This window comes from Abramis brama, assembly GCF_963993115.1.
Source record: "Abramis brama genome assembly, chromosome: 25".
Classification (NCBI taxonomy): Eukaryota; Metazoa; Chordata; class Actinopteri; order Cypriniformes; family Leuciscidae; genus Abramis; species Abramis brama.
This window is the reverse complement of record NC_139987.1, coordinates 10,297,595-10,441,094: the sequence shown is the minus strand read 5'-3', so window position 1 is coordinate 10,441,094 and position 143,500 is coordinate 10,297,595. Positions and strand designations below refer to the sequence as shown.

At 37.8% G+C, this 143,500-nt stretch overlaps 9 protein-coding genes and 1 long non-coding RNA gene across 22 annotated transcripts in view; 6 read left to right on the top strand and 4 right to left on the bottom strand.

The window, feature by feature from the left end:
* The window catches only part of letm2 (leucine zipper-EF-hand containing transmembrane protein 2), a 14,652-nt gene extending 2,171 nt beyond the window's left edge, over positions 1-12,481 (bottom strand). Inside the window, exons 1-10 of the mRNA XM_084104640.1 lie at positions 12,078-12,481; positions 10,286-10,355; positions 8,342-8,780; positions 7,141-7,284; positions 6,784-6,921; positions 6,491-6,694; positions 5,668-5,787; positions 3,447-3,566; positions 1,476-1,580; positions 1,274-1,339 (exon numbers count right to left, since the gene is read on the bottom strand). Coding sequence (XP_083960766.1) covers positions 1,274-1,339; positions 1,476-1,580; positions 3,447-3,566; positions 5,668-5,787; positions 6,491-6,694; positions 6,784-6,921; positions 7,141-7,284; positions 8,342-8,780; positions 10,286-10,332 — 1,383 coding nt within the window. The 5' untranslated portion in view covers positions 10,333-10,355; positions 12,078-12,481. The remainder of the gene's footprint in view (positions 1-1,273; positions 1,340-1,475; positions 1,581-3,446; positions 3,567-5,667; positions 5,788-6,490; positions 6,695-6,783; positions 6,922-7,140; positions 7,285-8,341; positions 8,781-10,285; positions 10,356-12,077) is intronic.
* A 1,129-nt stretch (positions 12,482-13,610) lies between these two features.
* nsd3 (nuclear receptor binding SET domain protein 3) lies at positions 13,611-37,578 on the top strand. Of its 7 annotated transcripts, none has more exons than XM_084104630.1 (24): positions 13,611-13,949; positions 14,492-14,535; positions 15,248-16,275; positions 16,409-16,568; positions 17,870-18,024; positions 18,106-18,696; positions 20,811-20,928; positions 21,024-21,115; positions 21,748-21,793; positions 21,928-22,058; positions 22,238-22,363; positions 23,678-23,804; positions 24,010-24,207; positions 24,311-24,490; positions 26,793-26,942; positions 28,965-29,121; positions 30,219-30,421; positions 30,556-30,668; positions 31,464-31,733; positions 32,892-33,008; positions 33,095-33,236; positions 33,317-33,423; positions 33,644-33,848; positions 34,672-37,578. In XM_084104630.1, exons 3-24 carry the CDS (start codon positions 15,295-15,297, stop codon positions 34,959-34,961), a joined length of 4,659 nt encoding a protein of 1,552 aa, XP_083960756.1. In that variant the 5' UTR covers positions 13,611-13,949; positions 14,492-14,535; positions 15,248-15,294; the 3' UTR covers positions 34,962-37,578. The 7 variants fall into 7 exon arrangements, with proteins under 7 accessions (XP_083960756.1, XP_083960759.1, XP_083960755.1 ...); XM_084104627.1 differs by having other exon boundaries at positions 13,814-13,949; positions 15,251-16,275; XM_084104633.1 differs by lacking the exon at positions 14,492-14,535 and having other exon boundaries at positions 13,628-13,949; positions 26,919-26,942.
* Positions 37,579-38,683: 1,105 nt separating this feature from the next.
* Positions 38,684-45,280, top strand: plpp5 (phospholipid phosphatase 5). Of its 3 annotated transcripts, none has more exons than XM_084104142.1 (8): positions 38,684-38,929; positions 40,046-40,164; positions 40,371-40,479; positions 40,579-40,669; positions 42,627-42,690; positions 42,992-43,116; positions 44,449-44,619; positions 44,704-45,280. In XM_084104142.1, the coding sequence occupies exons 2-8, from the start codon at positions 40,094-40,096 to the stop codon at positions 44,871-44,873; spliced, it is 801 nt and encodes a 266-aa protein (XP_083960268.1). In that variant the 5' UTR covers positions 38,684-38,929; positions 40,046-40,093; the 3' UTR covers positions 44,874-45,280. The 3 variants fall into 3 exon arrangements, with proteins under 3 accessions (XP_083960268.1, XP_083960269.1, XP_083960267.1); XM_084104143.1 differs by having other exon boundaries at positions 38,712-39,279; XM_084104141.1 differs by lacking the exon at positions 38,684-38,929 and having other exon boundaries at positions 40,129-40,479.
* A 1,371-nt stretch (positions 45,281-46,651) lies between these two features.
* Positions 46,652-56,842, top strand: ddhd2 (DDHD domain containing 2). The gene is made up of 17 exons (XM_084104849.1): positions 46,652-46,798; positions 48,665-48,832; positions 48,944-49,140; positions 49,222-49,311; positions 49,423-49,537; positions 50,676-50,765; positions 50,938-51,079; positions 51,243-51,451; positions 51,580-51,644; positions 54,307-54,435; positions 54,533-54,619; positions 54,812-54,949; positions 55,283-55,438; positions 55,523-55,628; positions 55,718-55,858; positions 55,951-56,092; positions 56,181-56,842. Exons 2-17 carry the CDS (start codon positions 48,703-48,705, stop codon positions 56,239-56,241), a joined length of 1,998 nt encoding a protein of 665 aa, XP_083960975.1. The 5' UTR covers positions 46,652-46,798; positions 48,665-48,702; the 3' UTR covers positions 56,242-56,842.
* Positions 56,843-73,002: 16,160 nt separating this feature from the next.
* On the bottom strand, positions 73,003-78,542 carry LOC311076538. Its single transcript, XR_014604678.1, has 3 exons — positions 78,094-78,542; positions 75,697-75,917; positions 73,003-75,420 (listed from the first exon to the last, which is right to left on the bottom strand). It is a non-coding gene; the product is annotated as an uncharacterized lncRNA (long non-coding RNA).
* On the top strand, positions 77,221-94,558 carry tacc1 (transforming, acidic coiled-coil containing protein 1). Of its 2 annotated transcripts, XM_084104846.1 has the most exons (13): positions 77,221-77,952; positions 81,731-81,834; positions 86,084-87,092; positions 88,407-88,467; positions 89,444-89,603; positions 90,668-90,720; positions 91,048-91,170; positions 91,441-91,517; positions 91,627-91,670; positions 91,788-91,948; positions 92,037-92,143; positions 92,502-92,622; positions 92,739-94,558. In XM_084104846.1, exons 1-13 carry the CDS (start codon positions 77,780-77,782, stop codon positions 92,805-92,807), a joined length of 2,262 nt encoding a protein of 753 aa, XP_083960972.1. In that variant the 5' UTR covers positions 77,221-77,779; the 3' UTR covers positions 92,808-94,558. The 2 variants fall into 2 exon arrangements, with proteins under 2 accessions (XP_083960972.1, XP_083960973.1); XM_084104847.1 differs by lacking the exons at positions 77,221-77,952; positions 81,731-81,834 and adding an exon at positions 84,448-84,601.
* Positions 94,559-95,048: 490 nt separating this feature from the next.
* Positions 95,049-98,071, top strand: LOC311076537 (uncharacterized protein). 2 transcript variants are annotated; one of them, XM_084104856.1, is made up of 4 exons: positions 95,049-95,194; positions 95,309-95,514; positions 96,827-96,940; positions 97,602-98,071. In XM_084104856.1, exons 2-4 carry the CDS (start codon positions 95,466-95,468, stop codon positions 97,814-97,816), a joined length of 378 nt encoding a protein of 125 aa, XP_083960982.1. In that variant the 5' UTR covers positions 95,049-95,194; positions 95,309-95,465; the 3' UTR covers positions 97,817-98,071. The 2 variants fall into 2 exon arrangements, with proteins under 2 accessions (XP_083960982.1, XP_083960981.1); XM_084104855.1 differs by having other exon boundaries at positions 95,070-95,194; positions 96,800-96,940.
* A 929-nt stretch (positions 98,072-99,000) lies between these two features.
* Positions 99,001-126,915, top strand: loxl2a (lysyl oxidase-like 2a). Its single transcript, XM_084104848.1, has 14 exons — positions 99,001-99,189; positions 100,834-101,121; positions 102,984-103,159; positions 112,550-112,758; positions 114,027-114,243; positions 116,528-116,711; positions 119,530-119,681; positions 119,783-119,950; positions 122,470-122,635; positions 123,781-124,021; positions 124,140-124,255; positions 124,992-125,128; positions 125,206-125,317; positions 126,177-126,915. Exons 2-14 carry the CDS (start codon positions 100,854-100,856, stop codon positions 126,239-126,241), a joined length of 2,211 nt encoding a protein of 736 aa, XP_083960974.1. The 5' UTR covers positions 99,001-99,189; positions 100,834-100,853; the 3' UTR covers positions 126,242-126,915.
* An 85-nt stretch (positions 126,916-127,000) lies between these two features.
* r3hcc1 (R3H domain and coiled-coil containing 1) lies at positions 127,001-132,664 on the bottom strand. Of its 3 annotated transcripts, none has more exons than XM_084104851.1 (8): positions 132,480-132,664; positions 132,021-132,191; positions 130,860-130,997; positions 130,333-130,774; positions 128,805-128,977; positions 128,652-128,722; positions 128,458-128,553; positions 127,001-127,626 (listed from the first exon to the last, which is right to left on the bottom strand). In XM_084104851.1, the coding sequence occupies exons 4-8, from the start codon at positions 130,702-130,704 to the stop codon at positions 127,526-127,528; spliced, it is 813 nt and encodes a 270-aa protein (XP_083960977.1). In that variant the 5' UTR covers positions 130,705-130,774; positions 130,860-130,997; positions 132,021-132,191; positions 132,480-132,664; the 3' UTR covers positions 127,001-127,525. The 3 variants fall into 3 exon arrangements, with proteins under 3 accessions (XP_083960977.1, XP_083960976.1, XP_083960978.1); XM_084104850.1 differs by having other exon boundaries at positions 132,574-132,664; XM_084104852.1 differs by having other exon boundaries at positions 132,564-132,661.
* A 971-nt stretch (positions 132,665-133,635) lies between these two features.
* golga7 (golgin A7) lies at positions 133,636-137,920 on the bottom strand. Its single transcript, XM_084104854.1, has 6 exons — positions 137,641-137,920; positions 136,659-136,781; positions 135,673-135,825; positions 135,482-135,583; positions 134,668-134,724; positions 133,636-134,542 (listed from the first exon to the last, which is right to left on the bottom strand). The coding sequence occupies exons 1-5, from the start codon at positions 137,647-137,649 to the stop codon at positions 134,680-134,682; spliced, it is 432 nt and encodes a 143-aa protein (XP_083960980.1). The 5' UTR covers positions 137,650-137,920; the 3' UTR covers positions 133,636-134,542; positions 134,668-134,679.
* Between the last annotated feature and the right edge of the window lie 5,580 nt (positions 137,921-143,500).

Genomic DNA, 143,500 nt, shown 5'->3' with positions numbered 1-143,500 from the left:
CAAGTTTTTGATCGTGCTGATTTATCCGTAGCGCAATTTCTCGTGAACCTCCGTGCCTGTTTTAAGAGAATCACATGCTTTACTTTGCGTGTCAGAATGTTTGAATCCGTGTGCTAACACACTATCACTGTAAAGTTGCTTTGAAACAAACAAATCTGTATGGTAACAAGCGCTACATGAATAAAGGTGACTTGATCATCATATATTCTGCTATATAAACAGCATAAAATAATTAGAGAACTCCAACACTTTTAGAGTTGTCAGGCTTCTCTGGTTTATGGCTGCTATAATTTGAGCTGCCACAAGGTGACACTGTATTCAAAACTCCTGATGCTTAGAATCTTGTACCGAACAATCAGAGAAAAGTGTCAAAGCTTCAAAGAGTCCTTATTTCTCCATCGCTCCTGCATCCAACTGCAAGTTCTGAGGTTTGGGGAAGACAACTGGTGCTTCCACCCCTTGTAAAGCAGTGCCGTTCTCACTTAATTTACTGTTGCTAAGTGACAGAGATTGCGTGCGCAGTGGAGAACATTGCGATCATTGTGTGTGCGTGTGTGACAATGTTAAGAGGAGCATGGATTTATTTCAGTTCGACTCGGCCCAAAAAAACAGGTCAGGATGAAAACGTTTTTGATTGATGTTTTGACTACTAACCAATTTTCTACATTAAAAATTGTCTTTTTATTTGGGCTAGTAAAATTCATTTTCGGGCTACCAAAATTTTGCGAGCCCTGAGGTAAATGCATAAATTAATTACAAATAAATAATTAATTAAAAGTTAAAAAAAATAAAAATACATATAAAAACAGAAAAAAAGTAATACTAGTAAATTCAGAATTAAATTTAATTACAAATGAGTTTGTTTTATCATGTTATTTATTCCTTTATTTATTTTCCTATAATTACATTTATTTATTTATCTACACATTTGTTTTAAACTTCAGGTTTGGGCCTCCATAATATTCAAATTATTTCATAATATTTAAATGTTAAATTAAACCTCTTAGAATATTACAACAACTGCTATATAAAATATTTAGTTTTAATAGTTGATAGAAATTAAACAATTTTCCCCAGGGAAACCTTTTTTAAAACATCTATAAATGAAACTTCTGACCAAACAGTTGCCTAGTAACATAAAAGCAGGATAGTCCAGTAAAATATGCATAATATTAAAAGTTATCTTGCAAAAACCACATATTGCTGACCCTTCACCTTTCAATAAACACACATATTTATGTGTTCAACGCAACATCTTGTTTGGCACACTTACATGTATTAACTGAGCTTCGGGTGATGGCATGTCCAACCCTCTGGGTTTCTCCAACAATTCTTCTGACTACAACACAAAAGAAGTATTAGGAATATCCTAAATTAAATCTATTTGTAAGCATTTCTCCTCTTGGTTATTGTTATACAATGCCTTTGACGCATTTGAAGACATTGATTGATTGGTGACATAATAAGAGTCCTACCTTTCTGTCCTTGATGACAGGAGCGGAGTCCACCAGCACCTCCACTGAGGAGGACAGTGGGTTCCCTTTGGCTGCTGTTTCAGCCTCCACAGGAGGAGTGGCTTTCTGTGACACGGACAGAGAGAAGGTGCTCATTGCACATCAATCCATAACAACCATTAGCATACAGTGATAACATATCAGCCGTCGCTTATGCAGCAATGTGCCAGTCTGCATTTCCTCCTGATTAAGGCCCAAGCATCAATTGGTTAAGGTTTCAAAGGTCAAAGGTAATCCGAGGCAAGAACTGGGGCCATTTTGTTTTTAAAGCAGATAGTAAGCAGTTGACGAGGTACAGTGAGGAAAATAAGTATTTGAACACCCTGCTATTTTGCAAGTTCTCCCACTTGGAAATCATGGAGGGGTCTGAAATTGTCATCATTGGTGCATGTCCACTGTGAGAGACATAATCTAAAAAAAAAATCCAGAAATCACAATATATGATTTTTTAACTATTTATTTGTATGATACAGCTGCAAATAAGTATTTGAACACCAGCTATCTATCTATCAGCTAGAATTCTGACCCTCAAAGACCTGTTAGTCTGCCTTTAAAATGTCCACCTCCACTCCATTTATTATCCTAAATTAGATGCACCTGTTTGAGGTCGTTAGCTGCATAAAGACACCTGTCCACCCCATACAATCAGTAAGAATCCAACTACTAACATGGCCAAGACCAAACAGCTGTCCAAAGACACTAGAGACAAAATTGTACACCTCCACAAGGCTGGAAAGGGCTACGGGGAAATTGCCAAGCAGCTTGGTGAAAAAAGGTCCACTGTTGGAGCAATCATTAGAAAATGGAAGAAGCTAAACATGACTGTCAATCTCCCTCGGACTGGGGCTCCATGCAAGATCTCACCTCGTGGGGTCTCAATGATCCTAAGAAAGGTGAGAAATCAGCCCAGAACTACACGGGAGGAGCTGGTCAATGACCTGAAAAGAGCTGGGACCACCATTTCCAAGGTTACTGTTGGTAATACACTAAGACGTCATGGTTTGAAATCATGCATGGCACGGAAGGTTCCCCTGCTTAAACCAGCACATGTCAAGGCCCGTCTTAAGTTTGCCAATGACCATTTGGATGATCCAGAGGAGTCATGGGAGAAAGTCATGTGGTCAGATGAGACCAAAATAGAACTTTTTGGTCATAATTCCACTAAACGTGTTTGGAGGAAGAAGAATGATGAGTACCATCCCAAGAACACCATCCCTACTGTGAAGCATGGGGGTGGTAGCATCATGCTTTGGGGGTGTTTTTCTGCATATGGGACAGGGCGACTGCACTGTATTAAGGAGAGGATGACCGGGGCCATGTATTGCGAGATTTTGGGGAACAACCTCCTTCCCTCAGTTAGAGCATTGAAGATGGGTCGAGGCTGGGTCTTCCAACATGACAATGACCCGAAGCACACAGCCAGGATAACCAAGGAGTGGCTCTGTAAGAAGCATATCAAGGTTCTGCCGTGGCCTAGCCAGTCTCCAGACCTAAACCCAATAGAGAATCTTTGGAGGGAGCTCAAACTCCGTGTTTCTCAGCGACAGCCCAGAAACCTGACTGATCTAGAGAAGATCTGTGTGGAGGAGTGGGCCAAAATCCCTCCTGCAGTGTGTGCAAACCTGGTGAAAAACTACAGGAAACGTTTGACCTCTGTAATTGCAAACAAAGGCTACTGTACCAAATATTAACATTGATTTTCTCAGGTGTTCAAATACTTATTTGCAGCTGTATCATACAAATAAATAGTTAAAAAATCATACATTATGATTTCTGGATTTTTTTTTTTTTTTGATTATGTCTCTCACAGTGGACATGCACCTACGATGACAATTTCAGACCCCTCCATGATTTCTAAGTGGGAGAACTTGCAAAATAGCAGGGTGTTCAAATACTTATTTTCCTCACTGTATATGTATATTGAGTGTTCACCTCCAGTTTGGGCACCGGTGGGATGACTGGAGGTTTAGGAGTGAGGTCCGTCAGGTACATTGCACGGGAGAGCAGCAAGAGGGACGGTGGGACATTCTCTTTCAAGTGCAGGTCCAGCCACTGAGAGACGAAGAACGCAAAAAACAACACATCAACAAATCATCAATGATTCAAAGCAAAAAGAGAGCACACATTGACACACAACTCAGTCTACAGTATTTGGATGGAAAACATCTTAAATTTTGCTGTAAGCATGGATGATGCAACATTATGATACCACGCCATCCATGGCAATTGGGTCATTCTGTGTCAAATCAACCAAATTTGGGAAACTCAATTTTGGGGGTAAAAAATTACTTGAAGATGGCAGCATCATTATTTTAATTTTGCACAGAGATTGGTGGGTCTATTAATTAAATCTGTTAACTTTAGCAATCTTTGTTTCATTATATGCCAACGGTGACGGTTCAAAAATGGCAAAAAGCACTTCTTGTGTTTTTTGCCTCAAGTTTGCATGCCTGTAACTCAAGAGATATCTTAATATCCTTTTAGTTTCTGCTTCTTAAACTTTTCTTTTGGTATCTTAATTTTAAAGGCCCTCAATGGTTCATGTTCTATGCAATTGAGCTGATAGAAAAACAAGATACATTTCTAGTTTTAACATTATTTCCTCTTTAAAAGGCAAAAAGTATCAGCTGTATGCAAAGTGACCCACATTTGGTTTTTGACCACTGAAAATGTGTACAATTGACCAATTTATTCATGGAGCCGCATTAAGATCTCCATATCTCTGGGATTTAACCATCGAGGGCCTTTAAAATGAAGATAAAAAAAAAAAATGTTTGTTAAGAACCAGAATCTAAAAGGATATTAAGATATCTTTAATAATACTTGTATTACAGGCATTCAAATTTGCAAAAAAACACAAGAAGTGCTTTTTGCCCATTTTGAACTGTCACCGTTGGCACAGACGTAGCTAATAGATCTACCAATCTCTGTGCAAAATTAAAATAATGATGCTTTCTAAAGTAATTTTTACCTCCCCTTTAATTTGGCTCCAAATCTCAGGAGAAAATGGTCATTTTGACCCCCCTCTATAAAATAGTGGATTACTCAGTAATAGTGATGCTCCGATCAGCATTTTTGGGGCCGATCACCGATTACCGATCACCAAAATCATGATCTGCCGATTGCCGATCACTGCCGATCACAGAATGGAAATATGCTAGAGTCAAGAAAATCTTGAAGAACCACCAATATTTATTTAATTGTAGTTAGAAAACAAGATAACATAAGGCTACTGTAGGCCACCTTTTCCAAATAAGGCACAGTATAATTTTTCAAAACAAAGAGGGGTCAGGCAGACTACAATGGATGTAGTTGAGGAACTAACTACATCAGATCCAAAAAATAAAATAATGACAATGACATTTGAGGTTATTAAAACAGTAAGTCCCGCCCCTCGACTGCCAAAAATAAAAGTGTTTGAGCGAGCAAAATCAGCAGGCGAGAGGAGATCAAGCGCGAGTGTGTGGGGAATGATCATGCGCGCGCGCGAGGGCAGAGATGTCATGCGCCCACGCAGGGTTTGAATGAGCTCGCGAGTTCCCGTTTCCTCGCGCGTAGATCTGTTATCCTCTCGCGAATGTCATTTACCGCGCGCGCCAGCATCAGTTGTGCGCTCGTTTATAATTGCCATTGAATTGCCGTCATAGGAGAACTCATTTTGCCACTGTTAAGCAAGCTCTGCTCTGCTGTTGTGTTGTCGCGCATGCGGAAAAGTTGCGCGAGTTATTTACGTCACGTGATCGGCTTTTTTGATCGGCGCTTTTGGGGGTTGCCGATCAAGCTATTTTTTGCCAATATCGGCCGATCATGATCGGCGGCCGATCAATCGGAGCATCACTACTCAGTAAATATACATCTGTGACATTTAATATTTTGGCTTTCATCACTATTTATGTTTGTCTTTCTGAAGAAAAAAATATGAACAAAATAAAAAATTTAAGCCGGGGACCTCTGGTTGAGTTGACACGGAATGATCCAATAGGGAAATAACACATTTAAGCAGATTATTTCAAAATCTGTCATATGCGTCAAACTTCCAATTTGTCTACAGTCTTTAGGTGGAACACAGTCATAAATATCCTCCAGTAGGCACTTTTACAACCTAGTCAGGTTGGTCTGTGCGCACACACACACACACACAAACAACACACACCTGCTGTAGCTGCTGTCGCAGCTGATCTGTGGTCAGACCCAAAGACCTCATGCCGCGACTCCTGCAGGCGGCTTGAAGCTCTGCTACATTCATTGCAGGCACACCCTCCATGGCAATCACCTACACAGAGAACCAAACAGCTGAGATCATCTCCTTAACATACTGAACCCAGAACATCACTTTAAAGTCTAAGGGGCCATTTACACAGAACATGTTTTTGCGTTAAAAAAATGCGAATGGAGGGAATAAAAATCCCAAACATGTTGTTTTTTTAAAAGTTATTTTAAGAGTCGTACTTTTACAATGCAAGATGCTGAAAAAGATGCGAAAAGTGTTTAAAGGTGTCCATCTAGTGCATGTTTACGTCAATAAAGTACCACAGCATAATGCAAAAATATGTTCTGTCTGAACCAGCCCCTACACTTTAATGGGATAGTTCACCCAAAAATGAAAATTCTGTCATCATTTACTCACCCTCAAGTTGTTCCAAACCTGTATGAGTTTCTTTCTACATATTTCAAAGAATGTTGGTAACCAGACAGTTGACGGCACCCATTGACTTCCATACTTGGGAAAATAAATACCATGGAAGTCAACGGCTAACTGTTTGATAACCAACATTCTTCAAAATATCTTCTTTTGTGTTCAACAGAAGAAAGAAACTCATACAGGTTTTCAACAACATACGGCTGGGTGAACTATGCCTTTAAGACGTATGGCTCAGTCACCCACAAGCCTAGAGCTCACAGCAACATGTCGAGTCATAAGCTCAGCTGTACAACCACTGTAAAGTGTCAGTAGCAGTTGTCTGTGTTTGTCTCACCTCATCGTCCGCCTTGATAGTGCGCAGCTGCATCATCAGCTGGAAACGCAGCAGGTTATTGGTGCCGATGGGCTGCAGCTCCAGGAGTTTGCACAACGCCACCAGCTGCGGCCGCTCCAGATGCTCCAGCGTCAGCTCGTCCTCAAAGAGCTTGGAGAACTTCACGATGTCTTTAGTGCTGGGCTGTTCGCCCGTGTGCCGCACCTATAGCAGACGAGTTAGAAGAGTCAATCACATCCAGAACAATTTCACTGCATGGGAAATGGACAAATGGCTTCCATTATCAAACTAACCTGCTGTACATAAGTGGAGAACTTCTGAGTCTCGTCTCCTACAGCTGCTTTATTCCTCCTGGCCATCTCAGCAATGGTCTCCTGCAAGAACTTGGCCAGCTCCAGTTTAGCAGCAAGTCCCTTCTTCTGTTTTTCCTCCTGGAAGTGCAAATGGTTCAATGGGGAATGGTTTACGAATCAATTACATCAATTTATGTTTAATGAAAGAGGCCCAATGAATCAAAATTAAGCGGTTTCATTAGTTGATTCTCAATTTTGAAATCTGCAGATTTGTTATTCTCGTGTTTCATGATTGAGGTCCAATTAATCAAACTGAACTCCTCAACTTTTGCTGTCATTTTAAAAAATAAGACATACCTTCTTGGACTCGGTCTCAAATGTGGAAGGCAACATTTCTGGGAAGAGTTTGAGGAATACGGGGAGCAGAAACTCCATGAACGGAACGATGATGAAGACCATGAAGGGCAAGAGCCGGAACAAGTCGGCACATGTCCGCATCAGCTGTGGAGACAGTGGGACAAGTTTTATTCGTCCGTAGTCAAAAACAAAAGCAATATGGGTAAGTGAGACCGAGAGAAGCTCTTCTGGCCTAATCCAGCTGAACTTTCTCTGAGGTGTAAAGCTTCTTGGTTATGCAATCCTATTTGTGTCACCTTACATTATAAATCCTTCACCAAGCACTGGTTTGTTCTAACAGGATTACCAAACATTATTTACTTGTTCATAACTCTTATAACTTACGACACACTTTCATCTGTCAAACTACTTACATCATCTTATATAAAGAAGTTGAGACTCACCAAAGAAAAACATTCACAAAGGGTACCATGGTATTGGTTATGTACGTTAATATAGTTAAAATTTAGAACCATATTATAGATATCAGATTAACATTACCATGACTGTACCGAAGTAAATAATAAGAGTAGATAAAGGAAAAATATAAAATATTTTTATATTTTTTTGACATGGCAACATGGTAATACCATGATGATATTCTTTGAAGTACCATGGCATATTATGCAAATACAATGGTGCATAAATATGGTAATCATGGTAACATGAAACATTGTTGTACCCATGGTATTATAAAAGCCTACGCTATTCATTTCTTTATATTGACGTGGATTTCATAATTGTGAAGTTAGTAAGTGTAATATAAGATTTAGCCTAAGTACTTCCAAAAACTTGAGGCTCCAATAATATTCCTTATGATGGTGACAATTTCCCACAATGACTGCATCTCTCAAATCTTGAATTTCAAAAACTATCATTTTGTTTCCAGTTAATTTTGTTAATAAACATTAATAAAGTTATCAGATGTTATTCAAATTCAAAGCACGCTCGCATATCATGGCAGTGCAAAGAAATATGACTAATCGGACAGATTGCTACAGCAGGTATTATTTAAATTAACTACCACTGAAATACATTATGGAGATATATGATTATCATTTTCATATCAAATTACCATGGAATAATACCTGATACAATCACTCTACCGCGCTAAAAGTAAAAACATCTTAATTCTGATTCTAATATTTGGTCCCGAACATACCCTCCTCCTCTCCCTCCTGGTGAGCAGCTGCCCATGCAGTAACCTCCAGACCATCCTGCCAGCGATTTTGGTGTCGATGCCAAGAAGGCGGAAGCCATGATAGTAATGCTTGAGCTCATCCAGAACTTTTTGTCCCAGAGACTTCCTTGGCACTGCTGGTGGCGCTGGCAGTGGTTGAGTGGCAGATGCGGCCGGGACAGCGTCACCCTTGATGGGTTCAGCGGTGTCCTTCGCCTCTTGCAGCCACGCACAAGAACTGTGGAGGGGACGTGCAGCGACGCAACCAGGGCGGATCAAGCTGGATGTGTAACAGGGGTACAGAGGCCTGGGACACCTGGCTGTGACGGCAGCCTGTCCGATGAACTCTGAATGATAGCGCACGCATGCAGTCGACCGGAGCGAAACACTGCTGTGTCTTTTAGAAAGCAAGTAGGATCCTCTGAAAGAAAACGAGAACGGTGATGTGTTAAAGCATGAAGAAAAGAAAATATCATATTTAGAATATTTAAGGGATGTTCTATGCTCTTGATTACTACAGAAAAGTATTTAAACTTGCTCCTTAGTTTGTATAAACAAGCAAAATTGTGACAGTAATGTACTTATAAAGGCAATTTATGGGGCAAGGTATTGAGCTGACAAAAAAAAATACAGTTTCAAAAATATAGCCAGAAGATTTTAACATTGCATATGTTAACATGAAATTAGTTTTGTTAAAAATGCTTACAAGCCTTTTCTGTTCAAAGTTATATCCAATCTTTCAATCAAATCATGATCATATAAAGACCATAAACCTGGTAACTTTATAATTACATGGCCAAGGAAGAAAAATATATAGAAAAGTATTCACATGCCTAAAATGACTTTACCAACTTTACAGGTCAAATATATTTTGAATGCAAGAATTAATATATATATACACAGTGCTATGCATAAGTGAATACACCCATGCTAAAGTTGACTAAAAAGATTTTTTTTTTTTTTTTGGAAATTGAACTTAATGCCTTAATTTAAAAAATTAGGAAAAATCCAACCTTTAAGGACACCAATTTTCTTTGTGAATGAATAATGTATCGTAAATAAATAAATGTTCTTCCTTAAAATACATGGTGCATAAGTGAGTACACCCCTATGTTAAATTCCCATAGAGGCAGGCAGATTTTTATTTGTAAGTATTTTTTTTTTAAAAAATTTAGGATACTATGCATCCTGATAAAGTTCCCTTGGCCTTTGGAATTAAAATAGCCCCACATCATCACATAGTCTTCACCATACCTAGAGATTGCCATGATTTTATTTCAGTTAGCCTAAAAGCTAGTTTGATTTGCATTGAGAGATGATCTTATGGAAAGTACCCCATGCCAATCTCTAGGTATGGTGAAGGCTATGTGATGATGTGGGGCTATTTTAATTCCAAAGGCCAAGGGAACTTTATCAGGATGCATAGTATCCTAAAAATAAATTAAAAAAAATACTTAAAAATAAATATCTGCCTGCCTCTATGGGAATTTAACATAGGGGTGTACACACTTATGCACCATGTATTTTAAGGAAGAACATTTATTTATTTACGATACATTATTCATTCACAAAGAAAATTGGTGTCCTTAAAGGTTGGATTTTTCCTAATTTTTTAAATTAAGGCATTAAGTTCAATTTCCAAAATATGATTTTTTATTCCTCTTTTTAGTCAACTTTAGCATGGGTGTATTCACTTATGCATTGCACTGTATATGTATATATATATATATATATATATATATATATATATATATATGCTTTAACAAAAATACAAGGCAAAATAATTTTCTATGGTAACTGACAGCACTGTTTTAAACCAGAACATTGCTTAAATCAGATGATAAACAAGACATGTGAAGTGATTACATGGTGTATTTGGAATAGGATACAAATGTTTCGCACCAGTAACATAAATGATGACCTCACCTTGATCTAGTTACAGCGAGAAGCACCTGTGAGCTGAAAACTGCCATTTTGTGACTTAAAATTGGGTGTCCTGCAGAGAGAGAAAAAAGGGCCAATTTTAAACCTTCAGGCTGTGTTCTCTGTCCCTGGACAGTAAAATACATTTCTAAATCTGTACAGGTATTAATGTAAACACTGTCAGTTATATTTTGTATTATTTCAATGCAAATACTATGGGGGAAACTGATTGTGTCTGTCAGAATCCAAAACACTTCGGTGGAATCTAGACTAGTTCAATTGTGAGATTAAAAACCAATGAAATGGTTGTCACTATAGGATATATTGTTGCTATATTAATGAACAAAATAGATTTACAAATAGAAAATAGCAGATTCACAAACAAATGTAAAGGGATGAATGTAACGTATACAATTAGATTTACAAATATTAAAGAGTTAAAAAAATCTGATAAACTTGAGGGACAAATCCTGTGAAACTTGGTTTTATTTTAGTTAATCTACTTCCTATTTCAATGTTCGTCTTTCTGTGGTACTTAAAATGGTTTCGTGAAATTACACTTTATTACAAATAAGTGTAAGGAGTTTCACAAAAGAGATTTAATCAGATGTGCGCATGGGATTAAATCTGATTGTCTGAAGCATTTATGAGGAATAGATTACCTTTAATTTTTGAGAATTTGTTTAATTTCTGTGAAAATTATAATTGCTATTATTTACTTGTGAATCTGTGCACATTAATTAACAAAAACTGAAAACGTCATGCGTCACTGCTGTATCAAAGGGATAGTCCACCCAAACACAAGAATTTTGTCATTAATCACCCTCAAGTTGTCCCAAATCTGTATGAGTTTCTTTCCTCTGTTGAACACAAAAGCAGATATTTTGAAGATTGTTGGTAACCAGACAGTTGATGGACCCCATTGACTTCCATAGTAAAAAAAAAAAACTATGGAAGAAACTACCGTCAAATGACTGGTTAGCAAAATTCTTCAAAACATCTTCTTTTGTGTTCAACAGAAGAAAGAAACTCTTACATGTTTGGAACAATATGAAAGTGAGTGAATTTTCATTTTTGGGTGAACTATCCCTAAAGCACGCTGTCGTGACGGAGCGGCGGGCGCGAGCACTGCACACAAATACTGACTCACGTGTTTATCCTCGTCACCCTGCGTCGCTAAAACAGACACAAACACGGAGACCGGCCAAAGTCACAGGCCATATTTAACTCAAAATAAGTAACGTTTCATTTTACCTGAAGGTTAGTCTCAAATTGCACCGGGGATAAATTGTATACTAGTTACGTAACATTTACGGCCATTATGACACAGACTCGACAACTATTAAACTGCACTTACTTTTTTTTAATGCGTAACATGAACTAACGTACAGTCTCCACGTCCTAATATAATTACTCGAGAAATGTAACGTTTTAAACTATCCTAATTGTTACATAAAAAGTGGTGCGGGTAACGTTAATTAAAAACAATGAAGTTTCATGACAGGCGCTGAAGGCCACAGTAGAGGCCACAGATACACGATCACCATCTCAAAACAGTAACTTACCAGAACCACTTTAAACTATTAACTTGCAGATTCTGATCTATGGAAACAGCCGACAGACATAACATCGATCAACTTCAGACAAAAGCGATCGGACAATTCTTTTGTTTTACTTTCGTTAATGTACAACTAACAGCGGGCGGTTGCTTAAAAACAAAGAGACAACGGATGGAAGCGAAAGGACAGAGATGGTCTAACTTACGTGAGATATTGAGCATTAAACTACTACTAACCTGTGGAAAAAGGTCCGTGTAGGGCGGTGTGATGGCTGTTAGGCTGTAACCATTGAATATAGTGTCAGATCGGATGACGGGGGAGAAAAATGTGCGGCTCGACAGCGCTCCTCCTGCAGCTGAGGGTCAAATTTCCTCGGAGGCGATGGTACGGGAGAAAAACGGACCTTTTGCGGGATGTGATACTCCATTCACGACGGTATGTCACTCCTTTAAGTTTAAATCTAAATAGACTTATAAATTAATACATCCGAGCTGATGTAGTGTTTTGATCGGATTTTAAAAATGGCCTGTCGGGTTGCCTCTGATACCCCGGTGAAGCCGAACGTCCTACCGAGGAGGATCATCCGATGAGAGCAGCGGCGTGATTGACAGCCACGAGCACCAATAAACGAGCTCTGCGCAATGGCGAAACTGGCCAATCCGCTTCACGGGGCGGACAGTGGAACTTCCCATGACCTCATCCGTGATGACGAGGGCACTTGAGCGTTCACACCTGCTGATCTTAGTTCAGCTATAGTTCAGAGTTGCCATGGCAACAGTCATATTTGCAGTGCCGAGAACAGCGACATAGTAGCAAGGCGTTTTCACATGGTTGTTAGGTATTTGTGCAGAAGATGGCGCTACAATCCTTATGGGAAGGAAAATAAAATCCTAAATAATATTGTTTTTTGTTCTTATTTACAATTGTACGATCACATCACATTACACATTTAAGTTAATACAGTATGACTACTTTTTGATTACTTTAGCCCTAACTCGTTTATCACATTGATTTGAATATAATAATCTTGTACCATACTGATCTGAAAATACAAAGAGAAAGAAAATATATTTCATTCTTTGTTATCAACAACATGAAGTGCATTAAATATTACATTACGTCAGGGTTTCCCAGACTGGGGTTCATTTATATATAATTACAAGTACTTTATTTCTGGAATCTGATTATGTAATCCAGATTACATGTAATGTGTGTGTGTGTGTGTGTGTGTGTGTGTGTGTACAAACTGCCCAAGATTATTTAACTAAAAATCGGTTGCATTTAAAAAAAAACAATCTGTAAAATTAAACTGGTAACGTTAGTTAGAAATAGTGTAGGCCTCATTTAATGAATAAAAGTCTCTTCCCCCTCTTTATCCATAAAGCATAAAAATATCTTAAATGTTTATATAAATTCACATTTTATTATAATGTCTGTGCAGTGAATTATTGTGTATGCTCTAAAAGGACAGTATGTAACAAATAGTCAAATGCATTATTGTCTAAAGATATATGGCTGATATACATAGTAAAATATATTGTCAAATAGTACCCTGCTATATAAATAGTAAAATGATAGTAAAATTGAAAATAAAAACGATATTATAGTTTTACTCTGTAATACGTTCATTACAGCTAAATGCTTTGGTGTCAAGCAATAATGGCCTAATCATCTCACTTTAATGGTTTTAATTTTGTTGTTATCATAAGAAGAAAAAGAAAAAAACTACTCGTCCCAACATGCCCCTCACATCTTGCTGCACAGCCAATGGGGGAGATTTTATTTTGGCGCTGAGACAGAGGCCTCAAGCAGAGGGGCTTTTGTTACAGCTAGAGGGAGGGAGACGGCTATAATAAAATATATGGGAGCCAAATTTCCCTAGGTCTGCAGGAGCATCCCGCAAAAAAAACGGGGCCTCTCCCGATTCCACAGCCACACATCCTATTATGGGGATCGACATACGACTGATCTAGCCCCATTTCTTTCCAAACAACGGATTCGATTAAAAAAACCGTGGAGTCATAGGTCTTTGTGTTGATATATTTATGTTAACTGCAGCAGGAATCCAGTTTATTTGGTGTATTTGTTTAGAATGGAACACGCTGAAGGTACAGACGCTTTTATTCTACCGCTGTTTCGATGCTTCGTTTCATAATATCGCGTTGAATCCAAACAAGCGCTGCATGCATTTCTGCTTTTGGTTACAGTAAAGCAATGGTTTTCATCGCACCTTCTCCTGATGGGAATGTAATATGGCCAATTTGATTTAAAGGGGCACGGGCAGCCATGTTGGCATGTTCGCATTCACTTCTTCAGTTTTTGAGGCTCTCCGCATGATGCAATTTACTAACAAACAATTTTGCATCAAAACGAATGTTTAAAATATTCCCCGGTGCTAAACCAAAGATGTACGTGTGTTAATGTTTTCCCCATGTACACACATTAGCACATCCGCTAACGCCGCCTTTCATATAATGCAGCGACATTACACGGGTCCGCTTTACAAGGATGTTGGGAAAACAGGATTTGTTTTTTTTTAACTACACAATAACTTAATTTTGTTTATTTGTGGCCCATATAGCATTTACACTAAGTTGTGTGTGTTTATACATGAACAGTATGCTTATATCGGCTCTGTTTTGTTATCCAGAAAACGCTAGCAGGCTAATGTTAGCCAACTGCTGGTCATTGCAGGTTTGTTTCTTTGACATGAAACACAATATTACAGCTTGGTTTGTTTAGAAACAGTCTTTTATTGTTATGTGGCATTGAGTGATGTGGTTTATGTGATTAATCAAAGTCTTAAGCGGGTTTTATTTCTGTTCTTACTGGGCAGACAAAACAAGCAAAATAGACTAAATAAACATTGTTTTGATGGTCATTGTTTTTGGCCAGCTGGCATAGTGTACTTCTAATTAAAGAGAGAGAACCTTATAAATGAATGAGAAATTCAAAAGATGATTTAATTTAATTACATTAATATTGTTGTAATGCATTGTTTACAAATACAGGGAGTAGAGGGAATGTAGTATGAGGAAAATTGTATTGGACATGTTTGATTTGAAGTAAATATGCCAAACAGGCTGTGTGATTTCAATCTAAACTTTCTAATTTAAGTTCCCTCTCTAAATTCTGGGAAAGTTGGCATAACTTGGAGTATACTAGAGTAAACTTTATCCCTTGGGAGGGCGATTGCAGCGTTGCAGAAGCAGCCTAGTACCCTCTCAGACTTATTTTTCACAAAGCATTAACCACAAATTCTTGACCCATTTTGTCTCGAAATAAACTTATTAAATAGTTTAATAAACATTATTGCCTAGAGCAATGTTTCACAAATGTGATCAGATGAGGTAACGTTTTTTATGCGTCATAAACACATTTTGTCTGTTTCTCCTCATTATATCAGCAGGCCCTGTAAGAAAAAGGGAAACTTAAGGATGCTGGAGCAGAACAATGGATTTCTCCTTCTCTTTCATGCAAGGGATCATGGGAAACACAATTCAGCAACCCCCTCAGCTTATTGACTCCGCCAACATCAGACAGGAGGATGTCTATGAAGCCATCAGTGACCCAGGAGATGATGGAGGACAGCAAAACTTTGAGTCTCCTTTGGAGTCAGGCTTTTCTTACCCTGCTGAAGACCTCCCAGTTATTACAAACGGTTACCCAACGGGCGTAGGTACCTATGAGCAACAGGCCAAGTTTGCCTTGTACTCTCAGTTCCCCAATGGCTCAGCCAATGGCTACGGTGCCATACGAAACTATGGCGATCACGGTTTGCTGCTCGGTGAGGGCACAGTATTGAGACCCCCAGTGGTCCAGGAGAAACCACCAACGCACATCTCACCTCCGCCTCATCCCCATCATCATCACCAGCCTCATCATCCTCCTCACCATCACCACCATCAGCAGCAACATCACCCACATAACCCTCCACTGTTACCTCACCATCATCACCCACCTCCTGTCTCTCACTTAATGCCTCACGTGTTGCCGCCCCCTCCTCCCTTGCTCTTGCCCTCTTCTCCACCCCTCATGTCACCTCAAGAAAGCACCGTCTCCAACCCCACTGTGCAATCTACCAACACTCCAAAAAAGACCAGCTCCCCAGAGATCAAAATAAAGATCATTAAGACCTACCAGAACGGCAGGGAGCTGTTCGAGTCCTCACTGTGTGGGGACCTGCTGCAAGAGTTTCAGTCCGGCGAGGCTTCAAGGAGAAGACATGAGCAGAAGAAAGAGAAGAGGAAAAAGAGAAGCAGCAGGCATGGTGCTTGTCACGAAGAGGAGAGCCAGCAGCCATGCAAAGGCATGGAAGAACAGTCCAGTGTTGTCCACAACCCCGCACAGCCCAGCGAAGGTCATGTTGCGTTCAGAGAAGAGCAACCTTCTTCAACCCTCAAAAGCCCCAAAGCAGAACCCAAGGAACAGAAAGTAAGTTTCATATTTTTGACGTGTTTATAGGTGTTTCCACTTAGGAAGATGTGGAAAAAGTCTTGGGAATCTCTGGTTTTATGAGATGCTTACTGTTCTTGTTCATCCAAGACAATCTTGTGTTCTTGTTTAGGTCGAGAAGCACTTTCCTTCGGTCATCACTAGCACTGGCTCATGTCAAGAGTATGAGATCGGTGACTTGGTGTGGGCTAAGGTTGGGACGTATCCTTGGTGGCCGTGCATGGTGTCATCAGACCCTCAGTCAAACGTTCATATACGTCTTAATACGAGAGGTAACTTATCTACTACAAGTACATATTGTTAAGGTTGGAATACTCTACACAAATCTATCTGAACAGATTTTAAAACACTTTGTATCATACACTTGCCGACTTTGAAAATGGTTACATGGAAAAACTGGCCATCGTAAGGCTAATTCACTCTGCACCGACAGACGCCAACTAGGCTTGCTGCGAAAGTCTGTGTTGCCGGTATTTCCGGTGTTCAGCCGCAACACCATCACTTGCCCACCACGGCACCAAAAATCATTTAGTTCAGTTAGAGAACAGACACTACAATTAAAAACTGAACATGTCTGCCCAATTCAGCGTGAGCTGAATGAGAGTCGCAGCAGGAGTCAGATTTCACCTCACTTCGCCCATTTAACTGACAAGACAAAGGCGGAAGATTTGGTTTCAAAGCGAAATGTAAAAGCGCCTATTTAAGCGATTTTCCACATTATACTGTTTTGTTGTGTTTTTCATTAAGAATAATAATGAACCCACTATTCAAGCAACTGCAGCCCCTGAATTGGCATTATTCAAAAGCAAAAGTAAAATGCACACGTGCATTCATAATAGTGCATGTCCACTGGCGCTGAGTGTGTGTTCGCGTTCAACTTCCACTGGAATTAATTGAAAATCACAAAAGCTAACCAATTCCACCAGACGCTGACAGGGATAACGCATTGATCCAACTAAACCCGACAAACGTGTCCGTTGCCATTGGTTGGCCAATGATGGTCCAATGTGAGTTAGTCCATATGTTACCGGCAAAGTGTGAAATCCCGGTATTGTATAGAATTCTTAGGCAATGTATAGAATTCCTGATGGTTTTTGCAAAAAATACATTACCTAATTCTATACATTACCTAGGCATTCTATAGAATGCCGGATTACACACTTTGCCGGTAACATATATACTAAATAACTGAGGATCACACACTACCAGAATTTCAAGTCGTTCCAAAGAACAAACTCATGCAAAAACATTTGCCCCATTGCTAGGAGATGCATGACAAATGTAAATAATACATGTTCTAAAATCAGCCCAAAATATTGAACATGTTATGAAATCAAGAAACTGAACCTAAAAAATCTTTGCCCATCAAACGCTACACAATTTTCTGTGAAACCTGTCAACTCTGATTGTCTCAAATCTGCAGACTGGCTCTGAATTTCGCAACTAGTGTCAACTCCTCCAGACTGTAAATCGGGAAATTTGGAAAAAGTCATGTAGGGCATTTCAGTTACTAATTCTACTGGCTTGCTTAAAATTTATGTTTCTAATATCTTGCTTCCATGGTTCCTGAAAGGTATTAAGGAATACCATGTGCAATTCTTTGGGAGTGTCCCTGAGAGGGCCTGGATACATGCGAAAAGAATTGTGGTGTACCAGGGTGAGAGCCAATTTGAGGAGTTGCAAGCAGAAACACTCCGGAAGACAACCAACCCAACAGAGAAACAAAAGGTATCCCATACCTCTACATTTGGTGCCCTCCTTTCTGTGGTCATTTCTGAGTGCTCATTCTGTGGTTTATTTATTTTATAGTTGCTGAAGCCTCAGTCACAGAAGGAGCGTGCCCAGTGGCAAGTGGGTGTGGGTCACGCTGAAGCCGCACTGCAGATGACACGAGAAGAACGCAACGAGACCTACACCTTCATCTACATCGACAAGGAACCAGGTGCTGCTGGTGCTGCTGCTGCTGAAACTGAAACTGAAACTGTGACCTCACCTAGGGCAACTGGTAAAAACCGGCCTGAACGCAAGCAAAGACGCTCTAAAGGCAGTGCTGGAGCCAAAGAGGAGCCTGTGCCTCGTCGGCAGCAGCCGCGGAGGCAGTGCAGCATCAATAGTAGTGGGGAACCATCATCTCCCAATCAGGGAGAGGATGATATGGACCAAGAGCAACCCCGTAGCCCACCAAAACCAGATCCCTACCCACAGGAACCCTCCCCACCTCCAGTCAGGACACCTTGGAGGACCGCTGCAGCCCGCAAGCTCCTCCCGCTCTCCATTACCATGAAGAAACTCAACGTGGAGATCATAAAGTGCGACTGGCAACTCCCAAAGCAAAAGGTGGACTTACCTAAGACGACAGAGAGTGAGGAGAGGCCCAGCGATCAGGTTCAGTCACCTGAGGTAAGAATGGAAAAAATGCTACAGTTATTTTTACAATACAGACCGTCATGTCAGTTTCATAAAGAAAAGCGTAAATCAAACGTCGAAACGTAATTTAAAAAATGTGTAATTAAATAGCTACAATTTCTTCAGTCTGAACACTAGTTCCCCACAAGTAACTACAACTATACAATAAAGTAAAAATATGAAATGTCTAATGAAATGTATGTTCGGTTACACTTTAGTTTAGGGTCCAAATCTCACTACTAACTAACTATTAACTACGACTTTTGCCTCAAACTCCTAATTTCTGCTTATTATTTTTATTAAGGTAGTTGTTAAGTTTAGGTATTGGGAAGGATTAAAGGAGAAGTTCACTTTCAAAAAAACTTTTGCTGATAATTTACTCACCCCCATGTCATCCAAGATGTCCATGTCTTTCTTTCTTCAGTCGCAAAGAAATTAAGGTTTTTGATGAAAACATTCCAGGATTTCCCCCCATGTAATGGATTCTATTGGGACCCAAACGGTAGAAGGTCCAAATGACAGTTTAAGTGCAGCTTCAAAGGGCTTTAAACGATACCAGACGATGAATAAGGGTCTTATCTAGCGAAACGATCGGTCATTTCCAAAATAAATAAAAAAGTTTAAGTTTTATAAGCACAAACGCTCGCCTTGCTCTGTTCTGTGATGCGCGTTCGTGACGTCACGTAATACGCAATTACGTTGAAAAGGTCACGCTTGAAAAATTTCTGTCCTGAAGAAAATGTTCTTTTTGGCTTTTTAATATTAAAACACCCAGGATACGCACACGAAATGGGCATTTTAAACGATAAACTGACACAAATACATTTGAAAATGTGTATATGGTCCTCCTTCCGCACATTTGTAAACGCGTCAAGCGTGACCTTTTCAACGTAATTGCGTATTACGTGACGTCTTCAACGCGCATCACAGAACAGAGCAAGGCGAGCGTTTGTGCTTATAAAACTTAAACTTTTTTATTTATTTTGGAAATGACCGATCGTTTCGCTAGATAAGACCCTTATTCATCGTCTGGTATCGTTTAAAGCCCTTTGAAGCTGCACTTAAACTGTCATTTGGACCTTCTACCGTTTGGGTCCCAATAGAATCCATTACATGGGGGGAAATCCTGGAATGTTTTCATCAAAAACCTTAATTTCTTTGCGACTGAAGAAAGAAAGACATGGACATCTTGGATGACATGGGGGTGAGTAAATTATCAGCAAAAGTTTTTTTGAAAGTGAACTTCTCCTTTAAGGGATGTAGAATATGGTCATGCAGAATAAAGTATTAATATGTGCTTTAAAAGTATTGGAGAATTGGACCCTAAACTAAAGTGTTACCGTATGTTTTTTCACATGTAATTTTACATTTTTTCAACAGCAGATGTGTTGTTACTGTTAACTAAAATTAAAACCAATCAAAAAAACTTGTTAATCAAAATTAAGCTAAAATAAATATCAGATTAAGATCTTTGACTTAATAAACTCAGAGAAATAGATATGAACTAACTGAAATAAAATAAATGTAAATCAAAATAAAGCTTGCTAAATAGAAATACAAAAAAACTAATCACCAGCACTAAAACTGAACTAAAATTAAAATGAAATCTGAAAATATAAAATCAAAAGGGAACAGAAAATATTAAAAAATACTATAGTAAAATTAATACTAAAATAACACTGGCTATTTGCATAATAACTAGTGCAACTTAGTATACTAATTTTATAAGTTTGTTATTATGTTGGTTTTGCACGTATATTTTTACACCCACATTTGCCAATATTAGCTAGCTTGCCCATCTGACTCATTTAAGCCAGGGAATACTAACTAGATGATAACTTTTCAGTTAGCTAGTCTAGAATAAACGTCACCAAATTTGCTTTGAAGCGTTACTCATCCAGTATAATGTATTAAGTTTGTTTAAAATGTTGTCAATGTACATGCAAAGCTATTATAGCCTACAATTCAGTTAATTACTAAGCTGCAACTAGCGAATTATGGCTCTGCGCTCACTCTTCATGCATGCTGCTTAAGAAGAAATTGCACCTTTTCTGACAAGCAGTCGTTGGTAGATAAAAAAAAAAAAATCTCAATCTCTTCCACAATAGGGCTCCAGTGATAAAGCAGAAGCAGAGACGTGTTCCAGTGAAGAGGAGCGAGCTGCGTCTCCCTTAGGCTGGAGTGACCAGGAGAGCGCCGAGCACACTTCAGCAGAGCAGTCCACAGGTATTTATGAGTCACACAAACTCCCTTTGACAGAGATATTCAGATGTCCTTTGCAGTATAAGTCTGATCTACATCCTCTGTGTGTGTGATGCCAGAGAGAAAGCAGCAGCGCCGGTCAGTGCGAAGCCGTTCAGAGTCGGAGAAGAGTGTGGAACCAGTGCCAAAAAAGAAAGTGAAGAAAGAACAGGTAGAGCGCATACATTTGTACTATTAAATTATTTAAAAGTGATGAATCCAACAAACCCACTGCATTTATTTGTTTTCACCACCTACGTAGTTTCACTAAAGGAATGATCCAAATCAGATCACGATGCAAACCTGTTATTTATATATTTATAATTATCTATCATGTGTTTTTGGAGAACGTTATTTGCACAGAACAATTCCTCGTCTTACGGGCAAGTTCTGAATGCTCAATCATGGAGAATACAGCAGACTACTACAGTCTGACTGACATATTGTACAGCATCACTCCACCACTGCAATCCAGACACTTGAATCGGCTCTTAAAATAATGAAAGAATTTTTACTATATTATTACTGATGCCATGACTGAAAGAAAATGTAAACAAACATCACTTTTAAAGATAATTAAATTTTTGCAACATTTATTGCATCTGGTAAACAGCCCTGACTTTTGTTAAAAGGCAATCTGTAATTGGCTAAACTTGCAAAAAAAGGTGCCGTTTGGGCTAAAAAGATGCACAGTTAAATGAAATGCATAGATAGCACCTGTTCATAATACTAGCAGAAAAGTGACGTGATGGTTAGTGAATTAAAGGGGAAATCTTATAACAAACATGCCTTTTTATTCTGCAGGCTGAAACAGCACCTCAGATGGATTTCAGAACAGGGTCGCAAAAAGGTGCTTGACACTGCAAGATGAATTTTACATTTAAGTTTTTCTAAATTGTTTTCTTAGATGTAATGTTTTAAATGGTCAGCCTATAAATTCATTCATATCAATACCCCACTACTAACATTCCTTCAATCCTGTAGGTGCCAGCGAGATCTCAGACTCGTGTAAACCACTGAAGAAACGCAGCAGAGCGTCTACTGATGTGGAGATGGCCAGCTCACTGTACAGAGATACTTCTGATTCTGACTCCAGAGGCCTCAATGACCCACAGGTCAGACTAGACTCAAAAATACAGTCACAGTACTAGCGGGATCTGTTGATTGACACCTTGGGTTACACAATTGTTATGACAAATTTGTTAATTTGAATATTTAGCATGTTTTGTAGCCAAATGACATATGGGCTCTGGCTTTAAAGTCACATTTTTGCATCCATTTGCATCCATGGTAGACCGGATTTGGGAAGCGATCGGACAGTCCTGCTACAGTAGACGCTGACGGATCTGATGCGCAGTCCGTGGACTCCAGCCTGTCCCGTCAGGGAGGAAATTCCTCAAAAAAGGACACAGTCTGCCATGTGAGCACTATAAACACTTTTTATATAACATTATATATAATGAGACAATATACTGTTCAAAAGTTTGGGGTCGGCTTTAAAAATATATATATTTTCTTTACATTTTTGAACGAAGTCTCTTATGCTCACCAAGGCTGCACTTATTTGACCAAAAATACAGTAAAAACAGTAATATTGTTACAATTTAATAGAACTGTTTTCTATATTAATATATTTTAAAATGTAATTTTTTCCTGTGATTACTCCAGTCTTCAGTGTCACATGGTCCTCCAGAAATCATTCTAATATGATGATTTGCTGCTCAAGAACCATTTCTTATTATTATCAGTGTTGAAAACAGTTGTGCTGCTTAATATTTTTGTGGAAACTGCGATGCATTTTTTCAGGATTATTTAAATAGAAAGTTCAAAAGAACAGCAATCATTTGAAACGTCTGTACTGTTGATCAATTTAATGCATCCTTGCTGAATAAAATTATTAATTTCTTTAAAAAGAAATGGACTAACCCCAAACTTTTGAACAGTAGTGTATTATATGACAGTGATATTACCTTCAATACATTACATTTTATTTGACTGTCACTGTATCGCATCTAAAATGTCTTTAGGTGATACTTTATTTGAAAGATGACTTCATTCTGTTGTTTATCGGTGCTAAAAAAGTTATCACTAGGTTTTGCAACAGCTATTTTATGTGGCTTTGGTTTATAAGAGGTCGCAGCAGATCAGCATCCTATGGAAGCTTGTTTCCACCATGGAATTTAAATTAATTAATTGTGACTTTTTTTGTCTCGCAATTGTTAGTTTACATCTAGCAATTCTGCAGTTTATCGCAGTTTGTGACTATATAAGTTTGGTCACACTTTAGATTAGGGTCCAATTCTCACTATTAACTACGACTTTCCTAATGACTGCTTATTAATAGTTAGTAAGGTACTTCAGTTTAAGTATTGGGTGGGATTAAGGGATGTAGAATATGGCCATGCAGAATAAAGCATTAATATGTGCTTTATAAGAACTAATAAATAGCCAACATCCTAGTATGCATGCTAATAAGCAACTAGTTAATAGTGAGAATTGGACCCTAAACTAAAGTGTTACCCCAAGTTTTAGATCTAAACTCTGAATTACGAAAAATAAATCTTGAGCAATATAAACTATTACTAAAAAATCATAATTGTTAAATGTAACAATTGCAAAAATAAGTAAAGTTTACAAGCTTTCATAGAAATGTAAAATAGTAGATTAGATTTTGAATGACTCTTTCAGGTGTAATAAGAATCTTCTGTTGTGGTTCTTCTGTGCGATCTCACAGGTGTGTGAAACATTCGGGGATTCTTTGGTGAGCTGTGAGGGAGACTGCAACAGGCTGTTTCATCCAGAGTGTATGGGATCTAACAGTGCAACAGAGGGTGAACTACTGTGTCCAGAGTGTAAGACAGGTGAGCAATACATCTGAAGCTGTAATCAGTTCAACAACCCACCAATAACGTTGAAAAAAAAAGGATCTCTATACAATGCAATATCTTAATGTGAATAGATTCAAAAAGGTCATTATTAATTTTTTCTGAGAATTTGAATTTTGAATTGAAGTGTTTTTGAATAATTTGCGGAGTCTAATCTGTTTGTCGCCGTCACTTTCTCCAGGTTCCCACCCTTGTTTCTCCTGCAAGGACATGGAGGGTGACGTTAAGCGGTGTTCGGTGAACGGTTGTGGCCGTTTTTACCACGATACCTGTGCCCGCAAGTTCACTGGCACCACCACCGATACTAGAGGCCTCCGCTGCCCTCAGCACAGCTGTGCCACGTGCTGTCTCGACAGAGACCTTCACAAAGCTTGCAAAGGTACGCCACAGATATATTGAACTTATTCATTGTATTTTACAGAAGCATTTTTCTGAAACATAGAGAAACATCGGCCAGCCTCAGTTTATCTTTTTTCTTTTAGGCCGTATGATGCGATGTATCCGCTGTCCGGTGGCTTATCACACAGGAGATGGCTGTGTGGCGGCTGGCAGTGTGTTGATAACACCCCACATCATCATATGTAGCAACCACTCCAGTTCCAGGAAGAACGGACACTTTTCCTCACCTGTAAACGTAGGCTGGTGTTTCATCTGCGCTCGAGGTACGTTTAGCCTGACATTCTCCGGTCCTTGCGTAATAGCTAATGTCAGAATTACTGAGTTGATTAGATTTGTGTGTTCATTGTATCACACTTTAAATGACATTTAAATGAGTTCTTGTCAAAACATAGTGAATGCAACACTTTTTAACAGTCTTCACACCACATTAGAATCTCTGGTGTCATGCTTTGCAGTGTTCAATGTTCCTTCTCTTTAAGAGTAGGACACTAATGTGACCTCTGACCTCCTCTCTTGTCATCTAATCCTTTACTGTTAGATGTACTGTGTGTTCGTGATCCATCAGATCATGTTTGTTTCCTACTAATTAGTAACATTTTAACTGTCTGTGATTCTTCTGGGGAAGGACTGAGATTGAATTCAAAATTTAATATCTAATTTTGAACTTTTAAAATAAAAAAATAAAAAATCATCATTAATAATTTAAGACATTCCAGTGAGCAATTAATGAGCATATTTTAATTTATTTGTTTTGTAAATGGTAAATATTATATATATATATATATATATGTATATGTATGTATATATATATATATATATATATATATATATATATATGTGTATATATGTGTGTGTGTGTGTGTGTGTGTGTGTGTGTGTGTGTGTGTGTGTGTAAATTTAGAAATTAAATGTTTAATATCAGACCTAAAGTTATATCTAGTTTAATTTAATTAAAAAATCCATTTTAAATGAATTGGTAATATTGAGTGATACCAAATATGTTAATATCTCTAAGTTAATGTCAATGAATGTGTTCAATAAAGAATCTTACTGCAGTTTTTTAATACGTCTATAATATGCCTAGACCTAAACCCCCAAAAATAATCAAGATTTTCATGCGTAAATGGGTATTTTTAATGCACTGATTTTGGATAGTGTTTTGCTGCACATGTAAATGCACTCAGCGTTGGTTTATTAAAATATACACGTTAGTGAAAATCACTGATTGCATCTTCAAGTTTTGAAATGATCAGATTCAGACACCTTCCCACTTTTGTAGAAGATATCTAACACATTAATTTCTCCAGGAACTAATTGGTAATGCTAAACTGAATTTGTCTTTGTTGGCATGGGAGCAGCTGCATGTCATTTGATCTTTAAAACCAATATTTGTCATTATAAAACCTATGTCATTAAATGAGTTAAATCTGTCATTTACTCACCCTCATGTTGTTCCAAACTCGTTTCACTTTATTTCTGAAATGCAAAAAGAAGAATGTTTTGGTTGTTGTTTTATTCCCCCATGCACTTGCAATTGAGGACTGAAGTTTAAGGTCAAATAAGAATCAATAGTACCATAAACATATCATGAAAGTAGTCTCTATGGCCATGCTTGCACAGCAACAAAATACAGTTGTCAGTTCTGTATTTAAGTCTTTAATACGGTCACACACAATTCAGTTATTTATGGGAGTAACAAGGTCATTCTGAGCGAACTCACACTTGTAAATTTCAGGACTCACAACTAGGCTTGCTGTGTTACACTCAGTGTTACAATTGCTGTGTTGTTTCGCCGTACACCAATTACATAACTCCGCCCCCACTCTCATACAAGGAACTCAACAATTATAAACTGAAAGCATCTGCTCCATACAGCACGAGCTGCAGAGTCGCAACAGGAGTCAGATTTCTCTTATCATGTGATGAGAATAAGGAGAGATGACTGACAGAATGATGGCGGAGGATTTGGTGCGCAACAGATCCTGAGCATCGTTGACATCTCTTATCTTGTAGCCTAAAATGTGCGGTCTGTACCGGCGTTCCCTATACACAGAGGACATGTTATCGCGAATTTGAAAGCTAAAGTATAAAGCGAATGCACATTCAAAAGCGATTTCAATAACTCACATATTGATATCGGCTCCTTGATGCCCACAAATTATGTTATAACTAACAGTTTGAATGTAGCCTATGTTGCCTAAGTCTGCTGAAGCCATATCTGTGCGAAACGCATTGAAATTTAAGTCTTTATTCACTCAAAGATAGGTTTGGAGCAACATGAGGATGTATAAATAACTCAATTTACATATTTGAATGAATTGTTCATTTGGCTAGCATTAAAAGCAGAAAACTGCAAGAAAGAATTGTTTTTCCAGAACAAATTATATCCAGCTAATCCCTAAAGCTCCCACTCTAACTCTGCAGTATTCCTCTTTAGACTCTCCTTTTTTGTGTTCTCTTTTCAGGACTACTTATTTAATCACGTGTCTTTTTTTTCCTAATGTGTGTTTTCTGGAATCATGGGTAGTTTCATTACTCATGACTTTTCCTGTTTGTCTCGTGTAGGGCTTTTAGTGCACGACCATACTGACACCATATTAAGTTCATATACCTTTAAGTCGCACTACCTTCTGACTGAGTCAAATCGTGCTGAGTTGATGAAATTACCTATGATTCCTTCTTCTTCGTCAGCTACCAAAAAGAATATTGGGAAAGGTAAAATCATGTTTTCTTGGTTTATGTAGTTTGCCATCTGTATGCTTTCACAGCTGTCTTATTGCTACTTTTTATTTATTTGTTTATTTTTTGGGGCCATTTTATTGCTCTTTATTTTACACCATCACGCTGCTTCTAATGCACATAGTGGGCTTGAAATAACACGCAGCAACAAATATCTTAAATTTTCATAGTTCTTTACTTAAAAATCAGATAGCAGCCTTTTTAAATTAATTTGGATTAACAATTTTTGGAATAGAAGGCACCGTAAGTCAAATCTTTGTCTACCTATAAATGCTTCTAACAGATTTCTGGGAATTTAACTAGGTTATGATATGTCATGTAATTCATGTTATTCTGAGTCCGTAACACAGTCCGGCTTAGCATTAATTGCTTGGCTTGTTTTGCTTGAGCACAATTATACCCTACCTCCCTCTGAACATAAACATATTTTGGATGGCAATTTTAATAGAGCCAACAGCAGGGTCCCGGAAGTAAAAAATTCCATTCATTTTGTCCATAGAGAAATAGATTTTTTAAACATCTTGAGCTCCAATGTTTCTGTTAAAGCTAGTCAGTGAGATATCAGTTTGACTTGACATTAAAAAAAAAAAAAGAAATTTACTCACCCTGGTGTTGTTTTAATGCATTATGCCTTTTTTTCTTTTTCGGACCACAAAAAGGGACATTTAAAAAAAAATATCTTGCTTGCGCCCGTCCATATTATGGCAGTGAATGGTGACCAGCATCAAGCTTTTAAAAGATGCAGCAAAAGTATCACAAAATGGTCGTGCAACACGTGTCGTATATCCCTCATGTTCTGGGGGTGTAAGATAGGGTTTGCGAAAAAACTAACTGACATTGAATGTATTATTTAACGAAATACTTACCTTGGCTGTTGGTTGTCTGTGCACAGCGTGCGTTCGTTCGTAGACTCCATTAGCGCCGCAGTTCACTCTGAAGTTGTGAGAAATCTAGATTAATAAAAATGTGAAATCAGTCTTGATTTCTCACAATCTCAAAACGTCTCATGAACGCACACGTTGCACAGCCGTGCACAGAAGACCAACGACCAAGGTTAGGATTTTCGTTAAATACATAAACCCTATCATATACCACACATGGGATATAAGACGCACACGTGTCGATGGGACCGTTCTGTTATACTTTTGTGGTGCGACAAAGGGCATACTGCATTAGAACAACAGCAGGGTGAGTAATGTAAATGTAAAATTAATAGTTTTTGTGCTTTTAATTAGTTTATGTATATTGTACCTTTTAAAAATATTTGATCTATGTAATTTGTGATGATTCATGGGATGAGTTGTTCATTCCCTCATAAATGAAATTCTAAATTTTTTTGCTTAAATGAATATGATGTTGTGATTCATTTAAAGCTGGTTGGTTTGTTTCAGTAAGGTTCAGAACTCTTTAAGAAGTTTTTTTCAAATCCCTCTGGAGAAAATGAATCGGAAGAACACTCCCGGAACCAAAGAGGCTGGAAAAGTGGGCGCTCACTGATTCGCTCCTTCCTTTGCTGTCCATCAGCCCTATTTTTCTTGTCAGTCAAACCAAGCATTTTAAATGACACCATCCAAAATACATGCTCTGTGTCTACTGGTGTACTGCAGGTGATGTTAATGCGGACAATCAGTCAGTGTGCATCACGGCATGTTTCCCATAGTTCCCCCCCTATGATCATTCACTATTGGCTGCTTATTTAATCACCTGGCACAAAAAAAAAAGCACATTAACAATGGTGAAAGGTGTTAGTCATCAAACCCTGTCTTCTGAGCCTGTCAAATTGAACTTCAAATTGGCATTTAGAATCTAAACGTATACGTTGAAGCACTTCAGAGGCGTATGTTGATCTCAGAGGAAATGTAACTGTCTGATTCTGACATGCTCATGGATGAGGTTTGTGGAATACCGCCTTATTGGGAATGGACAAGCATGTGGTGATACTGTGGGCCCGTTTATTCGATTCTGTGTTTATGTGCGTGTGTGTGCTTGTCAAAAAAGGAGGAAGACTGTTGTGTTGTGAGGCCTGTCCCGCCTCATTCCACCCCGAGTGCTTGAACATGGAGATGCCAGAGGGGACGTGGCTGTGTGGGGAATGCAGAGCGGGAAAGAAGCCTCACTATAAGCAGATAGTCTGGGTCAAGCTGGGCAACTACAGGTACGTCCGTTCAACTGTTGAATAGTCTCCTACATTGTATTTTACTAAACTTAAGGCATGTTCGTGGCACAAAAATGTATATTTTTTTAAATTGCACCAAAGATATTCAAACAAAATTTGATGCAGAATAATCTAGAATATAGTAAATGCATGATATTTATATAATAATTTAATAATAACTAAATGTATGATTTTGTTTAAAAAAGTATATTTTTTAAATAATATAATTTAAAATGTAATGCATTAAAAAAATCTGCCTCTAAAGCAATTTCTGACTTTGGTTCACCACGATTTTATTTGTAAAATTTTTGATGGGTGTTTTGTTTTGAAAATTTAGAATTTATGTGAATAGGTCCATAAAAATGGCTTGATGACAACCGTTTAAAATAACTTTTTGTGTCACAGCTGTGATATTGCTATTGAAATTTGCTATTGCAGAGGCAAATAGCACAGGCAGAGTTCTACAGGTGCGTCTCAGAAAATTTGATTGAAAAACAATTTTTCATCAATTATTTAAAAAAGTGAAAATGCAATATATTTTAGACTCGTACCACATAAACTAAACCGCCACCGCTTTGAAGACCAAGTATTGAGTCCATAAATGAACATTGTACTTTTAAGAACTTCAGAACTATTTTCTAATCGTAAATCCTTTTTTTTTATTTTTTTTTATTTTTATTGATTGATCTTAGGAAATATTCTAATATTTTGAGATACTGGATTTTTGATTTTCATGAGCTGTAAGCCATAATCATCGAAATTAAAACCAAAAAAAAGGCTTGAAATATTTCACTTTGGTTAATGTATCTAGAATATATGAAAGTTTCACTTTTTGAGTTAAATTCTGAAAAAAATTAACTCTTCCACGATATTCAAATTTTTTGAGACGCACCTGTTGAATGGAATGTCCCTCTGCCTGTACTCATCCATACACCCCTGTATTGAGCTTTGATTGGACAAACATTTGGACACGCCTTCGAGTGCAACATGAGTCATCAGCATTTTTGTTTTGTTTTCCAAGAAGATAATGTCTAAATTTCAACTGTGTGACCAGTGAATGAGTTGTAGAGTTAATGTTGATGTTGAACCATGTGTAGGTGGTGGCCTGCTGAGATATGCAACCCTCGCCTGGTTCCCTCCAACATCCAGAGCCTCAAGCATGACATTGGCGACTTTCCAGTCTTTTTCTTTGGATCACATGACTATTACTGGATAAACCAGGGCAGAGTTTTCCCATATGTTGAGAGTGATAAGAACTTTGCTGAGGGGCAGGTTGGCATCAATAAGACATTTAAAAAAGGTGAGATACTAGATCATTTCAGTGGAGTTTTATTATTCTTTTATATTAATTAGCCATATGTTGCATGTAAAGGTGATGACTTGAATAAATGTCCAGCTAAATTGACTTCTACATTTTTTTGTGTGTGTGTAAAGCACTTGAGGAGGCAGGAAAAAGGTTCCAGGAACTAAAAGCACAGCGAGAAACCAAGGAGGCCCTCGAACAGGAGCGCAACTCTCGCAGACCCCCACCGTACAAACTTATCAAGGTACACGATCTAGTTCAAATCCTCTATCTATGCAAAAATTTGTTTTTCAGCAGGTGTTAGTGATATCACAATACAAGTATTTGGCTGGAGAGTTCTTTTCATTTTACATAACCATGTTGTAATATCTTATTTTTGTTTTGATAATCAAGTGACTTATGAAAGGGATTTTTTTTTTAATTGTAATATTGTTTATACAGCACAGTATAAACTGTATTTAGCTATACAGTTTATAGTTTGCTCTGTAACACTTTACATTAAGGTTTAATTTGTTAACATTTCTTTACTACATTAGTTAACATGACCTAACAATGAAAAATATTTCTAAAGCATTTAATAATCTGTTAATGTTAATCTCAACATTAAATAATACGGGATTAAAATCAAACGTTGTATTTGTTAACATTAGTTAATGAACCTGAACTAACATTAACAATGAACAGGTTTTTTTTATTAATTAATGTTAACAAAGATTAATAAGTACTGTAACAAATGTATTGGTCATTGTTAGTTAATATTAGTTAATGTGTTACCTAACCTTAACTAATGGAACCTTATTGTAAAGTGTTACCGTTTGCTCTATAAGAAATATTGTATTTTATTTGTATTTGTATATATAATCTCTAATAATCTGACCTATTGCTTGACATTTCTACTGGCAAATGGTACCATAATACATGGTCCATTTTGTATACACCTTTCATATTAATTACTCTACAATGCGACTGTACAAAAAAAGCAAAAATCATATTAAAACACACTAAAGTTCTTTATTCTTGTCCTTGTTTCTTACCTCAGTCCAATAAGCCAGTTGGGAAGGTGCAGTTGCACGTCGCTGACCTCTCAGAGATCCCACGTTGCAACTGCAAACACTCAGATGAACGTCCGTGCAGCCAGGACTCTCAATGCTTGAACCGCATGCTGCAGTACGAGTGCCACCCGCAAGTCTGTCCCGCTGGTGACCACTGCCACAACCAGTGCTTCTCCAAACGCCTCTATCCCGACACTGAGGTCATTAAGACCAGCGGCCGAGGGTGGGGCCTAAAGACCAAGCAGGACCTCAAGAAGGTGAGAGTCTAATAGCACTAATGGCCTGGATCTTTAATTCAGAAAAGTTATAAGTTCAAATCTGAAATGTCTGTGAAATAAATAAAATCTTAAGTGTTGTAAATTCCTATAGTGACTAAATATTTCTAGGTATGTTCCAGGGTTATTATAAAACCAAAACTATTAAAATATTTGTGTTAATTGAAATAAAGTTAAAATAAAATGTTAGATAAATAAAAAAATGTAAATGTTGCATTGACAACTAGCTTAAAAGGATAGTTCAGCCAAAAAATATTCAATATTCTGTCATTTACTCACCCTTAAGTTGTTCCAAACCTGTTTGAATTTCCAAACAGTTGATGGGGCCCCATTGACTTCCATAGTATATATTTTTTTCCTATACTATCAAAGTCAATGGGGTCCGTCAACCATTGACTTTCAATTTGACACCTCAAATTGTTCCAAACCTGTATGAATCTTTCTTCAATTGAACACAAAAGAAGGATTCATACAAGTTTGGAACAATTTGAGGGTGAGTAAATGATGACAGAATTTTTATTTTAGGGGGAACTATACCTTTAACCACTGAAATGATTAACTGGAAACATAATTTAATAATAATATTTAAAAAATAATAGTAATAAATAATTACAAAAACATAAAACAAAGTTACTAATAATTGAACAAGTTCAAATGAAAACTAAAAAAATGTAAAAAATAAAAGCTAATTTAAAATATTAATACATAGTACTATAGTAATAAATAATTAGTAATAGTATGTAAAAATACTAAAATAACACTGTTTTGCTCAGCTCAAAAATATTTCATAGGTCAGAAATTGCTGTTGGTGAGAGTAGTATTTATAGTATTTTTTAAGTAAATGTAAGAAGAATACTCTTTATTTATGTATTTATTTATTTATTTTAGAGATGGTGGCCTGCTTTTCAGAACTAAAAAAAGAACATGAAAAAATAAACAAATTGCAATTTTATTTACCTCTTTCACATAGCCCAATATCTTGAAATATCACATTATTATTATGAATTATTTTTGTGTCTAATAAATTAAATAAATAGATGTAATTTAATTTATGTTGAACAATTAATTCAGGTTTTCTTACTTTTGTGGAATGTCTAAAATAATCTGTGTGAAATATTTAAACTTCATTATGTGTTTTAGGGGGATTTCGTCATGGAGTATGTTGGGGAACTGATTGACTCAGAGGAGTGCAAGCAACGAATACGAAATGCTAATGAGAATCATGTGACCAACTTTTACATGCTGACCCTCACAAAGGTACCACTGTTTCATGTCCAGTTTGTGCATGTCACATTATAACGTCATCTCGGCTGTATTAAAGTCAGCCCTCCTGTGTTTCTCAGGATCGTGTGATTGATGCTGGACCCAAAGGGAATTTGTCACGCTTTATGAACCACAGCTGCAGTCCCAACTGCGAGACTCAGAAGTGGACCGTGAACGGAGATGTGCGGATAGGACTCTTCACTTTGTGTGATATCGCTGCTGGTAAGAAATACTACGTATTTTCTTTGAAAAAGTGACAAAATGTTTGTTCAGAAGCTAATTGACAATCATGTTTTCTTCAGACACAGAATTGACCTTTAATTACAACCTGGACTGTCTGGGTAATGGGAGGACATCGTGCCACTGCGGGGCCGAGAACTGCAGTGGATTTCTTGGAGTCAAGCCCAAGGTAAAGCCTAATTGAAGTAGACAGGAACACATGCAGTGCTTACCCACGATTTCCTGTTGCACCATTGACAATTCTCTGAAGTTTCCAATAGCTCAGGTGTATTTGCGCTTTATTTAACTCTAGTTTGATGTTTGTTTTTCTCTTGGTTCCTTGTCCTTTTCTTTTTCTATCATAATCATCATCATCATGTCCATCTTAAACCTTGTTTCACTTCCTGTAGAGTGCAGTGGTTATGGAGAGGGAAGAGAAGGTGCGCAATGCTAAACTCAAGCCCAAGAAGCGCAAGCTGAAGACGGAGAGCAAACAGACTCATGAGTATTACTGCTACTGCTGTGGAGAGAGAGGAGAGCTGGTCATGTGCGACAAAAAAGATTGCCCGAAGGCCTACCATCTCCTCTGCCTCAACCTGACTAAACCTCCATACGGTACGTGCGGACATCACTTCAGCTCTTCTTGTCGACTGAGAATTTCACAGTAATGCTTCCTGAGGTGACCAATGCTGCCACATTCTGGATGGACTCTTGTTACATTTAGATTTCCATACCATTAATGTCTAAAATATAAATCAGGTTTGGGCAACTTCAATCCTGCAGAGTTAAGCTCCAACCTCCTGATGAAACTCCCCTGCCTGTAGCTTTCTAGTAATGCTGTAGACATAGATTAGCTTGCATGTGTGTTTGATTAGGGTTGGAGTTAAAGTCTGCAGGACTGTGGACTGAATTCGCCCATACCTGATTTAGATCAATTTCATTAGGGGCCCACTAGGGGGCCTCAGCAAACTTCCATGGGGGGGGGGGGGTGTTTTAACTGTTTTAATAGTTAAAAAATCATATATTGTGATTTCTGGATTTTTTTTTATTTAGATTATGTCTCTCACAGTGGACATGCACCTACGATGACAATTTCAGACCCCTCCATGATTTCCAAGTGGGAGAACTTGCAAAATAGCAGGGTGTTCAAATACTTATTTTCCTCACTGTATTTAATACACTGCCAGGCCAAAAAAGTCACTGTGTTTGCATTTAAATAGGCAAATGCTTAAGAATCTATTATTGGATTATTATGTTTCTAGCATTTTTGGCAACAGTTCTTCTAACCCTAATTGATGGCAAGACAATTCAGTCAGAAGGAGATGTTGCCAATATTAATCTATTAAATGGAAAATGATTTTCCAGTATGAGAGTAGCAAAGGTTCTCTTGAGCTGCTTTCCTGTTGTGTGATTGATGTGTTTCTTCTGTTTTCCTCAGGGCGATGGGAATGCCCCTGGCATCAGTGCAGCGTGTGCCAGCGCGCCGCCGCCTCCTTCTGCCACTTCTGCCCCGCCTCCTTCTGCCGAGAGCATGAGAGAGGACAGCTGGCAGTGTCTGCCCTGGACAACCGGCCCTGCTGCTCCAACCACGACCCCCAGAGACCCTTAGGGCCTCAGGCTAACACTAGCCAGCTCGCTGTAAAGAAGGAACTGATGGAACCCGGAGAGGAAGGGGACGACGGCAACGAGGAGGAAGAGGACGACGACGAGGGGGGAGAGGGAGAGTGAATGGGCCAAAGCACCAAGAAAACGTTGAAAGCCACTTCAAAGTACATGAAAGTTCAAACTACAGTAGATACATGCAGCTAGCTGGTCCACTTTTCATTAAAAGCAAGTGGACTTGACAAACTGGTTTGATTCATTCCAAATCTACAGCAGCTGATATGAATTTTTCAAACATATCACAATTTACGGCCTCATGTCAAATTCATACGGGCTTGTATAACAATATAAGCGACTCACTTCTGGTTTTATAAGCAAAAGCTCACAGCTAATTCTCACTGTTTTTTCAGACGTGCTCCGTTTCGGCAAAAAAACACACTCGGTTTAAGCGACGCCTTTCAGTGGCAAAGTCAGTTTCCACATCTATGGTACTTTAGAAACACGCTATAAACACTTTAAACCAAGAACTTTATTTATGTACCTCATGTAAATAGCAAAGACTGTTGTAATATGTGTCGGGCGCAACCATTCGCCCCCCCTCCAGTAGGATTTCACTACATGTCTGAATATGAGCCTGTCCTGATAACATCAAGAAAAAAAAAAGATCGATTCAAAAGACATACGAGGTTTGTTCAACTGCCCCCCTCCTCCCCAACCCCCCCCCCCCCCCCCCCCCCCATTCCCGTGAGTTTGTGATTTGTAAGATATATAATCATTAATATATTTATGTCGATGTTTACATCCATTCACAATGTACAGTATTATTCATCTGTATTAGTCAATTTGATATCACTAATCGTGTTGTTGTATATGTGCCCTTTTTGTCAGCAAAATGACATAATTGCTTGGCCGGTACTGTATTGCCCTCATCTTTCGGGTCCATTGAGTAAAAATTCAGAGTTATAAGTGTTAGAAATAACTATCGGTCACCCGAGAAGATCAGTTCCGACGTGTCCAAACGGTAACGTTTGATGGTGTAGTGTTAAGCCACATATACTCCAACACTGCCATGTGTCTTAAACAGATATTTACCATTGTGAGTATTGAACAGGTGCCAGTGTGTAATATCAAATACGAGGAACCCATATGTTTCCGAGCAGCGCTAGTTGTGAGACTGTGAGTACAATCTTTAAATAATGTGATTTTTTTTTCAATTTTTCTAATTTTTTTTGTTTACATTTGTTTCAGAGTGTAAATATAATCAGATTTACTGTTTTTTTTTATTTTCGATCGTATTTCACGCCTCGTATATTGCTGTACTCATTTCAAAGGTATCAAACCGTACCTTAACCGCACACTTTGGTTTATCTTCTTTAGCATCGTTCTTCGATTGCGTTCGGTTGTAACGACTCGCGCTTCTTTGCTAAAAACCGAACCGTGGGATGTAGTGGGAGGGCTGTACGGTTTACGGCAGAGTGTAGCATATTCCTCTCTGTGACTTGTTCTTAATGTGAATCTACTTAACTCAATAGCTTTGATGCCTGTGCTGTAAAGTGGAACTGTTACTCTCTTGTCACTGGTAGCTGTGCAGTCGTGCTGTGCCACAGTTTGCACGGATGAAGACTCGACCTCGACGGCTTCGGCACATGGGCTTTGTATACTTACTCGTTAGTCATTTCACATGAACGCTTTTATAGACCACAGTACAAGTATTATACGTGATGGCACCACCAGTATGTTTGTCACTTTATGGAAAGGAGGGAAAGCGCTGCAAGTTTCATTTTACTTGAATCGTGTCCATTTTGCCTTTTGTTCATTTCTGTATTTATTGTTTTTCGGTCTCGAAATGGAGCGTTGTTGGTGGATATCTGTACTGGATCCTTGCATCCGACGGCAAATTTAAGGAATTCTGACGATTTGACTGCCAAACTGAGATTTGTATGTTTATGAAAATAATGTGTGCTCTTACTTGCATCTGCGTCTTTGAAACATGGAAGGCATTTTGAGTCTCTTTTGCTTGTTTATGTTCTGATATGCGATATTTTTATAGTTTACATTTATTTTTATATAGCTTACTCTTATTTTTTAGAATTCATAGGCACTTTTGTTCCTGAAAATACCAATATTTGCCCTTATGTTTATGATTAAAAATATCAAGAAAATGCAGTTGGCGGGATGCAAAGCACAAGTTTGTTTTGCTTGGTCATTGTTGGTACTATTTTTACTCATTTTAATTTTCTTTATATGGCCTTTTTATTTTATTTTTTACATGTTTAATCGGATACGGATGATAACTAGAATTTGCCAGTGATATTTCTACAGTTTTTTTTTTCCCAGCGACATTTGTTGTTTATGCAGTGGTTCAAAAACTGATCTGACTGTAGATGATTTGTTGCTATATCGATTTTGCCGCATCAAATGTTAAAAGTGTATTACCTCCATTGATTCCAGTGTTTGGTGTCAGTGCACTGTACTTTGTGTACATTTTTTTTTATGTGTATTTGAAGGTGTCATTATCATTTTGTGCTATCCGAGCATGTTGTGTTGGTTAACTAAATTTACTAAAGGTGGTGTCCTACCAGCTTACACTTTGATTTCTGTGTACTGATTTCACATTCCTGTTTACTAATTCTTGCTACTGAGTTACAGAGTTTGTGTAAAGTTAAGTGTTCTTGTAATATTTTTCACCATGCGCATTGAATCACATTACACACTCCACCTGAATAAAACGTATCCTAAATGATATGGCTTGGGTAGAATGTATGTCCTCTCCAAGTTTTCTAATGATGTAGAGATTTCTTTGGCTATGTTATGTAGCCTATGTCATTGCATTGTGTAAGAGAATGATGCTTGATCAATTGTACATAATAGAAAGCGAAAAAAAAAAAAACAAAAAAAACAACTTCATTGTCATTATATTGTAGTGTCATAAGAATGCTTGTAATATTGCTTCTGAATGTTTGTGAACGTAGAAACATTTTGTACATTTCTTTTCTTGTATTTTATTTGACCAACTTTTGAGATGTATTTCTTCAGAATTCATAATTTATTCTGAGAGTACTTTAAGCGACATTCCACAGATTTAAACGTTTTCAGACTTGCCTGGTTTGACTTCAATAAACTGTAATGAATGTTCAAGTGTTTCTTTGAATCTACATTTAAATGAATATGTCGTCAAATATTTGCCAGTGGCTGAGGAAATTTGCATATGCAAAAACTGTCGAGGGTTGGGGTTTTTTAAATGCCTGTGACGATCTCTAGAGGGCGCATGATTCATTAAAAATACGACTGAAATGTCAGATTCGTGCGAATCGATTCGCTCGGACCGTTCGTGATTCACCAATACATTCGAATCATCGTTCACTAATTTTTCCATTAATTTATTTAACATGTAAGTCAGTAACATTGTTGAGTTCATAGCAAAAGGCTGACTTTAATTTTGCATGATTTTAAATGTTTTCATAAATATTTTCAAAAGTTTGAGTTCAAAATATTTTAGGAGCATATAGCATAGTATTCAGAAATAGGGTGAATTCAGGGTGATTTAGGACACTTTTTGCCATTGAGGTGATATTGAAAAAGTGTCCTAATCAACCTGAATTCCCCCCTTATAATCTGAGGACAGCTGGTTTTAAGTAAGTAAAGATAAATGATGAAAGTGTAATTTTGTATTAGGGATATTCTTGGGATTATCTATTAATTAATTAATTTTCAAAGCGAAAATGTTGCTATTTTAAAAACGAATGCCAAAGTCATCAGTCATTCACAATCTCCCTTTAGGCCGCTGTCATGTGATTCACAAAAGCTCTGCGAATCGGTTCTATCGAATCTGTAAAAAGAACCTGTTCAATCAAACGGCTCCGCGATTCGGACAGCACAGAAAGGACTGACGTGTTAATTGTCCGTGTATGTGCACTGCTGGCACTGGCTCGTCGTCAGTCAGAGCACTTTATCGCTGATCTGTAACGCGGTCAGCCTCTGCTGCTGGACATGTCAAATATATATGACCGACAACATCGCAAAATTCTGCTCCGGTGGCTGCTCTCAACAGCCGACAAGGCGACGGTTTAAACAGAAAAGGAAAGAATCCGAAGGTCTGTATTCAACTCCGCGCTGCAGACAAAAGACGGAGGATGCGCGATGTCGTGTTTGCGGAAATGTTCGTAAGCAAATATCACAGATGTGCCGCGCGACTGGGGGCGACTCAAGTGATGATCTGGTTTCACTTGGACTTTTCGATCCTTACTTCCGCGCTGGAAAAACTACGCTACATCTAGCTGTGTTTTAGAACATATGGTTGCTGGTTTCTAGTTGTTCTAAACTGTAGACCATCTTAGACTAGTAACAAACCTGGCATCTCTTATGCTGGTTTAAACTGTGGTATCTGCCATCCATCTTGGACCATTAATAAACCAGCTACCAGCTGTTCATATACCATCTTCAGGTAGTTAAACTGGAACATGGTAGATGGTTTCTAGCTGATCTAAGGTGGTGATTGCAACAAACCAGCTGCTAGCTGGTCATAATTCAGGTTGGTTTTTGGTCAACCAGCTTGTAATGACCATCATAGACCAGTTAAAATCAAGATACCATCTTAAACTGGATGTTTTAACCGTTTTAACTGTGGTTAATCAAGTAGTATTTTTGAACATGGTAGCTGGTTTCTAGTTGGTCCAAGCTGTAGACCATCTTAGGTCTACAGCTGGTTAAAATTGTGATATCTTGGACCACCAACAAACCAGCTCCCAGCTGCATGTATCATCTTAAGATGGTTAAACTGGTTTTTGACGCATTGTAGATGGTTTCTAGTTGATCCAAGGTGGTCATCAGTTGGTGATCAGCAACAATCCAGCTGCTATCTGGTGATACTTGGCTTGTAATTACCATCATAGACCAGTTAGAATCCAGAAACCATCTTAAACTTTATTTTTACTAACAGGTTTTTGTGTCGCATGCGTAATAAATATAATATAAATCCCCTTTTGAATAACACTAATGGTTTATTTTCGAATGATGTTGGGTTTATAATACTAACCAGCTGAAGTGTCACATTCCCCATCATATCTTCTCATTTCATGCTGGTGGGAGATTGTGATTAAGTTTATCTTTAATGTTCCTGCTTGGATTCTCAGAAATTTAATTCAATGCATCTACTGTATATGAATTCTTTGTTTCAGTTCAATGCAAAATTATCTTCCACTTTCTTCCAGGTTTTAGGGGAAGGTGTCTCCATATTCAATGACAAACCAAGACCAAAGATGAGGAAGAGTTTTGATAATGGCTTAATTGCTGAAGTTATTGTACGGCTGCTGCTTTTAGGTGTTTTTCTGTAAGTAGCCTACACTTTATTCTTGTATTACCAACCCCGACCCTTGACCTGAACTACTTCTGTGGGTTTGACGGATCTAACCGGTAACCTCTTTATTCAGAACCTGTTATGCCAGTCTTTTGTTCAGCTGTTCTCTGTTTTTGTTCTCTGTTTGCTTGTTTTGTGGAGATTTGGATTGTTCTCTCACTGTTATTATGTTCTTGTAGCGTGACTGAGGGGATTCCTCCCTTCAGCCGTGAGATCCAGCCTGAGGAACTCTGGCTCTATAAGTTCCACCCCGTCAAAAAGGACCGTGTTCCTACCCGCCTTATGTTTGTAAGTGCTTTCCACTCATATTCAGCCATGAAACTGCTTCTGAATATGCCATGCTGGTGTTTGATTAAAGGGATCTCATTATTTATCTGATTTAAACAGTCTATCGCCCTCTTCGCTCCATTGGTGGTTATTTCTTTGTTTACCTTCTTGAAACAAGGTGGAAAGGAAGATATGAAAGAGGCGTCTTTGGGTAAGGACTTAAGTGTGTGTTTTAGAAATATTTACATATATAAAATATATACAAGCAATCATGATTAAATACAATTCAAAATATAATAATTTTTTAATAACTTTTTAATTATACTTTTACACTGCCAAAGGATGCCAGAAAGAAAAAATAAATGCTGCGTTAATTACGTTAAATATTTCAAACGCATTAAACATTAAAGCTCCAATATGTAAAAGATTTTGACCACAAGAGGGCACAGTTTCCAACAATAACAAAGGCGAAGCTTGATGACGCTATGAAGGAGGTGACGATGGGAGATGTCGTTTTTAATGCGTTTTCACCATCTAGCGATGTATCTAAATGGAATTAATGAATCATGATCACGGATGAGGTAATTTATTCGTTTTTGTATTACCTGTATGTCTGATCGTATTATTTTATGTCATCATAATTAATGAACTGCAAGGAACGTGAAATGTTATGCTATATTATCCCGTTACAACTTGCAGCTATTTGTCATTAATTCATATCTATTAAAATCATCTTTACTGTAACTATTACGTTACTTGTACAATAAAAAAAATTATTTGCTTACCTGTCTATCAATACACTCGCGAGAGCAGAGTCTCTGTCAAGTCCAAGATTGTCGTGCAGCTCTCTCCATCTCGAAAACGCCTGGACGATATTTATCCGGGTTTTATTCCTCCATTTGTCACACAGTCTGCGTGTATCCGAATATGGACGCTTTCTTTTTGTTGGCACTTCAATACTCGCCAAAGAGTAATCGTGATCCATAACAGCTATAACCATACAGTCTATGGCAATAACGCTATGACCACCACTTCCGCATTTGACCATGTGATATTCCGGTGTGGTGGAATATCACATATGGTCCACACCGGAAAAAAAGGATAGTGCGGACATTGCGTCACTGAGAGGCGACATTTCTTTTCCGGGACAGACAGTTATTTAAAATCGGAATTTCTCTGAAATAAAAAATCTTTGGAGACTTTTGAGATATTGTAAGTACACAACTGGAGGAAATATATCACACTGTGCAAGTTATTTTCGGAAATTTTATTACAAAATTGTTACATATTGGAGCTTTAAGTTTTCAGTTAATAATTCATTTCAGTGTGTGTTTAGCAGTGTTTTTTGGTGTGCATGAATTTATGAATTATGTGGACTCATCATTCGGTTATTATTTATATGGACTCATCATTCAGGATATATGTAAAGGATAATGCACATCCAGCTGGTTGTTATCGCTGAATAAACCTGGAAGTCGGGGTCCTAATCACTCTGTCAGGGTTTATTCTGTGATAACAACCGGCTGGATGTGCATTATCCCGCTTATTACACGGCTACTTGTCACGTAAATTTCGACACAAAATTTCGTTTGTATGAAACGAGAGCAAGTCCGCGATACTGGATGGCATAATATCTGTACTCAAAATATTGATTTTTAATATTTTATTAGCTCACCAAACGCTAAACTTCTATGAAGAAAAAAACATTCCTAACAAAAGTGTTATATCGCTGACTTCAGTGACCCGGATGAGTCTGTGTTATCTGTTTTCAGCGGTTGTTATCGGGGGATAACATACAGTTGGATGGCACGATTGACCAATCAGAATCGAGTGTAATAAATAAATTTATTTTAATAATTATATTAAATTATTTATATATATATATATATATATATATATATATATATATAATTTTTTTTTTTTTTTTTACACACACATACAGTATACATATATAATGTATATGTGTGTGTTGAAAAATCTATTATATATAATATATATGTGTGTGTGTTATGTTGTTGAGTTCATATATAATATATTATAGAATAGTTGAATGTCTCCCAGTAATGTTTGTTTATAGTGAAATCTATCAAAAGTATCAAATGATGATCTGATAATCTTTTGTGTTATTGCCGGCTATTGGAAGTCTCTGTATGTCTTTTGTATGACAGCTGTGACTCTGACCCTGGTGTTGAATGGAGTTTTCACTAATGCAGTCAAGCTCGCCGTGGGAAGGTGAGTGAGTGAGTGACCAATCTTAGCACAATGTTAACTTTGCACCAAACTGTGTTAATGTCCATATGAAAATTTCCAATTTTCAAAATGTATTCATCTCAATCCATTTAACATAACTTTGTTTTGTAAATAATTTCAGATAAATGTGGTGTTTAATTTTTAATTAATTTTTTTTTACATATTAAATTATATTAAGATCTCTCATTGACTTTCAGCTAAAATAAAGCATTTGTGGAAAGACTAGTAGAGAGGACTATATACTCTCAGGCATAATTAAACTTAATGTCTCCCTCCATACCAGGCCACGACCTGATTTCTTCTACCGCTGTTTTCCGGATGGCCAAATGAACCCAGAGCTTCACTGTAGCGGTGACCCGGATGTAGTAATGGAAGGCAGGAAGAGCTTTCCAAGCGGACACTCTTCCTGTAAGAGCAGCTGCTGTGTTTATTCAGTGGCATTTTTTTAAAGTCAACCTGAAACACGGTTCATGACACATTTTATTTCTGTTGATTGCTTCATTGCTTGATTTCTTCAGAGGGAATTTTGGTACATTTCATAAAAGATTACAATGAGCAACATTTGTTTTGTTTGGAGTAAAGGGCATCACTGAATCATGCACAATAAAACCAGGAAGATGTATTAAAAGAAAGTCAGTCAATGGGGACAATTTTGATTTCATGTTGACTTTAAACTTATTTTACATTCCAAATACACTCAAAAATCTATAGAAATTTAAGTAAAATAAATTTATAATATAGTATAAATAAATCTTATTATATACTACTGTTCAAAAGTTTGTGGTCAATAAGATTTTTTTTACGTTTTTGAAAGAAGTCTCTTACTCTTACCAAGGCTGCATAAATATTATTACAATTTAAGAGTACGTTTACACAACAACAATGTACGAAAACATGGAAACGATTTTCCTTTGCATCTTCCGTGTACAGACGGCAACGTTGTCAAAATGATCCCCATTCACACGGATCCGCGAAAACGAAAAAAAAAAAAAAACTATTATTCATGCCTGGCCAGTAGATGGCGATGTCACTTTGTAAAGAAACACAACGCACCTATAGACTGAACACATAATACGCATGCGCATGACATCACCTTTTCACAAATTTGTTGACAATAACGGTATAATTTTCATAAACTTGCACTTTGAAACACGTTTTTAAAAGTTTCTGTTTTCAGGCGCCCAAAGCGCCGTTGTCGTGTAAATGAACGGCTAAAATGTTTTCAGGTTTTCCTTCCGGTGTCACGTAAATGCCCCCTAAAATAGCTGTTGTCTATTTTAATATATTTAAATATGTAATTTATTCCTGGGATGGCAAAGTTGAAATTATTTGAAGAAGTGAAAGGTTAAGGGAACATATTTGAAATATAAATTGTTTGTAAAAAATCTTAATTCACTTTTGATCCATTTACACATTCCTTACTGTATAAAAGATAGTTTAAAAAAAATCTTACTGATCTTTATTTATATATATATATATATATATATATATATATATATATATATATATATATATATATATATATATAATTAGGCGCGTAGTGTTTTTTTTTTTACAAAGTGACATCGCCATCTACTGGCCTGGCATGAATACATTTTTGTTTGTTTTTTCGTTTTCGCGGATCCTATATGTGTATATATATATGTATGTATGTATGTGTGTAACACAAAATAATAAAATATGACTTCATATTCTCTGAACATTCAGCCACTTACCTTCTATCTCTTTTTGTTGTTATAGTTGCGTTTGCTGGTCTGGGCTTCACTGCCCTGTACGTGGCTGGGAAGCTGCACTGTTTTAGCCCAGCAGGCCGAGGTAAAGCCTGGAGGTTGTGTGCCTTCCTCACCCCCCTCCTTTTCGCCATCATGATCGCCCTCTCCAGAACATGTGACTACAAACATCACTGGCAAGGTGAGAATTACATGCCATCATCATCACTGCTCTAGTGACATGTACGGTTTCAAGGCAATGACACGGTCTCCCGTTCACTTCCAGATGTGTTGGTGGGATCTCTCCTCGGTTTGGCCTTCTCGTACTTGTGTTACCGACAGCATTACCCAGCTCTCAACGACTCGAACTGCCACAGACCCCTCCGAATGAGAGAGGCAGCGGTTCTTGCACAGGAACGCAAGTCGGCCAACCCAGGCTACCTCTTACCTTTGTAGGAACTCAAATTATGTTACACCTTAACCTGACCAACAACCATATTCTGTGTGAAAGTTTACCAAGCCAGTCGCTGCGATTATGTATATTTTTTTTTTGTATGTGTGCCGTCTGTCAACCAGCGAGTACATTGCCTTCCTATACTGTTTTAGACATTCACGATGAATGTTTTTGTGTATTGTAGAGCTGTCTTTTTGAAAATGTCTTTAACAATTTGTAACTTATCAAGCTCTTTGAAAATTTATATGTGAACTATCTTGGTGAAAGAACTTTATGTATGTTAAAACAGCTTCTAGGTAAATTTTACAACGTGGCAGACATATTTATAGAGATCTCCAGCAGAGACTGTATGCATACGGGAAATCCCCTGATATCTTTGTCAATAAAGTTTGTGATGATTTCTAATGTATCAGCTGGAATTTGAGCAGATCATTCAACATTTCAGTGTCTGTCAACACTAGAAGATGACTTGCAGTGAGGAGACCTTTGCTCTGTATTATCTGTTATCTGATACAGTATGGAACATCACTCTGGGAATCTTCTGGAAGTGAGTCTATAATGTTTTGTTTTATTTCCTGAGAACTATTAGATTTGTTTGATAAACTGTGACCTTCACTATGAGGTCCCAGCATCTGTGGTCCATACCGAAGAACCAAGCAAGAACTAGAGGTCATTCTAGTCAACCAACAATCATACACATAATGTCAGATTTCTAAAGCTATTTTTAACTAACTAATTTTATATTATATATAACATTTCACAATTATGGTATTAATTGGTAATATGGTAATAATTAATATTATTGCAAAATGACAAATTATTTTAAGCTGTGTACAGTCACATTTTTTTTAACAGTCAAATTACAAACCTGAATAGAAAATAAAACCACTTCAAACTAAATGTATATATGAAGAGTTCAGATGCAAAAGCCTCTAAGTGCCATCTGAAATTTTCTTCTAGAATGATCATTTTTATAAAGCTTGTAGGCCTATATTTAAGTAATTTCACTCAAATGACAATTAATAGGTAATTTGCATTGCCATTTAAGTGAAATTATTTAACTTAAATATACGAGCTTGATAAAAATGATCATTCTAGAAGAAAATTTCAGATGGCACTTTTGCATCTGAACTCTTCATATGACTATAATATAACCAAATGTAATATATAAGTTTATATATCTAAACTTTTTAGAAGCTTCAAGATTTCGGTTTGCATTTTTGGTCACTATTTAATCAGTACTCTTACATTTGTGTTTTTTATGACCATGATTCTAAACTTTATAAAACTAATAATGAAAGCCACTGACTTCCATATTGTAGGGAAAAAATACTCTGGAAGTCAATGGCTTCCGTCAACTGTTATCAACATTCTTTAAAATATCTTATTTTGTGTTCAACAGAAGAAAGAAACTCATACAGGTTCGGAACAACTTGAGGGGGAGTAAATGATAGAATTTTCAAATTAGGGTAAACTGTCACTTTAAATGTCTTGTCAAACAGTTGTTTAAATATTTAAAGAAACAGTTCGTTTAAAATAGAAGTCCATTCTCCAATGTGGTCTTTCTAAATATAAACTCTAAAAGGACACATATCTTATGCAAGACACTGACAACTAAAGAATATTAATGCATCATTTGTTATTCTGAGATCATTATGCATGTGATTATGAGCACCATCATTTCAGATTCATTGCCTCATAATAACCCATCTCACCATGGTGAAATGCAGTTGCTGCTGTTGTTGATTGATTGTTTCAAAATTCCCCCTATCAATCGACCTTTAGACTCAGAATACTTATAAGGTTTCAGCTCCTGGTAGATGCATTTACTTCGGACTTGACCACCATAGTGAATTACAGTGTGTGAGGTTTGCTCTCTCTGTCAGAAGTCAGTTTTGTCCTAAGCGGGCATCCTTACGAGCAGCCGGTGAGTAGATTGCGATGCATTATTATGTTTTTCGCTCTTATTTGCCTTCATTTGTTGTATCAGATGATAAACGTTCGTAATACTTACGACCAGTAAGTAGTCAGTCCTGACATCGTGTTTTAAAGATTTCCAAACAGGCTTATTAGGTGTCATTAAATCAGTTGTCCTTGTGATACAGTTTGTCTTTTTTATGCATTTTTTTTTTTTTCATATATCGAATCGTCATATATGCATACCATAGAGATGCATACATACTAGTATTGTATACTTAAGTTGGCACGGTCATATAAAATGCATTTTGTTTTTGTTTCATTGTCGGTCACTCATTTAAATGTCGTGCCCTACTTTTGCAGTACAATTGCAAACGCAAACGCGCTCCGCAATGTCCGTATGACAAAAACACTTTAGTTTGGTTATTTTGTATCGTCCACAACACATTGCCTGTGAACCAACTGATAATGCAACTATTAGTCATTTGTTTTGTTGCCGTCATCCAATATTACGTAAGTGCTGCCGGGGCACCATATGATGACGTAACCGCTCTCCTTGATGTTTGAGTTTAATGTCAAAAGTGATTTAAAGCATTGAAATAGCCAAAAAAGTGTTAATAACAAAATGAAGGAAGTTTCTTACAAAAATGTATCCTGCTAAGCATGTTTTGGAAAGATTTAAGCTTATTTCATAGCTACCTGTGAATGTTGTGCACTAGAAAAAGAAACTATTTTGCATCTGTTTTTTTTTCCACTGTATTTACTCAAGATTATTTTGGAAAGATTTAGAAACCTTTATTAATAGAAAACTGAAGTGTATGATAGACATTTGTGTATTTAGTGTGCTTTTCTATACTCAGAATGACCATTTGGAATGTAAAGAACAACATATTATACAGTTATTTATTTTATTAGGAAAATACCATATACATAAAAAGAAGTGGGCTCAATGCAAACCAATTTTTTCACATTTTAAAAATTACTAAATTATATTAAAATCTTTTGGAACTAAACTAAAAACAAAAAAGCGAAAAATGCTTTTAAAGCACTGGATTGTATGAAGTTTTTTTTTTTTTTTTTTTAACATATTCTATGTTATTATCATTTGTTTTTTTTTTGTTTTTTTTTTATTTCCTGGCAGCTAATGTTAATGTGAATAATTAATAAATAAATAAATAAAGCTCATTTAATATAAAAAAAAGTCAAAAGTCATATTGTGCTTTCCAATTTTCTGTGATTTTGCTTTTCATTTCTTTTTGCATATGGACAATATTTTATGTTATTTTCTTCTGTTGTTATTATATTAACAACATTTTATGTTGCTATTTATTTTTTAAATGACGTTAAAAAGTTGTCCAAATATATCGTGGAGCTATAAAACCAAAATGTCTTGGTGGTAGAACTGGCCGGACATTTAAATACAGAAAAGTCTTATAAAGCCCTGAAAAGAAATGTAATAATTCTTTAAAATCTCAGTGAAGCAATATGAAGTATAGTAAAATATAGAAATTTTTTATGTCAATCAACATTTATTCATTTAGCAGATGATTTTATATATTATGACTGATATATATATAGGAGCAAATGTCCCCACAAAGATAGTAAAATGAGAAATATTTTGCCATTTTGAAAAGTGTTGTTTTTTGAAAATGTAAAAATGCAGAAGGTTTTGTGTGATGTGTGATTTTGTGTTTATGGTAGGGTTAGTGTAAGATAGAATATACAGTTTGCACAGTATAAAAATCATAACGTCAATGGAGAATCTATGTAAAGCTATAAAAAAAAGTTTGAGTGTGTTTGTGTGTGTGTGTACACAAATGAGATCGCAGAGACCATTAGCGTATTACTAAAACACATGGCAACATTATATTTGCAGTCCGCTGGTCTTGGTGTGGCGTCTCTGCTCTTCTCAGCATGAACATTTCTGAGCCGTATGAACCCGTCCAGTACCACTGGTTCTTCAACAAGCAGGCGGACTCCAAGGACACCTGGCAACCCTTCAGCAGAGAAGACTCACAGCAACTGGAGGATGCTCACAGTCGAGGTCTTCCATTGTCTCCTTCTGGATACCAACTGCTGAAAGTATAGTTAGTTTATTAGCACAAGTACATATGTGTGTTTCGAATGATAACCACGAGATCTGGTTTGTTTGCAGTGGGGAAAAGTGAAAAGGATGAAGTGGTAGTGGCTACAGAAGGAAGACGGTATGACGTCAGGCTATGTGAAAGAAAGCGTTACTCCGTGTATTGGGAACAGAAGCCCACCGAGGTCAGACGATGCTCCTGGTTCCACAAAGGCAGCAAAGAAGTGAGCTACACTCCCTACAGCGAGGAACTCAGTGATTTCCTAGAGGTGAGATGCACAGATTTTCTTGAATAAATTAAATTTGTATGTTTTTTTAATACTTAATACTTTTTCTTTATTCAAAAACAGGACGCCTATATGATTGCAGTTACGCTGGACGAATGGAAGAGGAATTTGGAGCTCCCAACTGGGGAAACTGTGATCCTTCACAATCCAAAGGTATTATTTAAATGTAAAGCCCATGGAAAATGGACACTTTTCTGTGTTTTCTGGGGTACTGTGTCAACACTTTTCAAGTTACATTTTGTCTCTCTCACTGCTTTACCTCAGCTTATGACACAGTATCCCAGTGGTTGCAAGGACTTTCCCCCTTCCCCATCTGAACGAACTCAACCCGTAACTCTAAAGAGAGGAGTTGAGAATATTCCAGTAGAGATACCAGAGGGTAAGTGCAGCTCCCTAAAACTCTGTTTAAAATATTAGGGTGTTACTAGTTACTAGTTAAATGTTTCTGACACAAATGCACTTCCAACTGGATAAAATACCTAATTTTGGCCAAATTCTAAAGCAGAAATACTCATCGCCTTAATGTAGACAGTCCCAGAATGCATTGTGGTAAGCTCATCCAGTATGTGGCTAGTATGTAGAGAGAACAAATATTCTGATTTCATTCAATACTGAAAAGATAAATAAAAAGTTCAATAACTGAAAATTGACAATTTTGCCCGATATTAGTGTGCTGTGTTTTGTTTTGATTATTTTTTACTTTTAAAGTCACATTGTAAAAAGAAATTCTGGAATGTTGGACACTTCATGAACTCAACTGTCGCTGCTTTCCTTATGTAGAGGAAAGAGAGGGGCTATTTGACTTTGATGGTCAATGACAATTTAACCTTAAAATGTATACACTAGAGTCGACGGTAGAGTACGTATTGCATATGTGCATTGTGTGTCATTTTGTCATCCTTCTAACATCAAACTCTGGAGTATTTCACATAATATTTGTGTGAGCTGTGTAGTTTTATGTGTATTAAAGTATCACACTGTTAGCATAGGAACATGCTAACATCAAACTCTGCACTCAATATTTGTGTAGCCTTAGTTATGTATTGTTATGCGTATTAACGTATCACACTGTTAGCATAGGACTATGATAACATCGAACTCTATTGGACTATTTCACCTAATATTTCTGTAAACTGTGTAGTTTTATGCGTGTTAAAAGGTGCGTTCACACCATGTCAGAATTACCGTAATTACGAGTTTCTGACCTCGTTCAGCTACGAAAATAAACCATGGTTTTATTTTATCCGAGTCCGAGAACAGAACATTGCGTGTTGTCATCTCGAAATTATGGATATTACGACATGGCGTGAACGCTGCACAAGTATCACATTGTTAGCTTAGCAACATGCTAACATCAAACTCATTTCATTTGAGTCTCTCCTGTTCACTTTAATTAGGATGCTGCCTTAGATTTTTGAACGGTTAAAGCTCAAGCATGGCTTAGGGTTAGTGGTTTGTAATGTTTGTTAGCTAACAGTATCAGTCTTTTGATATATTTTCTTGCTGTGTTTCTGTAGGAGAACCAGAGATAGTAGACCACCTGGTGTTCATGGTTCACGGTATCGGTCCGGCCTGTGACATACGTCTCCGTGGCATTGTCCAGTGTGGTGAGCCTTTATCATCTAAAACTAAAACTGAACACTTCTTCCCAATATGTTGGATTGTTTAGCAACTATCGAGCAGTTCACAAGCCACGTTTATAGCACTCAACGCTCCATATTATTGTACCTTTTTTTTTTTTTATCATTCTGACATGTTTTTCCCCATTCCCTGCTGCAGTTAATGAATTTCGAAACGCCTCCAACGGCCTCTTAAACAGCCACTTCAGGCAGAGTGAGGACTTGTGCATCATTGGAAGGGTTGAGTATCTTCCAGTCAACTGGCACAAAGTCTTACATGGAGAAACTACAGGAGTTGACAAGTAAGACGTTTGACTCTCTCTCTCTCTCTCTCTCTCTCTCTCTCTCTCTCTCTCTCTCTTTCTCTCTCTCTCTCTCTCTCTCTCTCTCTCGTGTGTGTGTGTGTGTGTGTGTGTGGAGAAAACCCACATACATCTTTTACTGTTTTATTTCTATTTTAAATAGAGACATTGAGAGAATCACACTGCCTAGCATTAGCCGTCTGCGTCAGTTCAGCAACGACACCGTGCTGGACCTTTTCTTCTACAATAGTGCCACATACTGCCAGACGATCGTGGATACAGTGGCCTCTGAGATCAACCGTCTCCACAGCCTCTTCCTTCAGAGGAATCCACACTTCACAGGACACGTTTCCTTGGTTGGACACAGCCTCGGTGCGTAACTGTGCATTTCAGAACAGAATTGCTGTTTTGGTTTGGTGACATAATAATAACCAATACTTACGGACAGTACAATGTTTCATGTTTAAAGTTTTTTCAATAATTTGTATTGTTTTATACAGGCTCATTGATCCTGTTTGATCTCCTGACCAATCAAGAGACAAGTGCAGATTCCACAGCTAATGAGGTTTGCACCAGTGTTGCTATTGTTAACTGAAACTAATTGAAATAAAGCTTAAATATAATATAAATATTACATTAAAAAAAAATGAGAAATGTTCCCTTGCCAACTCACTGAAATAAAATCCTGAATTAAATACCAAAATTATTAAACTTAAACTGTTTATAAATAATAGTATATAAATAATGTTAAAATAACACTGGTTTGTCATAATATTAGTGCTGTCAAAACGATTAATCATCATTAATCGCATCTAACAAAAGTTTGTACATACACACACACACACACAAATACACACACACACACACACAGACACATATATATATATATATATATATATATATATATATATAAAACATATATATATATGTGTGTGTGTGTGTGTGTATATGCACACACATTACAAATTTACAAACTTGTTTTATTCACGATTAATCACATGTTAGATGCGATTAATTGCAATTAATCTATTAAATCTTTGTCGTCATATATAATAAAATGATTTAGAAATAAACATTAATGTTTCAATTTGAATGCTTATTGCCTACTGTAAACATTGTCTACAGTTTTAGAAACATAACTTCCAGGTTTCTGGACATTAATGGTGAATTTTAACATGTGGCTAATAAAAAGTAACTACTTATTATTGTTAGATAAGATGATATATTTTTCTGTAAATAAATGTTAGATTAATCCAGCATGTCTCTGCATTACTTTTTGACTAATAAAAAAATAAAAAAATTATTTCCTAAAAAAAAAATATTATATATATACAGTGAGGAAAATAAGTATTTGAACACCCTGCTATTTTGCAAGTTCTCCCACTTGGAAATCATGGAGGGGTCTGAAATTGTCATAGTAGGTGCATGTCCACTGTGAGAGACTGAGACATAATCTAAAAAAAAAAATCCAGAAATCACAATATATTATTTTTTAACTATTTATTTGTATGATACAGCTGCAAATAAGTATTTGAACACCTGTCTATCAGCTAGAATTCTGACCCTCAAAGACCTGTTAGTCTGCCTTTAAAATGTCCACCTCCACTCCATTTATTATCCTAAATTAGATGCACCTGTTTGAGGTCGTTAGCTGCATAAAGACACCTGTCCACCCCATACAATCAGTAAGAATCCAACTACTAACATGGACACTAAAGACACTAGAGACAAAATTGTACACCTCCACAAGGCTGGAAAGGGCTACGGGGAAATTGCCAAGCAGCTTGGTGAAAAAAGGTCCACTGTTGGAGCAATCATTAGAAAATGGAAGAAGCTAAACATGACTGTCAATCTCCCTCGGACTGGGGCTCCATGCAAGATCTCACCTTGTGGGGTCTCAATGATCCTAAGAAAGGTGAGAAATCAGCCCAGAACTACACGGGAGGAGCTGGTCAATGACCTGAAAAGAGCTGGGACCACCGTTTCCAAGGTTACTGTTGGTAATACACTAAGACGTCATGGTTTGAAATCATGCATGGCACGGAAGGTTCCCCTGCTTAAACCAGCACATGTCAAGGCCCGTCTTAAGTTTGCCAATGACCATTTGGATGATCCAGAGGAGTCATGGGAGAAAGTCATGTGGTCAGATGAGACCAAAATAGAACTTTTTGGTCATAATTCCACTAAACGTGTTTGGAGGAAGAAGAATGATGAGTACCATCCCAAGAACACCATCCCTACTGTGAAGCATGGGGGTGGTAGCATCATGCTTTGGGGGTGTTTTTCTGCACATGGGACAGGGCGACTGCACTGTATTAAGGAGAGGATGACCGGGGCCATGTATTGCGAGATTTTGGGGAACAACCTCCTTCCCTCAGTTAGAGCATTGAAGATGGGTCGTGGCTGGGTCTTCCAACATGACAATGACCCGAAGCACATAGCCAGGATAACCAAGGAGTGGCTCTGTAAGAAGCATATCAAGGTTCTGGCGTGGCCTAGCCTAAACCCAATAGAGAATCTTTGGAGGGAGCTCAAACTCCGTGTTTCTCAGCGACAGCCCAGAAACCTGACTGATCTAGAGAAGATCTGTGTGGAGGAGTGGGCCAAAATCCCTCCTGCAGTGTGTGCAAACCTGGTGAAAAACTACAGGAAACGTTTGACCTCTGTAATTGCAAACAAAGGCTACTGTACCAAATATTAACATTGATTTTCTCAGGTGTTCAAATACTTATTTGCAGCTGTATCATACAAATAAATAGTTAAAAAATCATACATTGTGATTTCTGGATATTTTTTTTTAGATTATGTCTCTCACAGTGGACATGCACCTACGATGACAATTTCAGACCCCTCCATGATTTCTAAGTGGGAGAACTTGCAAAATAGCAGGGTGTTCAAATACTTATTTTCCTCACTGTATATATATTAATATATATTAATTAATTATATTAATAATTATTAATTATATATATATATTAATTAATTATTACGCACTATGTAAATTATTTGCTTTGAAACATGTATTGTGAAAGGTACAAAATATACAACAACAAAATCAAACCATTATTTTGTTCCTCAAAATGTACTGTTGCTGCTGCATCATCTAAATCTTTCCGCTTTTGCACATTACTATGCATTTTTTTTAATAGAGCAGAGTATCCTATTGCTTTTATAGATTTCAAAGAATATAAGTGATCAATTGAAGAATGTCTGTGTGGTCTGCACAGCTCCAGGAGGACCCTCATGTTGACAAGGGCTGCAGTTCCTATGAGAGTCTGGAGGAGGCGCTGAAGAGCCATGGCTTGGAAGAGCACCTCAATGTACTGCAGAGAGAACAAGTGGATATGGAGTCTTTGGTCAGTTTTCTGTCCTGAAACACATATCACACATCTTAAAAACACAACACTCCAATTCTTCATTTCACCTTTCCTTATTCCAATTAAACCGTTTCAGACGCTCTGCTCAGAGAAGGACCTGAAAGATATCGGACTACCCCTTGGTCCTCGCAAGAAATTGATGGACTGTGTCAAGAAATGGAAGGTAATTCCTGAAATTCCTTCTAGCCTTGTTGACTCATGATAGAAGTGGAAAGGTTTGCAATGTAGCTTAATTGTGTGAAGCTTCCTCTCCACACCCAGCAATGGAAGGGAAGACCGATAAGAGTCCATTGTTTTAGATCGGAATGTTTGTTTTAATGTAATTTATAGTCATTTCTTCTTGAATATCCAACAGAACTCCAGAATCGGAAGTGGACACGCAGCCCAAAATAAGACAAACTCCTCAAGTCTAGGGATGAGAAATGCTCATGAACATCAAACCCCCACCACTAGTGCATTTGATTATCAGCATTTTAATGTTGGCATTGGACAAGTAAGTGTTTGTATTTTTTTTTTTTTTTTTTTGAAATATAAAAAAAAAACTGGCTTTTATTTGAATGTATTTTATGTATTACTTTATTCCTGTGATCAAAGCTGAATTTTCATCATCATCACTCCAGTCTTCAGTGTCACATAATCCTTCAGAAACCAATCGAATATGCTGTATATAATATACAACTATTTATTTGCAAATTTTTCTGTATGTACCTCCAAGTTAAGGCTGTTGTAGTCTCTTGAATCTCCATTAGTATGAGTAGAAACAAGAATTCAAATGATTTCACTGTTTAAGTTACAGCTGCCAAATAACTTGTTCTTTATTCTGCAGGTATCCATTGACTATCCTCAGTTAGCCTTTCATCCTCAGGCTTTCTTTGCTGTTGGTTCACCCATAGGAATGTTTTTAACTGTTAGAGGTCTGAAGAGGATTGATCCTAACTACAGCTTCCCTACCTGCAAAAGTTTCTACAACGTCTTCCATCCAGTAAGACACGCTCCAAAACACTGACTGAGAACCATACATCTTCCTTAGAGCCATGTTCTTAAACCTTGAATGTAATCTGTGCAGTTTGATCCAGTGGCGTATCGGATCGAGCCCATGCTTGTGCCTCAAGACGTGGACTTGCCACCAATGTTGATACCCCATCATAAAGGCAGAAAGAGGATGCACCTCGGTATTTCACATCACTTTATGAAACAAAATCCATAGTTTTTATATAAAAAAATGTCTCTGAGGCTAACGAAATGTCTTTGATGCCTACAGAACTCAAAGAAGGGTTGACTCGAGTCAGTTCTGATTTACTGGGATCCCTACGAATGGTTTGGCAGAGCATTTCTCAGGTCCCATCGCCAGCGCTCGCAGAGGGTGGACTCAGTTCCATGACCCCTACTGATGAAGCAGAAGGTATCGAAATACACTTTTACTATTCAAATATTTATAAAAATCCACTTCAGATTTTGAATGTCCCATCTCACATTTGAATATGTGTGGTGCAGTATCACCAATGGAGCACGAGCAGAGAAACTTCAAGGTGGGAATGTTGAATCGTGGGCGACGTATTGACTTTGTTCTTCAGGAGACACCAATTGAAAGTTTCAATGAGTACCTGTTTGCTATACAGAGCCATCTGTGCTACTGGTAAGAGAAAATCTTTCATGATACCTATGTATATATCATTCATGTGTATGTGCTCCAAAATAAATAGTTCTCCCTGTTTTGTTTGCAGGGAGTCAGAAGATACTGCTCTGTTGATGCTGAAAGAGATTTATGGAAAAATTCCAGTTTGATGTGCTCCTTTATAAATGTTATATACCTTTTGTATAGTAATGACAAGTTTTAATGCCAGTCCAGTCCACAGTGAGTCGATTCTCTCCACACGTTAACCAGCCAATGAACTACCTAAAAAAATAAGGTTACACTTTATTTTAAGGTGTCATTGTTATTCAAATATATTTAAGTACTGAGTAATATTAAGCAACTACATGTACTTACTATAGGGTTAGGATAGGATTAGGATTTGGTTGAGGGTTAATTGCATGTAATTATGCATAATTTGCTGTTACTACTATGGTAAGTACATGTAACATATGTAACAAGGACAATGTAAAATAAAATGTTACCAAAAATAATAATCAAGAATTTAAATTTGGAGTCCCAATTGAACTGTTGCCAGGTATTAGGATATTGTTGCAGTATTCTCAAGGCAGGCTTTGAGACATTTGATCCACACAATACCCTTTTGTGCACTAATGTGCTTTGTAAAGAAACTGTTATCTAATGTATTATGTAGCTTGGGTCAGTGTTTTCTAATTGCTGATTAATTCATATTGTGTATTCATAATGTTATATTATTATTATTATTATTATTATTATTATTAAATTCCTTACCCAAAATCTTTTTTGTGATGCCTGTAAATGTCTCAGATTCGATTCATTTGTTATACATTCTTCAGATACCAGCACTGTGTCTTTAAGGCAGAATTCAGATCATAACCACCGGGAAGTTCGTTCATTTCCCATTTATCCGTCTGGAATAGTGCGCCACACATTACAAAACATCCTCTTTCCATACAGAGTCATGAACTGCCCTCCCATCCACCGCCAAGAGGTCCACACACAGCCAATGAACACAACGGCATTACTGCCGTGCCGTCCGGATTTACGAGTCCGTCTCTTTAAATGTAGAAGTTCCGCTACTTGAGAATATTCAAGCTATTTATTAAGAAGACTTGAAAAACGAAGTTTGCATGAAGATGCCCAGCCTGTGAAAAAACATCATAAAAGGTGAGGAAACGCCACAAGAATGTTACAGAATTGTGTCATTTCTTTTCTTATCTGGAGGGGAAAATAAAACTCTAAAACTGAACGCGCGCTCGAGTTTACGCACGCTGCTCACGAGTCTGAATAGTTTGCCTGTCAGAACAGAATTTCAGATTTGCTCTCAGTCGAACAAACTCTCAACAGTTCCATAGCAGTCCATTACATCAAATTGAAGGGTTAAACCGTTAATTTTAAAATGTTCGCTTTTCAACATTTGAACGCCATCATGAATCAGTTGAACCTCTGTCACGTATGTCTGATCGTAAGCCAGAGATAGTGACATTTGGAGCGTATGTGCATGCCGTAAAAAGGTGAAATAGTTTTTTTTTAAACTAGTTAATTAAAACCAACTGTTTTAAATAATCGATTCGCGGGATATGAGTCGCCTACTTCCAATAATTGATGAATAATATGACAAATCACGGAAGCATTTTGCGCTTTGTTTAGCAGGGCTAGTATCCAAACTCGGTCCTGGAGGCAAGTAAATAATGACAGACTTTTTTTCTTTTTTTCTTTTTTTTTAAATCATTATTATTATATTCATTATTATATCAATGGAATGCTTAAATAAGTATTATTTTCTGATAAGGAGATTCAGGTGGGTTTTCACCGGTTCAGTCACTTCATTTAGTCGTTGTTAGTTTATTCAAAGTTAATTTATTCAAATGCTATTCTTATTCATATTGTTTCTCATATAGGCCTAGACACTTTGTTCTAGGGTAAATATTTTATATCTGAATGCTTTATAGACTTCCATAGGAACGTATTTGTTTTCTTAACCAATGCATGTCTTTAGGCTAAACTTAAGTCATCCTTTTTTCTTTTTTAAAAAATCTAATCCAAACTTGGCCATAATGTTGTCTCTAAAAATGGGTGCTGCTGTTTTCACAAGTATGCCATGGCCCTCCTCGTTATATGGTCTCCACCTGGTTAATGCGACTTACACACATCAGTGCACAAATTTTATAATCCTACTGTAGTTGAAGTCCTGTTCCTTTCATAGTCACATGGTTGACCAATTCATGGAAACGTAAATACCCGCATCATCTTTGATGATCAGGGTTGGAAACTGTATATGAGCTATGCCGAAGGAAATGGAGAGCTGAATTGTCTCATTACCAAGTCAGTCACATGTGTTAACCACATGAGAGAACTGACCTCTACATTGAAGTCAGTACTGTAAGTGTGTCTCATCCACCAAATCAGTTCACTCTCTAGACTCGTACAAAGAAAGACATACAAGTCCCCAAACTGCCCACATTCGGAAAGCTTTAATCAGAGACCCTCCCGTTTATAGAAAGACTCACTGTTGGCAGATGTTTTTCACAATGCTGAGGCACTGAATCAAGATGTGAAAATTGGTATTTTACAAAAATATATAAAATTATAAATGCCTGGCTTGTGGTTGTCAGAAACAACTAAGTGACCAGCTGGCTCAAAAAGACCTTTGCATGTAGATTGCGTCATCTTGGCTTGGTTTTCTCTTTCTTTCTGGTATTTCCAAGTTTCTTGAGGCTGAAGGGTGAGGTCACACCTAAAAAACTCTCATTGCTTGGAAATGTGGAGTCTTGTGCCCATCAGTTGAGTTAAAATGCTGGAGGGTAAAACTTCTAGCCTTCTGAATCAGTATCTATCTGTCATGTTCAGATACTTGGATCTGGACCCCTACAGTGTGCAGTGGACTATGTAATCGTCCCTTGTGGAAGAAGGATGTGGAAATATGTTGAGTCAACAATGGGAAGTTTCGCAGGCTGAGATCACTCATGGTTCTGTGCCTCTGAAAAGAGTGTAGATACAATTCACTGAGACCCGACTGAAGAGAATTTCTCATGTTCCGCACGCTCTAGCGCTAGTTCTGCTTGTTGCACGGCAACTATGTAAATACATGTAAGCACATGCTAGCTGCGTCGCATTTGGCCACATACGTCATCAAGGATGTCTCATTTCAGAAAAGAAACCATTATAAATTTGACTTATTCCTAGTGAAGCATTAATAATTGCTGCCGACAAATGCGACCCCCTGCAGCTTTAAAATGAGACACAGCAGCGACACAGCAGCTGTGTCTTACATTTGAATTTTCTTCAGCATGTTGTTTGGTTATTATTTTCTGAAGAACTTTAAAAATGGTTGTCTTTATGTGGTTACAATTTGGGGTCATCCGAGTGCAGCAGAAATTGTCTTTCCAAGTATTCTTCATGTCCGTCAGCCACATGTGCTCTGAAGGATTCTCTATAATGAGGTTTTCTGGCATCATACATTCTTTGTCTATTTGCTCTCCCCCACCACAAGAGGGCAGTCTTTACCAGATTGTGCCATTACCACTTTACTAAAAGCTTCTGGTAATACATGCACATCCTAATTCAGAGAGGTTCGGTCTGAGGTGTCAAAGTAATTATATGACATGAGTGCAAACCAAGAGCCAAATTTGTTTACCTCAACAATGTCCAAATTCGATGAATTTTTTTAAATTTTAATTCTTTTAAAGTCACCATGAAATCAAAATGAACATGTTTATTTTTATGCAATATTACAGTGTTTAGTAGGCTGTTTATTAGGCTATAAATGATTTATCCATGCACATAATATTACTTTTCCAAAGTTACTAGCGGCCACAATTGTGACATCGATATCATGGGGAAAAACTGCCATATAAAATATTATTTTAATATGATCTCATAATTTGGCAGCAGGTACATGAGGCTGTTGTTACTTTAAGACAGTGACAGCAGCCTGTTACTGAGTTTTCTTTCTCAACTGTTTATGTTCCCTTAAAGGTGACTTAAAATACATCTTGTGAAAAGGGGCATAATATATCTATGGTGTGCCCAGAATGTGTCTGTGAAATTTCAGCTCAAAATACCCCCCAGATCATTTATTATAGCTTGTCAAAGTTGCCTTTTTTTGGGTGTGACCGAAATCGTTTTTGTGTGTGTCCCTTTAAATGCAAATGAGCTGCTGCTCCCCGCCCCCGTTCAGAAGACTGCTGATCCTTTAAACGAGCTTCGGATATTCCAGCAGCAATAACATACGCGAATTTCAGTCAAATCTCAGAAATAACCCTTACGGAGAGACTCAGGAAGAGGTTAAACTTTTAGACGCACCTGGACGTTTCTGAATGGTTAATGGAGTAACATAGATTAATCTCATCGATTTGCATGTAGGCCTAGTGGCCTACTGTCATGTTTAACTTTTACACAAGTTGACAGTTCCCTGAGGTCCTTATAAGACAGCTGTGACATTTTTGGTCAAATATTGTTCTGTGCTCATCTGTGCAGCAACGACAGAACAGTTTGCATGCTTTGCTCTAACTTTTGCCATTGCCATTGCATTTGCCATTGCATTGCAAATGGCGGCGCCTCGGGTGGAAACGTGCAGATTAAAGGGTTAGTTCACCCAAAAATGAAAATTCTGTCAGTAATTACTCACCCTTATGTTGTTCCAACCATGTAAGTCTTTCGTTCATCTTCGGATCACAAATTAAGATATTTTTGATGAAATCTGACAGCTTTCTCACTCCTCCATAGGCTTTCAGAGGGACCCAAACTCGCCGGCTCAGAATAGTTATTAAAAACATCGTTAAAATAGTCCAAGTGACTACAGTGGCTCTACATTAAGTTTATCATGCGACGACAATACTTTTTGTGCGGAAAAACAACAAAAATAACGACTTTATCCAACTATTAGTGTTCTTCAATGTGGGCCTCTGACGAGAGTTCACGGGAGCGCCAGGACGCATGCGCGAGAACTGAGATTACGGTGTTCTTCTTCTACTCCTACTTGTTACTGGCTGCTCACTCCTTGGGAGTATTACCGCCATCTACTAGGGCTGGGGTAAACGATTATTTATTAAACGATTAGTCGGGCGATTATTTTATCGATTAGTCGACTAATCTAACCACTAATTTGAATTAATTATCCTGTCTGTTATTCGCATATCTCTCGAACCGTTACTCCGATGGATTTCAAACTCGACAGCTGTCTGGGCACGAGTAAGTTCAGTGCCAAGTTTGACGTTGTTTGGATGAGAAATGCAAAAGATATTGTTAAATATATCAGTAAAAGAAGCACATAGAAGGTTGTGTTTTAAAAAATAAACATTCTGACATAAACACACTGTCAGCTACAATGTTTACTTCTGAATAATATAGTATAAACGTGATAAATCCATTTAGATTAATCTGAGTAAAAAAAATATTTTCTTTACCAAGAAAGTGGCAAGATGAAAACCACTATTTTCTGTTTCAAACTTTCACATAGCATCTTTAGGTTATAATAACAAATAATTCAAATCCAGATTTTGATTTTCAAAGATTTATTATAAAAACAGATTATTTTTTCCCAAAAATGCAATAAATTCATGACACGTTTTTTTTTAAATACAATTAATCCATTGAATCAATATAAAAGATATTTTTCATATTGAAACTGTTGAAAATACACAACAAAGTAAGTTGATCCACATGACAGCCTCTGAACTCGGTCAATACTAATCTTATATTTAGCACGTACTGGACTAAACATAGGCTACATTCAATCAGCCATCGCTAAGAAATACCTTCTGAAATTTTTTGACGGCGATTAGCTGTAAAATGGCTTGGTCCTGCTCGGTTTTCGTTGACTGAGTACAAGAATTGAAAGTTTTTTAAAAGATCCCCTGGGGTTCACGTGTCAGCATTCGACATAAGTTTGACGCTGTCGTGTGAGAACAAGCAACAGTCGGCATTTCTCTTCCTCCCGCGTGCCTCATCTTGTTAATCTCCTCACGTAAATGATTAGATTTCGATGGCTTACGTTTCTTCCCTACGGCAGAATCCACCACAGGTTCATCAATGCCGTCAAATGTATTCATTTTTTGTTTGTTTGTTGATCAAAAAGTGCAAAGTAGATAAGGAAAACTAGGATGCCGGAGGGTTGTTCCATAAAACAAGATTAGAATACAAGCCAGGCTTATTTTGGTTAGTCAGACTTATTGTTGGTGATTTCTGTTTCATAAAGCAAACTTAAAATAGTTCAAACTCAGTTACCCTGGCAACTTATGCTGGGAAACTAGCCTGGTCCAGGGCAGGCTAACTGTCAGGCTAAGCCTCAGCTGTTACACAGATCCTCTAACACTGACCGACATTACCACTGACACTCTCTCACCATTATTGGACTTTATTAACCATTATTAGTCAAAAAATAAATACACAGTATACAGAAAATCAACTTAAATAAGGCTACAATGATAAATTAGAAAATATAGACATATATATATATATATACTGTATATATATATATATAGATATAGATATATAGATATAGATAGATAGGCCTAAATACAATATATATACTACAGGTTTTCTTTTTTTACTGGCTGAATGTTTTGTGCCCAAGATTTAATTAGATTGTTTTAAAGATTTATGAATACATTTCTCTCTGGTTTTGTTTGGCAGCTGTAGTACATGTTTATGATTATTAGAAGAACATTAGAACACAATCTAAAAAAAAAAAGCTTTGTAAAGCAGAAGTTAAAATCACAAAATTAAAAATAAATAATTACAAAAGCACAGTATGAATTTTAACTGGTAAGATGAATCTGAGCTTAGTAATTGACAGTATATTAGCCTACATTTGATTTACCCCAATACAATAGTCCCTTTACAGTTATTGCTATCATAAAAATACACTTGTAGGTTTAAAATTCTAAATAAGGCACATCTAATGTCCAAATAACAAATATTTTAGCATATATATATATATATATATATATATATATATATATATATATAATATATATATATATATATATATATATATATAAAATGTACTTTATTATGTCTTTCAATTCAAACACATTTAACACAATTATACAAACTGACAGTTCCTTTAAAGACATCATATTTTCCCCCAATAAATATTCCTTATTTTTCCTTCTACTTTTTTTCTTTTGTGATAATACCCACCAACACACATGATTAGAACAATAACCAAAAAGTACATAGTTAGACACTTTTACATATGATTTAAGGGGGAAAAGACAAAAAACAATAAATAAATATTAATAAAAATTTAACATTCACATATTTATATCAAACTCTTATAATGACACATAATTCCTAATAGTTATTCAAGTAATATTATTTGAATATCAAATATTCAATATTAAATAAGCAAATAAATAAAATAACAAATAACTAGCCTAGAAATAAAAGGGAGGGAGGGTTATATAAAAATGTAGTTAATGTAGGCTAATATATATTCCTTTATTTTATGGAATATTCTTTGATTTTAGAGTTGCACATATCTTTTCAAAATGTATACATTTGCTCTTAATTTCATGTTATCCTCTCCATAATGTACTTTAGAAACTAAATCTAACCACTCATTTAAAACTGGGGATTCTTGCTTTCTCCAAAAAATTATTGCATTAAAAGCTGTAATTCTCAGCATTCTAAATAAGTATACATTATCTTTATTAAGTAGCATAGGTCCTATACCCAAAACTATATTTTGTATCTTTATATATTTAGTTTCTTAAAAAAAATCTTCCCTGAATTAGGCTACTTCTGTTCACTGAAGTACTTCTGTTCGCTAGAAGTTCACTGCAACTTATCCAACATCCTAAAGATAAATTATTATTATTAGAAGATATTTCTAGTGTTATAAAATATTGCATATTAATTTTCCAAGCAAAATGTATATTTTAGTAAGAATTATTGCGCTCCTATTTGGCGCGCATGCGCGCAGCAGCGCTCGTTCAATATGAAGATTAGCAGCAAAATGGATAAATTTGCATGACTTTCTAACATTTACAGATGGAGAATATAACTGTAAAATGTAAGTTTTGCACTGAGGGAAAAAAAAACATGTCACAAACGCATAAAACAGCACAAAATATACGCTGTTTGATGGTGGATCAATTTGATCCACGATCGACCTCTAGGGCTGCTTCAGAAACGCGTGCACACCCAATTATCTAGACTTGATAAACCTGGATCAAATTAGTGAGATTGCGTGAACTTCAATTACCTTTTATGGAACCACTTTAGCCCCAACTTATTTGTTAGGCTCATTCAAGTCCGGTTTTGGAGTTTAATCCCCGCTTTTCTAAGCGTCTTTTATGGAACAACCCTCGGGTGTATTCAAAGCGCCACCGTTACTGTTTACAATGCGTGGAATAGTGCGCTGTGATTGGTTGAGCGGATTTATCACATTCTGCAGAGAAAGGAGACTGGCGTTTGTCGCGGTTTGGAAAGAAAGGGAGAAAACATGACATAATAGCACGGCGGGCGGTGTGTGTGTGTGGCGAGCTGTACCTCCGGGAATGGTAAAAAAATTTAAAATAAAGAAGCGTCGACGCAAAAAATATGACGTCGACGTAATTTTGACGCACCACTACAGCACTACCAGAGAATGGGTGTTTCTCAATATGCGTTCTTCAGCGATCTTGCGTCCTTGTGTTCTCGTTTTACGTCATCATTAACCGTCGAAGTTCATACCCAATTCTCAAGAACGCAAGTACAGAGGACGCATGAAAGAACCCGGATGTGTTCTTGATACCGAGGATGCATCGAATGCAGACTTGAGCTAGTACTCGCCTGGTGTCCCAGAAGTCATTGCGGCCGGTTCCGAGTTCGTTCTTCCAAGGAAGCTTGGCAAGACCGGTCTCCACGAGAACACAAGTCCGTTCTCTGCGTTCTTGGAATTGAGAAACAGCCACTGTCTAATAAGGCGAGAAGTTTCACTCTCAGTACACTTCCGGCTTCTGAACTGGTTGCAGTTCCACTCTGATTCCATATGAGGGCGCTCACAGGACGAGTGCAGAATGAATGGAGGTCTATGGCGCTATACACCACAAAATCCACTTTTCTCAGGATATAATTTTTTGTCTAGTAATTTGAATGTTGTATTCGAAAGGAGATGCAAAGAAATTACACATTGCGGGGTGTTAGATTTTTTAGAGTCACTTATTTGCTTTAAAAAGTCTTTTAAAGTGTCAATGACGTCATACACATCGTACGACCAGAGATACTGCTTTACGGCAATTCTTCAGTCACTCTGGTGCGTTCGCGCTCTGCACTTTCTTTTCACTCGAGGCATCGACAACACAGCTGACACAGGTAAATACACGTGCTAGAAGAGTTTTTGTTTTGTTTGTTTCTGGTCCCGCTTCGGATGCCACGATGCCATCAAGCGGTATCTCTGGTCGTAATCAGTCCTTCACTGACCAATCAGCGTTCATTAGCAGAATGCTAGCATGTTATGGGCAACAACAACTCAACTTGTAAGAAATCGAAAGGACATAAGTACTCGTTCATTCAACTTTCGACCTATAACCTATGTTGAACTTGCAAAACCTAGAATCAAATCTGAGATTTCTCAAGGGCAATCGGATGAAAGAGACACATTTAGCCGTCTAGCCCCATAGACTCCCATTCATTTTGCACTCATGGGCGATCGCCCCCAGTGGATCTCTGGTGGAACTACAACCAAAATTCGGTACAATAGGACTTAATAGGGAGTGGGCAGGCTCTCCGTAGACGGGCTCTGGCACTACCATCTACTGTACAAGATGACGTCCCGACATTACCGGAAGCGCAAAACGGTCTGTTTATAAGCAGAGGAAGACGCGCGCTGTATGTAAGCTATTGAATTCGACACTTATTGTGATATACGTCTCGATGATGTCGGGACGTCATCTTGTACAGTAGATGGCGGTAATAATACTCCCAAGGAGTGAGCAGCCAGTAACAAGTAGGAGTAGAAGAAGAACGCCGTAATCTCAGTTCTCGCGCATGCGTCCTGGCGCTCCCGTGAACTCTCGTCAGAGGCCCAAATTGAACACTAATAGTTGGACGAAGTCGTTATTTTTGTTGTTTTTCCGCACAAAAAGTATCGTCGTTGCATGATAAACATAGTGTAGAGCCACTGTAGTCACTTGGACTATTTTAACGATGTTTTTAATTACTATTCTGGGCCGGCGAGTTTGGGTCCCTCTGAAAGCCTATGGAGGAGTGAGAAAGCTGTCAGATTCAATCAAAAATATCTTTATTTGTGATCCGAAGATGAACGAAGGTCTTAAATGGTTGGAACAACATGAGGGTGAGTAATTACTGACAGAATTTTCATTTTTGGGTGAACTAACCCTTTAAGGGGCAGTAATATTATAATAAGATCCCCTTCCTACGTCAGAAGGGGAGCGAAATCAGATCGGCTTAATTTTTGACCAATACCAAAACAGTTACTGGGTTGTCACTTTTCACGTTTTCAGGGTTGGTAGATGCACAGGGGACCCAATTATAGCACTTAAACATGGAAAAAGTCAGATTTTCATGATATGTCCCATTTAAAACATAACTGACTGTGTTTACGTGAAAACTCACCAAGACCAGCATTTTGACATTATTTAACTGTTTAAGCGCAATAACCAGTGAAAAAGAACTTAAAGGGTTAGTTCACCCAAAAATGAAAATTCTGTCAGTAATTACTCACCCTCATGTTGTTCCAACCATGTAAGTCTTTCGTTCATCTTCGGATCACAAATTAAGATATTTTTGATGAAATCTGAGAGCTGTCTCACTCCTCCATAGGCTTTCGATTTCGGGTATGCGATTTCGGATGCAGACAATCTTCAACTTCTTTGCTTTTCATATATCCGAGTGCAAAGGCTTCTCGAACAAGAAAAAATGTAGGACGGGACTTTTGTTCATGGGGAATTGATTGAATGGTTGAATGGTCGTGGTTTGCTATTGGTCGATCTCATGTGAGTGACAGGTTGTCCCGCCCTTGCGCCAGGATGTCATCTTGTACAGTAGATGGCGGTAATACTCCCAAGGAGTGAGCAGCCAGTAACAAGTAGTAGAAGAAGAACACCGTAATCTCAGTTCTCGCGCATGCGTCCTGGCGCTCCCGTGAACTCTCGTCAGAGGCCCACATTGAAGAACACTAATAGTTGGATAAAGTCGTTATTTTTGTTGTTTTTCCGCACAAAAAGTATTGTCGTCGCATGATAAACTTAATGTAGAGCCACTGTAGTCACTTGGACTATTTTAACGATGTTTTTAATAACTATTCTGGGCCGGCGAGTTTGGGTCCCTCTGAAAGCCTATGGAAGAGTGAGACAGCTCTCAGATTTCATCAAAAATATCTTAATTTGTGATCCGAAGATGAACGAAAGACTTACATGGTTGGAACAACATGAGGGTGAGTAATTACTGACAGAATTCATTTTTGGGTGAACTAACCCTTTAATTTAGAACTGAGAGGCGGCTTTATGTGCGCACACTTTAGGTGCGTAAAATTATGCGCAATACGCGCAAACCCCTGCCGAAATTAAAGAAGTAAGGGGAGGCGGGTTTGTGTGTCAACTCGCCGTTGGAGAGTTTAGAGAGAGAGAAAGCACAGCTGGTATCGTGTATCTATTCTGCGGAAAATGAGTATTGGAGGCGTTTGGAATATTTCAGTATCTATATGTTTACCACTACATAACACTACACTACATTGCACTTAGTTTATTATTTTAGATGCCTTTTAAAAGGATTACAATTGAAAATTTTATTTATTATATATACAATTCAACCCGCCAACGTTGCTAGTAGGAGTGACTGCGTTACACGCCACTGCTGAAATCCACCCACATTTGGCGGGTTGGCAGGTGTTAATGTCAAGCCCCACTGATGACATTTATACTGGCGCAAGGGCGGGACAACCTGTCACTCACATGAGATCGACCAATAGCAAACCACGACCATTCAACCATTCAAGCAATTCCCCATGAACAAAAGTACCGTCCTACATTTTTTCTTGTTCGGGAAGCCTTAGCACTCGGATATATGAAAAGCAAAGAAGTTGAAGATTGTCTGCATCCGAAATCGCATACTTTCCAACAATATAGTGGGCGAACAACAGTATGTGACAAAAGAAGAATGTCCGAATTCACAGTACTCATAAAAGAGTAGGCAAAAAGTACCCGGATGACTTACTTTTTCCGGCAAGATTCTGAAGTGTGCATATGATGGACACTTTACTATCCCATGAGGCCATGGGAGAGGATTTATGAATGACAGTGAAGCGACGTAACTGACACTGGTAGGTCACATGATAATGAGAACAATGCGAATGTAGTATGTCCAGATTACATTCTTACTACACACACTCATACTATATAGAACATACATAGCGGTCATGAAGTAATTAGTTATTCAAAAGAAGTACCTACTCGTGTGTGTGTGTGTGTGTGTGTGTGTGTGTGTGTGCACGCTTTGGTTTAATGTTGTGGAGTGGTTAAATGCCTTCGGGAAGAGGTGTGTCTTCATCTGCTTTTTGAATACTATTGCTTTGAAACCAGCTAACCGCATGTATCTCAGAACAACTTCAGTTCAGTGTTCAGACAGTGTCAGCGTAGTGTGAGATCTGCAAATGTGGGTAAAATGTGTCAGGTATATGTGAGAGGAACCTTGAGTTGAACTTAAAGTGTTTACTTATTTTTTGCCTGAACCTTTTACCTTATATTATAAGCAGTTTAAGGTCCTGTAACATCTTTTAAAGGTACATAATTGACTTTAGTCCACCAATGGGAAGATGCTATATTCAGTTAAGCTAATGAAATATCACTGTTGCTCCATGTGTTTATTGGAGCTGCAGAAGAAAGCATTTTCTATGTGAAAATCGTCTATTATTTTAACTAAATGCTTTTGCATATCTGTCCAGATCTCTTTTTTAAGCAATTTTTTGTGGCCTTTTTAGTGTTGAGATCAGACTGGAAAGTACAGGGTGGGAGAGAGAGGAACATGATTGGCAAAGGACCTCGAGCCAGGAGTCAAACTCGTGTTACCGGAGGCGCAGTTACGCTAAATGTTGGAGCGCTGCCCACAAGGTTATCTACTCTGACATCAGTCCAGATCTTAAAGGAACAGTTCAACTATAAATCAAAATCAGTCATCATTTAGTCGCCCACGTGTATTTTGAAACATACTTCAGTGGAACACAAACATGTTAGGCAGGATGTTCAAGCTGCTGTTTTCCATATACGATGAATCTTAATAATGACCCACAGATAATCAAGGTAAGATGTTAAGTGAATTATGACTTAAACTTAAGTCTGTTCCCCATTCAGAGTTATTGTATTGCTTTACAAGACTTGAAATTCAGTGCATATGGACTACTTTTATGATACTCTTGTTGTGCTTTTTTGAGCTTGACAACCCCAGTCCCCATCTACTTCCATTGTGTGGAAAAGAGCAACATGAACATTCTTCGAAATATCTTCTTTTATGTTCCACAGAAGAAAGAAAGTCATACAAGTTTGGAACGACACGAGGGTGAGGAAATGCTAACAGTTTTACATTTTGAAAAGTTACTCCCTTAAAAAACAACCCTATCACCACAAGCACTGCTGTTCTTACTCTTATCTGCACTCAGCCTTTTTTAGAACATCATATCACGTCATTTTTACCTCGATATGGTCTAAAAAAAGAACAGCTAATCAGATTCGACCCACATATGAAGTTGAACCTTAATTAGACTGTCTCAGGAGATCGCAGTAACATTTACAAGAAAGAGTTGTTAACTGAACTTTGTCCAAGTCCACATGTTGTTGCTTGTGCAGAAAAACATGATCACTTTAAATGCAGGTCCATTCAGAACACAATGAGATAAACCTGTCGGGATGGATGCCTGACGCGTATCCCTCCCTGCCAGCGTTCGGTGGAATCTCCCATATCTTACTGACAGCTAATGTGTGTGTGTTTAGAGGTCATGTGCTATTGTAGCTACTGGAGGAGTGTGTGTGTGTGTGTGTGTGTGTGTGCTGAGGTAGGAGGGGCCAGCAGCGTAAAACCAAGCAGTGTTTCAGCATTTCTGACACACTTTGCACCGTCACTGCTGTAGCACTGGGCTGTATGACTCTGACTGTCGGACAGGAGCCAAGATGAGCCAACTCCACCTGCTAGGGCCACCTTAAAAATATATTTATATATATATATATATACGCTCTAATCAGACCAACATCATGGGGGGATCCCAAAGCAAGAAGGGCAATGGGTCAAACTCCCTAAAGGAGAAGAGCGTTAGCATGTAAGTTTGACTTGTATTTCATATTTTAAATTCATATGATAGATTCATGCTATTTTGATACGTACTTTAAGAAGCCGTGACGTATCATGCATAATCATGTAAATGTGCTGTAAAACCATGTTAATATTTCACCCGTTTAGACATTATGTCAGTGTTACTGTGTCATATGCGCTTCCCGATGTGACAGCAAAGGTGTGGTCATCATGCTGGTGAAGTTTATCATGGAGTGAAATGAATTCTGGGAACTGAAAGGGTTAAAAGGTGTCTTTTTATGTGGAGGGCTTGCATAAAACAGAGTTCCAGGCTTCAGTCACAAACTTTTTAGAAATTAACGCAATGCTTTGTTTAATGCAAACCCCAGCTCTTGTGCAAATAACTCCACGCCTTTTAAATACACAGACAGGTTTCAGGATTTTTTACAGTCTTGCCTATATTTGAACATCTTTTATTTAGCGAGGCGCTACTGGGAGTGCGATTATATATGGCATGTCAGCTGTATTGGAAGTGGTATCATGCTAGCATTTGTTTATATCCTAAAGACCATCCATAAAACTTATGACCGATTGCATCACCATCTATAGTGGATTGGAAAGGTATAAAAATGACACGTCAGCTTGTTTTCAGTTCATCTTAAGGGTTAGATTAGTTTAACTCGTATTGAATGAGTTGGTCAGCTCAGTTTGGCATGTGGCGTAATTTGTGTAGCATATTTGCATATTCAAATGTATGGATGATTCATAACCTCTTCAGGTTCAGGTTGTATGTATTGTAATGCACTAAACTTACAGCAAATGTGGGAAATGATCCTTATGTGACCCTAGTTCATTGAGTTTGTGTTTAATAAATTGCATTTGGATTAGAAAATCTGACACGACGCATCTGATTAGGTTCAATTTACAGGAACTATGGCAGATCATGTCGGTAAGGTTTGGATGACTGAAAGCTTTCATTAATGCTTAAGGTTTCCTTTCTTAACATTAAAGGGATAGTTCACCCAAAAAGAAAAGTTCTGTCATCATTTAATCACCCTGATGTTCCAAACCTGTATGAATTTCTTTCTTCTGCTGAACACAAAAGGAAATATTTTGAAGAATGTCTGTAATCATACAGTTGACGTCACCCATCGACTTCCATAGAATTCTTTCCCCCCATACATTGTTTATTAATCTTAGTCAATGTTAATTTCAACATTTAATACATTTTGAAATCAAAAGTTGTATTTGTTAACATGAATGCACTGTGAACTAACAATGAAAAATGTTTTACTAACTAACATTAACAAACATGATAAATGCTTTAAAAGGTATTGTTCATTTTAGTTTAAGTTAGATAATGCACTAGATATTCTTGTCAGGTTTTCATGCTTTGCACTGCTTGTTGTACAAACACACACCCTAAAAATAACTTTTCCATGATGGTAGGGCTTCTTAGAAGGACACTTGAATCAATGTTACCATTTTCCCAGACTGCAGGTCAAAAATGCCATAGTTATTGTTTATAAGTAGTCATTTTGAAGTTAGTACTATTAGAGCTTTTATTAGACAAAGAGAGACTGTCTTTTCAAAGAAACATTCCTGTCCTTTATATGGATTGGTAATAAGGAGGTCCTCTGATGAATGTTTATCAGGCGCTGAAATGATATTCTGCATTCATGCATGTGATTAAGGCTGCACATCTATGGACAATGGCATATTTGTGTTGAGTTTCTGTATTGTGATGTATTATGTCAAGTGTGCTGGAGCGTGATGACACATACGTGGGAGTAGTAGTGACATGCCTCAAAAAGACTTTTATTGAATCAAAATAAGAAAATATTGTAAAACATTATAATTTAAAATAGATTTTTTCCCCATATATTTTAATATGTAATTTATCCCTGTGATGCAAAGCTGATTTTTCAGCATCATTACTGCAGTCTTCAGTGTCACAGGATCCTTAAAGGGGTGGTATAATATCCTTTTCACAAGATGTAAAATAAGCCTCTGATGTCCCCAGTGTGTGTATGTGAAGTTTTAGCTCAAAATATCCCACGGATATTTTTATATAGCATGTTAAAATTGTTACTTTTTGAGGGTGAGCAAAAAACGTGCCGTTTTTGTGTGTCCCTTTAAATGCAAATGAGCTGCTGCTCCCGGCACAGGGGGCGGAGCTTCAACAGCTTTTTCTTAGCAGCTTCGATTACCTCACACAGACATGCACTCAAAATTTGAAAAACGTTTAGCCTTTTATGTTCAAACCGGAGTCGGACAATGATGGAGAGACTAAAGAAGAAGTGACAACATATAGACAACATTTCTGAATGGTTAGTTGATGAATTAAGTAGCTTATGTGTAGTTGTCTTCAAGTCATTGATTAGCATATTCTGTCATGATAATCTATAAATCGTGTTCCGGGGGCGGGGTTTATGTAAATTTTAGGGTTTGTGATGTCACTAACCCAGGAGGAATGTCATGTAGTCCCTACCAGACGTTTGTTGTAGTCCTTAAAAAGCGATTTCTTTAAAAGCAAATATCTCCCTTTGCTTTGTGTCGTAATTTTGCAGATTTTGGTAATGCTCAAACAGCAACATTACACACTAACTAAAGTTAGAAAAGTGAAATCATAATCAACCACCGCTTTAAGAAATCATTCTAATATGCTGATTTAGGGCTCTAAAACATTTCTTATTGTCAATGTTGGGATATGTAATATAGGCCTTTGTAATATGTTTGTGGAAATAATGATGCTGTTTTTTCAGGATTCTTTAATTTAAAAAAAAGATCCAAAGAACATCATTTATTTGAAATAGAAATCTTTTGTAACATTATAAATGTCTTTACTGTCACGTTTGATCAATGTAATGCATCCTTACTGAATAAAAGTATTAATTTATTTCAACTTACATATTTTTTAAATTATAGTATATAAGCTATACTATTGAAAACATACAATATAAAATAATATTTTAGGTCTGTTAGAATATTTTTTAATATTTTAGAAGGAACTCCCACATTATTGTCAATGTGTTCATCTGCTTGTATATCTGCATTTGACCAGCAGATGTAGCCAGTGTGCTTTATTTACAGCTGCTCAAAATATTTTCTGACATTATTTGTTCAAAACTTCAAATGATTTTAATGTGAGCTATTGTATGCTCTTTTCCATTATCTGCAAAGCACAATATTTTAGCTCCTAATAGTTACAGGTAACAACTTTTCTGATATTTGTTTCAGCTTTTACAATATTTTTTGTTAGTTTAAAAACAATTTTAGTTAAATATGAAAACATTATTACATTCAGGCAAGTACATTTTTGGTTAGATTCTTTTATTTTTAATGAAGTTAAAAATACCAATACTTCAATTAATTTATTTGTATTTTTTACATATTTATACAGTTATTACTATGGACCTACATGAAATGAAGCAAATTATCTAAAAATCCAAAATAATTACTTTAAAGTTTGTGCGACGGTGTTGATGGATCATGGTCACAACACACAAAATGTAAGCACAATTATTATTATTATTTAAATATAACCATTAAAAATTAAGCATCTTTTGATTATTTTCAATGTTATGGAATTGATGGAATTTTAAATAGCCTACTAATGTCGTTTAAAGTTGTGAAACATGTTCCATTTTTTTAAGAATCATTAACTCATTAAGAATAAAGACTATACAGGGATGAAGTTGAAATAGTTCCCTTTTCTGAATACACTCTTTGTAGTTTTATTAGTAGTTAAATTTTTCACCACAAGGTGGCTCTGTGACTTCAGACTAACAGTAGACTTAGACGTGCAAGGCCTTTGGATTTGACTGCAGTGTTTATATTATTATAGTTCTTTAATCTACATTAAAAAAAAACACCAATTTGCAGTCAATAGAAAATTCTCTAGAATTCAGTCTATCGAATCATTTTGGAACTTTGTCATCTTTTCAACATTGCATCTTTGTTTATATCACCCAACAGTTTGGATAACTGTTTAAAAAAAAAAAACTCAAATTGTAAAAAAATTAAATAAAATTGCTAATGTTCCACTTAGGCTCACTTATATCAAATGGATAATGTTGGATTGTAATCTAACCAAAACCTCCAGTTAATCTCCAAGATTAAACACTGAACTGTGTTACTGGACTCATGTTGAGATACACCCTTACTTTGAAGGGAGTGGTTTTTCTCATGTGAATTGTTTTTGGACAGCTGTTCTCCCTGCCTTGTGACTAACTAAAAATAACAATGATTATTGCTCAGCTGCAAACAGATATGGCTTTATAAAAAGCCTATTGGTTAGGTGACTATTGTCCATCATGTTCCAGTCTTTTCTGGAAATCTGAAGAGTTTGCCGATTGACCTATTTTAGTGCCTGTTAGTACACAATGAAGTGCAGCCATGGCGTGAGCTCAGTTCTGATATACTGCTATTTCTCACATTAGTGAAGATTGCTTATGTAAGATGGCTCTGCCCTCCATTCATGTTCTCAGTGTAGTTCTGTCTGCCTGTTATTATTACATCTCATGTTCTCTTACTGTATGTTGATCTAATATGTCCTTTAAGGCTGAGTAACTCGTAAAGCATTGCTTTTTGAAGGCATCCTCCCATAAATTATGCTTTTTTTTTCAAATGTTCTTGAAACATATTTGAAATCCTGTACACTTTTTTTATTTTGTCAGATCAACTTAAATATTTAATGTGGTTCAGATAACATATTTTGAGTTTCTATTTAATAAACCCATCTCCTTCATTGTATTAACTCAAAGTTTTAATTTCAATGAACTCAAAATTTGTAGACAACTAGGTAAATTACTTTTTTAAGTTAAACCAACAATATTTTTTAATAATTACAGTGCAGTTACATACATTTTGTGATGATGCAAAAATGACAACTGCATATAGTCTTATCTAACACAGTGAAGTCTCCCTAGTAGCAGATGTCATCATTCACTCTCAAGCAAGATGCTGGGAGCTGAGGAGATCTCGTGCAGAGTCTGGCACTGAACACAGGAATATGATGCTCTGAAGGTTGTCTGAGAGTGTCATTGTTATGATGTGTTAAGCTGGCCTGACTTCACAAGTTCATAGGCCATAGCAGCTGTTCAAGAAATAAAAGTAGCCTGAACAAAAAATAGCAAGTGTTGATTAGTCAAATTCCCCTTAAAGTCTTTGCACTAAACACATATCATATCACACAGTATAGAAGAAAACATTTTTGGGTTGCTTCTCTAAAGGAATCATGTGCAACAAAGGTGTTTCAACAAAGCAAAACTTTAAAGGATTATGAAAATCCCATGTGTTGGAAACTCGTCTCAAAACGGTACTTTTGTGTTTGGTGGAAGTGGCTTTTAAAAGGCAGAGCTTCACTGGACAAACACATGTAAAGCTCACTGTACCTTCATTCTGTAAATCAGTGTCAGGTGTCGCCCAGGGTGCACCCAGAACAAACTGATTGGAATTCTTCACATTTTTCATCTCTTTTAGAGACTCCTTTGTTACAAAAAAGGGAATTTTGTCTTTCTTTGAGTCCCAATCGTGGAGTTCAGTCACAGGCTGATGGGTGGATCCAAACACAGCTTCAACTACTCCATTCTGTTCGACTCTGCAAATGTGGAATCTGTAATTAGAAGCACAGACGTACACTCCCTTAGGACTTTTCTCTTGAACCAAAACTGTCTGAGAAACCATCATATTTAGGTTTAGTTTGCTTAACGTCTTGTTACCGGGGAATGTTCTGAGGCATGTGCCCAGTCTTTGTTTTGGGGCAAGAGAGCTCTTACTTTTTTAAGAAGCACTTTCTTCAGTGGCCTGTTTTTCTTTTTGTTGTGTGTTTTCATTTATTCCCACTTCTGGGGTGTCTCTTGCCAAGTTTTCGTTGTGTGTTTGAAATGTGAGACCTCCTTGTAAAGTCCCCCTGAACTTCATATCCTAAGCATGTGGAATTAAAACCTCACAAACGTATAACGTATATGGGTGGTCTCCTATAAGGAAAAGTCAATGAAAACCAACTCTAGTTTTTCCGTGATAATTCAGTCACCAAAACATGATGCACTCAAATACAAACAAATGTTAGTAACATGGCTAGCAATGTATGTTAAAATTCTCTCAAGCTTTTAAGAAAAACCTAAACCTTAATAAAAGATGCGTTAATTTCGTAATTAGCATTAGCAACTCTGCTAATATCATACAGGCTTCCGAAACGGTTTCTGTTTCCTCAGTTAACTGTGTCTCACTGAATGAATTCTGCCTGAAATATCTGCAGACCTCTGATGTGGAATGACCCATCTTCTTACATCAGTTATGTAAGTTACCCCGAGCCATGGAGGAACATCTGGTTTCATAAAGATTTGAGTTCATTATCTTAGCACTCACATTATCATTGCTCAGGGCATTTTGTCAAAGCTAAGTCGAGTGATGGGGAGAGAACTGTTACTCTGGTTGTGTGGGTAGACTTTGTGATGGCAACGGCCAGCAACACAGCCTCACTGGGGTTATATTTTTAGACTGTTGACAGTGATCAAAGGATGTGGTTGTGGTGTAAAATGGAGATGCTTGGTTTGGTATCCATCAACTAAATCCTTGAGCGTGTTTTTATCCTGATTAAGATTATGTAATGTGCACACTGAGAGTACTTAGGTCGTGTTGGAACCCTTTATTTTGCGTTTTAGGTGTTTTAAAGGCAAGCTCCTGACTTTTGTATAGATTTTATTGTGGTCATTTTACCTTTGTAAAAAGATTTCAGTTTAAGTACAGATTAGTCATGGGAACGCTGACTTCCTCTGGCAATCTGCTAAGGCATTCCAAACAGGTAGTGTGTGTGTGAAAGGACAAGTGAAAGAACAGGTTTCCCTGGTTGTGAGCCGGAGCTCAAGGCTAGAGATGGTTAATGGAAAAAAGACTGAGGAGGAGCTCAGCTCTGCATTCCACAGTCTCCCTACCGAAACCACGGAGCCCCTCTCTCCCTTCCCTTCAGCCTCGGTTGTGTTCCCTTCTTCTGCTTTTCATGAGAGAGAAAGGCAGTTCTGATTTGGAAGCTACCATTTCTGTTCCACAGGGGCTCCCGGATCAGCTGGACCAGAGATACAGGCACTCTCTATTCTCCTACCCCCACTAGTTTCTTCTCAATAGTCTGATCCTGAAAAGGAGGGGTGGACGGGGGAGTTATCTGGCAGCCAGCTGATCTTTGCTGTGGTATTCTGAGAGGGAAAGGAGACTGCAAACTCTTCGTTACTCAGCTGCACTGAGATAGAGGAAGCCACGAGAGAACTCATCAACAGTCGCGTAAGAGGAAGGAAGCAGTGAGGCTTTTGCGACAAAAACATGAAGCTCGGCTTCAAGACCACGTGAAGCGTTGCCCTCCGCTGAGAAAAAACATCTGTAAGAGAGAAAAAGAGGCAAAGAGAGACTGACTCATTTGTTTGGATTCGCCCACAAGGTGTTCCAGTAGACGCTTGGCGTGTCACCAGTAAGAGGTTGAAGATGTCTTGGCTGTCACCAGTGCAGTGGGCCAAATGGACCTGGTCAGCCGTTAGAGGAGGAGGGGAGGAAGAAGGTGAGACCGATTCGGGTATGGACGACGAATCCCTCACTGAAGGGATGCGAGTGGCTATGTCAGGAGATCAAGAGGACGACGAAAGGTCTCATGGCTGCAGGCAAGTCTAGAACCTTGTAAACTTCCCAGCGTGAGAAAGGAAATGTGATATATGGAAGTATATGAAGTGTGTGAGGTTGCTTTTGAGAGAGGAAGTGTGGGATATCTGTTTCTTTATAATGCTCTTATATCAAGTTCTTACCTTGAAAATGAGCCCAATATCAGCAGTGGAGGCCAACCATAGAAAAACTGCCTTCAGAGCCACCTGTTTGGGTCAGATGATGGCATTAACTGTTCTGAATGCTGTGCAGACAGGCATGGCTTAGCAGTCAGCCACATGGATCAAAGCAGCCAGAGATCAGAGGCTCTGAATGTCCATGTCTGTTGGTGCTCTTGTCGTGGTTGGGGAAAGTGGCATGTAAACGTTTGCTCATCTGTATGCGTGTACTCAGTGTGTTTGTGGGTGTTTTTAGCATCATTTGGGGATTTCCTTAGGAAGTGTGCATGGCTCAGGTTCTAGCTGTTAGTCTAATGTGTCCCTATGCTTAGATAAAGATCAGAATTTAGCCGTTCTCCTCTCCCAACCCCCAACTGTGTCATGGCTAATTTCCTTTGCTTGTAGATAAGTCTTTCTTGGCACTTTCGATGGTTTAAAAGAAGAAACTTATTTGTATATTATCCTAATTCATAAGTAGTGCATGCTAAGATAATCATCACTATTTCTATTGCTTATATTAAGGATTGAGGATTTGGCTATTAACCTTTGGTGGTGCATAATTTGTTCCACCTCTTAAAGGTGGTATCAGCGATTTCAGGCCCAAACATAAATGTTCACATTCATCTAATCTTACCTAACGATCCGCTAGCTGCCCGCCCCATAAGCATGCCGTCAAAAAAACGCGTCTCTGTAGGCAGCCTAGGCTCTGAGATCTGCACACAAAAACAGTTGTTTTCACCCGGTTTAGCCAAACACTCAAAACCAAAATAAATAGTGTTCCAACCAATCACCGACAGGGGCGGGTGTTGCAAGGTTTTTGTGTGCAGCCGTCATAGGCAGCCGTGCACGATCGCAAAACCTCACAACACCCGCCCCTGTCGGTGATTGGTTGGAACACTATTTATTTTGGTTTTGAGTGTTTGGCTAAACCGGGTGAAAACAACTGTTTTTGTGTGCTGATCTCAGAGCCTAGGCTGCCTACAGAGACGCGTTTTTTTGACGGCATGCTTATGGGGCGGGCAGCTAGCGGATCGTTAGGTAAGATTAGATGAATGTGAACATTTATGTTTGGGCCTGAAATCGCTAGCCTGGTAATACCAGACTCTGCTACTTCACTTTCCTTCGTAGACAGAGTCTGGAATGGCATAATAGAGAAGTGTTTTCTCTCTTGCTAGGGGGCGCTTGTCTGAAGTTGTCTGAAGTTGTCTGAAATAATTGGTTACCCGTAAGCCAATCACATAACGTCTGGTTATGGCGTGTGTTATGCGCATGCTCAGCCGCATCTAACTTCCACTGTAAACACATGTATGATGCGAAAACAAAACCATCGAGCGAAATACCGGAGTGAACATGGCTGTGAACGACTTTTGCAGATTATGTGAAGTAAATCTACGCATCCACGGTACAATCAGCGTCTACGTCACGGCTCTCAGCCCGCCCTCTGTTCGTTGATTGGCCCGGCTGTTTTCAGACCGGTGGAAAACAGAAAGCTCTGACGCGGTCAGACTGAGTACAGAAGTGAAATTAAATTGAGCGGAAGTACGAAGTCTGACGTAGTCAGGCTATGAAATCGCTGATACCACCTTTAATGTGACAGACATGCTGTTAAGCCTAACTCTAACCTTATTTTGAAATACTTACATTAATGGGGACTGGTTTCTGGTCCATCTAGAAACCAGAATAACTACAGAAACCACCCAGAGCATCCCAACTACTGCAAAGCAATGTACTGCTAACATCTTAACAAACACATAGCAACACTCTGATAACCACCCACAACAGCTTAGCATTGTAGCAGTGAGTTTTTTTTTATAGGCAAGCACCACTCATATATTCTCTGAATATGCAAAAAATGTTGTTTATTTTTGTTTATTTAATTCATATGTGTCATCCGGGCAAAAATAATGTTTTGGTTTGGTTCCCCTAAGCTGTGTTGTTGACATCCTGTCTATGTGCTGTTGAGCTGTCTGCTAACATTCCTTTCCAGGAAGAAACTTTTCTTTCCCAACGCCTCACAGCCTGAAAGACTGTTGCAAATTAAACACCACACAGACCTGAACAATGGCCCAAAAGAGTGTCAGGATCATGAAACTTGTAAATACACTTAGAAAAGCACACAGTAAGCCACCCACACAGAGAGCTACTCATTTCTCTGGAGCTCAGTATGAGTTAACACAAGCAGCAGGCAGGGAGTTTATGAAAAATACAGTGATTTAGTGGAGTGGTTTGTGTTGGGTATAACAGAATGAAATTGATATTTTTGCAAAACCTTTTCACAGCACTACTTCATAAGATTTCAGTTGTGTTTTTTTGCAAGTTCATCTATTCTCTTGTCTGTTGTGTTTGTTTGCTGGACTAGTAATGATCACTTCCCTAATGGGACTGCAGGTGGCCTATGCAACAAGACTGGGCACTTCTCCCAGATTGGGAACCGATTTCACACACACACACACACACACACACACACACACACACACACACACACACACACACACACACACACACACACACACACACACAAAAGATTAACAATGCTTCCCTTTGAGCTCATGCAGGCTCATGACTGTTATGCTCTGTTGTGAATGTAAAGACGATAGTACACCCAAAAATGAATGAGGTTTTTTAAACCTGGACACAGTAAAAAAATATATATGATCAATAAGTTATGAAAACACATGTTTTACATAGCTTTAACTCATCAAAGAAGGTTAAGCAATTTTTTTTAAACTTTTTTCATAAGTTATACAAGATTCAACCAATTTTTTAAGTCAGTTTAATGTAATTTAAGTTGAAATGACTTAAACATCCAAGTTGATAGAACTTTTAGATAAAAATTTAAGGCAGCAACATTTCTTTTTTACAGTATATGTCTTTCTTTCTTCTGCAGAATACAAAAGAAGACATTTTAGGAAACTGTACTGGTCACATTTTTCCATTCAATTACAATGAATGGGTTTTCATATATGTTGAAATTTATTTCATTATTCCCTTAAAATCTTTCAAACCCTCACACAAAGCTATCACATAACCCCAGAAGACTTAGAAAATAGCGCATGGGTAATCTGGTCTGCTTTTGTGACACTTTTATGTTACATGTGTCTTTTCTGAAACTTGAAAACCTAATAGCATAATGCTTCTTTTGTTTTCCACGGAAGAATTAAAGTCATATGGGTTTGGAACAACATGAGGCTAAGTCATTTTCCATTTTTGGGATTATTCATTTAACTAAAAAGCTCTTCAGTGTTACCTCACACAAACACACACGTGAGCACATAAAACCACCACAAATATGATAAACAACAATTTGCAGAAAGTACTGGTGTCACAGCTATACATAGTTATTATTTAATGAGGACATGATGTGCTCAATTCAGTTTTGTTGCACCCAAGGCTAAAGCTTTAAGCCACATGTGCAAAATGTTTTATTAAATATTGATGTAATTTGATGATCGGATGAGTTTGTATGTTTTATATTGATCAGCCCTGATCTGACATCAGCATTATCCATCTGATTTAAATCAAGCTGAGCCAAACAACCATGGCAATGTCCTTTTGTCAACATAGTACAGATTTAAGAACTTTCTTGTTACTAACCACAGAGTTTTTCTTCATTTTCCATCAGTTCGGACTCAGAGAGCCAATTTGACACACCTGAAGCTGAGTCGCCTGTCCATCAGCCTTTTAAAGAACCATCAGCACTGGATCAACCAATAGCAGAGAGCACAGGTAAACAAAGACCTCATACTAACTGAGAGCCATAGAAACAGAGCATAGATTCAGAGATACCACATAGCACCTGTCGCTACATATGCCTCTATTCCTCTCATGCAATGTGATGTTGCCATGGCAACAGGAGGAAAGTATGTCTCCAATTGATTTTGTGTGATCTTTTAGTATCCCTTTTGTATGTAATATATTGTTGGTAGAATTTCTTGTAGTGTTGGGAACAGGGGGTAGTGGGTCAGGCCCATTATAAATTACTGTAAATGATATTTTACCTTATGGAAGGCAAGTTAATGGGCAAATATTTATTTGAACAAAGCAACAAAGTTCTTCCTTTTATGATCGAGTAATTTACAAACATGAATGGAAAAGGACTGTTTTAAAAGAATGATTTGTTTGCAAATTGGGAACCACTATTCATAAGGCCTGACTTGTTAGAGTAAAAGCTAGATTTTGACTTACACATAAAGTCCAATTCCAGTTCTTTATCTAGAAGAGTTTCTTTTACTTAAAAACATGCCTTGTTTTCTTTAAATTTTCCTCTTAAAGACACGTGTCCAAATTCAGGGGAGTGTACCATATCACTAACTGAAAACAGCTGCACTTCCCCAGACTCTTTTTGAGGAATTTATCTGCCCATTAAAATCTCATAAACGCTCTAAAAAATGTGAGTTGTCACTACCGTTAAGCCTACATGAAAACATGTGTATGTTGCTATTGTTTTGCGCTTGAAATCTTATTTTAGTCTCTAGGTGTAGCTCTGGTAAAGTTTGCCAGTGTTTTCCTCAGTGAGGATGAGTTTCTTTGTTTTGTGTTTCAAAGATTCAACTACAGTGACGCATTTTGACCTCAGCTTGAATCAAAAATGTGCAGACAGTATTAGTTACTTAAATGTAATGGAGTGGAGGAGGTTTTGAGGTTGGAAAATAGAGGTTTGGGTAAAGAGAGGCCCCTGACCCAATGTGGGAAAAGCTCACAGCTTGGAATTCAGGAGTTTGGAATTGAACAAAAGCGTTCGCTCCTCTCAGAGCACGTTTATCAATGGAAAAAGGTCAAAGGCCTGCAGCGAAGAACGTCATGTGATTTAGTTCTTTTCTCTAAATGCCACACACAGACACTCTAAAACACACATTTGCACTCATTGAAATTGTGCTAGGCTTGCTAGCTCACTTTCACCATTTTGATTTATTAAGATTTATCACAAGTTTATTATCTCTTTATCTTAGTAAACGTGACTGTTACTTCACAGGAATAAATCTATTAATGAGACATTTTTTGGTGAGTTTTGTGAGAAAGTTGCCCTGAGAAATGCAGAATGCTTTAGGCTAATAGAGCCAGCCTTCCCCAAGCCTACGTGTCGTGGTTTGGATTGCTTGAGCAGACAGACAGTAAAAGTTTGGCTCCAGCAGAGCACAATCCAGTTTCCACCACAGTCGTCCTCAACCTCACATCTGTAAAGACACATGCCATTGCTGAAGAACACGTTTCCGTGGCTAGCAGTGCATTAGCCAGAATTTGTGGTTATGTAAACAGAAGCCTTCTTGTGTCCTCTCCACCCCAGGTACTAAATCCTGCTGCACCTTCAATGTAAAGTCATACATAAACACAGTTGCTTGTTGATGTCAGAGAATATAACTGAAAAACAAGCATTATTTACTGTTTGATTGCCTTTTCTACTCTATAACAAACTCAGTCATGTACAATGTAATTTTTATGGCTCTTTTGTGCAGTATCTTTATGACCGTATTGACAAATGTGTTGTGACAGTATTATGCATTTGCCTGGTATGAGTGTTCTTATTATTTTGCTGTAGTTATATAATCAAAACCACTCTGAAATGTTTCTCAGGAGGTTGGAGATGAAGCATTTGTGTTTTGAATTTTTTAGCTCATGATGTCCAAAGCACTGTCTGCTCTGTTTTGATGAAATAAACATTGTCGATGCATCACACTCCCACCACAAAGAGGAAGCTTAAGTCACTGCCACTAGCGCTGGCTGCATAACCAGTACCATTGTGTCTGATGATGACTCTCTTTCACTGGTGTTGCATGTTCAAACGGCAACAGTTGCTTTCATAGCCTGAAAGCGTCTGTTTCTGTATACATTCACGATAACATTCAAAATAACATTCATGTACTCAATTTTTAGTAGTCTTCCATTTAGCAGACACCTTTATCTGATGTACAAACCTACATTTCAGGTACCACATACCCAATATAAATGAATTTCTAGGCCCTAAATTGGCAGATAGTAAATATGACATTCAAAGCTTCCTGTTCTTAAAAAAGGTCATAGAATCCATAGTTACATGGTGTACTTCATATCTGTCAAGAGGTTTATCTATTGCAGAAATGAACTCGCCCTATACACTGTAAAAAAAAAAAAAGCTGTTTCAACTTAAAAAGTAAGTATAAGTGCTGCCTTAAAATTTTAAGTTTAGTCAACTTGAAATTTGAAATTGTGACAACTTGGATATTTGAGTTGATTAAACTTAAAATTAAGGCAGAACAAACACTTACTTTTTTAAGTTAAAACAACATGTTGAGGAGGAGCCTTGACCTCTGGAAATGATGACAAGAGCAGCTGTAGAGAAAGTGCTGATCAGAGTGTATTGTGTCCTCGATGGGAAGGGCTGTCTGCCATCTCATTTAACAGTGAAGGACAGCGTAGTACCAGATGTGTGGAAAAGACACAAAGAGTAACAGATAGCTAGAACTTGGCAAAAGAAATAGGAAGATTGGGTGTGGACACTGGAAAGGACTCATGGAAGGTCTGTGGGTTGAATATTGTCATTACAATTCTGAAGGCTGCAGTTGTGTTTATTTCATACATGAAAAGAGGAACTTGAGCTTCACAAACTAGCATTTTAGGGAACCTATAATGCTAGTTCGTGAAGCTCAAGTTCCTCTTTTTTGATGTCCAGTAAAAACCATTGTGTTACAGTTAAGACATTACTAGCCTAAAAGTTGTATTTGTTTATGTGATTTTCATGTGATGTTACCCTAGAACAGTGCTAAGAACCTATTAGTCAGGAGCAGTCTTTGGTTAAGGGTTTGTACTCCTTACTTAAGAGTACAGTAGTTAAGGCTTATGGCTTGCTCATTCTGGGGATCAAACTTTTAGCCTTTCAGATTTCACCTTTCACCCTTGAGAACCACTACAGAATATCACTCGAACAGACTCAAACTCATGTTGCCCACATTAGCACCAATGTCAGAATGTTGGAGCACTAACAGAATTCACAAATTCAACTCTGATACGCCTGTTGGACATGTTCTTTCCTGCATGTAAATATTTTGAACAGATAACAGCTAGTAGTTCTCAAAGCCGTCTCAATTGGAGGTCAGCTCAAAGTCATACATCTTATTTATAAATAGACTGAATCTATTTATAGGAGACTATAAATTTATAGGAGACTGTCTCCTCCTGTCTCTTAGCAACAGACTGTTGCATCAACACTCAGTGATGACTGCCAGCAAAACTGTTAGTCAAAGGGAATTGTTTCAAAATGACTACTTTAAGACTATTGACAATTTCACATAGATGCTTGAATTGTGACTTGTTCAGCAGGTATCCACTTGTTACAGTGGCTTTAAATGCAGTTGTAGAGGCAGTTTTTATTCTTCGTATTTTGGCACAGAGAGGCACAGAACCTGATTTTACCAAGTACGACATGTTCCTGGATCAACATCTGAGTGATTTTAGGTATAACTTATGGGTAGGGTTAGGTTTATGGGTAGGGATATGGTTAGCATTACATTTTCTGACAGGAATGTTGTTCCAGGATCAACAAAATATGTTGACCCAGCCAGGAAAGCGTCCGAAAAGCGTCCTTGCCCGAAAGGCCAAGTCTTCTTTTCAGTAAATCAGAAATGGGTGTGCTGAAACATCTAGCCCACTTTTATGGCTGATTGTTGCTTGAGGTTGAGTTGTTTGTGCCTGTTGGAGACAGGGAAGAGAAGACTATTGTTCAACTCTTTGCATCCCGAGTGAAGCATTTCCTGTCTTTTCTGACGCAAGGAAGTCTGTTCTTCAAATATCCTCCATAGGTTTAACAATAGAGCATACTGTATGTATGTGCTCTAAGAACATTTGAAAGGAAAAGTGAAAACACTCTGAAAATACAAGAAAGATGATATTAGGGGAACATATTGCATTATCTTGTAACACATTATTGCATATTTCAACAGAATAATTCTATAAATGATACAGAACATGATAATAAATGTTTTACCTCTTCTACTCTCAACAGGTTTCCCAGAAGATTATGTGAATCAGTTAACCTCCATCACAACCGCAGCCCAGAACTTGACCCTGGATGAGCATTTTCCTGAGGATGCACCTACCCTGGTCGTGCGCCAGAACAGTGTGGACCCCAGCCCGACCCTGAAATCCAGGAACCAGCTTTCCTCTGCTGACATGGATGTGGACCCGCCTTATCCTGCTGAAGCAGTTACACCAGATGATGCCAACATCTGCAATGGTCACATTGAAGAACTGTCCTCCAAACCACACACTAAGTCCCCCAAGCTTAGACCTCCTTCCCTCAAGGTGAAGACCCCACTGAATGGCGTAGACCCCAACGAAGTGGACGACAATCCTCCGATACTTCCGAAGGGCAGCTGCAACTTTGACCCTAAACAGTTTGACAACACCATGAATACATTTGCAACTGAAGAGACCAAGTTGCAGAACTCTCCACCTGCCAATCCCACTACTAAATCAGAGTTGATGGAGGAAATGCCTGCACAGCCAGTACTGTTGGAGTTTGGACTTGATGATGTCGAAGCCAAGAGACCTCCACCCAAGAAGTTTGGAAAAAAGACAAGCAGCAAGCTGATTACTCCAAAAAAACTGCGACCAAAAGCTGCAGAAACAGCAGCTCTACCACCAGAGACTTCATCAGAAAAAGACCAACCACCATCTGAGAATGTGACTCCAATGAACGTTGATGATATTCCTATTCCTAAGAAATCCTACAACTTTGACCCAAGTCAGTGGGATGATCCCAACTTTGATCCTTTTGGTGGGAACGGTAAACTTAGCAACTCGCCAACACTCCCTAAAGGATCATATAGTTTTGACCCTGATCGTTTTGATGACTCTATTGATCCTTTTAAGCCATCAAAGACCTTAGGTGGAAGTGACACAATTAAACCAACGACTGAGAAGCTAATGGACAAACACAAACCAGACGAAACTCTGGAGCAGAGGAAGCAAACAGGACAGTCTCAGAAGAAAAACAAAGACAGGATCATCACGTGAGTGGCAGTTATGCTAGACAAACAGGCAAAAAGTATGTTGTGTGTTGCATCTGTGGCTTTCTGTTGTGTCTATTAGCAAACAGGATGGATTTTCACCCACTAAGCATGATAAACACATCAGTCAAACCTACTTTTCACTTTTGTGTTTATTGTTGGAATGCTACCCTTCCTTTTCAACATCTCAGTTGTTCTCTAATCACGCATCTTTCATGTGGCGCAATCGTATTTGATAGTTCACAGTCGTAAAATGTATGGTAGTCTTGTTTACACTGTCCCAGTGTATACGATTCCCACTTTCCACTAAACTATGACATCCCCTCGACAAACTAACTCATATTTGTTTGTGAAAGTCAGGAAGCTTAAACTCACTCCTACTTTTTTTCTTCATGCTTCTATCTCGGCCTCTAATGTCTTATGGCACGTCCCCTCTCAACATCCCCTCCTCTCTGTGTCTGCTCCCTCCCTCCCCTGTCCCTGTCATACTGTCCTCAGGACCACTAAGCAAGTGCGGTTTCTCTGTTTTCTATTGTAAGTATCCTCTCCTGCCCTCCTTTCCTGTACTTTCAATGTTATCTCTTCTGTCCCGTTGCTCAAGGCTGAACTGCCCTCTTGCTCCAAATCATGTGCAGTATCAGTCCTCCAAAATAACTAGGGCAGAAGGTGTACTTATTTATTTTATTGTATTCTGTTCATGCAGACAGTATTGATTTAGTCCATGGGCATTTTGTAATGATTTTCAGATTTGACCCTCTCATGGTGTTCAATATACTAATCAGTTGTTATATCAAGCACAATGTAGATATGCAGGCTCTGTTTTAAATGGTCTAAACTGTTTTTTGTAGGATACAATGACTATCCCTATTTCTGAATGGTTAACTATAGCCAATGAGTTGTTCAATAGATGCCAGTACCAAGAAAACAGGCTGGATGGCCAACATAATGTTGATGTGTATAGGCTATTTAGGATATAATGCACTAATATGACTGGAGTTTTTAATCTGATGTTAGTGTGCATCATTATAAACATGTTTATCTGTAAACCTTTGCTGGAAATAAATGAAAAACAAAATATTTAGTGCACTTTTAATTATGCCAAGATGTCGAGAAAATTTCTAAAAATAAGTTAGTTCAATCAAAAATGTTTAAAAGAATAAAATGTGCATTATGCCTTGACAAAATATCTTAAATGAGAGCAATATATTAATTAATAAGCCTGTGTATTGGTCTCTGCAACTATCAGGGATGTTTTTGCTAAAAGTTATTCCAGTGTTTCTTGGCATATTCTGATGTTGTCAATATTCTTTTCTGCAGGAACTCGTGTAAAGTAAATAAGTATGAGAATCAGTCCCTAGTTCTGGATGTCTGCAATCAGGTAAGATTTCAGTACTGCCCAACAGATAAGAGTATGCATCTTGTTTTGTGTGGGCATGTGTGCATCTCTGTATGTTGTATCTGTGCATATTATATATGTGTGTGATTTTGTATGTACATGACTATGTAATATGACGAGCAATATTATATATACAAAGCCTCTAGATTTGCTGTATTATCTTGGACCTTGTGGTTACTGCAGTGACTCAGCAAACACCCTCCTTCATGTTCCCTCACAGTCTCACTCTTTCTCCCATTAACCCACTCTGAACTAACCCTCCTCTTGAAATACAATATCTCTATATTATTGCTCTCTCTGAACCAGGACACTAGTGTGCGTCATTGTTTGTGTGTGTGGCTCTGGTAAACCCTAAGTTATGGGGACGAAATGTCCCCAGAAAGACGTTGGCAATATCCAAAATCCTTGACCTTGTGGGGAAATGTTTTGGTCCCCATGAGGAAAACAGCTTATAAATCATTCTCAGTGATGTTTTTTTTTTCTGTGATGGGTATAGGTTTAGGGATAGGGTTAGTGTAAGGGGATAGAAGATATTGTACAATATAAACACCATTATGTCTATGGATAGTCCCCCTTAAACATGAAAACACAGTGTGTGTGTGTGTGTGTGTGTGTGTGTGTGTGTGTGTGTGTGTGTGTGTGTGTGTGTGTGTGTGTGTGTGTGTGTGCACCACGCAAACTGAAATAAGATGCGGTTCCCAAAACAGGTCACGGTGTCCGCCTATGCTTTTGTCCCAGAGAGTTTAAAGCTCTATGTGGAGAACAGAGTCTGAGTGGGTGTAACTAATTTTTTAGACTGATCAAATATTTCGCCTGTTTAAAGCTGAATTACAGTGATATTTTGTATGCAGCCAGGGAAAATCACTGTTACCTAAATCTGTATTACCATTACATATCAAGTGTTTTAAGTCTGTCAAGTCTATATGTACAACATTATTATCTGCTTTCTTATTCACAGGAGAAAGACGTGCAGGAGGATCCTGCGTCTAAACTGCCTCACCGCGTCCATCACGCCACAGATGAGGAGAAGTTAGCCTCCACCGTCATGGGCCAGAAGGACGGGCCAGAGGAGTTTTCAGACTGCACCAAAACAACCACCTGTACCAAGACTGCAGATGGTGAGGCTTGTAACTGCTCATTCTGTTCTACTTGTAGTACTGCAGTGTTTATTCTCAGATAATAAATCAATAATCATTAGAGTCTGGGTCAATCTGTCACTAATGAGGTTTAACAAGCACTGCTCTGTTAGATCAGACAGTTTGGGGGCATTGTATGGGAAAAAGACTTACTTGTTCAGCTAGCTTCTCTCTCTCTCTTTCCCAGGAAAAAATAACAGCCCTCTGTTCTGTTGCCATTTTAATTTGCCCAGTAAACAAAAACAGTTTGCAGACAATCCTATTTTGAGCCACCAGAGAGCAGTAGTTTGGCAAGATTATGAAGTTCATTAAGTTGATGAAGCAGTGGTCCTGTCATCATAGAAAATATGTCCCTGCCGTTACCAAAGATAATGTGAAATCACGCAGACATATTATTTTAAAGAAAAATATGTTTTCATAATCTTTAATAAAAAATATAAATGTATCTGCTTTAGAAACTACTTACTTTTATAGTTTGCTGCTGACATCGTGTCTTGAAGCACGCGGGCGGGAAGCAAATAACCAATACAACCATAGCATAGCCTTCGCACGATCCAATCAAATCGCAGAGGATACAATTAAGTCCCGCCCTACATTAGATCCCACTGAATATTGTTTTACCATTATTACAAACGCTGCGAATGCCGTTTTGTAGTGTCTCTTTAGATAATCCCTGCATAAAGAAAGAGCTTTCTTTCTGTTTCTTCTTTAACTTTCATTAAAATTTGTAGTTATGGGTAGATACATTTAAATTCAGAATTAGAATAAAGAAGTGAACGCTGCACTCGCTTTTGATCTGAATGCAAGTGACACCATTTCGCTATAGTAGCCTGTGCTGCCCTCTAGTGGCTACTTTAAGAATGATTTTAAATCTTACTATTTCCTTGAGAGAGACCCTTATAAACGGTTTACATATTTTTCAAATAGGGCCTACATTTTTGTCCACTGGCAAAGTATAGACAATTTTTACAGATTATAAAATCCTAGGAAATTGTTACACTATAGGCTAATCAAGTCAGTAACAATCTGCCTTTCTTTTTAATCAGATCTGCCAGTAGGGATAACAGACCAGTTTGATGAAAAGGACCTCTCCTCTTCGGTAAGTTCTGATTGATTAGTATCTATGGCATTCCTTTAAATTCTGTATGACTATATTCAACACACTAGGCTACTAGCAGAGGTGCCATATCTGTCTGACAGAGATTCATAATTATAAACCCTTTAAAGGGATTAGTGATGTCCACAAGACTTAATCTGCTCAAGGGCAAGCTAATAACTGGGTCAGAGGAAAGAGTGTAGTCATTGTTTCATCTCCTAGAAAAATGTGGTATTATGTATGCTGCCATATAGCACCATATGGTATAATAAATCAATTTCAAAATGAAACAGTTCCTAAAGCTTTTCTCTGATTGTGTTTGTTCTGCAGAGTGAGAGTCATTCTCTGAGCTCTTCAGACAGTGAGACCATAGTGAAGACGAGTCCCGGGCTGGATTCAATCCCTCTCAGTGAGATAGATAAAGCAGCAGTGCTCACGCTGATCAGAGAAGAGGTAACACTCAAACACCTGCCCTGTTTCCAGATATACTGTCCTGAGATCAGTCCGGCACAATATCCAGTACATGTATACACATTAAATGACAAATAAACAAAATAAAAGTGGTTACATTTATTTTGTTTTTAATTATATTTGTTATTTTAATTATTGTAATAATGAATTATTATTTTACATTTTTTGTAATATTTTTATGTAGCATTTAAATGTAGTTTTATATTCAATTTAAAAGTCTAAGTGGATAAAGTTACATTTTTGTACCTGTAGATAATTGCCAAAGAGATCGAAGCCAATGAGTGGAAGAGGAAATGTGAGGAGGGTAAACTGGAGGTCATTGAAATGAGGTACATCCTTATCTAGAACCCTTCCCAGAATGCATCCCCCGTTTAATCCCCCGCACTGTACAGTCCGTACAATGAAACATTCTAACATTATTTACTGATTTTACTATAGGAAAATAGTTGATGAGTATGAGAAGACGGTAGCTCAAATGATAGGTGAGTGATCTACCTCTCAAAACCGTTCAAAAACATAATGAATACACATTTTAGGTTAAGTGTTTGCATATTTCTGCAATGCACTAATCTATTTTTTGTCCGATTTCCGCAATGCAGAAGAAGAGCAGCGAAAGAACATAGGATCTCAGAAAAGTGTCCAACAGGTAACCCTGGAGAGAGATCAGGCCCTCGCCGACCTCAACTCGGTGGAGCGCTCGCTGTCCGACCTGTTCAGACGCTACGAAAACTTGAAGACCGTCCTTGAGGGCTATAAGAAGGTAAGATGTCTCATTCAGTGTCCAAAATTCTGAATATATAAACGATTTGTCTGAATGTATACAGATGATTCTGCTGGTCTCTTATCAGAATGAGGAAGTGCTAAAGAAGTGCGCTCAGGATTACCTCGTGCGCGTGAGGCAGGAGGAACAACGATATCAGACCCTCAAAATCCACGCAGAGGAGAAACTTGACAAGTAAGAACCATTTTCAGTATTAGGGTACGTTTACACGACAAATATGTGCTAAAAACAGAAAAAAAAATGTGGCCTACAAAGTGACATCTTACCTGCACCACGCTATGCTCAGGCTCTGCCGTTCTCAGCGCCATCAAAATAAAAGTCAGCCACGCCGTCAAAATAAAAGTCACAACTATAAGCGTGGCTTACGGCACTTTAAAGTTCCTATTGGCGGCGTGAATACAACCAGGAAAATGGTCCTAGGGCAACATTTACAGTAGTTCTCAGAGAACCACCCTGATGGCTAGTTCCTATAACTAAGTTCCAGTGCGAAAGGGGCTATTGAATGATTTCTGACCTGCGTTCGTTTTTGCAGAGCGAATGAGGAAATAGCTCAGGTGCGAACTAAGGCCAACGCAGAGAGCGTGGCGCTGAACGCCAGTCTGAGAAAAGAGCAGATGAAGGTGGATTCCCTGGAGCGGGCGCTCGAACAGAAGGTAAACTCTCACACATTCATCCTCACCCACATCTGATGTATATAACACATGCTGTAACATCAACTCAAGATGTTTTCCAAGAAAACCTTATTTAAAAGTCACTTTGTTATTTCCAGAATCAAGAGATCGAAGAGCTCACTAAAATTTGTGATGAGCTCATTGCAAAACTGGGCACAACGGACTAAAAGGAAGGAGAACCTCAACATTTTTGACCCAAACCCACCCCGACCAAGAACGCCTCTGGATCTCCCATTGCTTTTTCTTTTTTTTTCTTTTTGGAAAGGAGTCATTTTTCCATGGGTCTGGCTCAGGCACTGGAAGAAACAACAAGATATGAGTCCCAAATGTTTTTTACAGATTCAGAAAACGCTGATGTTGGACTTACACTTATATTTTGGTGGTATAAAATGTTTCATTGGTCTTGAAGAAAGTGGGAAAACCACCCACATATCTCATTCTGATGACTTTCTGCTGGCTGTTATGGCAGCTGTGTGTTTGGGAGAGACTCCGGGTGTGTGTGTTCAGGTGTTTGTAGAAAGGCCTTGTTCATAGTTTACATGATTGCACTGCTGCTATTTGTAACGGAGGGAGCAAATCATATTATTTACAACTTTTTTAGTTACATTTCTTGCATTGGATAATACTGTAACCTGTGTAATTATTTGGTTATATATTAGAGATCATGATACAAATTTAAAGGAATTACGGGTTCAGTACAAGTTCAAGATCAATTGACAAAAATGAATGAATAAATTAATTTCCTCTTGTCTTTAAAACAAGGTTTCCAGGTTTACAGTGAGGCACTTATAATGAAAGTGAATGTTAAACGTTACAATATTAAGTATTTCAACTGTATAGTCACATGTTGTACAATATGAGGGTTAATATGATTTCAGTGTGAAAAAATAATTTCTTTGTAAAATTAAATGCAATTTTAAATAATATAAGAGCTTAAATAATATGCACATGTTCACAGAAGAATTAATCTAAGAAGAATATAATCAAATATTTCTGCTCTGAAATCGTCCCCCTTCCATTCAAGTCCCTCACTGTAATCTCGGTGCAAAAAAAAGCATGGACTTATATTACATTGTATGGATTCAAATGACATTTTGTGTTACTCAACACAAATGCTGTCGAGTTTAACTTGTATTGAACCCGGAATATTCTTTAACGGAGTAGCTTTTAGCATATTCAAGACTTCTGTTGTAAGAGTTTGTAGACAGTTGTAGTTCCATACTCTCTGGGTGTTTATAGGTGCCAAATTATCATAATTTATTATATTAAGCAAGCTCTGGTGTTACCAGATGTTCTGATGGGTTACTTTTTCCTAGGCTTGAGGTCATAATCATCCGATCAAATGCTTGCTTCGCAAAACGTAACGGCTCAAAAGCAAACCTAACTGAAAGCACTTAAACGTTTTGTATGAAATTCTTTGTTTTCAAAGTCTGCATGAATTACAGAGAATATCACACGTTACTCTCTGTCGCAGAGAAGCTGTCCAAAGTTATGCCTGTGGACCGAATCATTTTCAAAACATGAAGTCATTACGAGGATTGACAATCTTTTGCCCGACTAGTATACGTGCCTAAAGCTGAAGTGATGCTTTCTGTTGGTTGTTGTTGTTGTTGTTTTGTTGAGTTTTTTTACACACAATTCCTCTGTGCTTATTCAAGAATATCCAACTGCCAAATGAACCCGCAATCCATGTGCCAAGCGTTAACGGGTCGCGTAGAGAAATCGAGCCTGTATTTCAAGAGCGTGTTGGTGTTCTTTAAAGCACTCACTGACCTGTGTATATTTTTATGAGAAGTTCTTTTACTGTGTTATTAATGTTTGTAAAGTGGAAGAGAGAGTTGCACAGATATCCCGTTGACTAATATATATTTTGTGCATAAATGCATTCCCTGAATAAAGAAATAATTAGCTTGTTGAATGCCTTAAGAAGTGTTCTTCGGTGCAAAGATGCATGTCAGTATCTGTATCGGGAGCATGTCTATGTTCCCACAGCCCTATGTTCCCACAGCCTTATGTTCCCACAGCCCTAACCCTAACCCTAACATACCTAAACCTACCCCTCACAGGAGGGAGACTTGTCTGGGATGTAATTGGGCTATCCCTGTACCAGCACAAGCACTAAAATCTACTCTTCATAGGGGACATAGTTAAATGAGAGAACATCGGACTGTGGGAACATATGGTTGTGGGAACATAGGGCTGTGGGAACATAGGGCCTAATTTTCAAAATTTTCAGTAAAAAAAAATTTCTTAGAAATGTGGGAACATAGGGCCGTGGGAACATAGGGCTGACTTCTCGGTATCTATGTCTTTACAGAAATGATTCTCAGGTTGTGAGTGTGTTGCATATATAGCTAATCTCTTCTTAAGAGGGATATCTGGTGACAGGGTATTAATATGCGCACTCACAAAGAGATTGTCCTTATGTTGAGGACAGATATTCAATCAAAACAGTGTTGTGCTGCAAATAACACACAACAAATGCAACGTTTGAATCAGTGAAATGTACAGTACACTGATAATAAGTTCCCGGATGTCATTCTGTGGACTTCTGGTAAGTGTTATTGACTTGCATGGGTCCTGTAGTAATTTTTAAAAAGGAAATCTGTGTTGAGATGTTCAGAGAAATGTCCAGATCATAAATCATTTCTCCTCTTTAACGGTGCAGCCCCGTTCATCCCGGTTTACAGTTGATTATGCAGATGCGTTGTGTGTGTTAAGCCGGTGATGAATGCACACTGTGGGATTATGGAGAGGCGCTGAGGTGTTTTGTAGTTAAGACTTCCACAGTCTCAGCACTTCTCTCCACACAGCATCTCCTCAACATGAAGACTCTCCTCGCCGCAATAGTCCTGTTCACCGCTGTGTTACACAGTGAGTATCTGTATAGTACCAGGTGCATCCAAATCAAATTTTGCTTTATGGTTCATTTTAATGTTGCCATGATTTTGAGTGTTGATACTCCTGTAATAGAGATTTTGCAAAAATACTTACAATAATGTTAACATATTAATTAAATATTTTGTTATTTCCTCCACACAAAATACATTTGTGCATACATGTATACAAATATAATATACATTTTATTATTTATTATTATTTCTATTATTTATAATAAATCTAAATATTAAAATGGATAGATGGATTATGAATAGTCAAATTTGTTTATACATTTTGTAACTGCAACAAGTGTTTTTACATTAAATGTAGGCTAATTATTATTAATATTGACGACAACATGTTGGTGTTACAAAATGTATATAAAATGGTTATTTACTGTTAGTTTATTCATGGATTAAATGTATATGAAATTATTTACTTTAGATGTATCATAAATAATCACATTTATGTTATATACAGTCATTTTTATGTACAGCAACAGGTGTTGTTAATGTTAACAATTGTAACGATACACATTAAATGTAATTATATATACTGATATTGACGACAACACGTTGCTGTCACAAAATGTATATAAAATTGTTTACTTATTCATTTACTGTTAGTTCATTCGTGACTTAAATGTATGAAATTATTTATTTTAGATGTATCATAAATACATCCAGAAATCATTCTAATATGATGATTTGATGTTCAAGAAATATTTCTTATTATTATAAATGTTGAAAACAGTTTTTGCTGCTTAATTTTTGTGGAAACAATTACCGTTCAAACATTTTTGGCAAGATTAAAAAGAGAGAAAATAATACTTTTATTCAGTAAGGATGCATTAAATTAAAGGTGACAGTGAAGACATAATGTTACAAAAGATTTTTATTTAACAAATGCTTTAATAAATGTAATACACACATTTAATAAATGCTGTTCATCGTTCTTTCAACAGCACAACTGTTCAACATTAATAATAATAATAATAATAATAAATATTTATTGAGCATCAAATCATCAGAATGATTCCTGAAGGATCATGTTACTGTTATTACATATTACTGTTTTTACTGATTTAAAAAAAAAAAAAAAAAAAGCAGGCTTTGTGAGCATTAGAGACTTTTTTTTCAAAAACATTTAAAAAAATTGCAATGTTTCCAAACTTTTGACAGGTACTATATAACATATGCACAACATATATATTCAATACAGTCCCTGTAAAAAGATTACTAGAGTCTGCATAGTTTGGAGTTGTATAATCTCAGATCAGCTGTGTTGTCTTGTTCGGTGTGTAAAGGTGAGGGGTTGAAGTGTTACACGTGTGTGTCTAAGAACATGGAGGAGTGTTACCAGCAGGGATCGACAGTGTGTCCTGCTCACTCAGATGCCTGCTCTACTATCACAGGACCCAGTGAGTACACTACACGCACGCACGCACGTACGCACGCACGCACACACACACACACACACACACACACACACACACACACAGAGAGAGAGAGAGAGAGAGAGAGAGAGAGAGAGAGAGAGAGAGAGAGAGAGAGATTGCTGTTGTAGTTCGCTTACTGGCCACATGGAGGAGACATCCCTCTTGACCATTTCTGTTGCGTTTCAATTTAATATAGTGGGGAAAACCACCGGGGCTAGTTGTCACATACCTGATATTTTATATATGAAAGTATGAAAACTACTCAGTCAGTATGGTTCCACTTGTTTGCAGTATCTATAGCAACAAACAAACAAACAAATAAAATATAGATTTTAATTTGGAGGACAGAATTCATAAAAAATGTGCTGATTTAAGTCAGTTTTGAACTGTGTTTGAAGCCGAAAACACTGCTAAACAAACATTCATGTAAATTATCTTCTGACTCAAAGCCTACAGTTCTTGTGACAACTAGCCCCGGTCTGCTCTATTCCATAATACTGTGTCTGCTGGACTGCACACACACTCAACCAACAGCACAGACCAAACAAGGATTATCTGACGTATCCTTCAGCAATGCTCGGACTGAGGGGGTGTTACTGTAAGTGATGTGTTTCTTTAAATCTATGTGTTTTGTTCACCACAGACTCTGTGATGAAGTCATGCGCTTACAAGTCTTTCTGTGACAAGTCTCACATGAGCAATGGTGAGGTGAAGCTGGAATGCTGTTTCAACGATGACTGTAACGGCCCGCACCGGTCCCACAGCCACGGGGAACACAACGCCGCCCCGTACCTGAGCTCCAGCCCTGTCCTGCAGCTGGGGGTCCTGCTCATTACACTGGCTGTCAGTTCCCTGTGAACCCTGTAGTCATACATGTCAAATAAAGCCTCCTCTGATCTATTTAATGTAACTGATAGATGAGCTTTTGTCTGTTGGGCAGCAGCATAATCTGTGTGTGTGTTCATGCTGTTACACACACCGGGGTTAATTAAACACTGCTTAGATTTTGTGTTGATTTTAGATTTTATCTATTTTATTTTCTGTTGTACTTGAGCTCAACTGAGCATCTGCTGAACTAAAGAATAAACTAATAAATGACCAGGTAAAAACAAATTGTTAATTGTGATCCATCGATCCATCCATCTATCTATCCATCCATGTCTATCTATCCATCCATGTCTATCAATCATCCATCCATCCATGTCTATTCATCCGTCCATCCATGTCTGTCCATTCATCCATCCATGTACATCTATCCATACATCTATCCATCCATGTCTATCTATCCATCCATCCATGTCTATCCATCCATCCATCCATCCATCCATCCATGTCTATCCATCCATCCATCCATCTGTCTATCCATCCATCCGTCAATCTCCAACGTTGGACAGACGTTGTATTGTGATTGAAAATGAAAATCGGGTTCTGACATCAACCTGACCAACCCATTTCCAACCAAAATCAGACGTCTGTCCGACGCTGGATGTTGACGTCAACCCGACTTTCGTTTCCAACCAAAATGCAACCCCTGCAACCAAAATCATCCTCTGACTGACGTTACTAAGAACCTTGACAGAAATGTAGTGGAGTAAAAAGTAGCTTATGATATTTGTCTTTCAAATGTAGTTAAGTTAAAGTAAAAAGTTTCCAAAAAAAAAAAAGAATACTCAAGTAAAGTACAGATACTCAAAAAGTGTATTTAAGTACAGTATTCAAGTAAATGTACTTTGTTACTGTCCACCTCTGTCAATCCATCTATGTCTATCTATCCATCCATCCACCTATTCATGTCTATCCATGCATCCATCCATCCATCCATGCCTGTCTATACTGTATCTATTTATCTATATATCCATCCATCCATGCCCGTCTGTCGTTCTGTCAGTCGACGGAAAAGTAAGCGTTAGTCGTGCCGTGCATGAGAACCCTCACGTAGGTCTACAGGGCATCCCCAGCTGTATGACGACAGTCATGTGCAGCACACACACACACACACACGCACACACACGGGGCGTCTGTGACTTTCATAAAGTGTCGGCGATGGCTGGTTTCATATTGCAGTGCTGGTGGGAGGCGGTGAAGCGAGTGTAGCCTACTGGTTTAAAAGTGTTGCAGGAGACAGACAGAACCAGCGCTGCTGCACCAGATCCAGATCCAGATTCAGATCCAGATCCAGCTGTGCGTGTAACTGGGCAGAGTTTCTTCACTACAACAAAGTTTGTCCAAAGGTAAGTTAAGGCGCCAACCAGAAATTATATTTAGTATTTAATAATTTGTTTACCACTGAATCGAATTCTGTTTGAAACTTCAAACATCGGAGTTGTTTAGGATGTCTTTCTTTATTAATAACGAAATGTGATTATGATATTTGATATAGCCATGGCTGGAATTTAACCCCAATAATATGAATATGTAACAATCATTTCAAAATTACAGTCCTGTTCTTAGAAATGTACTCGTTCGTTGTTCATGTTGGTTGTTCATAGACTTTTGAAAATGCTTGTATTTAATGTATGATTATAAAATTGTGTATTATAAAAGAAGTGATGAGGTAAGCCTTATACAACTTTCCTTGCGCCTCAAATACAAATTATGTAGGCTATGCCTATATTTTATGCCTATAAAATTGTTTTTCAAAAATCAACAATGTTTAATTTTTTTTTTTTTAAATAGCTAAATTGCTTTACAGCTTAGAAATATAACGACACGCATGCACGCACGCACGCACACACACTCTTTTAATTATACTTTTATTTAATTTCATCTCTGTATAATAAACTATTAATACATTATCAATGTGTACAAACTTATTTGGCTCTGAATAGCATATTGTTTAAGACAATTAATGTGTAATGAATGAAAAAAAAAAGTCATAGTCATAGCAACAACGTTTTAACAATGATGTCATGAATCTAAGTGTGTTTTCCTGCTGCAGCTTGCTCTGCAACACTGAAACATATGAGGTTGCATTGTTTGGACAGTGATTGACATCACGTTAAAGTCTCCTTAAATTAATAAAGCGACTCACTGTAAAGGCAGCTTTTAGTGAATTATTTGGAACAGAATCCCTAAGGGAATGAGTCAGGAAATGGGATATTGTGTTACGGGTAATTGTCCTGCTGGCTGGACAGATGAGGAGTGTGCTAAACTTTAATTCAGCCACTAATCTTAACATCATACCGTGAAGATAAAAGTTTAGTTAGCCTACTTCACACAAAGTACATGATACATGTATGGGAGTTAAACATCTTGACTGTGTAGATGTCTACTTCTATGAAAATGCCCACTGTGGTTTTGGCGGTTAGATGTGTATGAATGAAGGAGGTTGTAATGTCATATGTGCTGCTGTTTCTAGAAACTAGAAACATCCTGGAAACCATTTAGTTCTTGTTTGAATGCTGAGCTGTCTTTTTTGAGTTCAGAATTAATGTGCGTATATATGCTGCTTTTAATGCTGTACATGCATTCCTTTGTGAGACATCAATAATGTCTGTATTATAGGTCTTATTCCTACAAATAAAACCTCTGACTGACAGAGATGATTGGGATTTGGGATGACTGATGGAAAAGGTAGACACTAGACATCTGTCTGCATGCTATAGCCTCAGGATTTGGGGAAGGGTGGACTGACATTGAGACGGAGTTCAGCATGTTCATACACATGCTCTGCATTAGTGAAGAAAAGACCTTTACCTCCCTTGTAGCTATTCATCTAATCAGTTTTTGTGGTCATTATACACTGAATTGAGTGTGCTGATGTCCAGTTCACCAAATGAATCTGTCATGAATAATGTCCCAAATTGGTTTAGTAAATCAGGTTATTTTATGTTTCATTGTTAATCTTGTGTTTGTGCTGTTTAATGCTCTCGCAGGTCTCTGTGGAAGTTTAGCCATGGCGGTCTCTTCTGCACTGTACATCTTCAATCTGTTGGTTCTGATTCAGGCCCAATCTGAATCCCAGCAACCCAAAATTCAACTCCGCCTAGCCGGTGATAAACGCAAGCATTACGAGGGTCGTCTAGAGGTTTTCTACAACAATGAATGGGGGACTGTCTGTGATGATGACTTCTCAATCGAAGCGGCTCATGTTGCGTGTCGGCAGCTTGGCTTCTTGGGCGCTGTGGCTTGGTCCCCATCTGCAAAGTTCGGACAAGGAGAAGGTAGGCAAGAATTACTCCAAAAACTCAGTTTGATAGCATATTATAAGCGTATATGGTCCATTGAAAGATCCACAATGTGCATATATTCTTGGATTACATTAGTAATCCATCATGTTTTAGTCATTAGCAGTAATTGATACCAATCAGACGAAAAAAGTATGGAAACAAGATTTAACGTCAAGAGCAGACATAATCTCATCTCTCTGTCTCTTTACTAAAGAAACATGATGATTTGTTTCAATAAATCTGTCCAAAGATTGTAAATCAAGCTCCAGAGTTCAGTGGGTTGTTATGATTGAGCCCTATGGAAGAATAACCACTGACCTTCCACTTTTATTTCATTTTCCACTGAGTATGCAAAATCATATGCAGCATGTAATGCACAGTGAGAGGAAATTCTGGAAGGATAACTTTATATTGAAGCAAGGAAAATAGCTAGATCTAGACTGACTAGGTCGGTTAAAGATGGTTTACCAAGGAGGTTTTGCTGTCACTAGCAGCCTTTATAAATTCATCCTTCACTTCAAAGCTGCATGACATTTTTGAGAAATGTTAAAGAATGAATGGAGACTGGGACTTTTAAGTTTCAAAAAGCATCATAAACTTATTTTTTCATTGGATCAGTCCCGAGAACCCAATCAGTCCATTTCATGATCGAGTCATTCAGCATATTCATTAAAAAGATCCCATTCAAAAGAACAATTAATTTATCTAGGGCAGATCTGATTTTTTTATCTGATTTTGGTCTGTTCATTGAACAAAGATTTTCAGAACACTTTAACATTATAGCACACAAGTGGTGTGAAGCACTTTTAATGATACCTTTATGGTGCATTTTAAGGATATTGTTTAAAAACTCACCTTTTGTGGAAGACATACAGGTTTAGAAAAAGTAGAATAAGAGGGTACATTTTGAGAGTTCCTTGAAAAATGAAAATGTTCCCATAATTTACTCACCCTCATGCCATCCTAGGTGTATATGACTTTCTTCTTTCAGCCGAACACAATCAGAGTTATATTAAATAATATCCTGGCTCTTCCCAGCTTTTTAATGGCATTGAATAGTGTTCTAGTTTTGAAGCTCCAAAAAGCACATCCATCTATCATAAAAGTAATTAATAGGACTCCAGGGGGTTAATAAATACCTTCTGAAGTGAAGCGATGTTTTTTTTTTTTTTATAATCAGTGGTTTCCGGCAGCGGCCATATGGGCGTTCACGAGAGAGTCGAGTTCTGGCAGAAGGCTGACCTCTGACCCGATGTAGGACGTAGGCGAATCGTAAGCTTAGGAGAGAATTGATGAACGCGGAAGCGCAGAGTATAGAGCAGAGCAAAACAAAACGCCGGCCACAGATTAATAGTCTAAAATGAGAAGTTGTCTAAAAAAGAAAATGTCTGAGGATTTCGATATTAGAGAAGAGAAGCTATGGCAGGGAGGGGCAACTTCGGTCCTGGAGGGCCACTGTCCTACAGAGTTTAGCTTCAACCCTAATCAAACACACCTGAACAAGCTAATCAAGGTCCTCAGGATTACTAGAAAATTACAGGCAGGTGATTTTTTCAGGGTTGGAGCTAAACTCTGTAGGACAGTGGCCCTCCAGGACCGAAGTTGCCCATCCCTGAGCTATGGCATACGTCGGGTCAGAGGTCACCCTTCCACCGGAACTCGACTCTCTCATGAACACGCGAATGGCCATTGCTGGAAGCCAGTGATTAAAGTTTATAAAGTTTTAAATATGGATAGTTTTCTTCCAAAAACCCATCGCTTCGCTTCAGAAGGCCTTTATTAACCCACTGGAGTCGAATGGATTTTGAACATTTGCTGGTGATTGACAAAACCAACAATTGTTCTTTGTTCCACAGGTCGCATTTGGCTAGACAATGTCCATTGCACAGGAAGAGAGAAATCTTTAGCCGAATGCCCCTCGAATGGCTTTGGGGTGTCGGACTGCAGGCACAGCGAGGATGTCGGGGTGATGTGCAATCAGAAGCGCATTCCTGGCCATCGGTTCATCAGTACCATGAACAACAATGTTGAGGTACATCAAATCACTCGGGGCTCATGGAACATTGTAATCATGGTAGTTTATTAACCTGACTGATGTTGACAGTGGTGAGTCACTTGGGTTTTACTGAAATGCAGTGCAGATGTGAGTTCAGAGCTAGCAAACCAAGCCTGTGGTAATTAGATTTGAAACAGACCAGGGGCCTGTACCATGATGGTAGTTGAACAAACTCAGGATTACAGGATTTGTTTCGAGTTGACAAAACCAAACCAATCCAAACAGGCTTTGTTGGTACCATGATGCTGATCATCAACTTTCTCTGTCAACTCAGGCTTTGATCCTGAGTTTAGGAGTTTAGGTGTGATATCAGCAGCGAACAGCCAATCACATGCTGAGAAAGAGTGAAACTGCGATTCATTTCTTGCAAGAGAAGCAGCGTGATTCACTGCAGAATATTACGAGAATGAAAAATATTAAGAAATTAAACAAATTTACACAGCAAGAAGAAAGTAGCTTTCTATGAAAGAGGACAACTAAAAGAAAAAGTCTTGCTATATCAGTGGAAGTAAAAATTGTGAAGTTAGTTTATACAGTTGATAAAGGTATAGAGAGAATTGAACATTTAAGCTCAAATGTAGTCATTTTATACCTTTATCTGTTGATTCTAAAGCGCATGTATATTACCTTTATATATTTATTCATTTAAACTGTGCGTAATTATAATTGATCAACTAAAATTGATTAAGGGTATAATAATTACATAAGTAATATCTATATCATACGAAATTATTATTCTAAATAAGCATTACTAAAGGCCAGGCGATTTTGTCTTTAAAAATCATTTGCTATGTATTGATCTTTAATTTGAAGTAGAAACAGGTGGAGTGACTTTATCTCATCAGACATGTGTCACTTTGCTCACAGCTGATTGGTCCCAGTTCGGTTTGCAACCTCTTACCTGGAACATAATCTGCCCTGGACCATAGTTACTATGGCGATGAACACTGCTAAAAGCCAAACCGCTTTTATGGTCCCTAAAACCCAGGGTTGGCGCAAACTAAACTGAAACATACCTGGCTAGCCACCTAAACCAGCTTCATGGTATAGGCCCCAGATATGCCTTTGAAATGCCTTTTTAGGATGACAATATGCACCAAAGACCAACAAAACCACACTGTTCCCCATCAGAAGAATCAAGAATCCTACCCAGAACCTTCCTCAAAAGCATTATTTCTTAGACAAACGACCACATATCTTTGTCTAATCCGGAAATTCAGTTGAGAGGAGGTTCTGCTTCCCCCACATTCCCTTATCATTTTATCTCTTGGATAAAGGGAAGTGAAGGTCTACTACTACTGGTCACACATTCCTCTCCAAAGTTTGCCGCTCTAGAATAGTTTTTTAGCATTCAATTCTCCTTTTATGACGTGCCAGCTGTCTACACACACCCGTTTTCTTTGATGCAAAGGTCTGTGCCAGAATCATGAAATTTGTATATTTGCCATGTTACTGTGGCAACCACAGTAAGCAGGTTTAAAGATGGACCTTTGAGAGCGATCAAAGAGCCCATGGTGTGCTTTTCCATTTCCATTACCCTGAGGTTTAATGACATTACCACATTGTGTGTCTCTCCCCCGATCCTTCCTGTCCCAGAGCCGCTCCCCCACTCTTTCGATGCCTTCTTTGGGAATTGCTGACTAATGGAAGGAATGAAAGCAAAACGGAATCCCACCCGTCGGACTGAATTCTTTAATTATGAGAAGCAAAAAGACTGCGTTGGTTAATAGTTTTCAAAGAGGGAGAGTGTTTTTCTTGTCTGGCATGAAAAACACCAGCCGTCATGTTGGGAACCTTCTCATATTTCCGGCGTTCAGAAGTCGTCATAGTTGGGTAAACTTCTATAGTGATGAAAGGGATATGGCAACAAATATAAGTTTTGTATTCCCATTTTCTCCAATAGCAACGACTTTCCAATAGAGGGAAAAATATAGAGAGATTGATTACAGCAGTCAGAAGAGAGAATGTCAAATTTGTCGTCACTCCCTCAGCCGTTGTGTTAGAAAAATACAAAAATACTAATACCGGCCCACATCTGGACCATGTGGAATCCACGTGTACCAGATGTGGGCCGGATCTGGGCCGACACTATGTTGCTGTCTGGGGTGTTAATCTGTTTTGTAATTTACTGTAAAGGTAATAAATATAACACAAAGTGTGGCATTATAAATGTAAATACATTTCTTTTAGAATGTGGAATCGTGTTTGTGAAAAAGGTTCCAATGGTCACCTCAAATTTCTGTGATGTCACCAGGAGACAGTCTGTGAATGAATGTGAGAATTGGTAGGTGTTATAGTGACTTTTCCTGCATCACATACCAGAAGTCTGAGACACAGGCAGTCTCTGTAAACCTTGTATGAGTGAATTCTCAAACACCAGCACAGCAGGGTGAACTGAACAGACGCCCAGACGCCCAGATTCCTCAGGCCTCCTTTCACAGCCAATGTTTTTATAAGCAAGAGTCCATCTTTTTGTGTATTTTTTCTCATCAATGGACAATTTGATGTCAGAAATGACAAAGAGTAGCCAAAACTGGCAGCCGAACAGTGCTAAATTCTTAGCGCGTCATGAGCAGTGGATTACGAGATCCTTCCACAAATATTATCCTTTGCCAAAACTGGAAAATTGCTAAATAAGGGCTTTTCTGTCATATACATACAAACAACACTGTTTGAAAGTCTGTTTGCCTGTTTTATTTACCTTTCCGGGGTGTCAGCACAGCTAGCCAGTGTGTGCTCCACCCAGCAAACATTACCTCTTAAAGACCTTGTTTAAAGATCTAGGAGAAGATGACAGATAGAGAGTTTTACTCCGTTGCATCCAGTATGCTGCTATGATCATATTAGCTTATTATTTACATGTAAGAGGAGACACTCACCTTGAAAACATGTAGTGGTTAGCGTTAAACATTAGCGTTAGCGTTATTTCAGAGCACTAAGTGCAGTTCAGACCATATATTTGACTAGCTGGGTTTAATGACTTGTGAAACAGTTTAGAAAAGTAATTTAAAGACTGTTTAATTGGATGACCTCTAGCAAAAGCACAAAATACTTGATCTTTCCAAGATGACATTAGCTTAGATGCTCATAGATTTATATTTTTCCACAGAAGCACAGATATTTTTTCACATTCACATTTTTGTGTTAATAAAGGCATTGGCTGAAATACTTCTCTAAAGACAACCACCCATAACAGTCTAATAGCATAGAAACATGCTAACAATCACTACTCCTGTGCGATCATTTCTTTTGGAATGATAAATCAAATATGTAACTGTTTATATTGTTTTCTTGTCCAGTTTTCCCACTTTGTTATTGGCCTTTTTATACTTATAATCAGATATATAACTTATATAACTTAGTACTTTTTATACTTATAACTGACAACACGCAGCTGGACACTAATTTATTGTCTAAACTAATAAGATAGACAAAAGACAGGCTCTCAGAACAGACAGCAGGGGTAAATGAATGAGTGAATGGTTTGTTTTGTATTCTTGTAAACATTTAGTGGAACAGAAGAACAGCTTATCGTAATCAAATGAATCGCCACCACAAACAATCTGCCACAACACATGGAAACAATCAGGGGTCCACAGAATGGTCATCAAAAGTTCAGAGCATGAAAGCTGTTTGCTTGGTTTGGACTAAATTGGATTTGTTGCAATTAATCAGCTAATGATTATATAATTTATTTCCATGTTTGTCTATAACAGATGTTTCCTACCAATACAAATTCACGTTCATGGCATATGTAGGACTAGCAGATGAAACCTCAGATTCAATGATTCAAAATCATTAAATATTGAGTAGTACCTACTTTATTTGTTGTGGGCAGTCAGCAGATGTTTAGCAGTCTTCAGGATAGAACATTGTAAGGTCATGTTCATAAGACAAAAAGACAGGTCAGGACCTGAAGAAGATTTAATGCTTATAATGGATTGCACTCTTCTTATCATGGTGATTGATTTAAAAACATATAGGCCTATATATTCACCTACAGACAAAGCATGCTGTTAAGTCAACAAACCAGTGTCGGTCTCAACCAGTTGTCTCAACAGAATGCACCAGGAGTGAATCTACATGCTAAATGTAGCCTGAAGAGGTCAAAGTTCAGGATTTTCCACCAGGCTAAGAGGTGTTGGCTTTCTCTCACATTCCATTTTCAAACAAGAGTAGGAAACTCAAGATTCTTCATGATTTCTAGACAATAAAAGCTGTGATATTCAAAACCAGGAAACCAGGATGTATAGGGAGGGGAGGTCAGTTGTGAGGTTAGGGTGCCTTTAACATCAATTCTTTTGGAATAGCAAGCATGTACTGATTTAACTGAAATGGGTATCTTGAGAAAATCCTTAAACACCCATCCTGAAAGCTCAGTGGTGTGTATTTGGGACGGGACTACATGTTTATCCAAACAATGAATTTTGAATGCTATCAATCCACAATCTGACTTGCGATGCAGTCTGGAATAAATCACACCATGTTTGTTCATTTGGCCTGAGGAAAACTTGCCCCCTGACTGATCCTGGTTTCTCCCAAACTTTATTTCTCCATATCTGTCAACTGATGGGGTTTAGGTTCCTTGCCACCGTCGCCTTTGGCTCGCTTGGTTGGGGTTTAAAAGACACTTTATTCTGAAATGTTATCAAATTGGCTGCAGTTGGTCAATAGTTTTCAATGAGGGAGAGTGTTTTTCTTGTCTGGCATGAAAAACAACAGCCGTCAGGTAGGGAACCTTCTCATATTTCCGGCGTTCAGATGTCGTCATCGAGTTGGTGGGCGGGCTTAACATAATGACGGCAGCGTTGTGACGGTTCCGCGTGACTTCCCTGCTACTTGAAAACAAAGAAGATGGCTGCTGCTGCTGGCGAACAGCGACCTTTCGAAACGGCTTTGGCCGCGACTCTGGAAGACTTGGAGTTAAGCTTTTCTTTGAGAAAAGAACAAAGAACGGCACTGAAGTCATTCTTAATAAAGGAAGATGTGTTTGGAGTTTTGCCAACCGGATACGGCAAAAGTTTAATCTATCAACTATAGCTCTGCTGGTGGGAAAACGCTCTGGTTGGTTGTAGCGCTATCCTATTGCGTGCAGAGGGAATTTGAAAGACAACCGTTTATCCCGCCCCTCGGATTGAGCCCTGCCAATGGTGTGTTCCCAGACCCAACATCTTGATGTGGGTCTGGCTTGTCAGGCTAAAGATGGGCGATTTTTGGAAAAAGTAATTATTTTGACAATTCCATTTAGTGCCACTAGTGGCAAAGAAAATAGTCAAGAACGAGTCCAAATGCTCCTGAGTCCATGACAAGACCAAGAGCATAAAAATTTGGTTTTGGACTTGGAAGTTATTTCAAGTCAAATCGATATTTCATGTCTAATAATTTATTTATTTATTTGGTTAGTAGCAGTGTTGTAGTCCTCAAGATAGAAAGGGGAAACAACCAGTTAAGTGATTGGTTTTCAGAGACAATGGTCAAATACACAGTTTATGGGTCATACAAAATTTTATACAAAAATATTTGACCACAGAATATTGTCCAATCAGAATCATGTACTCTATATAGTGACATGATGTCTTGATGCATTGACTTTTAAGTGCATTTAGTTGTATTGCTGCCTTTAGTTTTAATGTAAAGGCTCATGCATTCTTCCTAAAACTCTTGTTGTCCCAGAACCCAAGATATGTTCTGACCAGTGTCTTTGTACACAAACGGTTTAGATTTTCTCCCGTTTTTTGTGAAAAACGACCCTTGTGGGAAGAACGTAAAGGTTGAACGTAAATATGCCCAGAGATGCTCTGTGAAATGAGAGTTTAGGGATCACGTTAAACTGGAGCGTTTCCTTGGAACCGACGTGTTCATGGGATCCCTGTGACCCTTTACTGCTCCCAAGAGTTCACCATTAGTGCTGTCATACTTTGTTTCTTGTCCACCCTCTCTTTTCTTTCATGCAGAGTCGCAAATGGTGCCCTGACACAAAAATGACCCTGAGGACAAAAGCCTGTCTGAAAATGGCATTCCCCGCAGACAGTTGTAGACAGGCTGGCTTTGGAGCGTTGGTGTGAATATGCGTGAATATGCGTTGTGTGTTTGAGATCGTCACTGATGACACACTGAGCTGTAGAAACGTCCTGCTTTTTGGGGGGTAGGAATGATTGTGTGTACATTTGCTTGTCTTGTAACAGTTGAGAAAATCCAGATGTTTTTCATGTATCCCCTTTCTCTGGAATTCCTTCAGCATCAATATATCAGCTGAATCCATCCATCCCTCACATTTTTTCCCCCTTTATCCTTTTACTTCCTCAAAAAGTGCTTAAAATTACTCCCTTAAACGTTCACCACAAACCTGCACAATCAACAAGCGTTTTCACTCCAAGTCCCTGGAACAGGCACGTGGAGGACCAATGTGAAACACGAGGCAGGAAGTGAATTAGAGAGGAGATTTTGACTTCACGTCTGCACCAGACACCGTCACCTCTCACTCGCCCACCTCGAGAAGCCCTGCGGAGGAACATTAATGGCATGTAAATATTTTGATATCTGGATTCCATGAATGTTAAAAGAAGGTGGTTCTGTCCCAGCTGGCACCTCAGCAACTGAGGAATGTCTGGACGACGAGGGGCTTCCTCTCCCTCATTTAGTCTCCTCTCCCTCATTTAGTCTTGCTGCTACCGTTTCCATCGCTTACACATGCTCTTAAACGCAGTCAGATGGGGGAATGGTTTCTCACTTATTGAATGACTGTAAGTGCGTATGTCTCAGACATGCCGCTGTATATGAGCTGACAGACAGCATTTACAATCTCAAAGACCTCTTTGTCGAGTCTTATTACTACCAAAAAGCCACATGCCACGAAGGAAAGGTGACATGATTTAATGAAATCTGTTTGGTCGTACACTTACTTTTAGATTATTAGCAGTGGGTTAGTCACTTCACAGTTCATTTAAGCACTGTAGATAGTCGCGTATGGCGAGGGTTTGCTTCCCAAAGGAATGTACATATTGACAAAAATGTATACCTGTTTTGTTGTGTATAAAAGCACCTGTCAAATGTGAGAATGTAGATATCTGTAATGAGTCATTTTATTTGTGCATCTAATGAACATCTTTAAAAGGGGGATGAACATTAAGTAATCACCTTTAAAAGGTAGTGCTAGTGACAAATTTCAACACATTAGCTGCGTCTGAAATCACATTCTGTCTAGTAGGTACTACATTTGATGAGCAACTTACTTCACAGCCATATCAAAAAGTTCTATATGAATGTATGGTATGAATGAAATTTGGACCCACTACATTCGCCATGTTGTCATTGTGATGTGACTTCTTCAGTTGCGTCGTTTCACTGCCATTCTCAAATCATCTTATGAATACTATGTATTCAGGCATACTACTGTTTTCAGAGACTGTTTCTCACGTACTATGTAGGGAAGAAGGCATAGTCAGATGCAGGGATTGAACAAATAGATTTGCTTTGACCTGAACTACAATGTTGATAGCTAATGGGTGTCTATCACTAAATCAGTATTTTATTTATACAGCAATGTCAGACTTTTTTTCTTGCATTAGATAAAGAGGACTGTTATCTGGAATAGTTTGCTTCATTTCATTTATTTTAAAGTGACTTACAGTACAATTTAGGTTCACATTTCATCATCACCATCTGTGTTCACTGGGAATTGAACCCACAACCATGCCATTGCTAGGGCTTTGCTCTACCAATTGAGCTACAGGCAAACTTAGACTTGTCTTAGATTTAAAGCCTTGATGACTTCTGTCAAACTTGTCATCCTATTAGTCAGGGAGATTATAACATTGCCTTCATTGTTAGTCACTGCATGTCGGGTCTTGGACCAGACATTCTTCAAGCTTCACAAGGCGCAAACTATTGTGTACAGAGAACATTCTCTGTTAGCCTGATATTTTATCCCTTAAGGTGCTTGATGTATCACCAAACTCCTGCATGGCATTTTGATCAGTAGGTCTACTACAGCTGGCGATGGATTGCATATATAGAGAGATTTATAAACATTACAACTGTATTTTTTTTATCAGTATGTTATAAAGAAAACAAATGTACCTGTGCTATTATCGTAGATCAACCTCTGAAATTTGACAAAGTCTGAGATTGATTAAGCAGGGCTTCTCTTTGATGTAAAAATATGCTGTGGAAGGGTCTGGTTTATTTAGGCGGAGGTCAGGCTATCGGGCAACAGGCGTGGACTCTTCCTCACATATGGCTGGATGACCCCGTCCCACACCCTCAGCTTCAACAGTCAGCTCTTTAGTTTCCTCCAGACTTCCAGTGCTTAAGAAAACAGGGATGTGTCTGACTTGAGAGCCCACTTCAGCTCAACCCATTGGTCTGGCCTTTATTTAGTAATATTTACATTTAACTCAGATCTGCTCACTCTGCGTCTAGAGCATTTAGGTCCACGTGAGGCCGCCACATTCCTTTGGTTTTAGCCCGCTGGCCAACTTTCTCTCTCTCTTTTTTTTCATGCACACACATGCACATCAACACACGCTGAAATTAAATTAGAAGTAAATTATGTTTACCGTGGTCAGTTAAAACATCCTGTAACCACCTCCTTGTTAATAGTACAACATTGCTGGTGGTTTTACACATCTAAAACATTCCTTTTAGTTGATATCATGGCAAACAGCCCTTGTGAGAACATGTGAGCTAGCAACAACACTGTAAAAGGTGATCAGATGACTTAAGTAAATAAACTTCATGTGTAATTGAAAAAAATAAGTTTTGTGGAATTGTCAAGTTCACATAACTTAATTTTTTCAATTACACATGACGTTTATTAACTTAATTTTGGCAACGGGTTTCCTCACTTTTTGTACAGTAAGTAAGTCAACTGATCACAGTGAAGGATGTTTTTGAATTATTATTTCTCCAAGCTATAACATTCCTGTAAATGAATGGATTGGATGACAGAATCATGTGTTACTGTAAAAAAAAGTTCATGAAGTTCGAACACAACCCCTAAAAATCTAGGTTAACCACCACAAGACTGGTTAATAATGTTTTGAGGGCATTTCTGAAGTGACATTGAACTGATGTTTTAGGTCAAATTCCAACTTTGACCTTGTTTCAGGAACCATATCTGATTAGCCTTGTCAAATGTGAGTCATGATTTATCTGGCTCCTTCTTATCTGGCTCCTCAGATTCCACCCTGCAGGAGTGGAAGACACTCTTAAACAGTGACTAAAACATCTCCAAAACTTTCCCCTAGTGATCTACTGCTACTTGAGGAAGTGACCTGAATAACTATTTCATGTTGGCCATTCTGGGAATATTGTTGGAATTCTGCTAATGAACAATAAAGTTTTATTTTGTTTCTTCCTCTTAAGACTCTTGAAGAACGGGTGGAAGAAATCCGTATAAGACCCATATCGTCTCACCTCAAGCGCATCCCAGTCACAGAAGGCTATGTGGAACTGAAAGAACGGGGGAAATGGAGGCAGATCTGCGATGAGGAGTGGACCCCCTTTAACAGCCGAGTCGTCTGTGGAATGTACGGATTCCCCGGAGAGAAGAACTACAACAACAAAGTCTATAAGTAAGGAAAAGTCCCCACTGTTTTTGCTTTGTGTGAAAAATGGGCATGAGCCAAACATGAATTAGAGGACATAATGATAATTACTTTTCATCTCCCTGTGAAAAAAGATGAAAAGATTATTATGATAAAATGAAAAATGAAGAAAAAACGGACAAGAAAGAAGGCGAACACACAATGTCAAAAACACTGCATGGAGAATTTAAGGTTTCCCCTAAAGTAATATTAACTTTGTAAAGTTTAAAGTTACCATGCAAACATGCAGCAAGAGTAATTTCGTCCTTGGATGTGTGTGAACGCCTCCGAAGTGAATCATGGCCAGATTGTTTCCCAACATAATTCTTGGCCGTTTCCCATCTAGCAGAGAACATTGTGTTTCCTCTATAACTCTGTGAAGAACATTTAACTGTAAAACTCCATAAATTATAGTTTTGGTGTGTTCTAACCACATCTGTACACTAAAATACACTATTACATAAAAGTTTATAGCCAATGTCCTCATTTTTGTATACGTTTCCAAAAATGGAGCATTCCAGGAAATAAGCGTTCTGATTTTTGTTTAATTTTTTTTTATGTTTTCATGGGTTTATTTCTAAACTAAGCCATATTCTAAAGAAAGTAATGTCTGGTGATATTTAAAGGTGAGGTATGTCTATGTTTGTTTGTTTTGGAATATTTCATAAAGATGCAGTGTTTAAGTCACTGGCAATGTGACCTCACTTTTCCTCAGTGACAGTCCATGTATTTTAAGTCTAGGCCTACAATGTTATTCATGCCATTGATAAATATATTTCGCAATGAAATGACACCCTATGGACATCATAAATTGCATTGCCTTACATCACAGTCAACGTATAGAACCAAAAAGAATATTGACACTTCAGAAAATCAAAAAACAAAAGATTCTCACAAATTAAGCACTCTTGTGTTGAACCCAGAACATGCTGTACATATTAAATTAATATTTAATGGTTTCCTAATCTGGAGGAAGGAAACCTGCAGGCTTCACAGCTTGTTTGAGTCTTGATTGTCTGATTTAGGATTTTCTCTGGACTGAAGAATCATGGGAAATGTCCTATTTTCTTGGGTTAGCACAACATTACTGCTACAGGCAATGTCTGATCACTATAATAATAATAACAGATGTTCTCTGAATCATTGTTGTGACATCCTCCAAAACAAGAATGAATCACTGAAATATGTATAATACTCCATAATTTAATGATTATTTTATAGCACAAGTGAGATTTCGCTGTGGCTCTGTTTTACAGATCACTGTCCATGCGTAAAAGAAAGAACTACTGGGGTTTCTCAGTGAACTGCACAGGAAATGAAGCCCACCTGTCCAGCTGTAAACTGGGCAAACCCCTGGAGCCCAAGAGGAACGGCACTTGTGGACGTGGCCTGCCTGTGGTGGTCAGCTGTGTGCCTGGAAGGGCTTTTGCCCCCTCATCCTCCACTGGCTTCCGCAAGGCCTACAGACCAGAGGTTGGTAGTGTCAAATTTGCATTAACATCCTTATGATTTGAGAGGTTGTAGCTATTAGCACTGCTTTGCGCCAAAATAAGAAGTGACACTGGAAATCAACAGAATCTCCTACAAATCTACAGTGTCATCAACAATGGAAAAGTCATTTCTGATTGTCTTTCATAAGGCGTTTTGGTTAGCATTGGGCTCACCAACTACTTGTTGATAAAAAAGCCATTTAAAATGTATCATTAGCGATCTAGTGTTTTGAGTGGCTGTACCAACTAGCGCTGCTTTGCAATGTAAGGAGTTATACTGGAATAAAAATAGCTATAATCTACACTGTCATCATTTATAAGATTGTGAAAAAAAAAAACTCTGGTAGCTTTGGGCTCACCGACTACTTGTTTGTACTAATAAACAAAATATTGAACTACTTTATAGTAGGTCTACTGTATATTACAGTAAGCCTTAGGCTTTGTAGAACATATACAGCTTGGAAAATAGTTAGTCAATAGCATAGACTGTAAAAAAAGATGGACGATGCCCCTTCACTCTCTTCCATTGGTGAAAAGTAAAGCCGCCAAAGTCCTAATATGGCGCTGACATCTTGCGCAGGTTTGGGACCTGCTTCTGCGCAGTAGTAACGCGGGACCTGCTTCTGCGCAGTAGTGATCAGGAAGTAAAGCCGCGATATCAAGGCCCGGCCCTCACTACCGCAGAAACGATTAATACAAAATTTAATGTGTGAAATAAATAGTTATGGACATGAAGAAATTAAAGTTGAAGCTCCAATCTCCTCCTGAAAATCCAAAAAAGTCCATTGGTGCCTTAGTGACTACTTCGTTTATAGAAGCTGTCAATCACAGCTGTCAATCATGACGTCACATTCTGTTCTTATAGCAGCAAATAACTAACTAAGACCAAACTTATTTAAAAAAACGAACACTTAAACTTAAATCAGCGTGATAAACTTAAATCATCATTGAAAATGTTTTATTTGAAGTATAATTTGATTGTTTGGTTTCCATTGCGTCCAGTAGACTTCATGGAGAGGCGGGGTTTGTAACCTATACTGGGACCAGCCACCGGGGGGGCGATCAAGACACTTTGACTTCACTTTTCAGCACTTGTGCGGCACGCTTGGTCAATAGCTATGTTTAGATCTACCTATTTTTATGTGCATTTAACTCAGATCTGCTCATTCTGCGTCTAGAGCATTTAGGTCCATGTGACGCTGCTGGCCAACTTTCTCGCTCTTTTCTTTCATGCACACACATGCACATCAACACATGCCAAAATTAAATCAGAAGCCTCAGTCTTCGTCTTTTGAGGCAATTGAGGCGGATAATTTTTTTATCTCATAAAAAAACATGCACATAACCTATGATGGAAACACATTTGTGTTGTGCAAACACATGACTGCACGATAGGACATCATACCTGGACTAGACCGATCTCATTGCACAGCATCTGAAATGCTGTTTTGATCATTCTGAAATGCCTTAGCAAAGTCTGTTGTCAAAGTGGTTCGTTATAATTACATCCCATAACTGTCTTACACGACTTCGTTCCCAAACAGCAGGCATCCACCACCGAAAGCAAAATGACACAACCAGGTTTATTGTGTTTCATCTGCACAAGTAATTTATACGAGAAAGACCCACCGTGGGTTTTCGTACTGCAGTAAATTAAAATTTTCTAGTAACATTGGAATAAAAATAGCTTTCCTAAGAATCACACGGTCATCAGCAATGACATCATGAAGCAAAATTATCTTTGGACTGTCTTCCATCAGCTGTTTCCCGGTAGCATTGGGTTCAAAGACTATTTGTTTGTACTTTTGCGCACGTGCAAATTAATTTTCAATTTTTTCCTTCTGTCTGTCTGTAGATGGTTGTATGTTGAACTCTAGAGTTACACTCCCTCAGAGATGATCTGTGGTTGTGGAATGTTTAGCGAGTCTGTTTTTCTCATCTATTGGCCTCTTGCTCACATTTCTGGAAAGAATCGCTTGTTCTTCCAATATTTTCCTGTATATTATCATGTTCATTCAGCCTGGATGTCATAGAGACATTTGAAAAGTCATGTAGTACATTAAATCACGTTTCATTTTGAATGAAAAGGAGATTACATAACATTCAAGCACGTCACCAGAGAGATGAAGTGAGTGTGTTTATACTGGGGAAAAAAATTCAGGCTGAATCAGATCCATAGACGGAGAGAGCTAGACTGAACAAACACTGGTCACTGAGGTTGTGTGGATTGATCACCCCGCTAATTTACTCCCTGTCTGATTTCCCAGCAACCCCTGGTTCGTCTGCGGGGAGGTGCGAATATCGGTGAAGGGCGAGTGGAGGTGCTGAAGAATGGTATTTGGGGAACGGTCTGTGACGATAACTGGAACCTGAGGGCCGCTACCATCGTGTGTCGAGAGCTGGGCTTCGGGAGCGCCAAGGAGGCTCTCACTGGAGCGAAGTTAGGGCAAGGTTAGTATGTCTTCTCTTGCACAAAACATTATATCAGTGGTTCTAAAATGGTGGATCACGGGGAGGATTGGGAGTCGATCCTAAAACAACCAGATTTTAGATTCCGAAGCATTTCGAATCAAGAGTCTACTCCCTTACCTTGATTTCCAAACTACTACATGTCCCAGTAGAGCCTTAAGAACTAGCAGAGGGAATTTTGATTCATTCCATTGTCTCGATTGATTCAGTTCACCAAAATGACTCAGATTCGTTCACTGATTCATTTGGTGATTTTTTTTTACACCATTACGCTAATAGGTGGTGATGAGTGAGTATCTTTTTGAGTATTATGAGTGATTCCTTCAATGTATTCTTGGAATCTGCAATCTGCAAAAATGCGGAAAATCCGAATATAAATATAATGCTTATATAATGTAATGCATGCATAGCTTATATTTCACAACAGGCTATCATAAATCTCTAATATCTACATTTTGGAAAGAAAATAATGATGCAAACCCATTAAGCAGGAAGCAACTATCAGTCAGTCACACATTGCTATTTTCAAAACAACAGCATCTATGGCAGCCTCTGTCTCTGGCATTTACCAGAAAGTCATGGATCACCGCCCTTTACTAAAGTGTCTTTGATCAGATGCATGAGAGGCAGATGTGAACATTTTTTGGCCAGGAGACTGCAATGTAACATCTGTTCTCCAACTGCATGTGCAGATAGCTGCTCCTCATCTGACATTTGTACAGGTCCTTAGTTGATTTTAAAATCCATTTTCAGTGAATTTGCTGAGAGATAACTTGAAATATTTACATGCGAGCTTGTACACTTTTATTGTATTCCTATGCATATGCAAACACTGTAATTAAAGGGTTAGTTCACCCAAAAATGAAAATTCTGTCATTAATTACTCACCCTCATGTCGTTCTAAACCCCTAAGACCTTCATTTGTCTTCGGAACACAAATGAAGATATTTTTGAAGCTTTCTGACCCCCCCCCCATAGACGGCAACGTTATTATCACTTTCAAGGCCCAGAAAGGTAGTGAAGACATTGTTTAAATAAGTCCATGTGACTACAATGGTTCTACCTTAATGTTATGAAGCGACAAGAATACTTTTTGTGTGCAAAAAAACTAAAATAACGCCTTTATTCAACAATTTATTCTCTTCCGCGCCAGTCTCTGACGCTCAGAGACTCGAAACTCTGTAGGAAACATCCAACAGGGACAATTTATAGTGATGTATGGCAAAAATAACACTGATAACAGAATTTCAAGATGAGAACAATGCATTATTCTTTGTCAAAGAGGGTTGTTTCAGGATTTATTGAATAATGCAGCCTACAAATTGTCAATCTTCAAATTTATTTTAGCCTTCAACTATGAAAACTACTTTAAAAAGGGTTCCCAAACTGTTTTGATTCTCATTAAAATACATACTTCCCGATTAAAAGTCTTTGTGTGGTATTTTAAGGCTGCGTTTAGTCATGTTTTCAGAAATTGACAGCGAAGTCAACAACTCTTTGCTTGTTCTAGTCTAAACAAATACAAACCTTCTGCAGTTCTCCCAAAACATCCTCTTAAAATCCATTTATGCACAGTTATGGCTGTCATCAGATGTGGTCAACAGAGAACATCAGATAAACAAAATTGTTTGCTTCATCTAATGAAAAAAAAAACATGTTTCATGTGACTCCAATGAGTGGCATTTGGCAAGCTCCGAAAGGTGCTTTGAGTCAATTCACCCTATGTTACTTCAAGAATTGATTTGCATGAGTGCTATACATTTGTGTATTAAATGTGGAATATATGTGTATCTGCTTGGTCCTGATTGGTCAGTAATTGCATCATTTAGTGGTCAAGTCTCAAGTCTAAAATGACAACCAAAAAAAAAAACAATGCTTAATAAAATAATAAAATCTGCTTTTTGTTATCTGTGTTGTTATGGACTTTGTAAGATAAAACTATCAAATTTTCCTTTTGACCAATACTATAGAAAATATCCTATAGGTTTCAAAACTCAAAACTTCCTTGTTAGTCCAAAAACAGCTTTTATTGTAACCAAGCTCAGAGAAAGACTCATTGTGGAATGTGCCTACAGATAGGTGAAAGACCGCCTCTGCAGAAGAAAATCATTGCATATTTGACACGGGGCCTACTGGCGTGTTAGTGAGATGACGAGGAGAGAACAAAGATGCAGGATCACTGGACTAAAAATAACATTAATGTGAATGTCTCAGTTGATCATTATTTATATGTAAATCAGTACATTTCACTGTGGATACTTTGGTGAATCAGTCGCAATTTCGGCGCAAGGTTTGCAAATAGACTTTTACGAAATGGACTCAACAGTAATCCGACAAAATATAATTCACTGGGTTAATTCTAATGCCTGATCTGTGACCAGTGATTTCTGATATGCAATGATTCTTTGTCTATGTGTCAGTAAATCTTCACATTGATGCTCTTAGTAGGATGAAAATAATCTGTTATTTAAACTGTGATTAAATTATATATAGAAAGCGATCAAAGAACGCTCCCTTTACAATATATGGAGCTGTCAATCAAACAGCACAAGATTACCAGTGACTGAGTTCTGGACTCTGGCCACCGTTATAATCAACGAATCTCTTATTTACATCGTGTTTGCACTTTCTCACAGCAGACATTCCCCTTCAAACAGAGCGTTCGAATCAGAGGGCTAAAATATTTTATTTCTAAATTTTGAAAATGTTTGTCCCCTTAAGATAATCCACAGATAAGACAATACAATTATTTAAACTCAAATTTCCTGTCCATTAACACCTTATTTTATGTTTTCCTTAGGAATGGGTCCGGTCCACATGAACGAGGTGGAGTGCTCTGGATTTGAGAAATCTCTCACTGACTGCTACTTCAATAATGATGCGCTGGGCTGCAGTCATGAGGAAGACGCTGCTGTACGCTGCAATATTCCTGCCATGGGTTTCCAGAAGAGGGTGAGGACTCTGAAACGTTTACTTCATATTCCATTAATATTCTAACAATAGTTAGAAATTCATGAATCAGTAAAAGTGATGGATACTTTTGACTACAACAGATACGTCTAAGCGGAGGAAGAAACCCCCTCGAGGGACGTGTGGAAGTTCTCGCTGAGAAGAACGGTTCTCTGGTTTGGGGAACCGTTTGTAGTGAAAACTGGGGGATTATAGAGGCCATGGTGGTCTGCAGACAGCTGGGATTAGGCTTCGCAAACCATGCGTTTCAGGTAAATCCACATCACTCTCAAACCAAGCAGCTTTCTGTTGGTCAACACTTCAAATCTGTGTGACAAACTTGAATCCATTGAATCTGTACACAAAATTCATGTTCACATGGAGTACTATGAAATTTTCCAGATTTCACCCATGAGAATTCATTGAACAATGGTAAATGTGACCGCAACTTGAGAGTTTTCCACACTCCAACCTTCTCATGAAGGTCCACCTTCAATTGTGTTTAACCATCAATATCCCCAAGGCATCGTTTGAGTCATCATGATAGTGTTCATAGCATATGGGACTATTTTGGAGTGTTCGGTGTAGATGAAGAACTTTAATAAAGGCACACACCATGGCACAGAGCTGGTGTGGCGTCCCCATTTCATCCAAAAGTTTGCTGGATGCCATAATCCTATTTATTTAAATCATAATTGAATGTGCATGTAAGATCACACAGACTTTCAAGAGCTGAAATGGCAGGACTGGAGACAGACCATTACCAGCCCAGTGACAAACTCATGGTGATTATAGGTCTGGAAACTATTATTGCATTAGAAACGGTATGGAAGGAATAGTTTGATGTGCGGTTTTATGAGTGGAAATTGGAAAACGCTTCTGCAGGCTAATGCCATGATTAAGAGTTATTATGATGATTGACTGAAATTTGCCACTAGCTGATGCATATGGCCGCATGTCAAGACATTATGGCCGTAATGGCTTCGACCTAGGGACACAAAGCAGTTAAATCTAATGCAACTCATTATAGTTCTTAGAGTGTTCTGAAAAGGCTAGCGTGAATTATCCATGCAAGTTTATGCTTGTGTGGTGTTGCCCTGCTTAAAAATAAACACCTTAAACCAGCTTAAACATTTTGCTGGTCTTATTTAGTCTCCCAGCCCGGTCAGACAGTCTATTTGCTGGTTTTAAAGGGTTTTAGGCACATTTCAACTGGTCAGACTGAGAACCCATCTAAACTAGCTAATACCAGCTTAAACCAGTTTAGGCAGGTTTAATTTTTTTCTTTTGTAGCTAAATGAAGCAGGCGACACTAAAGACATACAGTACTTTTAAAGAATCCTGAAAAAAAAATATGACAGTTTCCAAAAAATATTAAGCAGCACAACCATTTTCAGCATTTATAGTAATAAGAAATGTTTATTGAGCATCAAATCAGCATGTTAGAATGATTTCTGGAGGATCATGTGACACTGAAGACTGGAGTAATGATGCTGAAAATTCATTACAGGAAGAAATTACATTTTAAAATATATTAAACAGTTTATTAATTTATAAGAATATTTCACATTATTATTTTTGATCAGATAAATGCAGCTTTGGTGGGCATAAGAGACTTAAAAGCATAAAAATTTTAAATTATGCATTAACTTAATAGTGAGGTTTGTACACTTTGACATGCTGTTGGTCACGTTTTCAGACTGTTACCCTAAGCTCAAAAAGTGCAAGATACAACTTCCAGATGTCTGAGTGGCCATTAAACATGATTTGTCTGACAGTCTGGACCGGTGGGTCTTTCCAGACAGCATGTGTGGAAGGTTTTCAACAATGCACATGGAAAGTCTGACAGAATGTGCCCACATTCCCCCTTGCCCACGCTGGGAGTCCTGTGGGCTTATCTATCAGAGGAGGCTGTGACTCAGCCCTGGTCAACCTGGGACACAACACATGGAAAACAGAACATAACACTGGATGATTACTCATCACGAACATATGTTTGTGCAGTCATGAACACTGACAAAGACTTTCCCGACCTTGTGGGGTACGGGACGTCTTGTGTTTCAACCTCTAACCTTATGCAACAAGCTCTAATGAAAAGCAATCTTGAGAGCAGATGCTCAGGAACATGCAGTCGATCTGTAAAACGTGACTGAACAGCCCTCGTGTGGTGAGAAGGTGTAATGACACCCAGATATCCATCTTCAATATTCAGTTTCAAAACACTAACGTTTCTTTCCGATGTCATTGAAAAAAAAAAAAATATCAAAAAAGCACCTTAAAGGTATTCTATGTGTTACATTCCAGTTTTGTGTGAAGAACAGACTGAAAGTGAAGTTGACAATCTGCCTGAATCAATGACCGAATCAATTGTTTGTCAGTTCTTTTCAGTAAACTGATTGATTTGCCTCGCAAACCGAACTGATTCTTTTACAAATTGCTTTCTTCCCAATTGTGACGTATATCAGAGTGAAATGATTTCTCGAACAAGAAAAAATGTAGAGCGGGACTTGATTTTGTCCATGTGGAATTGATTGGATGGTCGGATGGTTGTGGTTTGCTATTGGTCAATCTCATGTGAGTGACAGGTTGATCCCGCCTTTGCAACGCATCATCAGAGAAGAGAAGAGATGCCATTGCAAGAGTGAGGGGAAGTTATTGTGATTCAAGATTATGAGGACACATTAATTTTTTTTTTTTTTTTATGTGATTTCATTGTGACTTTAAAATGAGAATGTTAATATTTTGTGACTTGATTGTGTGACTGACTAATATTTATCACGTGTTTGTATAGGAGACGTGGTACTGGGCTGGAGATGCAAATGCAGACAATGTTGTGATGAGTGGGGTCAGATGCTCAGGAACTGAGATGAGTCTTCCTCAGTGTCTTCATCACGGCAAACACATCAACTGCCCGAAAGGAGGAGGACGCTTCGCCGCTGGGGTGTCCTGTTCTGATAGTGAGACAATCACCTCTTATTGATTATCATTCTCTTAAGAATAGGGATTTAACTCCGTCTGTGTCAAGCTTGATGTAATAGTAGCCTAAAAAGCAGCTCCAAAAGTAATTGCAGTTTCCCACAATGCAATGCACTCCACTTAACCTTTCATTTCCACTGTGACAATTAACATCTTTCATTAACTCTTTCTCTGCCACAGTTGCCAGCCACCACCAGCATTTTTGATCATATAAAAAAAAAAAAATCATGGCCTCCAGAATATTTTGTTTTATGAATATCTGAACATATATCAAAAGAAAGAACAGAGTGTCTGTTTTTAAACAAAAAACCCATTTTATTATAGCTTTGTGCAGTCTTTTTTATCAACACTTAAATGTGGGTAAGTTTCATTAAAAAAGCAAAATTTTCAACAAAAAGTTCTAAACTTTTAATCTTACATACTGTTTAGGATGGATAGTATGGACATTGAGACACAGGGTACAATGTGCATAGGCAATGCTTTTATCGCTTGTTGTTTCTGCTTCTTCTCCTGTGTTTTGATCTTGAGATTATGCACTCTTTCAGTAGATGTGTAATAGCGCCGCCCCCTACCGTATAACAGTGAAAACACAGAAAGCCAAAAAAATTCCGTCAATGGCGGGGAAGTGTTGTTCTCATAAATGACCGAAAATTGCATCAATGGTGGAATTTAAAAAAAATGAAAATTTGCTTTCATTAGTTCAAAATTTTGGGGTTGGTAAGGTTTTTTTTGAATGAAATTAATACTTTTATTCATCAAAGATGCATTAAATTGATCAAAAGTGACATTAAAGACATTTATGATGTTACAAACGATTTCTATTTCCAATAAATACTGTTCTTCTGAACTTTCTAGTATTTCAAGAATAATCAAATAAATGCAGTCTTGGTGGGCATAAAAGACTTTCAAAAATAGTGTACTACTGTGCCATATGTAGTAAGCAGTATGCTAGTGTTCCATTCTGAACATGGCTAAACAGCTTTAATCTGACACCTAAACAACAACTATTTTGTGAAACTAAACATAATGGTAGATCTTCAGGACCAACTAAGCCCATCTGACCTGGTTGTCTAGACTGATGCATGTGGAATTTGCTCTGTCTGACCTCTGATCTCATCGCTCACAGCGGCTCCTGACCTGGTTCTAAATGCTCAGCTGGTGGAGCAGACCACCTATCTGGAGGACCGGCCCATGTACGCTCTAGAGTGCGCCCTAGAGGAGAACTGCCTGTCCAGCACAGCGAAAAAGAACGACCACGGCTCCTACCGCCGCCTGCTCCGCTTCTCCTCCCAGATCCACAACGTCGGCCAAGCTGACTTCAGACCCAAAATGGGTTACCATGCCTGGACCTGGCACGAGTGTCACAGGTAAGACCATAAACACCTTAGTACATGACAAAGATACACACTAAGACTTCAACACGTGATGCCAATATGGCGACGTTTAAAACTTCTAATCGTTGTTTTGTTGTGTCTCTGTGTTCAGGCATTATCACAGCATGGAGGTTTTTACACATTATGACCTGCTGAGTCTGAACGGCACCAAGGTGGCGGAGGGTCACAAGGCCAGTTTCTGTTTAGAGGACACTCAATGTGACGAAGGTGAGAACTTCTTACGAGATGGTCCAATAGCGCTAAAGTTACTCAACACTAGTACAAAGGTGCATTCACACCATGCCGTGATTACGTTAATTACGAGATTCTGACTTCACGTCCTCGTAGAACTCGTAATTACAACTTATAAACTCTGAATTTTCAGAGAGTTCTGACTTGTACCACATGACCGCTGCAGATGATAGTGTTGTAATAGAAAAACTTCATTCTGAGTCCCAGACAGCAACATAGTGTCGGCCCAGATCCGGCCCACATCTGGTACACTTGGATTCCACACGGTCCAGATGTGGGCCGGATCTGGGCCGACACTATGTTGCTGTCTGGGATGTCATGTGTTGTCGTCTCGTAATTACGGTAATTGCGTGAATGCAGCGCAAGGCTTTTTTTGATCCATCTGTTTTTATGAAATATCAAGTCGAGCCACATTTATTTATAGAGTGCTTTATACAATACAGATTGTTTCAAAACAGCTTCACAGTAATAATCAGAATCAATGATGCAAATGCCATCAAATTCAAAATCTGCTTTAAAGCTGCTCTAAAAAAGACAATAGTGTCAGAAGACAATTCAGCTTAAGTCAGTTCAGTGTTGATTCAGTTCAGTTCAATAACTGAAAAGTTCATCACTTATGAAACGAGTTCTATTCAGCCATAAACAGCTCTACAGAAGACGATAGTGTCGTTATTCAGCTCGAAGATCTAATTGGTTGTTTTCTTTGATTCAGGTATTCAGAAACGGTATCTTTGTGCCAACTTTGGTGAGCAGGGCATCACTGTTGGCTGCTGGGACACCTACAGACATGACATTGATTGTCAGTGGATCGATGTCACAGATGTGAAACCAGGAGACTATATTTTGCAGGTGCCTTTTTAACTGAAGTGAACTAAAAGTAAAAAGCAGGATTTTTTTTTTTTTACTAACATGACTCTGTCACACAGGTCGTAATCAATCCTAACTATGATGTAGCCGAATCGGATTATACCAACAATGTCATGAAGTGCAAGTGCCGCTATGATGGATACAGGATATGGACGTACAACTGTCATATAGGTGAGTTGGTTTGAAAAATACTGTATTGAATGACTGCCAGGACAATTTAACTCTTTCCCCACCTTTGACGGATTTTTTCCGGTTTCCGTGTTTTCACTGTTATACGCTATGACACATCTTCTGAAAGGGTATGGAATCTTTTTTTAATGAAACTTACCCACATTCAAGTGTTGATAAAAAAAAGAATGCACAAAGCTAAAATAAAACACTTTCTTTTGATATATTGCATTCTCAGATATTCATACAAAACGTATTCTGGGGGCCATGGACATTTTGTGAAAATGGTCAAAATGGCCAAAATTGTGGTAGCTGGCAACTTTTTTATATAAAAGCTGACGGGGAAAGAGTTAAAAGACGTTACAAGTAGTGACAGGCACTTTCGAACCAGTGACTAATGCAATTTGAGGCAACAAGGCGTTACATCACCACTGTTTCGACTTTGCCGCTAGAGTACAGTGATCTCTGCGAACCCATAAACAGTGTCTGTATGGTTTTAACCTGATCTCAGATCAGTTTTATCTCTTATTATCTCTTATATAAGTCTCATATTGGCCTGTTTAGCCAAGCCCTCCATAAAACAAGCAAAACAAGACATGCAAATGAATAAAAGAACACATATTATACAGAATATTCCTACTTAATGGTATTAGATTATTTGTTAATTGCATTTAATATGTCACTTTCAATCTTGTATAAGTGTTTTTATGCATGTTTGGGCTGAGTTTTTGTTGCATTTACACTCGAAACAGTGAATTAATTTGCGAAGCAATTGGTTTAATTGATTCAAAGTTTCGAAAAGGTTTGTTTCTCCCATCAGTAGTTAGAAGTAAATAATAATACCACCTCTACCACTTTCCAGGTGGCTCGCGGAGTTCAGACATGGACGAATACCCTGGAATGAGCAACCAGTTGCACCTCAGATAGAAGACAGTGAGGAACGACAAAGGCTCTCAGTGGAGGATGCTGCAGGCTGTCACTCAAGACTATTCAAATATGACTGACCACTAGACTCCAGCACTTCAATAGGCAGAGACCGCTGCTCTGTAACCCACCTCCAAATATAGACGCAGTCGCTAGGTTGAAGTACAGCTCACGTCCTTTCACGACCCTCGCTATATCAAGCTTGCTTTGTACAGAAACTATTTAAATTCTTAAAATGTACTGTACTTGTTGCATTTCTGTTTAAAATGCTAGTTAACTGTTGTAGTGGCTACAAACTCGTGCTTTAATGTTCAAACTTGGATCTTCCACAACGTTTCGATTCTTTCTACATTACAACTTAAGGGATCGCAAAGTCTGCAGTTTCATGAACCAAACGCCACTTGCGGCTGGCAGACTCTTTTGTGGTTAATTCATCAAGCATGTCAAGTTATTTATTGTGTTCAGTCAGGGATTATATTTTGTCAACTTTTGTGTATGCAATGTGAAACTGTAAGAATTTGTTGCAAATTTGTGAAGCATCTACCCTCCGTTCTACGAGGGTACTTATGACCAGTTCAATGGTTTCCAAATATACTGTGTTTATGACTGAACAACACATTTGGTCAAACCATTGCATTGTTTTCTATAATTAAAGCAATTCATGTTTGTTACTTGGAGGATGGTGTTTTTTTTATGTTAACCATACAACCCATGTATTTTCAGTGCTAAAACATGTGGAAACAATTAAAGACTTGACACCAATCAAAAACCGCAACAACAAACATTTAATCAATATGTAAAAAACAGGTTGAAGTATGAAATGATTTTAAAACATCATAATGCAGAAATAATTTTCAACTTTGACAAACAAGACAAATATAGTAACTGTAGAAACAAAATAACATGTAAAAACAGAATTATTGATACACAGCATGAATTTCTAATGATAACTGTCTGTTTGGATGTTATTTAATCATTAGATTCAATATTTTCAGGAAATCCAATCAAAACACACTGATAATTATCCTCTGTCACATTCAACTCACCCTAAACAGCAAGATGCCAGACTTGTTAGTATGGAGAAACAGAGCAAAAGAAAGCAAACAAGGCTGTTTCCTGCTAAAAAAGAAAGGAAAAAGTAATTTGGGGAAAAACACTCAGGAAAATAATCAAATGATCATTGAACTATTTCCCTAAAATAGTAGAGAACTCAAATAAATAAACAAAACTGGAAACTTGGGAGACAACATATTTCATGGGTTTTCATGGGTTGCTAAAATAAAGCGGTCATTTCTTCAAGCTTTTGCTCAACCCCAGCGCTCTGGTCACCATCCTGCGAGCCACCTCTGTGTCCGTGCGGGGCCTTTCCTTCACCGGCTGAACGAACTCTAAGGGGACACAACATCATCATACTTGATAGTAATATACTCATTTTAATCACGCTCATTATACAGATCAGTGTCATGATGTTTGTATCTATTAATTTAAAAATACATACACGTTCAAAAAAAGCACAAGTGACATCTTTTATGATGAGCTTTTTATTTATTAAAATTCATACAGGTTTTTTTTTGTACCATGAAATGTCAGTCTGAAGCAACTCATTTAAAAAAAGAAAATTCCAAAAAATTGCAGTTCTTTTGAACTTTCTATTCATCAGAAAATCCTGAAAAAAAAAATGTATCATGGTTTTCCCAAAATTATTATGCTGTATTCAACATTGATAATAATCGGAAATGTTTCTTGAGCTGCAATTCGTCATATTAACCTGAATTCTGAAGGATCATGTGACACTGAAGACTGGAGAAATGATGCTGAAAATTCAGCTTTGACATCGCGGAATAAATTACATTTTAACATACTGTATCTTAAAATAGAAAAGAAAAATGAAAATTAGAAAATAGAAAATGAAAAAATGAAAAAATGAAAAAATGAAAAATGAAAACAGTAATATTTCAAACATTACTGTTGATTTGTATTTTTGATTAAATAAATACTTGGTCTTGGTGAGCATAAGAGACTTTCAAAACAATTTAACAAATCATACCGACCCCAAAATTTTGAACAATTTTGTGTTTCACCACTTAAAATTAAAATTTCTTGAAAAAGGTACAAAGATTTTATTTGATTTTTTCTTGATCATGGACACACTAATGTCTTCTAATATAAAAATCACCATATTTCTGAAAGCCGTTGATTCAGTGGCTTAGCTTTCATACCTGCTCGTCTGGCTGCTTTCCACTTCGCTTTCTGGCTCCCCTCTTGCAGCACGCGGGTTTTCAGTATCGGATGCTTAAGAGAGAGTGCCTGTGTGGCTGAAAAGAACCAAAAATGTGTCACTCAAACATAACAATATAAAGGATGATGATTCTTGACACATGAATGGAAAAAATACTGCCGAATGAAACAATACCTGCCGACTGACTTGAAAATATACCGAGAGCATGAGTGTTATCCACCCACTTGATCTTCATCCCTCCTTCACTGGAAACAGAAGAAGACCAGTGTCACATTTATGGATTTGTATTATTATTATTTCTCTCACATTATAAGGTTGACATATCACCTATAATCAGCAAAGGCATCAAGAAGGTCGTCCGTTTTAAAAAAGGCAGGGAAGTTGTAGATCTCAATGACGTGGCCGAACTCCTCTGGATCAAGCCAGATGTTTGTATAGGCGGGGAAATCATTGCAGGTGTTCAGTATGGTGATGTCCTCGTATTTGAGTTTGGCTTTGATCTGACCAAGACAGAATGAATGACAGAATGTGTGAAAACAAACAGAATAGGAGATGCATTGGGTCTTTATGCAAATAACAAACCTCAAAGGGCCTGTTTACACCTGGTCACATCATGCGTTGTTACTGATCGGATAGTTAAAATGGTTCCATTTTCACTTGGCCACATAAATGGGTCTCCGCAAAACGAATATAAATCCAATCTTCAATTCCCACGCTAAATGCAAATTTAACAGAGTTCACGTCAACGTAAGAAACAGATATGAGCTGGTTTCAGACCGCAATGAGAGAAATCTGCATCATATCTGTTTGCAATGCGTGTAGTGTTGTCATAACTGGCTAATGGGATCTCTCTATCTCTCTCACATGATTAAATATAGATTTTTTTTTTTTATTACTATTTTGGGAAAAGTAATGTTTACATACAGTACCGGTCAAAAGTTTGTTCAAATGGTTTTGTATTTTATGCTCATTAAGCCTGCATTTATTTGATAAAAAAATACAGAAAAAACTAATATTGTGAAATATTATTAAAATTTAAAATAATGGTTTTCTATTTGAATATACTTTAAAATATAATTTATGTGATGCAAAACTGAATTATCATCAGCCAGTCTTCAGTGACACATGATCCTTCAGAAATCATTCTAATATGCTGATTTATTATCAATGTTGGAAACAGTTGTGCTGCTTTATGTTTTTTATATAACCTGTGAATCTTTTTTCAGGATTATTTGATGAATTAAAGAAGAACAGAATTTGTTTAAAATATAAATCTTTTCTAACAATATACACTACCGTTCAAAAGTTTGGGGTCAATCATTATTTTATTTTATTTTTTGTTTGAAAGAAATGTATACTTTTCTTCAGCAAGGATGTGTTAAATTGATAAAAACTGATAATAAAGATTTATATTGTAAGAAAAGATTTCTATTTTGAACTTTTTAACTTGTTTACACTTGTCCAGTTTGAAGTGGTTTGATGGATATACGGTAGGGCCGATTTACACCTGATCGCATTAACATTAGAATGGGGCTAACAAATTCATGCAAGTACGCACATGTTGTGAATTAGGTGGACATTTTTCATGAGAATTTGTGCATTTAAATATGAATAATCCAAGCAAGTATTAGTGTACTGTTGTATATCTGCCTAGCAGGGCAGATATCTTTGTTCCATTATTGAGGTCTGTTCAGAATGCTCGCTCTGGGTTGTTTTGGTTATGTCTGGATTTCTGTTTTTCCAAGCTATGTTCAGTAAAGCCTGATGTGAGTCTGCATAGTCATCTCGTCTTGTGTTCTGCTTCATGCATCATATGACAGACATCACATGTACGAGACCCATTAAGTTACAATACCTCAGAGAGCAAACTTTCATCAAAGTGCTGTAGCTGGAGTGTCGCATCAGTGGGAAGGCCCGTGTTTTTGGCACAATATTCATCTGCTTGGTCATCTAATGTTAAAGACGCTAAGAAAGACACAGTCTGGTCCCAGGCTGGAGGCCACGGGGAAGGCCCGGACCTTGAAAGCTGCACAAACTGCTGATCGGCCAGTGATTGGTCAGTGCTGTCCACCTCTGTCTCCTGACTGGATGCAAGAGCTTCCTTAGCAACGCCAGAGCTAGAATCCTCAGATGATTCCTCCAGATTCACCTTATGTCTCCTAGCGACTGGAACATAAATAGCCTTTTCTGGCCGTCTGGCTCTTCTTCTGTTGCATTCGTCCTCCATTTCCCTGCCCCGACCGCGTGCTCGTTCATGGAAACTGCTCTCCGTATATCTAAGATCCTCTTCCGGCAATCTGTCGGACGCACCACAATGATGAGACACCAAATCTCTGCGAGCACGTCACATGACATTAGGTCAGCTGGCATTGGCAGCTTTACCTGAGGTCGGAATAGCACACTACGACTCTGCGGGCGCAGCCCTCACCCACAGAGAAGGTGCTGAGGTCGGGGAGATTGCCAGTGGTTTGGTGAATCAGGAAGCGAAGTCGGCTCGGGATTGGCGGGAAGAGTAGAACGCTACAATTGGGAAACATTAAAAGACAGCAATATGGCAGATGTCTGTCTACCTATCTATCTAGATCAGGGGTGCCCAACCCTGCTCCTGCCGATCGACTGTCCTGCACAGTTCATCTCCAACCCTAATCAAACACATCTGCCTTTAATTTTCAAGTGATCCTGAAGACCTTAATTGGTTGCTTCAGGTGTGTTTGATTAGGGTTGGAGATGAACTGTGCAGGACAGTCGATCGGCAGGAGCAGGATTGGGCACCCCTGATCTAGATAAAGACAGACAGATAGGTAAGATAGATAGATATACAAAGTACTCTAATCATTACACCGATGATAAAATGTGTAGCCCATTAACATACAACGCTATGTAGAAAGTCAATCATCTTAAACAGCCACACAAACTAAGACTGATGGGAAAAAAAGGGAGACATGCACCAACATAAATTAGAAGGCTTATTAAAATACTCATGACCACCCTTACAAGAATTAATAACATTTTATTTTAGTAACATGTTGTAGTTACTTTTCATAGAAAGAACTAGCTTGTACACTGGCCTAAAAGCATGCTAATGAGGAGCCATTAATGGTCTTATCTGTTAACAAATGCCACAATTACAAGAATTATTAATAATAATAATAATAATAATTATAATTAATAATAGGGCAAGTACACATCTAGAGCTTTAAAGTATGGACCTTCATGAATTATGGACCAAGCTAGCTAGTAAATCAAGCTAGTTAATTTATGTGCAAAATGAGTTCTGTTCTAAAGACGATTGATATTAAGAAAAACCTGGCTTTCTGACATACAAAAATTCAATAGAAGTTCAATAGAAGAAAATGTTAAGTTTGAAGTAAAAGTAAAAGAAAAACCTGTAGTAATCAACTTGTGCACGTGTGGGATATAGGCAAGCTATCGCAATAATACAATCTCACAAGGGAAAATGTCCCAGGACCCTGCTAAAACGACCAGCTTTCCTAATAATGTTGGTGAATATCATTCCCTTCTTCAGATGTGTGATGAAGTTACCTTTTCAGCTCATTTTTCTGCTGGAATGCGTCCAGCTCCTCACGGACTGTATGGATAAACGCAATCTCTTGTTTGGGGAGGAAACAGCCACTGACGCAAGGAAGAGCCAGGGTGCTGGAGGACGATCTCTATCCGCAGAGACCAGATGCTTTCAGTCCGGATTTCATTACACTTAAGAAAAAAGAAACATATTAAAGAGCGGATCAGTAACGTACAAGTCAAACATCATGTCACGGTATACGCTTGTGTTCGTTAAGTCAAACTAAAGAGATAATGAATAAGTTACACCTACAACTGTACAAACCAAACCTAAAATTAAGGCACTTTAAACGTTATTTTATTGCTGCTGGCTCAAGTATACGTCAAATATAAAAAAAACTAAGTGTATTAGGGAAAGAGAATGATATAAAACATCTGCTCGTGAATCTAACCTAACTCATTTAAACATTAGCAACTAACGTTAGCTTAGCACACCAATCTCATTCAGTGACATTATACACGTTTCAAGACGATACTGACTAATAACAAATAAAAGTATGCCACCCTTTAAGACCTTTAAACACTATTAAATCCCAGTTAAAAACGACATCTCAGGACAGCCGCAAAAGTAACACCACTGAATTGACTGACACACCTCTGACGTCATTACGATGTTCGGTGTGAAGGCTAATCGTCCCCTCTAGCGGTCAGGGGTGCAAACACAATGAGTTACTTTTTAAGTTACTATGAAATCAATTCTTTTTTTAATGAAATATTGCAGTATTATTTTAGATGATTTATTAAGTTCATGCGCCCTCGTAATCTTTAAAGAAAATAATATCTTCCCTGATGACGTGTTTACTGGCGTGAGGGCGGGGCAACCTTTCACTCACATGACATCACAGCAATAGCAAATCACAACCTTCCAATCAATTCTCCATGGACAAAATCAAGTCCCGCTTAAGACTTTTCATGTTTTTAATTTTATTTTTAATTTCAATTTTATTTTTTAATTTAGAACATTATATAAACAAAGAAGAATCTAGTCACGGTAAAGAACAAATAAACAAGAAAAAAAAGGTACAAAACAGGGGTATATAACTAATCAGAATAGATCACATATCAAAGGAAGAGATTAAAAGACTTACATATTTCAGTTGTTTTTAAAGCCGCCTTGTTACATGAAATTTAGATAATTCAGCAGTTTTTTTCCCCCAACATTATAATTGCAAAGCAATAAAAAAAATAATTTGAAGAAAACAATGTGGAATAAAGTTCCAGACAGAGGTTGGATTTTTGAGAAAGTGTTTGACCCAATTAATTTTAAGAGTATTATTAAATGTACAGAAATCTAACATCGAGACCACAATTCACATAAGTATGTAAAACAACAGATTTCTTGATATATTTCCCATATGAAATTAAAAAAAATTGTCAATATTTATGATAACGTTATCAAACATAGTTACTGAGCAGCGTATGACATGGCATTCTTTAATTGAGAGTAGTTCACATTTATACATTTAAAAATATACGGATACATGACACGTCACAATAGAGAAGCCTTACGTTACGCTAACTAACATCTGAATATAAAATAAATACAACTAAAAAGAAATATTTGCAGACAATGGAATTTGTTCAAGAAAACACTTTATTGTACGATACACAGTTTAAATAAGTGTCAAAAGATTTTCAAAAAAGACTATGATACAACACTGATAAAAAGATTTACGCAAGAAACGGTTAGAGCTGACAGCAATCTGAAATACAAGCTGGATATGCAATATTAAATGCAAACCATGCCTTTTAAGGATTTTATGGTATTGGTATTTGTGTTTAATAAGGATTATATTGCAGACCCAAATAAAAGTACAGTAGTTCATTGGTAAATATAGTAAAATGTAGTGTTACAAAAGAAAACTATTTTTTTCATAGAGGGGAATGGAACAATGTTATAAAGTAACTAAACTGATTATTACTTAAAATAATTAAATACAACAAATTGTAAATATCAGTCTCAAATTTTCATGTACACATAACCAAAGTTTCTTCATGAATGTATTGACAGTTTTAACAAGCACTTATTTGATCAGACTTCTGAAACATTTTTTTTTACTGTGAGAATGCAAAGTCATAAACGATCCTAATAATCAAGATGCAACTGTATTAAGACAGAACATTGTGCACTTAAATCTATACTTCCCATTCAAGACAAGTATATACAGAAAACAAGAGACAGGAACATAATTCAGAGAAATCAAATGCAGCAATAAAAAAAAAAAAAAGACATGGCACAACAGATTTAAAATAACTCAGATTAAGTAACACATTGGAAAGCTGCTAACTGAGGGAAAGCTGAAATGGAGAGTTTAAGATACATTATACAAGCAGTCTCTCCCTCTGTCAAAAAAAAAAAATGAATCAATGGTCAGAAAATAAAGGTATACTATCTACATTTAAAGCAATAGGGTTGTGATATCAAGAGATGGAGAAGCAGGTTCTGAGTCCAGCAGGCCAATAATCACGTTCCAAACATGATCCTGCAAGAAGAAATATAACATTGCATTATTTCAAGATTAACCAATGCATTTCCCCCCAAAAATGGGATATCATATAGCAGAGTCCAAAAAGAAAAAATCTTAGTTCAGGTCAAAAAAGGACTTACCTTTGGTGTGTTTTATCTTGAACCAATACTTCTATCCTCAAAAATAGTGATCTCCACCTTTAAAAACTCAAGTTGAGGAAATACAGTGCTGTAAAACTCTTTTTCCTGCGATACAGGCATGGAAGTTGACTGATCACCTACAAGAAAATCTACGAAACATTCAGTTTTAGCAGCCAAAGACGTATGACTAAACTAAGGTTTTCCATGTCAAATACGATTTGTATCAAACTTGAGCATGGGGGGAAAAAAGCTTCGAGCAAGACATCTTCATCTGATGTACGCTACTGTTCAAAGGTTTGGGGTCAGTAAGATTATTCTGAAGTGTCTCATGCTCACCATTTCATTTGATCAAAAATACAATAAAAACAGGAAAATTGTGAAATATTATTAATGTTTAAAATAACCGTTTTCTCTTAAAATATTTTTTTCAGTAGCCATCGTCACATGATCCTTCAGAAATCATTCTAATATGCTGATTTGCTGCTCAAGACACATTTTTTATTAGCAATGTTGAAAACAGTTCATATTTTGGTGGAAACTGTGCTAATTCTTATCAAGATTCCTTGATAAATAGAAAGCTCAATAGAACAGTGTTTATTTGAAATAGAAATCTTTTGCAACATTATAAAAGTCTTTGCAGTCACTTTTGATTTAAACTAATGCAGCCTAGCTAAATAAAAGTATTAATTTCTTACTGACCCCAAAATTTGAATGGTAGAGCATGTTCCTAAATTGTAAACGTCACCAGAATTCAATGACAATCCCACCAGGGGACAGAAAGACCTGCATGATGCTTCGATGTAGGAAAGGATACAACCCTGAGTCCCCTCTCTATGGGGTCAGTCAGGAGAAGCCCAAGGGGAGCAAAGATCTTCTCATTCTGCTCCTGGATGTACTTGGCAATCTTTTTCAGCACCTGAACGAATTAACATGTTGTTGATCGACAATGACATATCGACAAAGTCATATTGATGATATCTACAGCCTACAACTCTATCAACTGACTTTCTCATAGTGGGTCTCCATGCAGAGGAAGATTGTGTACGCAGTGAGGCAGGCCAGACAGCCCTCCAGATATGACCTGCCGCCCAGCTTCTCCGCCTCGGCATAGAGATTATTCAGGGTCTGCATGGTCTCCTCAAACTGCTGCTTGTCAATCTGAGACGACAAAACAGTTATCAGCATTCACACTCTGTGAGAGGTGTGAACTAGAAGTACAATCACAGCAGAACATTCAAATCTGCATTGAGAGAGCAGTTGTCATGTATACTTAGGGAACAGTCTTTTCAACCACACCGTCTCATTATTTCTGTCTTACAATAACTCATATTAACACAGAAGTACTGGGATAAAAGTTTAAAGTTTGGATATAAACACTGATGTCTACGGTAGTGATCAAAATAGAGTAATTCACCTTTTGAAAGCAACTTGATGCTTCAAATAAAGATCAATTACATAGTTACACCAGTAGGTGGCAACAAGTGACTTAAAAACTTATTTGTCAGCAGCTATGTTTCCATCCATCCATTTTTTTTATGTACATTGGATATCGCGTAATATTAAATAATAATAAAAACGCTGGAGGGAAAGGGCAAGATACGCAATGGAGGTGGATACATTTTTTATCCGATAAGACGACAAGCTCATAAACTATGATGCAAACCTAATTACCGAATAAATCCCTCGATGTACAACCACAACAACAACAAAAATTCACATGACTTTGCCTCAGCAGTGGATGTGATTGGATAACTGGACTAATTTCATTGCACAGCATGTCGATTTGGTCTTTTAAAATCATGTAGACGGTCTACATTAGTATTACACTACCCATCGGCAAACCTCAAAAACAACTAATTTGAAGATTGGAGATGGCGGATTACAGCTGTCAGAATCAATCTGCCAATGCTTTGGATGTATTTGATATCATGATCTGTAAATACAGATTAATGGTAAATGGTTCCTTGTGTTTGCTATGGATCTCTACACACCCTGCTCTCCAGCTCTGCCGGGAACTTGGTCTGAAACTTGCAGATAGTGCCGGAAGTGTAGTCTCTCTGAACGAAAACCTTGGAGGCGACGGCTGCTTGCCGCAGGTCCTGCAAGCTGTGCGTCTGGAGAGAAAACAAGAGAGTGGGTATTGTCAAAGACACACAATTTTGGCAGCCAAAGCTGAAAACTAAACTTACGTTTTCCATGTCAAAAGAATATGATTTCTATTTTATTTGTAAATATAGGTAAACTTTTTTTCACCCTAGCAAGACATCTTTATCTTTAACATACACTACTAACGTTACCATTTAAAAGTTTTTGAAATAAGTCTCTTATGCTCATCAAGCCTGCGTTTATTTGATCAAAAATACAGTAAAACAATAGTATTGTTTAGTATTATTACAATTTCAGTTTTCTATTTGAATATATTGAAAAATGTCATTTATTCCTGTGATGACAAAGCTGAACTTTTTAGCATCATTACTCCAGTGGCACATGATCCTTCAGAAATCATTCTAATTTGATGATTTGGTGCTAAAAATAACATTTATTATTATTATCAAATTAATGAGCAATTAAAAACAGGAACTCATATCCATATACACAGAAACCACACAGAAACCACACACACACAACGCCCTTATAGCACCATCTTCAAAATATGTACAAATAACACGACTGAAATCTGATGACAACACGAAGCTCGCTAGAAACATGACACCTGGTTTTATATGTATACGTGTATAGTGACCGTGAAACTGAGGATTTGTATTTTACTAAAGTTAATGATCGACGTATAATTATCTTTGACGACCACTAGAGAAGCACTAACGTATCAAATAATGACGGTTTACAAAGACACGTATGTATTATCCGATTAGTAGGATAATAAAACATTTATTATAACGTGTTATTTCAGACGTTAATCCTTGTTAGTGGACAAGAGGAAATTGTAATAAAATGTTGTTTTTATTCACATACCTCCGCCATGGTAGCTGCTGCTGCTGCTCCTCTTCCTGTTACTCAACCTCCTGTCCTCCTCAAAATACAGTCCGGTAGGAACCTTTTGCTTTATTCATCAGTTCTGCTTCTGCTGCCACAACAATTCCAAACTAATATGGAGTTCCCCAAAAGTTTTTTTTTCCCCAATAAAAATATTATTAGCTCGTGTACCAAAAGTAACGCATTTTTGTTTAAATAACACGTCTGAACGTTTGAAATTCAAAATAAATGCCATCACCAGCCCACCGCCATTTTATATGAAATGTTTTCATTCAAATTGGTCCACATAAAGGCGCCTAGGAAACATTTGTGATTGAAATAAAATTGTAAACAAACAGAACGATATAGAATATAGAACACCTTACTTAGCTTTTATTCTATAATTTCTAAGACTGAAGTGATTTCTGACAGTATTGTTAAAAATAAGTATAGCTAAATACATAGCCTGACCGTGAACCAACCTAGGATACAAGTTTAAATAGTAATTGTTAAACCCAACAGAAGTAATTTCTCTGTGGTAAATAAAATTTAATGTAAGGGATAATAAGAGAAGATAAATAGGCAATCTGACTATTGAAAATAAAAAGAAAAGGACATGTGTAACAGTTACAGAAATTAAGTGGCAGAAGCATGTGGCAGAAAAACAAACTCATAATTTGTCTATAATGTAGGCCTAAGCTATAATCCTCCTTTAAAAGTTTAGTTTTGCATGCAATTTCAGTGTAAAACAGATGTTATCTCATCTAATGTTGTATTTGTTTGCCAGCATTAGGACACGTCCAAACATTTCGGAGAGGAGGACATTGTGTTCCTAAATAAGAAAAGGAAACAGCCCAGTCCAGCTTACTAAAAGTGAACTGATGTTAATTCACGATAACACTCACTTACAGTGAGGAAAATAAGTATTTGAACACCCTGCTATTTTGCAAGTTCTCCCACTTGGAAATCATGGAGGGGTCTGAAATTGTCATCGTAGGTGCATGTCCACTGTGAGAGACATAATCTAAAAAAAAAATCCAGAAATCACAATGTATGATTTTTTAACTATTTATTTGTATGATACAGCTGCAAATAAGTATTTGAACACCTGTCTATCAGCTAGAATTCTGACCCTCAAAGACCTGTTAGTCTGCCTTCCACCTCCACTCCATTTATTATCCTAAATTAGATGCACCTGTTTGAGGTCGTTAGCTGCATAAAGACACCTGTCCACCCCATACAATCAGTAAGAATCCAACTACTAACATGGCCAAGACCAAAGAGCTGTCCAAAGACACTAGAGACAAAATTGTACACCTCCACAAGGCTGGAAAGGGCTACGGGGAAATTGCCAAGCAGCTTGGTGAAAAAAGGTCCACTGTTGGAGCAATCATTAGAAAATGGAAGAAGCTAAACATGACTGTCAATCTCCCTCGGACTGGGGCTCCATGCAAGATCTCACCTCGTGGGGTCTCAATGATCCTAAGAAAGGTGAGAAATCAGCCCAGAACTACACGAGAGGAGCTGGTCAATGACCTGAAAAGAGCTGGGACCACCGTTTCCAAGGTTACTGTTGGAAATACACTAAGATGTCATGGTTTGAAATCATGCATGGCACGGAAGGTTCCCCTGCTTAAACCAGCACATGTCAAGGCCCGTCTTAAGTTTGCCAATGACCATTTGGATGATCCAGAGGAGTCATGGGAGAAAGTCATGTGGTCAGATGAGACCAAAATAGAACTTTTTGGTCATAATTCCACTAAACGTGTTTGGAGGAAGAAGAATGATGAGTACCATCCCAAGAACACCATCCCTACTGTGAAGCATGGGGGTGGTAGCATCATGCTTTGGGGGTGTTTTTCTGCACATGGGACAGGGCGACTGCACTGTATTAAGGAGAGGATGACCGGGGCCATGTATTGCGAGATTTTGGGGAACAACCTCCTTCCCTCAGTTAGAGCATTGAAGATGGGTCGAGGCTGGGTCTTCCAACATGACAATGACCCGAAGCACACAGCCAGGATAACCAAGAAGTGGCTCTGTAAGAAGCATATCAAGGTTCTGGCGTGGCCTAGCCAGTCTCCAGACCTAAACCCAATAGAGAATCTTTGGAGGGAGCTCAAACTCCGTGTTTATCTGCGACAGCCCAGAAACCTGACTGATCTAGAGAAGATCTGTGTGGAGGAGTGGGCCAAAACCCCTCCTGCAGTGTGTGCAAACCTGGTGAAAAACTACAGGAAACGTTTGACCTCTGTAATTGCAAACAAAGGCTACTGTACCAAATGTTAACATTGATTTTCTCAGGTGTTCAAATACTTATTTGCAGCTGTATCATACAAATAAATAGTTAAAAAATCATACATTATGATTTCTGGATTTTTTTTTTTTAGATTATGTCTCTCACAGTGGACATGCACCTACGATGACAATTTCAGACCCCTCCATGATTTCCAAGTGAGAGAACTTGCAAAATAGCAGGGTGTTCAAATACTTATTTTCCTCACTGTATATCACAGATGCATTTGTGATACTGAGCTAAACCTAGGAGGAAACTATATTAATGCCTAAAACAGTTATTTCCTTGTCTCCATCTGTCTTTTTACAACACAGAAAAGTTTTTATGATAGAGAATACAAAGAATCACTCTCATTGTACAGCAGTGGTTCAGTCATCCTTGCATGATAAATGATTCATAAGAAGGATCATTTATTCCTAAAGATTCCCTTGGGACACTTGGGCCATTTTTCACCATCACTCAGTTCCTTTTAGACAGTATTGGATCATCTCACTTGATGGACATAAAAAAGCATGTGGCCTTAGAAAGTCTGTGAGATCTGTAAAACCATTTGTCAGATCATACAATATTTTATTAAAATAGCATGTTGCGCATGTGATGTTTTAATCTTATCAAGTTTACTGTATTGCCCTTTATCTGCAGTTTATCAGGCAGGCAAAGGTGTTTGTTTAAAAGGTCGTTCGATTCACACGTGAGCTTTCTGAATTTAAAATGAGGGAACAGTAATTAATTGAGACCAGATTCGAAAAACATTTGTAAACACTCTAAACGTGTATTTTGTTTTAAATCTATTTTGAATCTATCTATTTTGTTCTTGAATTCTTGCACCTCTATAGTGTTTTTTTAGTTTAGATCATGACAAGCTAGCATATTGCAAGTGATTGTCCTGTTGAATTTCGGCATACATCCTTTAATCAGTGTATAATTAATTTAATAATCGGTTCTTAAATATTCATTTATTTATGCTTTTATAATGTTACAAAAATGAACATTTACATTATATGCATCAAATTAATCAGGGTCAGTGTTATTTGAGTATAATTTATCTTTTTGTTAATATTTTGAATTAGATTTTATATTTTCTGTTTTAATTTTAGTTAACATTTTAGTATTTAAAAAAAAAAAAAACTAAATAGTTTTTATTAAGTTTTAGTTTATTAGTTTTAGTTATTTTAATACTTAAATTAAATGAAAATGAGAAATGTTGCTGTCATGATCTCAGAGAATAAAGACCACAGAAAAGAAGGTCAGATGAAGATGAATTATAAAAAATCAAACAAGCTCATAATCCACAGGTTATGTGTGTTCTAGTACAAACTCCAAACACAAATAATAACAACTCAGGCAGAGAAATGAGGGACTTAACAGGTAATGATCTAAAATACCATAGTAACAAATGAGAGAGGGAAACAAGAACAAAACACAGGAAATTAAGAATTTCAAACCGAAAGTCCATGATAGTGTTGCTTTGACAACTAGCTGAATTAAAATAAGTTTATAATATATATATATATTTTTTAATGATATTTCAGTTAATATTTATTTTATTTTATTCCAAGTAATGAAACTGTTTATGTTTTTAGTTATAACCCTGTTCTAGGTAAAATAGTTATTGGTTTTAAAGGTACACTCAATTTTTTTATTTAAAATTAACCAAATTTAAATGAGACAATACATCATCAATTCTTCTTTCAAAGTGTGTTTTTGTCTTCCCCTGATTCACTATGGTAAGCCTATTATAAGTTTTTATTTAAAAGATTATCATTTACATAAAACATTTCATTTATGAATAAAGTGTTTTCATCCAGTTAGTCGAAGAAAACAAAATTGTCACTTCCTGACAAACTGACAACCCGATCTCATGAAATGTGTCTCTAGCAAGCATTGTAAAATGGAAGTTGTTGCAATAGGAGAAGCCACTTAAAGGCTGTAATAATTTTTGTATTTTTGTAATCTCAGAGTGTGGGGACGAAACGCAATAAACCCGGTCTTGCTTTCAATAAACATCTTGCTTTCAGAGGTGGATGCCTGCTGTCTGGGAACGCAGTCCTGTAAGACAGTTCTGAAAGGTAACTTCAGAAGCGCAACGAGATCGGTCCGCTGGTTGGTCCAGTTATGCCGTCTCATCGCACAAAGTCACATTAATTTTTTTATGCACATAGAGGAATTAATTCGGTTAATGTGTTTCCATCGTAGTTTATAAGTTTTCGAAAAAAAAAAATACGTCTCATAGCTTGTGTCCTGTTATATCTCTATTATAGAAAAGTTGCTCCAGCTACTTTGACACGTGTATACGGTGTGGGAGTGGCTTAGGTTAGTTGTCACAAGGAGCGAGAACTGCATGTTCACATGAAGCAGCTAAATCTCGAACCTGGGGAATCGCCTGTTTTTTTAAAAAAATGCTGAACACCGGAGAGTCTGGTGAAAAAACCCAAACCAAAAAGCGAACGCGACATTCGTAATAAAACAAGAATCAACATTGGCTTGTCTTTTTAGAGATGGCGAGATCTGAGGGATTTGAAATGTTACTTGTAAACGCGACACGGAGATGGCATTTTTATTACTCAACGGGTAAGTTATTTTACTGAACAGATACATTGCCATATGTAGCTCTCTAACAGTTCATTGTAAAGCATTATATTGTGAAAGGTCATATTCATTCAGTCATGCAAAATCCAAAGCACAACCAAAACAATGTTATTCCCCAAAATGCATGCAGTTGTTTAATAACGCTATAGGGGGTCAAAATTTACACAGTGAACTCAAAGTAAAAATAATTGTATTTTTTATTTCAAATTATTATTTAATAATCGGCTGTCGGTGCTGTGAAGAGAGCAGGCGTTTGCCATGTTTTACTAAATTGGAGAACAAACAGTTTTAAAATTGGATTTATCGACTACCATTCTGAACAAACGTATTATCCCAAAACTATATGTAAGCCTATACCAAAAACACAACTCAGTCCTCAATCATTTCCTAGTGTTCTGCAACTTTATATTTCACCAATTCAGTGTCATGGGAACAGAAAATATGTTTAACTAGAGTGCTGTCTAAAATATCAGGAAAATATCAGATTCCTGCCAAGTCATGAGTGGAGACTTTCATAAATCTCTGAATGACTCCTATTGCTCCTTGCAGTCTCTGAGATTCTTCCAACAGGTGGTCTCATTGGAGGGATATGTGGTCTGATACCACCAAAGATCTTCTTGTGTGGAGTTTAGAGAGAAAAAATGTGGGTAAACACATCCTAATGATAGATGTATTTTGGTGTAATTAAAACATCTTAAATGATGACTAGTCTGGCATCCCATAATAGCATGTCTGTTTTTATTCAACTGTCACTTCATAATGAAGATTGTGAAATAATTCTGCTCTGTGTGGTTATGAAAGCCAGTACATGCAGCTGCAGTAATGTGATAGAGGAAATGCACACACTGATGTTTGTGATGGCTGAAGTTATTCAGCATAAAAAGCGAATGCATTTCGAAAGCATCTGCATCCCAGTCCCAGAAACCGAGCCAAAAGTCGCAGATGCTTCATTGTAAACTCTAAATAATGCGTCTT

Excerpts from the sequence above, each read along its gene's own strand:
- nsd3 (XM_084104630.1), top strand. The coding sequence starts at position 15,295 with ATGGATTTCTCCTTCTCTTTCATGCAAGGGATCATGGGAAACACAATT. Across the intron at positions 33,237-33,316 it reads TTTGTGTGATATCGCTGCTG|ACACAGAATTGACCTTTAAT; the intron begins GTAAGAAATACT and ends TGTTTTCTTCAG. Across the intron at positions 33,849-34,671 it reads CCTGACTAAACCTCCATACG|GGCGATGGGAATGCCCCTGG; the intron begins GTACGTGCGGAC and ends TGTTTTCCTCAG.
- tacc1 (XM_084104846.1), top strand. The coding sequence starts at position 77,780 with ATGTCTTGGCTGTCACCAGTGCAGTGGGCCAAATGGACCTGGTCAGCC. Across the intron at positions 91,518-91,626 it reads CTGGAGGTCATTGAAATGAG|GAAAATAGTTGATGAGTATG; the intron begins GTACATCCTTAT and ends ATTTTACTATAG. Across the intron at positions 92,144-92,501 it reads GCAGAGGAGAAACTTGACAA|AGCGAATGAGGAAATAGCTC; the intron begins GTAAGAACCATT and ends TCGTTTTTGCAG.
- LOC311076537 (XM_084104855.1), top strand. The coding sequence starts at position 95,466 with ATGAAGACTCTCCTCGCCGCAATAGTCCTGTTCACCGCTGTGTTACAC. Across the intron at positions 95,515-96,799 it reads GTTCACCGCTGTGTTACACA|CTGTGTTGTCTTGTTCGGTG; the intron begins GTGAGTATCTGT and ends ATCTCAGATCAG. Across the intron at positions 96,941-97,601 it reads CTCTACTATCACAGGACCCA|ACTCTGTGATGAAGTCATGC; the intron begins GTGAGTACACTA and ends TGTTCACCACAG.
- plpp5 (XM_084104141.1), top strand. The coding sequence starts at position 40,273 with ATGCCAGTCTTTTGTTCAGCTGTTCTCTGTTTTTGTTCTCTGTTTGCT. Across the intron at positions 40,480-40,578 it reads TTCCTACCCGCCTTATGTTT|TCTATCGCCCTCTTCGCTCC; the intron begins GTAAGTGCTTTC and ends TGATTTAAACAG. Across the intron at positions 40,670-42,626 it reads TATGAAAGAGGCGTCTTTGG|CTGTGACTCTGACCCTGGTG; the intron begins GTAAGGACTTAA and ends TTTGTATGACAG.
- ddhd2 (XM_084104849.1), top strand. The coding sequence starts at position 48,703 with ATGAACATTTCTGAGCCGTATGAACCCGTCCAGTACCACTGGTTCTTC. Across the intron at positions 48,833-48,943 it reads GGAGGATGCTCACAGTCGAG|TGGGGAAAAGTGAAAAGGAT; the intron begins GTCTTCCATTGT and ends GTTTGTTTGCAG. Across the intron at positions 55,859-55,950 it reads CCCTACTGATGAAGCAGAAG|TATCACCAATGGAGCACGAG; the intron begins GTATCGAAATAC and ends TGTGTGGTGCAG.
- r3hcc1 (XM_084104851.1), bottom strand. The coding sequence starts at position 130,704 with ATGGAGGACGAATGCAACAGAAGAAGAGCCAGACGGCCAGAAAAGGCT. Across the intron at positions 128,723-128,804 it reads GATGCCTTTGCTGATTATAG|TGAAGGAGGGATGAAGATCA; the intron begins GTGATATGTCAA and ends TTCTGTTTCCAG. Across the intron at positions 127,627-128,457 it reads GAAAGCAGCCAGACGAGCAG|AGTTCGTTCAGCCGGTGAAG; the intron begins GTATGAAAGCTA and ends GTGTCCCCTTAG.
- golga7 (XM_084104854.1), bottom strand. Across the intron at positions 135,826-136,658 it reads CGGCAGAGCTGGAGAGCAGG|ATTGACAAGCAGCAGTTTGA; the intron begins GTGTGTAGAGAT and ends TTGTCGTCTCAG. Across the intron at positions 135,584-135,672 it reads TGGAGACCCACTATGAGAAA|GTGCTGAAAAAGATTGCCAA; the intron begins GTCAGTTGATAG and ends TAATTCGTTCAG.
- loxl2a (XM_084104848.1), top strand. The coding sequence starts at position 100,854 with ATGGCGGTCTCTTCTGCACTGTACATCTTCAATCTGTTGGTTCTGATT. Across the intron at positions 114,244-116,527 it reads GCAAGGCCTACAGACCAGAG|CAACCCCTGGTTCGTCTGCG; the intron begins GTTGGTAGTGTC and ends CTGATTTCCCAG. Across the intron at positions 124,256-124,991 it reads GGACACTCAATGTGACGAAG|GTATTCAGAAACGGTATCTT; the intron begins GTGAGAACTTCT and ends TCTTTGATTCAG.